This window comes from Corythoichthys intestinalis, chromosome 19, assembly GCF_030265065.1.
Source record: "Corythoichthys intestinalis isolate RoL2023-P3 chromosome 19, ASM3026506v1, whole genome shotgun sequence".
In the NCBI taxonomy this organism is placed as follows: Eukaryota; Metazoa; Chordata; class Actinopteri; order Syngnathiformes; family Syngnathidae; genus Corythoichthys; species Corythoichthys intestinalis.
The window spans coordinates 32844575-32951224 of record NC_080413.1 but is presented as its reverse complement, the minus strand read 5'-3'; the positions used below and the strand labels follow the sequence as shown (position 1 = coordinate 32951224).

The window sequence follows — 106650 nt, the reverse complement described above, 5'->3', positions numbered from 1 at the left end:
TACCGTCATATCTGTAAATATGTGTGTCACCTCAAGGAGGATAGACACTTTTTGGTGTATACGGAAGACAATCTGGTGGCAGACTGATATTTTTATGTAATACATTTTGACTTCTCACAAGGGCGTTTCAACACTATGCTGTTATATTCTATACTTTATTGCTCTCTGCATGAGCTGTAGTTCAGAAAAATATGTATAGATAATTGAAACTGAGCCTTGGAGTTCCCTCACCATAGCAAGTGGGCATGTTGAATTTCAGCATTTGTGTGTGTGATTGTGTCTGGCCCGTCATCCCTAGACCTTGCGTTCATATGAATTTTTATGATATGAACATTTCTCTCTTTCACTGACTTCTCTCTCAGCGTGTTTTTTTTTTTTTTTTTTTTTTTTAAATTATGATTTCATGATAAGTCTCACAATAACTGACTCCTTCTGTGTGTGTTAAGTCTAGGAAAACACAAAGGGTCTGGGTTTGTTTAACACTACTGTATGTTTGCCAGACACACTTTCCTAGACAAATGAATGCAGGTTGTCTTCTAAGTATGTAGTGCTTCAACAGAACTACCCAAATGAGTCCAAAAGCTTGACAGAAGCTTGGCTTAACTACACACCAAAGATACCTCCCTTGAGGCTCGAGTCTTTTTTTGAACAACAGAGCATACCACTCTAGCATAGGCAAGTTCCTCCAAAGTGCGAAATAACAACTGGGGGTGTCCCATAATAGTTAACGCAAACAAAACGGCCTGACCTGTACAAATGTGAAATGCGGGCCAGGCCTCAGAAGAATGTCAACATGGCAGATGCAAAGCATCGGAAACATGCGGCGGTCAAACACGACACACACAAAAGGTCGAGATAAAGGCTACAGAGGAAGCAGTGGGAGTAGATAGAAAAGGAATGGGGTACAATGGGAACAATAGACTTAAGATAAAATACAAATCCTAGAAAAAAGAAAAAAAAAAAAAAAATCTGACTGGTACACTTCCGTCCGTATACTAAAAGCTGTCAACAACGCATTTGTTATGCAGCTAAACATGGCGACTTGCTGTTTGTTTTGTTGTGTATCATATAATCCACCTATTTATAAGCACACAGATACAGTGGTCCCCTCCCAGAGGAATGTTAATCTTCCCAAGGGGCTTTGGTCAAGAGTCCTGAAACAAAGCCAATGAATGTACCGTAGTTGACAGTTTGTTCCAAAAACAACCTTATGCAGACTTACTTTTAGGGAAGATGTCATTTATATTTAGCAACTGCTGCCCATGTGCATATTAAGAAGAAAAGCTCTGTACCACATAATTCAAGGAAACTGAGATGAACTGCAAACACTTCCCATTCTACTACTTTCAATGCTTTTTGTTTCTTTTTTCCCCTAAATCTCAGTGGCTTTATTTAGGACTTTAATATATCTGTAGGTTATAACTTTTCCACTGTTCTGTCAGCATGCTTGGCTAGAACGTATTGTTTGTAAAAGTAGTGAGAAAGCGGTTGAGTGACTGAAATATTTTTTTAGCCTTGGGCTTTGTGACAACAAATGTACAAATAAAGACCATACTCCACAAGTCCTTGGGTTCTTTTTTGCTGCCTGTACCCGCTTGTGTTTAGCCCCAAGGATTAAAACCATTAAGTTTGGCCTTGGTGTGGAGAGCTAAATGACCTCCCCTCTGACCTTTTTTCACACGTTGGGGGTTATAAGCAGCAGGACCGCAGTAAATGCAAGCTAGAGAAAAGTTTTAAAATTAGGTATTTGTAACTCAGTAGCCATGGGGACCATCTTTAACATGTTCAAAAAAGTGTGATATTTAACTTTGGAGCAGCATTGCAGGCTACCTTCAGAAAGACAGACACTATTTGCATGCAAGACACGAGGATTATCGATGCTAACAGTCTGTCTCTCTTTCTCACATGCACACACACAGATATAGAAAGGAGTCGCTGGATGATGATATCACCACTGGAGCCACGACACAGGAGAACATATGAGGAAGAAAAGTGAGCGAAACATTAGTTGTGTAAAGCCACCTTTACGGTAGTCAAGATCGAGATGAAACCGACACACGACCAAAACCGAGACGTGCTAAGACCATGACAAGACCAAATACCAGACAATTGGACTCGAGTCGACTCGTGTAGCAAATTTGATGACTCGCAACTCGACTTAGACTTGAAGAAGAAAAAAAAACGCAGACTCCGACTTGACTTGCTTGAGCTGGGAGAGTCCGAGACTTGAGATTCGACTCCACTTGTGAGGCAAAAACTCAAGACTCGACTAAACTTGATTTGTGAGACAATGACTGGAGACTTGACAAGCTGACTCGAAAAACTTTGATCAAAGATTGGTACCAACCTCCGAGGCATGAGCTTGAAACACCTTAATGCCGGTTTATTCTCTGCAGACTATACAGCATAGTTTTTGTTGTTGTTTTTTTACATTGACTTACATTGAAAGAAAGATACACCTGAGTGCTTTGTGGGTGGGCTGGGGAACAATGGTGAAAGCCCTGACTAACCTTTGACTCGACTCGAGAAGTTTCTGAACACGACTCATCTTTACAACCTTTGACTTACTTGTGGCTCGGATCATAGTGACTTGTGCAATTGTCTTCTAAATAAATCAATTTAAAAATGTTTGTCAATCCATTATCCACCACTTAATCTGGGGTCGGGTCGTGGGTGCAACAGCTATACTACCCTCTCCACGGCTAATTCTACCAGCTCCTCCGGCGTGATCCCAAAGTGTTGCCAGGCCAGCCGAAAGACATAGTCTCTCCAGCGTGCCCTGAGTTGTCCCTGGGGCCCCCTGCCGGTGGAACATGCCCGGAACACCTCTCCAGGGAGGCACCCAGGAGGCATCTGAACCAGATGTCTGAGTCGCCTCAGCTGGCTCATCTCAATGCGAAAGAGTAGCGTCTCGACCCTGAGTCTCTTCTGGATGACCTAGCTTCTCACCCTATCTCTAAGGGAAAGCCCAGACACCCTGCGGCGGAAACTCATTGTGCTTTCAGTCATGACCCACAGTTTGTGACCATAGGTTAGGGTAGGACTGGTAAATCGAGAGCTTTGCCTTTTGCTTCAGCTCCTTCTTCACCACTACAGACCGCTGCAGAGTCCACATCACTGCAGACGCTGCACCGATCGTTTGACGATCTCCCGCTCCCTCCTGCCCTCACTCGTGATTAAGATCCCAAGATACTTGAGCTCCTCCTGTTGGGTCAGGATCTCATCCCCAACCAGGAGACAGCACACCACCCTTTTCAGACTGATGACAATGGTCTCGGATTTGGAGGTGCTGATCTGCGAACCGCTCCAGTGAGAGTTTGAGGTCACAGCTTGATGAAGCCAACAGCACAATGCAATGCTAAGCTTAGCCACCAAACTGGACCCTCTCAACACCAGCTAGAAATTCTGTCTATTAAAGTTATGAAAAGAATCGGTGATGAAGGGCAACCTTGGTGGAGTCCAACCCTCACTGGGCAGACCAAACTCTGACACAGGTCGTACAGGGACCGAACAGCCCTTTGAAAATGTTTGTGTAGTGTGTTTTGGAGGTGTCACTCCTTTACATTATCACATTTTAGCTGGTGCCTACCGTGGCGGATTTTGGACATGTCTTTATATGGACTTTTTGTCCATACTTGGTCTGAGCACTTGTATTCTACCCACATGTGTTTCATCAGATTGTCACTTTATGGTACAGTATTTAGTTTCTCAGTTCTGACTGGCTGGTTTTGCTGTTCATCTTCAAACATGTCTGACACCTCCGGAGTCTAAGGTTTTTCTTGTTTTGTCTGCCCTTATCTGAGTTCTTTTTGTTAGTACAAATGAATTTTGGGGCCACCACCATCCAACACACCACAGAACGTAATCTTCTTTGAACAGTAGTTTTTGAACTTTTGTTTTTAGAGCGTACCAGAAGTACGTTTGGGAAAATGTAACACACATTCAAAGATAATTTTGATCCTGTGAAGGAGAACTTTGTGCTGTCAAATTATTGTACAAAGCATCCAAGACAGACATTTCTTTTCCACTTTTATGGCAACAACCTATTCTCTGTCGCAGTGACGGTCCCACAAATTTTGCAAACCAAATTTATGATGTTTGAGTTGTGTTGATGTTTGAGGCCTCAAAGTTTATGTCTGTGCTTGTATCAGTTAAAAATTTCTGTCTTTCATATCACTGATCTCTATATGTGAATGTCTTTTTAAAAACAACAATAAATCAATGTTAGAAAACTCTGGGGTTGGGGGAATTATCTCAGTTGGGGAAGACACTATACAGTCCTGTAGTATGTCTAAGATACGTTATCTCTGACCATATGAATACTGTATACGAATACAGTGGAATGTCCAAGGTGACTACACATTGTGTTCAACCACCTTCCACTTTTCATTGTAGCTATTGTTATATTTATTAGTATTTATTTTGAGATTTGATGAATGATGAATCTGTGTCTTGAGCATTTTACAGCAACAGTATCAGAATTAATACATAAGGTGCACTGTAAATTCTAGGGGAAAGTGAAGCATTTTCAGTGTGCTGTGTCGTCCTAAAACTTTGCCCATCATTAGGTATGTAACATGATGTTTGTTTAGCAAGATTTACTGTAATTAACGTTAAGCACATATTTCATGTAAAGACCCTGTTACCCTGTTATTATAGTATGTGTATAGTACCCTGTTAACAGGAGTACTTATAGACAAGTTTGTAAGGTACTTCCGCATTTCTGCTCGCGACTTCCGTTTTACACTTTCTCCAACCAAAACAACAGTAGAGCTGGAGTGGCCTTACTCATCAAAATCCCTCAAAATTGACAATTTGGAAATGTCGCATCCATCTGCCATCATCAAAACATGGGAGGAGAACATGGAGAAATGGCCAAGAGTAGCCACAACCAAAATAGTTTTGTATTTTATTGATTTAATGGCAGGGACCTCAAAATCTCCGAAGCATCCAGTTGAATGTGATACAAGTATATGAAGATCCAGTAGAATGTGATACATGAATATGTATATACAGTATATGAAGATGTGGAACCGAGACAGTGTGCCACCACAAAGCAATAACAGGTACAATTATGTTCAATTTGATTACAATTCTGTGCGTTACGTCAGCTGAGACATCATTAGCTTTGCCTTAGCTTAAACGATAAAGAAATAGAAAACAAACACTCAATTACTTCAAGTTATACATGTGCTTTTTACCCTAAATGCATAAATTCAAGTGTTACACGGTTTTTATTCGTTTGTTTACAGGTGGAAAACGCTGTTAGGCAAGGGAAGACAACTTCATGTGCCTCACAACAACCCTTACGTTGATGGACGTATATCGATACTACGTGCATTCTACCTTGATGATGGAAGGTTCGATTTCTGCTCCACCTTTGTTAATATTTTTCGAATAATTTTATAAAATGTGATTTATTGACCTGTTTTGCACATGCACCAATTGTTTTAAATAAGACAAGAAATGGAATCATGTTGTCCAAAAGTTTTATTGCGATCAATATCTGCAATAAAAAAGAGTGACATACAATTTTTGTGTGATGAGTTCATTATACTACAACTATAATCTAACCAGATGAAAATTACTTTATAGTCAGGGGTGCACATAAGTGGTCCGCATGCGCGCATGCGTACCGGACATAGACAAACGCGCTGGCCCTCAACGGCTTCAATACGCTTTTGAGTACCAATGGCTGACAACTGTATTTGCGGCGGACACGAGAAAATCACTTTCTCTCGGCCCCACTGAGTAATTATTTCCATGATCCCCCACCCCCGTCAAAAGACAGACAGACGACAGAGACATCAACGGAGCTACCGAAAAAAAGGACTTTTGCTGAAAAGTGGCTGCAGGAGGTACCATGGCTAGAAGCAAATGATGCTCGCACGGAAATGTGGTGCAACATTTGCCGTGAGAATCCCAATGTCGCTAATAAGAGCAGCGCATTTTATGTAGGGTCAAAGAATTTTAGCCATCCTAACTTTGAAAAGCACGAAAAAAACAGAGCATGTGGCAATTAAGCAAACTATCGATGTCAGATAGGACCCCACTCGCCCTATGGACAAGTGGTGGAATAAAGTTATTGTAGAACAGCGCCATGCGCTGACAAACGTGTTTTTGCTCGCATTTCACAAAGCTAAACATGCACGTTCAGTGAGCTCGTATGAGGAGGACATCCCAATTTTACAAAGGCTTGGAGTTAATGTGAGAGCCACATATGAATCCCCTTTATTTTGAATTGGTGCTTTTATGTTTATTTCTTTACATTTCCCCTCAAAGTAATGGCAATTTTGTTGTGCCAGTTGATGTTAATCAAGCGTTAATTGTTTATATAATTAATTAAAGGTAATTGGCTCTAAGTAAAGCTTGTCATAATTTTATCGCATCAGGCGGGTCGGCTCTCAAGCTCAATGAGGACCAAGTCACATCTCCAGGTCCTCCTCTGAGAACCTGGGCAAAAAAATTATGTGCACCCGTTTATAGTATTTCCTTGCAACAACATAATCCCTGTCAGCCCTTCTGCATTTGGCAACTGTAATATTATTTGAAATTTCGTCTCATTTTGGTCACTGAAGTCGCCGGCGTATCAATCTACACCCCCTGTTAACACAGGCTGCACAGATTGTTAGAATTTTGTCCACGAATGATCAACGAATTGATAAGAACAAAATGCAATCTTTTAGGTGAATCCTTTAGGTTAAAACAGTGTTTCTCAATTATTTTCTGTCACGCCCCCCCAAGGAAGACGTAAATGTTTCGCGCCCCCCCCAAACTCTCTGCCGCCACTGTAAATAGTATCATTTGTCTATAAAATTACTATTATAAATACTTATCTGCCTAACATTGTGTCCTTTTTTTCTAATAAAGAAAAAAAGTAACATAGATCAACTTATAATAAAGTATAACTTTATTAACATTGTTTTGTTTGTAACAGAGAAGACTTGACGTGCATCAATTTGCCTGAATTAAAAAAAAAAAAATTCACATCCAAACTAAAAAATACACTCAAGGTACATTTTTGACCATTTGATACAGAAAAATAAAATGTAATAAAATCAGTAAATAATAACAAATTAAAATTGATTAGGAACATTCACTCATGAGGACAATGTGCCCAAAAATTTGACCCAAAAAACAAATCTGAATAAAAGAAAAAAAAAGTGTCCTTGGACAGGACAGTTTTTATTTTTGCTGCTCACAGGATTTACCTCCTTTGCAATGGTGTGGAGTTATTTTGCAATGAGCATGCTAACAATGCTCACTGGCTTACTGATATAACACTGACAAAGCAGGACGATTGTTGGCAATACTCGGCACGTTTTCACTGAAAAAAATCAAGCGGCTTAACAATGAGATTGGGGTCTAATGTCTTTAAGTGGCGTCTTAATTGATTTGGCTTCTGGCTGTCTGCCATAATTATTTTTAGACACAGTAAACAGTGGTCTTTCATCATCACCCACTGTATTAAAAGTCAAAGCTAAAAGGCAAACGGCACGAAAAAAGCGCATTCACGGCGGCCGAGGTAGAACCGTAGGTGAGGGCGGTCGTCGTGACGATCCCAAGCCGAAAATGGCACTTCTCGGGCGGCGACGTGAGAACCGGACAAGACAGTGGGTCGCTGCGTGAGTGAGTCCGGTCGGAAAACGGCTTTCGAAAATGGCGGTGGCACATTGCTCTTCATATCTGTTGTCTGTGTGTGCTGAGTGCTCTTCCTTGGTTCAAAAATACTGCGCGCTCTCTGAAAATGAGAGCGCCACTGCCACCTACTGAGTGGATGTGCAAGTACACTTTATTCCAGTATGGCAAAAAAAAAAAAAAAAAAAACGTGTTCCCCGAGGTCACATGCGCCCTCCCGGCATCGCTCTGCGCCCCCCCAGGGGGGCGCGCCCCACTATTTGAGAAGTACTGGGTTAAAAGCACATCCTTAACTTATTGTCTGGTGCTGGTTTCAATTTAAGGCGTATGGCGAGGTCGATTCATACTGGCGCTTTGAAGCTGGATGCAGTTCATAACATTCCACTTACAAGTGATAAAGGAGCTTCCAGGAGTTCACACAACCAAGCACAGTACAGAAAATCCCGGACTCTCTTCTACGCCGTGCTGAATCCATTTTTGGAAATTCCGTGGGTTCCTCTGGTTTGATTTGGCAGTTTAAAACTTTGTCGACTTCAACCGCAATTCATGGTGTTCTGTCTAAACCGGACGTCCGTAGTTGGCTCCGCCAATGTTTCGAACAGGAAACATGTCTATAGAATGCATAAGGAGTCGGGAGTCACACAGGGAGGTTAAAAAAAGGCAAAACATCTCTTAAATTGATATGTCCTCATTTAAATACCCATTTATCAATTCGAAGTTGAATTATCGTAATTAAACATTGCGAAGTGTTCAAACATCACATTTGGTAAACAGTATTCAACTAAAATGTCTGAAAATATCTCAAAAACTATTTCTCATTTCCTTCTCGTTTTTATAAAAACTATTCATGGCTTGCAATTAGGATAGTGATGAAAACGCATGGCACTTGACTGAACTTAGGTCCACATATTTCTGTGAAGATAATGGATGTGGAGGCAGCGAGTGGAGGGAATTCGAGAATAACAAAACTTGAAATAACGCTGGCGATGGTCCAATCAACAGCAAGGACAATAATGGTTCAGGCTACTCATCAATCAGCAGAGGTGGGTAGTAACGCATTACATGTACTCTGTTATATCTACTTGAGTAACATTTTGAGAAAAATGTACTTCTAAGAGTAATTTTACTAAGCCATACTTTTTACTTTTACTTGAGCAGATTTATGAAGAAAAAAACGCTACTCTTACTCTGCTACTTTGGACTACACAAGAGTCATTACATTTTCCCTCTTTATTCTTCGTATTAGATTTTTTTTTTTTTTTTTTGTCGGCGATGCCAAGAGTAGCTTGACCAATTTCACCAATGAGACGTCGCAACAACTCCATTACACCAATCTGACGCAAGTTTGCCCGTCTTTGATCACGCCAGACTGTTCAATCACGTGGCATCTTTGAAGCACCGTAAAAATGAAGTATTTGACATTAGTGGTGTCAACAATAATCGATGCGGCGATGCATCCCAATGCGGGGCATGGACGATTCGATTCGATGCGGGCAACAAGCCGAATCGATTCAGCGCAATTTAATATATATAAGTACGTTCAAAAATCTTCCCTGCGCAATTCCGGTGATGCAATGGATTTGGTTTCCCCATTTGTATTATTATTGTCATGTTTCATTTTTTACACACTGCATAACTCTGGTCAAGTTTCCCATCAACCTCATAGAAGCCAAAATGTCTCCAGATGTCAGCTTTCAATGTCTTGGGTGCATCAAAAATCTTTCTTGCTCCCTCTTTCTCCGCTTCAGCCGTTGTTATGTTATGTCCTATCTCTTAGAGGTTAGATCTTGTGCCCGAACCCGAACGGGTCGGGCCCAAAATGTTAAGCATTCACGTTCGGGTCGGGTCGGGTCGGGCCACCCCGCGCCGGACTAATAAATTATAAAAAAAAAAAAAAAATGGGATAAAACCAAGAGCAGGCTCTCTGTATTGTTCATTTGCTTGTGCACTCACATGAAGCAGTGGCGCCGCCAGCTTTTTCTTCTCCTCCTCCGCTAAGGCACTTGCGATTCGTTACGAAAGACACTTTTATTTATGCACACAAAGGCAACACAAATGTGATCCTTTTGAATCCTCTCCTCTGTGTGTCTGCAAACTCGTTTTTTTTTTTCTTTTAATATTAAACTTTCCCAGCGTTATTTCGTTGTGTAATGATTTTATAATGATCACAAAAATATGTAGACTATTTAAACTAGGGCTGTCAAAATTATCGCGTTAACGGGCGGTAATTAATTTTTTAAATTAATCACGTTAAAATATTTGACGCAATTAACGCACTAGCCCCGCTCAGACAGATTTAAATGTCAGTATAGTGAAAGGCCAACTTGTTAATTGTGTTTTATGGAGTTTTTCCTCCCTCTGCTGGCGCTTGGGTGCGACTGCTTTTATAGGCTTCAGCATCCATTACCATTGTGTAAGTAGTTATTGACATCAACAATGGCGGGCTACTAGTTTATTTTTTGATTGAAAATTTTACAAACTTTATTAAAACGAAAACATTAAGAGGGGTTTTAATATAAATTTTCTATAACTTGTACTAATATTCATCTTTAAGAACTACAAGTCTTTCTATCCATGGATCACTTTAACGGAGTGTTAATAATGTTATTGCCATCTTGTTGATTTATTGTAAACAAATACAGTACTTATGTACCGTATGTTGAATGTATATATCCATCTTGTGTCTTATCTTTCCATTCCAACAATAATATACAGAAAAATATGGCATATTTTATAGATGGTTTGAATTGCGATTAATTGCGATTAATTACGATTAATTAATTTTTAAGCTGTAATTAACTCGATTAAAAATTTTAATCGTTTGACAGCCCTAATTTAAACATTAAGAAAACTTGCGTTTTTTTTTCTGCCAACTGAGAATTCGTTACGAAAGACACTTTTTTATGCACACAAAGGCAACACAAATGTGATCCTTTTGAATCCTCTCCTCTGTGTGTCTGCAAACTCGTTTTTTTGGGTGGGGGGGGTTTATATTAAACTTTCCCAGCGTTATTTCGTTGTGTAAATTATTTTATAATGATGACAAAAATATGTAGACTATTTAAACATTAAGAAAACTTGCGTTTTTTTTCTGCCAACTGAGAATTCGTTACGAAAGACACTTTTTTATGCACACAAAGGCAACACAAATGTGATCCTTTTGAATCTTCCCTGTGTGTCTGCAAAATCGCATGTTTTTTTTTTAATATTAAACTTTCCCAGCGTTATTTCGTTGTGTAAATGCTTCTATAATAATCACAAAAATATGTAGACTATTTAAACATTAAGAAACATGCGTTTTTTCTGCCATCTCGAAGAAATGAAAATAAATTGCTGCTGCTGCTGCGTTTTTTTTCTTTCGCGTCACTCCAAGCCGGTCGGGCTTCAATACCAGCGGGCCGTGTCGGGTCGGGCTGGATTTTTTAGGCCCCATCTAACCTCTACTATCTCTCTGCTCTCTCAATTGCAAAAAAAAAAAAGATATTTCCTCGTGTTGAAACAGATTGTTATGGCTGCTAAAATGCTGCTGCACTTCATTTTAATTCATTATTTTTTATTGTTATGTGGTAGTTACTGATTGTATTTCTAAGTTGATTGTACATATATAGTGGGCTAGGCCAACATTTTACTTTTGTTCTACATTGCAATTTAGTTGGATGTTTTGTTTGCAACTGAACTGCTCCCTGGATTGATATTGCGATAAAGATGCTGCTGCACTACAATATTTTCTTTGTCGCTTTCTTTAATATTTACTTGAATATTTTTACCGATGGGTTGTTGTGACTAAAATACAGTGACTGTTATTACTGATTTTGCACAGATGTTGCACTGTGTGAAAGGCTGCTACTGTGTGTAAAAAAAAAGAGAAAGCCCGGGTCTCATTCAAAGCACCAATTAAATGCAGTGATCAGTTGTTTTTTTTAAATATATATATCTGAAAGTATTTTCATTTGACTTCAACCAGGAGTGACACAAGAGCCAATAAAAAGTTGTTTAATGTCTGACCGCTTGTGTTGCCTCATGATTCACGAAAAATATGCTTTGCTTTAGAATTTTCATGAATCCCAGGCTTTAAGGCATCGCGATGCATTGCCGAATCGAACCGAATCGAATCGTGACCCTCTGAATCGAATCGAATCGAATCGAATCGAATCGTGGCCCTCCGAATCGTAATCGAATCGAATCGTGAGGGCAGTACCGATGCACACCTCTATTTGACATAGAGCGCTGCCCTCAACATGACTCGAAAGCGCAGATTTAAACCTCTTTCCCAGTTTTTATTTGGCACCGATTGACCACGGAAAACCGGAGATATGATCCTTTTAATTTCATAATCGTAACCATGAAGGGATTATTCACTATTCAAGCTAGGAACTATTTTCTCCACTAGAGGGCACTCATGCTCTTTGGGCGAAAAATGCTTCATTTCTGCCTTTTTTTTTCTCGCGGGAATTTTTTTATTTTATTTTTTTGTATTTCTGTAATGAGTTATTGTACAGTATCATTATAACAACAGTTCATATACAGTCGGGCAAATAAGTATTTGGTCAACCACCAATCGTGCCAAAAGTTCTCCTACTTGAAAAGATTAGAGAGGCCTGCAATTGTCAACATAGGTAAACCTCAACCATGAGAGACAGAATGTGGAAAAAAAACAGCAAATCACATTGTTTGATTTTTAAAGAATTTATTTCCAAATTAGAGTGGAAAATAAGTATTTGGTCACCCACAAACTAGCAAGATTTCTGGCAGTCAAAGAGGTCTAACTTCTTCTAACGAGGTCTAACGAGGCTCCACTCGTTACCTGTATTATTGGCACCTGTTTTATCTCATTATCGGTATAAAAGACACCTGTCCACAACCTCAGTCAGTCACACTCCAAACTCCACTATGGCCAAGACCAAAGAGCTGTCAAAGACAAAATTGTAGACCTGCACCAAGCTGGGAAGACTGAATCTGCAATAGGTAAAATACTTGGTGTAAAGAAATCATGTGTGGGAGCAATTATTAGAAAATGGAAGACATACAAGACTACTGATAATCTCCCTCGATCTGGGGCTCCATGCAAGATCTCACCCCGTGGGGTCAAAATGATAACAAGAACGGTGAGCAAAAATCCCAGAACCACACGGGGGGACCTAGTGAATGACCTACAGAGAGCTGGGAGCACAGTAACAAAGGCTACTATCAGTAACACAATGCGCCGCCAGGGACTCAAATCCTGCACTGCCAGACGTGTCCCCCTGCTGAAGAAAGTACACGTCCAGGCCCATCTGCGGTTCGCTACAAAGCATTTGGATGATCCAGAAGAGGACTGAGAGAATGTGTTATGGTCAGATGAAACCAAAATAGAACTTTTTGGTAGAAACACAGGTTCTCGTGTTTGGAGTAGAAAGAATACTGAATTGCATCCGAAGAACACCATACCCACTGTGAAGCATGGGGGTGGAAACATTATGCTTTGGGGCTGTTTTTCTGCAAAGGGACCAGGACGACTGATCTGTGTAAAGGAAAGAATGAATGAGGCCATATATCGATAGATTTTGAGTGAAAATCTCCTTCCATCAGCAAGGACATTGAAGATGAGACGTGGCTGGGTCTTTCAGCATGACAATGATCCCAAACACACAGCCAGGGCAACAAAGGAGTGGATTCGTAAGATGCATTTCAAGGTCATGGAGTGGCCTAGCCAGTCTCCAGATCTCAACTCCATAAAAAATCTGTGGAGGAAGTTGAAAGTCCATGTTGCCCAACGACAGCCCCAAAACATCACTGCTCTAGAGGAGATCTGCATGGAGGAATGGGCCAAAGTACCAGCTGAGCAACAGTGTGTGAAAAGCTTGTGAAGAGTTACAGAAAACATTTTGCCTCCGTAATGGCCAACAAAGGGTACATAACAAAGTATTGAGATGAACTTTTGGTATTGACCAAATACTTATTTTCAACTTTGATTTGCAAATAAATTCTTTAAAAATCAAACAATGTGATTTTCTTTTTTTTTTTTTTTTTTTCCGCATTCTGTCTCTCATGGTTGAGGTTTACCCACCTTGACAATTACAGGCCTCTCTAATCTTTTCAAGTAGGAGAATTTGCACAATTGGTTGTTGACTAAATACTTATTTGCCCCACTGTAGATACGTTTGCGCTGGAAGAAAAATAATACTATTGTTTAAACATAAAAAAATAAGCAGTTACTCACAATGTTACTCATTACTTTAGTAGTCTTAACACGGGATACATTTTATACTATTACTTGTACTTGAGTACATTTTTTGGACGACTACTTTTACCTGAGTAATATTTTTAAGTAACGCTACTCTTACTTAATATTTTTGACTACTCAACTCTACCCACCTGCCAATCAGATGTTGACGATGATCATGACGCCTTGTTTGTTAATGAGTTTGAAATATGCCATTTCAGAATGATTTTTTAAAAATTTAATCATATGTAACACATTCAAGTCATTATTTCATTGCAATTTTACCCTCTCAGTATGTGCTGAGTCATAGACTTCATAATGTATTGACATGACACATTCACTGCGTCACGCCTTCCCGAAGGGGGCCGTCCAACACTCCGCTTCATTTATTAGCAGTCTGTCACATGCAGCGATGTAACGCCGGATTTAGGTTGAAAAAGTACGAAAGCTGTACTGCATACAAACAGGAAAGATTGTCTCAGGAGTGATTAAATCGAGGATTCAAAGTAATTATTATATTTTTCGTACCATGCATTTTGAAACAATGTGAAGAAAATCAATGGGAGCCGCTACAGCATTGGCATTATACTTCGCAATATTTACATAAAATAAATCCTACCAGCACGTTTTTTTGCTCTTAACCAAGAATCGAGACTGTTTTACATCCATATCTATGAAGAATTCAAAGATTTAAGCATTTATCAGAAACAGAAAAACCTCTTTGTTTACATATGGCGGCCGCTAATTTCCTTACTGACTGGCCTCATAGTTCGCAATATTTACGTAAAATAAATGCTACCTGCACATTAATGTTGTTTGCCTTTAACAAAAAATTGACATTGTTTTACGTCCATATCTATGAAGAATTCAGGGATTTAAGCATTTATTCACAAAAATTTTCTACGGAAAAAGCTCTTTGTCTGTGTTTCTACTTGGTCAGCTTTGACGGAGATAGGCCCCCTATGAATCGGCCCGGCAACCTGTGTCCCGTCAATACATTATGAAGTCTATGGCTGAGTTTCTGTGCCAAATTTAGTGGTTATCCAAACTCATTAACATGCTACTGGCTAAAGAAAATTCAAAACATGCATTTTCTGCTTTAATTTAGAAAAATGGCTCCTTTTGCTGTGTTTTGTCACAGGTGTAACACATTTATCTTTAAGCCGTCTGTTAGATTTATGAACAAGAGAAAACACACCTAAACTTGACATCTTCACACTGGCTATGTGTCATGCCTAATCTTGAATTTATTCAAGTTACACCAGAATTTGTTTTAGTGGATGCCTGCTGGAGTTTTAATGTTTCTGCTTTATATCACCCATGCTACCTGGTACATGTTTGTGTTAAAGACCTCATCCTCCTCAGTGAGCCTGGCAACACTCCGAGTGGGGAGTCACGGAGTCTGTGACAGAGCAGCTGATCTCATTAGTGGCCGACGGTTGGACTTCTGAGCTGACCATTGCTCCTTAAAGGGAGAGGGAGGGATGCACAGCTTACATTGAGTAAGAAGGTTGTAGTTCGGGAAAAAAAAGAAAAAGGGAACTTAAGAGGGGAGTAAACAACCGCCTACAAAATTTCTCACCAACGTTAGTCATGAGGAAATGCTTGAGTTGATGGATTACGAACCTAGCGAGCTATCAAGAATGTCTTGAGTAACTCAGCAGAATTCATCTAGTTAATTAGAATGAGTGAATGATTGAAAAATTGAATGGGAAATGGGCTAATGAGATCCATTTGATGAGGGGAACCAAGATAAATGTGGTCAGCTGTCGCACTATCATGTTTGGCATCTATTTGTCGAGTTTTTACACCGATAATAATGGAAAAAAGGGAGATAGTGAAATGAAATGCAGTGTTAATCATGGCTAGGGCTCAAACTCTCTCACGGCTTTAGTAAGGACAACAGCATCAATCACACTCAGAAAACAGCCTCCTTATCCAAAAGATAAGGAGGTGCTACTATGTGTGTGTGTGGAGGGGGGGGGGGGGGGGGGGTCGGTATGTGTCATCCTCCTTTTTTAGATTTAAATTGCAGTGAAAATGTTTTCATGATTAATGCTGCATTTCTGCTCCCCATCTTTTTTAAGTCAACAATCAAACAGTCTAACAAACTAAATACAGTGGTACCTCAACATACAAACACCTCAACATACGATACTTTCGACATCCGACGTAAAATTTGATTCATTTTTCTCGACATATGACGACATGCTCTAAATACGACGATTTACAAAAACGTCATAATGTTATTGTTTTCCCGCAAGATGGCATCACGGCGGATTTTCTTGAGAGAGAAAGCAACATGGGTCCCTATAAGGTTAGTGTAGGTGGTGAAAAAAGGAAAAAGGTGACGCTTACCATTGAAATTAAGATGGAAAAAATAGAAAAATACGAGTGTGGTATCTGCGTCATTGAATTGTCTCGGAATACATCTCCGACCTCGATGGTCCTCCTCTGACCTCCGTTCGCCGGTCTTTATAATTTAAGGTAACAATTATCATTACTGTAACATCGGCAAGGAAGTCACCATCTTCGTCAGGTTTCTAGTCATTTATTTTCAGAACTTGTGCAACACAACACGGCTACTGTCCGCCATAGCCGGCGCCAACAACAACAGAACATTAAAAGAGAAAGGAAAATGTTCCCACTCTAACTCTCATTTCCTTGTCAGTCACACGGTGCCTTCAGGAACAGCATGCAAAGCACAAGTGCCACATTAGAACCCGAATCGATACATTATTATTATTTATTATTCCAATTTGTATTTTTTTTTTTGCCGTGTCTAATTGCTATTTGTAATTGTACCTGCAAATTTATGAAGAATTTAGCATAGGTTTTTGGCCTGTGGAAGGAATTCATCGAATTATAATCTATTTTTATGGCAAAATCCCGCCTGACATAAAAACATTTTGAATTACAAACCAGGTCCTGGAACAAATTAAATTCGTATGTAGCGGTACCGCTGTACATTCTCATTTGATTGGCTAAAACTGTACCAGCATTGATAAAATAATAAATTTCTAATCACGGTGGTGGTGGGGTCGAGTCTGTGTTGTGAGTTACCAGTCCACTGCAACCCTTTGATTTCTCTTGTTTTTCTCAGTTTACAAGATAACTGAAGTTGTTTTTTCTTTCTTAATAATCATATTTTCAATGCCATTCCATGTCCCAAGAACAGCTGGGGGTTGGACCGCCAAGGCCCCCGCCTTTGGCTGCCACCCAACTCCCTTCGCACCCGACCCCTTTGGCCCATCCCATAGGTGGTGAGCCCATGGGAAGGGGCTTTGAGAGGAGCCAGCTGAGGTGGCTCGGGCATCTGGTTCGCATGCCTCTTAGACGCCTCCCCGGCGAGGTGTGTTGGCATGGCCCACCGGCGGGAGGTCCCGGGGACGACCCAGGACACGCTGGAAAGACTATGTCTCTCGGCTGGCCTAGGAACACCTTGGGATCCTGCCAGAGGAGCTGTTTGAAGTGGCATGGGAGAGGGAAGTCAAGGCTTCCCAGATAAAGCTGCAGATAAAGGCGGGACCAGTAGAGGGTGAAGCTGCGCTCTGATTGGTTGAGAATATCAGCGTTTAAATTTGAGAGAACCATGGAGACTGTGCATGCGAAAATGATATTTACTCCGCGACGGTACCTTTATAAACAGTCTATAAACTGCCAGTTTGAATTTAATTATTTGTTTACTTGACGGAGCTCTACTCTGAGGGTGCGGAGCAGAGCTCGGGAGGGCTGCGGCCCACTTTATCCCCAGATTATAATATAATATACTGTGTACTGTACAGAGTATGTATCGACATAAATACACTGTACTAAAATGTATAAAAAAATAGTCCATAACCTCCGGGTGATTTTTCTGGCATTATATTCTGGAATTAGCTTGCTAGCAGATGTAGCAGTAACTACATACTACAAAACAGACTGCAGGATCTCCCTACTGGCAAATACTGGCAGTGATCCCTCGCTACTTCGCATTTCAAATGTTGCGCCCTCAGTCCATTGCGGATTTTTTTTCAATTCTTAAAAAAAAACAATAAAAAAAAAAACAGATGACTTGTCCCGAACCGATCGACTAGTCCCACTCTCCCTCGCTCCCTCCTTGTCCCTGCTCTTTGTTGGTCAGGCAGTGAGTGCGCTGCAGTTGCTTATTAAGGTAAACGATGATTGATAGACGTTTAATGTTTGAAGTTCGCTCCTCTGTCAAGATCAAAGCGCCGTATTTCTCAAACATCGTTTAACTTGTTAAACAGTTCCTGTGGCAACTCACTGTGTGTAAGTGAGCGGATTTGAGTGGACTCACTCAAAGAAGCATTTAATAAAGTAATAAAGTAATAACATCTTTGTACTCCTCACCTGGTTGCCACCACACATGCTTGAGACCATCGGAACCAAACAAATTAATCTTCGTCTCATTGGACAATAGGACGTGGTTCCAGTAATCCATGTGCTTTGTTGACATGTCTTCAGCAAACTGTTTGCAGGCTTTCTTGTGTACTGTCTTCAGAAGAGGCTTTCCCCTGGGGTGACAGCCATGCACACCAATTTGATGTAGAGTACGGCGTATGGTCTGGGTACTAACAGGCTGACCCCCCACCTCTTCAATCTCTGCAGCAATGCTGACAGCACTCCTGTAACAAGTCACGTGACATTTTGGAGGGAAAATGACAAGCAGTACTCAATTTGGACATTTAGGGATGTACGTACGTAGTTCCCATGCATTGTACTCAATTTTGTTGCCAGGGGTTTAGATATTAATTAAGCCTGAACGATATATCGTTTAAACATCGCCGTCGCGATGTGTGCGTGCGCGATAGTCCCATTGCAAGGACGTGCGAAAGTTTGTTTTTTTTTTAATCCACATACGCCCTGCTTGCTGCTCTGCGCAGAGCCTCACACGCTCTTTGAACCTCACAGTCACTGCAGCACTTGCTTATTAAAGTTAACGATGCTGGTATCTTTGATCTTGCCAAAGAAGCGGACATCACAGCGCAGCAGCTGTCAATCATCGTTTGACTTGTTAAACAGTTTCTGCAAGGAAGCCGCTTTGGAATGAATGTGTGTGTGTGTGTGTGGGGAGACATTTGAGACATATATATTAAATGCCAGAAGTGATCATGAGGAGTTTGTCATTTCTACATGTCCACCAAGAGTCACAGCTAAGGTAGATAAACAGAAGTATTTAATAAAGCCAAACATTTTTCCACTACAGTACTTTATTCTTGTTCAAAAATGATTTGGTTGGACAGTTATGTTTAAAACTGATTATAATTATTACATTTGAAGTGCTTAAAACCATTTGTTAATATATATATATATATATATATGTATATATATATATATATATATATATATATACACATTTTTAAAAATCATACTTTGGGGAAAAAGTGAAAAAAAAAAACATGCCTTATATGTATCTCTTTCCAATGCTGAATCTGAATAAATACATTGTGCACACACACAAAAAAATAAAAATTTGGGGGGGGGCTGGGGGGGGTACAACTTCGCGGTTTTTCACTCATCGCGGCGGGTTCTGGTCCCCATTAACCGTGAAAAACGAGGGATCACTGTACACTGGTCATTGTGAGTCATCCAAAGTCTTTCCAAACAGCTATTCAAGTCATCTAGTGAAAATTTCTTTAAAAAAAAAAAAATGTTTTTTTTTTTTTTTTGATATCGCAATATAATATCGCAACCCCCCCAAAAATCGCAGCAATAGTTTTTTTCCCAATATTGTTCAGGCCGAATATTAATGGATATTTTGAGTTATTTTGAGGGGAAAATAAATTAACTCTATTATATAAGCTGCACAGACTTTTCATTGTGTCAAAGTGTCATTTTGTCAGTGTTGTCCCATGAAAAGATATACTTAAATATCTGCAAATGCAAGGAGTGTACTCACTTTTGTGATACACTGTATACACATCCGTTTTTTTTTTTTGTTTGTTTTATTATACTTAGGAAAATAAAAAACAGATCTTATCTCTCTCTATATATATACTGTACATCTCTTTCCAATGCTAAATGTGAATACATTGAACGCACACACCAAAAAAAAAAAAAAAAAAAAAAATTGGAGCTGAGTTACTTCGCGGTTTTTCACCTATCGCAGCGGGTTCTTGTCCCCAAGACTCCCCATTAACCGCCAAACATTGACGAGGGATCACTGAAAGTAGGTCTTTAACAAAAATTGAGTTCTTGTAGCTGAGCCTGCTAGGGGAACAAAAATATAACATTGGACATTTGGAAAATGCACAGTTAACACGGTTTGGCTTCAGCATTGATTGATTTCATTTCTAATGGTGGAGTTGTTTTCTTTGGTTTCACATACTTTTTAGTGATTCTTTTTCGTGAGCTTTTGATTCTTGTGTACATGGCAGCTTGAAAGGGGGAAGGAGGGAACGAGAGAGAGAGTGAGAGAGTTAGAGAGAGAGAGATGACGCAGAAAAGTTTCCTCTACTTGCGCCTGAGGAGGAGTCACTACACTACCACAGTTCCATCCTTTGAGCAGAAGTAAGAAGTTGAAAAATGCACTTGACTGTCTTCAGAGGAGACTCTCATTTTGTGACGCCATCATTATTTAGCTGTCGGTAATGACATAGTGTTTTACTTTGTTTTGGATTTACTCTACGAGGAAAAAAGACTGACGGGCAGCCACACTGGACCCAAGGATGAAGATGTTGTTTTACCTGATCGCTCTAGCCTTGGTAAGGCAGTCGTGGGGTCTTGGATACGCGGAGCCCGGGGTTCGTAGTGGCCAGCGGGCGGCTAGTAGACACAGGTAAGGAGCATATTCATGCTCTGGTTACATCCGAGAATACTTTTGAGTCTTATGAGACTATTTGATTCATAAATTAAGACATAGGGCATATTCCAAACTTTATTTGTGTATTTAATAATACAGTTTAGTTTTTATGTAGGCTCACTGTGAAAAATGTCCCAACATGGAAATGGTGTGTACTAGATATGAAATGTGTTACTCATTTTTTCACAATGTTTATTGAGCTAATTGAGGAATTTTTATATAGAAATATCTCCCTGCACAGTGCACACCAAATAACAAAAATGTCACTAAAAGTATGGGTACATAAATGATGCTCTCATTTCATTTCACTCACAAATTTGCTAATGTGAAATCTTGACTTTTTGGGTTGAACACAAAACTATTGTTTTGTATGAATGGCAGTAGGTTATCTAAATTTTATCTGCAGCATTTTTTGGAAGAGCATTTATTTCTTCTGCCTGTCATGTCAGTGGCATACATAGAAAAAGACATTTTTTTTTTTTGTAATCGCTTCATATTCATTAAAGGAACTGGTAAATTTGCCGTGCTGAATTGATCTCTCAGAGCATTTTATATATGGAATGAACTTCTGTGGGAAATTAAACTATATAAATAATTACCATAGTCTTCATCTAGCGTGATGTCAGCTTTCAAAATAACAAATGAGAATTGTACCCTGTATAATTAAAAAAAAAAAAAAGAGCGAGAGACAGGTTCCCTGTGATTGGCTGGCAACCAGTTCCCTTGCCTCCTGTCACCCGTGACCCGAGTATAGACCCCACTCACCAACGTCACACAATGACGTGTCGCTGTATCCGGCCACCATATTGTCCGTCATTGTTTATCCGTATTCTCAATGGTTTCAATTTGTCGTGCAATTTATAGTGCAATTCAATGGAAGCCCCGGTGCTTTCAGACGCTGTAAACTCATTGGATGTGTTGCATAAAAGGCGTTATGTGGAAAAGCTTCGGTCGATCCATTCGCCAGATCGATATTTGATGCCTAAATCGATATTTTTCGACCCGCTGTCTTCGTCGTCTCTGCCTGACATCTGCTACCCTGATATTTACAACTATCTTGTCCACAGAAACTCAGCGTATTCTCACGAAAGTTTGAAAAACTCTAACAGCAGCACTCTAAGCACCCCCGTGTGACCCTTTACTTCCAATTTTCTAAAATGGCGACAATCAATTAAAAAAAAAAGTTGACTGCGATGGCCTACGCTTCAAGGATAGGTGGATATTGGACTATTTCTTCAATAAAATACGCAACAACTGTGTCTGCCTCATTTGCAAAGAGACAGTCGCTGTTTTCAAAGAGTTCGACGTGACGCGATAATGATATTACTGAACAAGACACGTTGACATGTACGACAACATTACAGGGAAGATACACAGCGAGAAATTATAGTAACTTGAAGCTAGTTTAATTTCACAGCAGCAGTATTTCGCAAGAGCCCGAGTGTCGAACGAGAACGCCACAAAGACGAGACTGTTGAAATTAGGAATTAAAAAAAAATAATAAAGCAAATGTCACATGTGACACACAGAAGGGCTTGCTAAAATTTGTTTAAATATATTGTTCTATGTAAATCAGCGAAGGTAGCCCCCCGCATTTTTACCACACCAAATATGGCCCCCTTTGCAAAAGGTTTGGACACCCCTGTTTAACTGATGATCCGTAGACGAGGCCAGCTTCTTTCACTTGGTACCAGCTAAATATTATTCAAAATGTAATGATGGTGGAAGAAATAAGCATCTTGAATTTGAAACTGTATGTTGTCGGCGATTAGCCTCGCAATGATCTTGATTGTGGTTGTCAGCCCAAAACCCTCTAAATATATTAAATGCAGCTTACCAGGCACGGTGGCTTAGTGGTTAGCACATCTGCCTCACAGTTCTGAGATCAAGGGTTCAATCCCGGGCTTCGGCCTTCCTGTGTGGAGTTTGCATGTTCTCCCCGTGCCTGCGTGGGTTTCCTCCGGGAATTCCGGTTCCTCCCACATCCCAAAAACATGCATGGCAGGCTGATTGAACACTCTAAATTGTCCGTAGGTATGAGTGTGTGCGTGAATGGTTGTATGTCTCCTTGTGCCCTGCGATTGGCTGGCAACCAGTTCAGGGTGTCCCCTGCCTACTGCCCGTAGTTGGCTGGGATAGGCTCCAGCACCTCCGCGACCCTCGTGAGGAAAAGCGGCATGGAAAATGAATGAATGAATGCATCTTACCAGATATAAAACTACTGACTACTACATAATCTGCGGTAATCGTTTGGAGCCCAGTTTTCTCGTCGAATTGCAGCAGTCCATCTCGCTCTCCTCTCCGGGTCTCTCGGAGTACGGTAGAACTTCAAGTCTCTCCGTCTATCTTCTCTGTTATTGCAACCAACCGCCACACACGCCTTCACCATTTTGATTATTAATGTTAACGAGCAGAAAAACACGCAATAATAGGAGGAATTTACGTAGCGGTAATGCGTCAACACGACGAGTTGACGGGCAATATGGCGCGGAGGCGTGGTTGTGACGTCATGTGAGTAGGGTCTATAGAAACAGTAAGCAGTACAAAGAATGAATGAATTTTTGAATTTAAGAGTAAATGTTTATCCCGTTTAAATGGGTGTACTTGATCTATTAATATATACTGTATTCTCACTGTGTTATTGTAAATTGGTGTTAAAAAAAATTGGGGGTGCAATGATATCGCATATCGCAATAATTTATGAGATAAATTATCGCACACTAAAATTTGCTATCGCGACAGGCCTATTTTCTGCCACATATTGCCGGTCTGTGAAAAAAAGGCCCACATTTCACCATTCTGTGAATCAAAGGTGGTTGGGGACCACTGTTCTAGTGTATGTTAAATATTAATGCCGCTTTTGATGTTTAAAATGGCATTTCAAAAAAGTGATTAAAATTATTTTTCCATGAATTGTATCCTTACATGCACACGGTATGATTGAATAGGAATAGTTACTAACTTTACTCGTTCACCTTTGCTTGACAAACTAATGTTTTTACCACCACATGCTGTATAAGAATTGCCTTGTTGACCAAAACAAACATTGAACAAACATGGCAGCGACACTTAGCCCCTGAGGGTTGCATGTGGCCCCTTTTTGGCCACTGTTTCAGAAAAATATCAGAACCGCCGCTGGTTGATAGAGATCTTGCTCCTGTCTTTCATCTACTAACAACTCCACACATGTACTGCTGGATAAAACGGCACCTCCTGTATGCTAAATGTCAACGTTAAAGGAACTTATATGTTTGTGCATTCATTTGCCTTTTTCCTGTTATCATTTTACATTTCTTTTGTTTTATGTACAACAGTTCAAGTTATAGTTGCTGTTAAAGCAATAGAAATAAAATTGATGTTTTAGTCTTACAATCCACAAGTGGGCCTTATGGAAAGAAATAGGTCATCAATGCTTATTTTTTCAGGAAATATCACCCATTTATCCATCTATTCATTTTGAATGCGGTCCATCCTGTTCAGGACTATGGAAAAGCTGCAGTCTAACCCTCCTGACTTAAGGACTGATTATATCACTCATTCAAAGAGCTGACCAAATACTTTTCAAAACCGTTATCTATCCATCCATTTTCTATATAGTGTATCCTGTTGGTGGTCACAGGAAGCTGGAGAGTAGAGTTTTCAATGAACTTTTTTTTTTTTTTGATTGAGTAGTTGTATTGAACCAAATCCACACAAGCACCAATAGCATATACCTAATCCACAAAGAAAAATAAAATAGCAAACCTTGATGCCTGTGTTACAAAATGCCAAATTAGTGAGTTTTTTTTTTTTTTTTTAATCATACCTGGTATTACGAAGAATCACAGTTGGTGTAGTAGTATGTTTGAGTGGCTTTGGTTCAGGTAGCATGGGGTCAGTCACCATTCAGTGACAGTGTCAATTTAAGAGTGAATAGTTGTCCCTGTGTGCGATGTGACTGGCTTGCATTGATTGACAACCATTACAGGGTGTATTGTACCGTTTGCCTGAAGTCAGACGTTATAGGCTTCAGCACCTTGTGACTGTGGACAGGTTAAGTGGTATAGGAAATGGATGGCTGGATGGACACATGATGCACAGTGGTGCGTAATCCACGGGAAACACTGGAGACATTTTATAGTGGTCATATAACTGAACTGTCTCCACTCTATGACCACAGTGTTTTGAGGGGTCAGGAAAGAACTCAACTGGCCTTTCTGCGAGTAGTTTATTATTCTGGTAAACATTACGACAAGCAGAAGTTGAGCTGTGTTCTGAAGGGAGGTTAATGAAGTCAAGTCCAAGTGAAAAAGTTCTCTAAAGTCAAACAAAATATTGGAGTTCATAACTCTTAGTCTGTGGTGCTGTAGCCTTGTAGTATGTCATTAGTATGTAGAAAGTAATTGTGCTTATTTACCTCTTGACTGAGTGAGGACGTGACGTCATGGATTGCTGTGTGCCTGTGGTATGAATGAATGGCATGATTGGTTTTAGCTGAGCCAGTCAAAGATTAAACTGTACTGAAAGTACATGCACATGTGGGTATTTCATAGTAAAACGTATACATGCACCACAACAGAATGACAGACACTTTATAGCATTACATGTGGTATACAGCTGTGTTCATGCTTACATATGTTTGTACTTAGTGTGTGTACACGTGTGTGCGTGTGTGTCTGTACAAGCAAAAGTGTCTGGAGGTTGAGCTCCCGAAATATGAGCTTCTATTAAGTTCCTCTCGCCAACTCATAAGCGTCAACTGCTTCTGTTTTAACTTCCTGAGTGATAGTACCTGGTTGGCAGGCCTCTTTGGTGTAACCTATGCTTGTGTAGGTTGTCTATTGTCAAGAGATCTCTTAGACAAATGTGTAGCGGTATTTTAGGTTACTTGGTGATTCAAACTTTCCATTTGTCGTGTATGTGAATACATGTGCCAGTTATTAGATTCTTAGTAATAGTGATGGAATGACCTGAAATGATGAATGAAATGTTTGTGAAACAGTGAGAGATGGAGTGGCACTTAAAATATCTTTGAGTCATTGTTCAAAAATTATGCGCCGTTATATTTTTCCCCTACATCTGTAAATGCTTGGCAGAACATTCCTGATTAATATTTTCTCTATAGCACTGCTGAAACAAATAAACACAACTACTCTATACCAGAAAGGATAATAAAAAAGCCGCTGAGTATTCTGGAATTTTTTTTAGCATAACATGAAGACAGAGAAAAGTAGAAACCTTTGACGTGTATGCATCTTAAGTTGACATGTCATTGTTATTTTTCTTTAGTGTAGATAACTCTAACCCTTCATTCATCTTTCATGCTGCTTATCCTCAGAGGTGGGTAAAGTAGCCAAAAATTTTACTCAAGTAAGAGTTTTGTTACTTCAAACAATATTACTCAAGTAAAAGTAAGTCATCCAAAAAATGTACTCAAGTAAAAGTAAAAAAGTATCCAATGAAAAGAATACTCAAGTAATGAGTAACATTGTGAGTAACTGCTTATTTTTGTTTGATTTTTTTTTTTTTTTTTTTTTAAACAATGGTATTTTTTTCTCTCAGCACATATTTATCTATATGAACTGTTGTTATAATGATACGGTACAATAACCCAGTACATAACCATGTTAAGCCAAACATATACAAAAAAAAAATAATAATAATAATAATAATTGAATTCTGCCGAGAGAGAGAGAGAAAAAAAGAAATGAAGCATTAATCGTCCAAAGAGCATGAGTGCCCTCTTGAGGAGAAAATAGTTCCTAGTTTGAATAGTGAATACTGTAGTTCCTTCATAGTTACTATTATGAAATTATAAGGATCATATATCCGGTTTTTCGCGGTAAGGGGCAGGGGGTAGGGAGCAGCGTTCTATGTCACTTCATTTTATACAGTGCTTTAAAGACACCGTGCCACTCGTAGCCCCAAAAGATTATCGATATGTTCCCACCAAGATTCGATATATCGTTTTAAAAAGGTGTCACTGTTTAAAAATAAATAATTAAGGAACAAACAGGTTGCTACCAGAATCTTCCATGAGAATAGTGTTTGCTCAATGGTTGCCATTGAACGCGCTTGACATCCAATCAATTTAGACTGCATTGGACATCTAGCGTCGTCAATGGCACTGAAACCAGTGCATGGGCATTTACAGGTCACTTTCTGTTCATTTTAGGGCATATACAGGTTACTTCCTATTGATTTTGAGTCACTTCTTATTCTTTTGGGGACATTCTTGCATCACTTCCTTTTCAGCAACCCTAAATCAACAGGAAGTGACCCAGAAATGCCCCCAAATCAACAGGAAGTGACCTGTAAATGCCGCAACAGGAAAAGAAATTGATCAAAAATCAACAGGAAATGTTGTCAAATGCTCAAAATTAACTTGCCTGGCATTGGCTGCCACTGACGGCCATAGACGTCCAATCCATTTGAAGTGGGAGGGATGACTGTGATTAAGCGAATGTTCATTCGCTGGATTGGACGTCTACTAATGATAAAGTCATTCCAATTCACAGCTTGTGTTCTTGTTTTTTAGTTGTGTTGTAGAATATCCCAGATGATTTCCTCACCCGTGTATCAATAATTGTTGTATCGCCATATCTTGAGATCATTGTTATCATGAGCCTTGCGCAGCAAATCGTATGGTGAGTTACCTAGAGGTTCCAACACATAGTGCAAAGTCTGCAAAAAGACTTTTTTTTGTTGGACAATGGAGGTCAAAGCCGTTGAGTTGCTCATGAGAGGAGAAAAACACCAGTTTCTGTAAAATATATAGCTATATTTTTTTTTCTTCAACAGGAATTGTTGTGGCATGTTTTGGTCTTTAATTATATTTTCAAGGTCTTAAAAATGTCTTAACAACCATTAAATTGGACTTTTAAAGAGGTGCAAGAACCCTGATTTACATTTTGAAATGACTGCAGCAAATGCCAGTGCTGTTGATTTGCTGTCTAGAAAACCCCAACGTGGTTTCAGCTGGGCAAAGCTGTGCTAAATTTAGCAAGATCGGTTATCTTCTAACTACGGTAGCTCAGGCAGTATTCGTCTTCTTTATATGAGCCTGGTATTGAAACAGGTAAATCATGTGAAATGTTCACCCCTTTGACCAAGCAAACAGACTTCCTGACTCAATAGATTAATACAAATTTGATAAATGTGTAAAACCATTAAAGTTGATAAAATTGCTCCCGTTATTCCATAATTTCCCTTCTGTCTACTTACAATATGTCAAACTTTTAAAACTGTTTCATTATTTAAAGATACAGTTGTGGTCAAAAGTTTACATACACTTGTGAAGAACATAATGTCATTGCTCTCTTGATTTTCCAGTTATTTCTACAACTCTGATTTTTCTCTGATAGAGTGATTGGAACAGATACTTCTTTGTCACCAAAAACATTCATGAATTTTGGTTCTTTTATGACTTTATTGTGGGTGAACAGAAAAAAGTGATCACATCTGCTGTGTCAAAAATATACATACAGCAGCGCTAATATTTGGTAACATGTCCCTTGGCCATTTTCACTTCAATTAGGCGCTTTTGGTAGCCATCCACAAGCTTCTGGCAAGCTTCTGGTTGAATCTTTGACCACTCCTCTTGACACAATTGGTGCAGTTCAGTTAAAGTTGATGGCTTTCTGACATGGACTTGTTTCTTCAGCATTGTCCACAAGTTCTCAATAGGGTTTAAGTCAGGACTTTGGGAAGGCCATTCGAAAACCTTAATTCTAGCCTGATTTAGCCATTCCATTACCACTTTTGATGTGTGTTTGGGGTCATTGTCCTGTTGGAACACTCAACTGCGCCCAAGACCCAATCTTCGGGCTGATGACGTTAGGTTATCTTGAAGAATTTGAAGGTAATCCTCCTTCTTCATTATCCCATTTACTCTCCGTAAAGTACCAGTTCCATTGGCAGCAAAACAGCCCCACAGCATAATACTACCACCACCGTGCTTGACGGTAGGCATGATGTACTTGGGGTTAAAGGCCTCACCTTTTCTCCTCCAAACATATTGCTGGGCATTGTGGCCAAACAGCTCGATTTTTGTTTCGCCTGACCACAGAACTTTCCTCCAGAAGGTCTTATCTTTGTCCATGTGATCAGCAACAAACTTCAGTTGAGCCTTAAGGTGCCGCTTTTGGAGCAAGGGTTTCCTTCTTGCACAGCAGCCTCTCAGTCCATGGAGATGCAAAACACGCTTGACTGTGGACACTGACACCTGTGTTCCAGCAGCTTCTAATTCTTGGCAGATCTGCTTTTTGGTGATTCTCGGTTGAATCTTCACCCTCCTGACCAATTTTCTCTCAGCAGCAGGTGATAGCTTGCGTTTTCTTCCTGATCGTGGCAGTGACAAAACAGTGCCATGCACTTTATACTTACAATTGTTTGCACTGTAGCTCTTGGGACCTGTAGCTTGACTTTCCTGACTTGTTCAAGTCAATGATTTGCTTTTTCAGATCCATGTATGTATATTTTTGACCCAGCAGATTTGATCACTTTTTCTGTTAACCCATAATAAAGTCATAAAAGAACCAAACTTCATGAATATTTTTTGTGACAAAGAAGTATCTGTTCCAATCATTCTATCGGAGAAAAATCAGAGTTGTAGAAATAACTGGAAACTCAAGAGAGCCATGACATTATGTTCTTCACAAGTGTATGTAAACTTTTGACCACAACTGTAGATTCAAGTCAAGAGTTTACTGATTTAGAAGTATTTCAGATAAAAAGTTAATTAGGTTCGCTACAACAGAGCCTTCTGGAGAAATCTACTGCTTTAAGATGGCGGCTGTTTACAACCCGGCAACTACTAAACGGCAAGCCTGTCGTTCCGCATCTAGTTCTTTTTATATGTTCTAACACTGCATAATCTGTCATTTAGCATCTAGTTCTGCATATATGTGATATCTACTATAGCCGTTTGTGGCCGTATGTTTGTAGCAACTAGCAACTGGGCGTTGTTTGAACCAGCTGTCGGCCGCAGTCAGGTATTTTTGGTTTTTTTTTATCTAGCGGCATGAGTTCAACATGATATTTGCTCTCGGTCCGTTCTTCATTGCGTCCTGAACACCGCGCTGACTGTGTTTTAGTTCTGCTTTACCTGGTATAATTCAATAATCGGAATTTGGATGTTTGTGAATCGTTCTCGAATCTTCCACGGCCGAATCACGAATAATCTAAGAATCTGAAATTTCACACGCCTCTAGCTGCTACTGAAAAATGATAAATAAAGTTAAATCATGAATTAAAAAAAATATTAGGTCCACGGATAGCTTTAATATTGATGTGGTATTAGTATGAAATAACCTTAAACACATACTGTAGCACAACCTTTCACACATACAGTATGTGTAACTGATCCGTCTAAACTGGTGGTGTTTTCCTCTCAAAAAGAGCCACAAATGAAGACAAACAAAATGGTAGAATCAATACAGACAAATATCAATTCTTTCACACGATTAAACAATTTTAGAGAAAAAAGATGAACTTACTTAACAAATTCATTGATAAACAGTTGTGTAAAATTTGGTTTTGACCTGATTTTACTTGCTTAATATATTTCCAAAATAACTAAGAAATGCTTGAAATTTAGTTGCAACTTAGTGGTGCAAGTCCAATGCAGGGCAGCCGTATCTATTGACATTTAGAGTACTGGGTTAATATAACCTAGCCTGTGTTTACATAGAATGTGATAGGAAACCAAAACAGCTTGAGAAAAACATGCTGTTGCCTTCTCCGTAATCAATTCAGTCGGGAACACTTTACAATAAGGGTCCCTTAATTAACATTAGTTAATGCATTTTTAGACAATAACTAATGTTTAAGTAACATTACAATAATTAAAGTAATTGCTTATCTAACATTTATTAATATATTACCTAACATGAGTTAATTCATTAGCTAATGCATTAGCTAATGCCATTAGTTAATAATATAATAATATATAATATAATAATATAATTTCTTAGTTAAGGGACACGTGCTACACTTTACAATAAGGGTCCAAAAAACATTCAGTAATGGTTAATTAAGGTTAAGTAATACTTATGAGGTACGTTCACGTGAAATAATACCATACTTAAGGTTAGGTTAGCAGCACCCAAGGACTCACAGAGCAATGTTTCTCATTTTAAAATAACATAATCACTTACTACTAGTACCAGTATACATTAATAACTATTTATTAATGCACTAATGTATATGTGAATTAATGTTAAGTAATGCATTACAGTATACATATATTACATATTATAACCTAGCCTCAAGTTTGGTATTTCTCGTGAATGTACCTCATAAGTGTTACTTAACCTTAATTAACCATTACTGAATTCTTTTTTTACCCTTATTCTAAAGTGTAGCACACGTATCCCTTAACTAAGAAATTATAAATGCTTAAGTTCCCCCCTCTTAACCTTTATTAATCATTACTGAATGCTTTTGGACCCTTATTGTAAAGTGTAGCACATGTGTCCCTTAACTAAGAAACTATAAATGCTTACGTTAACAAACCCTAACCCCCCTAATCCTATATAGGCCTATATATATATTTTTAATGCTACCAAACTATTAGTTATTGTCTGGTTATTCATTAACTAATGCATTAACTCATGTTAATTAATATATTAATAAATGTTAGATAAGCAATTATATTAATTATGGTAATGTTACTTAAACATTAGTTATTGTCTTAAAATGCATTAACTAATGCATTAACTCATGTTAATTAATATATTAATAAATGTTAGATAAGGGATTAAATGAATTATTGTCATATTACTTAAACATGAGTTATCGTCTAAAAATGCAATAACTAATGTTAATTAAGGGACCCTTATTGTAAAGTGTTACCATTAAGTCAATAATTTTTTTGTCCTATCTCAGATTGTGAAAGTGAATGTATTGGCGCAGCTTTGAGATGAATTGCAACTGCATTCCACTGGGCTAGACCGAGACTGAATACAACATATCTGATCTGTACAAAATCCAATCTGAAAAAGATTGTATTTCTGTGGTTTGTCTTCATCATACAGGCAAGAAAATGGAACTGCAAAATAGAGATTCCTTAGAAGTGACCAGATCCTAGATAAACATTGAGTCTTGGTGAGTCAGAATACAGTAGTCCAAGTATAACCAGAGGGGGATAATACAACCAAAAGAAGTAAGAAAAAGAAAGAGAATTTCCAGGAAATATTTAGTAGAAGACTATCAGGCTATAACAGAGAAATTGAAAAAAAAAAAAAAATTATAAAAGGATTGAAGTGACACACTCTGTAAAACCAGAAGGCCATGAGGGGTCTGCATGGCTGAGTCACTATGAACAAAAAAACACCACATGGACGCCTAGATGAGAAAGAAGAATGCAATGCAGGTTGACCCTCTGACATCTGTTTGAACTCAAATGATGTGTTTTGACAGATGTGTCTAGTAGGCTGTAAGTGCTGAAGGTGCTTGAATAAAGTGAAGACGTCCAGCAGGCATCTGATGGGACAGCTTCTTGTCAGTGTCACCGTGATGAACTGTGCGGGTGTTGGAATACAGCTGGAAGATCCCTGCAGCTCTGTTTTGGTTCATGAACTTTCATGCTAGATAGCACTTTGGAAAAGAGGACAGTAAGGATTAGGGATGGGAATTGATAGGATTTTTACGATTCCGATTCCATTATCGATATTGCTTAACGATTCGATTCTTTATCGATTCTCTTATCGATTCTAATTTGGGGAAAAAGAACAAACATTTTGATTGGCATCGAGTTTGTTTAATCAGAAGTCACAACCTTACAAACTCACAACGAGATCAAAAGAGGCCCAAAGCCTCAATGTTAACTGTGGCAATAAGTGGCAAATACACAAGAATGTGTAACATTTTACTGAAACATTTATCTAATAGAAATAAAAAATATTGGTATATATTGGCAGATAGGTTTTTGTTCTGCCTTTGGCAATATGTGTTAAAGCAGGGGTCCCCAAACTTTTTCCTGTGAGGGCCACATAACTTTTCCCTTCTCTGATGAGGGGCCGGGGTCAGTTTGTAACAGAAAAAGTGTGACGATTGCAGAAGTGCATAAATGTAAAAAATTATTGTTTTTCAGAAAGCCACAATCAAATAACCCTTTCTGGATTCTTTATAATAATAATAATAATTAATAATAAAAACACTATTAATTAAATAGATAATAACCAAATAACCCTCTCTGAATTCTTCAAGGAAAAGGCCAGAAAATAAATAACACGATTGAGAAAAAAAAAAAATTCAAAATGGCCGGACCAAATGTGGAGGCGGGCCGTATTTGGGCCGCGGGCCGCAGTTTGGGGACTCCTGGGTTAACGTGTATTATTTTACCATTACATTGAATTGCATGCCTTTTAGTTTTTGTGGCGCTTAGACGCTCAAGTGGGGGCGCCCTTGCGCTTCCTCACGCATGAACGCGCTCAGGTGAAGAAGAGCGCGCATACACCCAAAGAAGAAATGCCGCATCCAAGTGAGTAAGCGAGTTAGTGAGAGAGGGAAACACTTCTATGAGCCTACGTTCTTTGTTAATGTTAATATCTACAGAGGCAACGCCTGTATGTATCATCTTTTGTGTTGTTGTTGTTGTTGTGTTTTCACTCGCGATCGGACACTTAAATCCAGTTGTGTAGTGGTTTGAACGATGTGCTAATGCTAGCAAACGAATGCTAACCATACTGTTATTAGCAGCTAATCATCGCTGATTTACGTTGATGCAAACCTGTTTGTTATTGGGGACGAAATTGATTTGTTTCATTTCTATTCTTAGTTTCACTCTTCAAGTGATGGTTGAATAAAGTCAACAAATTATGCCAACGTCTTCTGCATCGTCATTTGGGAGTTTAGCTAGCTGTATAGCCGGGACTTTTTTTTTTTTTTTTTATAGCCAGGACTGAGCCTTAGCATCTCTGTGAGGACAGCACAGTCGTATTCCCTCCCGATGCAGTTATCTCCACCTTGCAATGACTGCAAGTCGCTTTGTTGTAATTTTTCCTCGTGAAGTGAAGACACACTTTCGAGCGTTTGAACCTACGTGCTGTCATCGTTATGTTTATGGCTGCAATGCTCGTGCTTACCCGTTGTAACCTTTCATTTTCACACTCTTTCCTGGTGAAGTGTAGTCAAACTTTGGAGCGAGTGGTTCTTGGCGCCATGCTAGTTTGATGCGTCTGGACAACAACACACGTCACGACTCAATACGCGTCTTTAGGAATCGTTAAAGGGATCGTTAAGGCTTTTTCATTGTGATGTCGAGGCCTCGAAACACTCGGAACCGGTTCCGAATTGGAATCGGATTTCGATTCCCATCCCTAGTAAGGATCAACCCAGAGAGGGCAGAATTATTGAATGTAAAAAGAATTCAGATACATTTTCATGCTAAACAAATACACGTAAATGCACAAATCTGATTTAATAAGCTTCAGGTTGCTTCCTGATTGGCTGCTTCTCATGTATTGGTGTGGATAACACATACTGTATACGGATCCAGTGCATCGATTTTCTATACTGGTTATTCTTTACAGCATCATAGGCAGTGCTGTAGACTAGTTTTTTTTTTCAACTGATGGGCATACTGTTGTACTCTAAATTAGAGGTTGACCAAATAAATTGTCAAGCTAATATATCGAGCTGATATATGGACTTATTTTCCAACATTTGCCATCGGCCGAATAACAAGGTAAATAACCTGATAAAAAAAACATTTTGATCTAGCATCTGTGTGGGCAACTGTGGCCACTGCTGACTGACGGTTGGACCCAATGAGGACCCTACAGCATCGAATCTTCCACGGCCGAATCGCGAATAATCTGTGAATCGGAAATTTCACATGTCTTTACCAGCAAATGTGATTATGATTTTATCAAAGTTTAGTGCCACGCTAACTACACCTATCGGCCTATGTGATGCTAAAAATCACGAGATCCTGGTGAAAGGGGCACACGACAACAGAATTCAATATACACAAATGCATACAGAATACATACGAAATAAATATGTTGCTTTTGTTGTCGTAGGCACCAGAAGCCTCAAAGTTCCAAAAATCATGTGAAAACAGAATGGGTTAATTCAATGAATTCTACAATATGTGAAGGCTGTCACAAAATAATGTTGTCTCATATGCTTATGTATCACTCAGGAAGAAAAAAATTCTAGCGAGTATTGGGCGTATAGTGTATGTTTATGCATCATGCAGACAAAACCAGTGAGTACTCTATACGCAAATCACTGATCTTTTCCAGTGGGTATACGGTGTAGACTTACATATCATGTAGACTACACCCCTGGTCACAGTTGAAATAGAGGCTATACCAGCTGACCTCTGTCATAAGTGAAACTACACCTTAGTCTGGTTGCCAGTCCATCTCAGGGCAAATTTAGAGACAGATGACCATTGAAATTCACATTAACACAGTCACTGTGGGAGTGAGAAATGAACCCACCCTGTCTGCTCAGAAGTCAGACGAGAGTTTACCATTAGTGACACATAAGAATTTGTTCAAATAAATGTTGAATAGGTTTATTTAAGACTGTCAGCCTAAACTTTTATAAACAGATTCCGTAGGAAAAAGCAGTGATGCGGATGAATTAGATGGAATTAGACAATCATAAACAAATTGCAATCAGTGATTGACCCTCACACACCTACAAACTTGATACTGAGGAAAATTTAGTTAACTGTTAAAATAATCATTTTTGGCAGTCCTTGCCTAAACCACAGGATTATTGCTCAAAATAATCCTAAAAGACATCTTTCAAACCGGCCTTTGGTGATTCCAATCAGAAAAATGCTGAAATTAGACTTGAATATTGGTATGTGTGCAACCCTCTTTCAGGATTCACAAGGCCATATGTTTTGTATGTGGTGCATCGTACTGATTCTATTTCTGAATCGGCTTTTTGTGCCATTTGGTGACGTATTCCAACACTGCACAACTTTATTTCAAGCCCTTCTCTACCTCAAAATGTCATGTCAATATTGTTACAAAGCGTAGACCCCCTACATAGTTTTCTTGTGTAGGGAGCCCAACTGTGTCAGACATTTTCATTACCACTGTACAAGTCAATTAATAACATGGAGGTTTATGTCTCTCCTTTATAAATCCATTCTTATGACTTTGTTTATTTTGGACTGGTCAAGGTTTAAATTTTGGCACACACCAATGTTTATTCTGGTTGCTTTCCTTAACATATTGGTCTTTCAGGAACTAGCGCTGTTGGTCTATCCATTGCGATGGCTGGGCATAAATGGAATATTGCACAAAATATATTGAGCGCAGGGCTCTGCAGTATGGAAATATCTTGTATCACTATATGGGTCATTTTATATCATGATATCAATATGCCTTAATATAGAGTGGTACCTCTACTTGCAAACCTCTCTACACACAGAATTTTTAGGTTAAGACACCCCTCAACGGGAAAATATTGCCTCTTGTCACGAAAGACATTTCAGGATGCGAAAGGCAAAAATACAGTATGGCTTGTACTCGCAGCTCTCGGAGTTTACGGAATGTAACATACTTATAGCTACTCTGCCATTGGCTATTGCCTAGAATTCCTGGCATCGAATTGGTTAAGAGGGACCGCTACCTTATGTATATGTGTCTATCTATCCCAGCGTCCTTTTCATTTGCCCTTCATGTTCCGACAGCTTTACATGAGTGTATTAGCTTTTATTCTTTTCTTTATTCTTGGTTTTTACATTATACAGAACTCAGATTTTACGTTTATTGTGCAATAATCTAATTGCAACATGTATTTGTTACATGTTTTATGCAGTTTTATGCATTATAAAAGATATACAGTAGTATGAAAAAGTATCTGAACCTTTTGGAATTTTCACATTCCTGCATTAAATCACCATCAAATGTGATCTGATCTTTGTCAAAATCAAACAGTTGAAAAAAATGTGCCTGCTTTAACTAAAACCACCCAAACATTTATAGGTTTTCATATTTTAATGAGGATAGTATGCGAGCAATGCCAGAAGGAGGAAAAATAAGTAAGTGAACCATCACATTTAATATTTTGTGGCCCCCCTTTGGCAGCAATAACTTCAACCAGACGCTTGCTGTCGCTGCAGATCAGTCTGGCACATCGATCAGTACTAATCTTGGCCCTGTCTTCTCTACAAAACTGCTGTAGTTCAGTCAGATTCCTGGGATGTCCTGGGAAGCATCTCAATGGGGTTCAAGTCTGGACTTCGACTTGGCCCCTCCAGAATGTGTATTTTGTTCTTCTGAAAACATTCTGAAGTTGATTTTCTTCTGTGTTTTGGATCATTGTGTTATTGCGGCATCCATCCTCTTTTTATCTTCAACTGTCTGACAGATGACCTCAGGTTTTCCTACAAAACATCCTGATAAACCTTTGAATTCTTTCTTCCATTAATGATTGCACGTTTTCCAGGTCCCGAGGTAGCAAAACAGCCCCAAATCATGATGCTTCCTCCACCATGCTACATGGTGGGGATGAGGTGTTGATGTTGGTGAGCTGTTCCATTTGTCCTCCACACATGACGTCCCAAACAATTCAACTTCGGTTTCATTAGTCGACAAAATATTTTGCCAAAACTTCTGTGGAGTGTCTAAGTGCCTTTTTGTGAACATTAAACGAGCAACAATTTTTTTTAGACAGCAGTGGCCTCCTCCGTGGAGTTCTCCCACAAACACCATTCTTGGCCATAGTTTTTAGTTTTAGTTGATGCGTGCACAGACATATTGGACTGTGCCAGTGATTTCTGTAAGTATTTAGCAGATACTGTAAGGTTCTTTTTCCTTCTCTGAGTATTATGCGCTGAACTTCTAGCATCATCTTTGGTGGACGGCCACTCCTTGGGAGAGAAACAACAGTGCCAAACTCTCTCCATCTGAGACAACTTCTCTGACTCTGAGTTGTTTTTTTTTTTACAGCTTTATACAAATCAACAATCCTTGATCACAGGTCTTCAGACAGTTTTTTGACCGAGCCATGATGCACATCAGACAACGCTTCTCGTCAAGACAATTCTTACCTGGTGTGTGTTTTATAGTGGACAGGGCAGCTTTAAACCACTCATCAGTGATTGGGCACACACCTGACTTAACATGTTTGGTAAAAATTGGTTTCAATTGTTCATTAAATATCCTTGGGCAGAAGGGTTCACTTATTTTTTCCCCCTTCTGTCATTGTTTGCATGCTATCCTCATTAATTGAAAACCTATAAATGTTTGGGTGGTTTTAGTTAAAGCAGACACTGTTTTTACATGTGTGTGATTTTGACAAAGATCAGATCACATTTGATGGTGATTTTATGCAGAAATGTGAGAAATTCCAAAAGGTTCAGATACTTCTTCATACCACTGTATGTCTGATTAGGGCATTTACATGAAAAACGCGTCTCTACTTACAGAATATTCAAGTTTTGAAATTACTTCCAGAACCAATTAATTGCGTGAGTAGAGGTACCACTGTAGTACATTTAGAATTATTTGGTGAAAAACTATACAACTAACATGATAGTTTTCCCCCACCCACTTTATTTTTGACTTGACAATAAAATGACATGCCACAAAATGGTATATGCATCAAGTAGTGCTGCAACATAAATCTATCTAGTGTAAATAGAAGGAGCATAGTAGCATTAATTTGTTTCAGTCAAATGTAAAGCTATCTAATTACAGTGGTACCTGTACATACGAAGTCCAGGACCTTGTTTGTAAGTCGAGATGGTCCTATGTAGAGCAGGATTTTCCCATAAGAATACATTATAATTCTATGAATTCGTTCCACAGCCCGAAAACCTACACTAAATCCTTAATAAATACTGATGATACTATTACAAAATGGCAATTACACATACCAAAACAAATAAATTATGAATAAAAATCGAAATAATAATATAATCATATTAATAATTCCTGTAATAATGTGACGAATTGGTTTCTAATGTGGCGGACGTGTTTTGCGTGCTGCACCTGAACACACCGCATGGCTGACAGGACAGAGAGAAAGTTGCAGTAGAGATTTTTTTCTCTTTTAAAATTTTGTTTAGGGGTGTGACAAAATATCGAAATGGTGATATATCGTGATACTTCTATCTCAAAAGGTTATCGATATGCTCTTGTCAAGAATCGAGATATCGTTTTAAAAAGGTGTCAATTTAAAAAAAAAGGCTGCCATTGACGGTGTTCGACGCCCAATCCATTTAGACTGGCCATAAACCAGCGCATTCACAGTCATTCTGTCTGATTTTCAGGGCATTTACAGGTCACTTGCTGTTCATTTTGGGGCATTTACAGGTAATTTTGCTGTTGAGTTTGAGTCACTGCCTATTCGTTTGGATGATTCCCAGGTCACTTCCTGTTCGGTAACGCAAAATAAACAGCAAGTGAAATACCTCAAAATCAACATGTGTTCATTCGCTGCCACCCTCCCAGTTCAAATGGATTGGACGTCTACTAGTGATAAACTAATTCAATTTACAGTAGAAGCTTGTTTTTCTATTTATTAGTTTTTTTGTAGAATATTCTAGAATGATTTCCTGACCATTGTATCGAAAATCGTTGTATCGCTATATCGTCAGATCATCGTTATCGTGAGCTTTGTATCGCAAATCGTATCGTATCGTGAGGTACCAAGAGGTTCCAACTCATAGTTTTGTTGTTGGCGTCAACTTCGGCTGACAGTAGGCGTGTTGTGTTGCACAAGTTGTAAAATAAATGATTAAAAACCTGACGAAGCTGGCGATTTCTTTAGCGATGTTACCCCGATAATAATGGTCTCCTTAACTTATAAAGACTGGCGAACGGAGGTCGGAGGAGGACCGTTGAGATCGTGGACATTCTACGGCCATATTGTTGGGCCAGATCACAGATGCGCACACCACGCATATATTTTTTGTTAATTTCCATCTTCTTTTCAACAGAAGGCGTCACGTTTTTCCTTTTTACACCACCTGCACTAACCTTCTCGGAACCCGTGTTGATTTCTCACACATGAAAATCCGCTGTGCGCTTGTCTTGCGGCAAAACAAAGAAACTGCTGCGCTGTCATAAATCGTCGTATTTCGAGCTTGTCGTTGGATGTAGAAACAAATAGCGAGTCAAATTTTACTTCGGATGTCAAAGTCATCGTGTGTCGAAGCAATCGTCTGTCGAGCTACTACTGTGCTAATATTTGTGGTGTGTTGTTTTGACTTCTAAAACTGTTGTATATCAAATTATATTATATATATAATAATCGCGTTAACGGGCGGTAATTAATTTTTAAAATTAATCACGTTAAAATATTTGACGCTATTAACGCACATGCCCCGCTCAAACAGATTAAAATGACAGCACAGTGCAATGCCAACTTGTTACTTGTGTTTTTTGGAGTTTTGTCGCCCGCTGCTGGTGCTTGGGTGCGACTGATTTTATGGGTTTAAGCACCCATGAGCATTGCGTAATTATTGACATCAACAATGGCTGGCTACTAGCTTATTTTTTGATTGAAAATTTTACAAATTTTGTTAAAACGAAAACATTAAGAGGGGTTTTAATATTATTAACAGAATGTTAAGAATGTTAATGCCATCTTGTTGATTTATTGTTATAGTAAACAAATGCAGTACTTATGTACCGTATGTTGAATGTACAGTTGTGGTCAAAAGTTTACATACACTTGTGAAGAACATAATGTCATGGCTCTCTTGAGTTTCCAGTTATTTCTACAACTCTGATTTTTCTCCGATAGAGTGATTGGAACAGATACTTCTTTGTCACAAAAAACATTCATGAAGTATGGTTCTTTTATGACTTTATTATGGGTTAACAGAAAAAGTGATCAAATCTGCTGGTTCAAAAATATACATACAGCAACACGAATTAGCAATTTCTTGTGAGTGATTATTGACTTGAACAAGTCAGGAAAGTCACTTGGAGCCATTTCAAAGCAGCTGCAGGTCCCAAGAGCAACAGTGCAAACAATTGTTTGTAAGTATAAAGTGCATGGCACTGCTTTGTCACTGCCACGATCAGGAAGAAAACGCAAGCTATCACCTGCTGCTGAGAGAAAATTGGTCAGGAGGGTGAAGATTCAACTGAGAATCACCAAAAAGCAGATCTGCCAAAAATAAGAAGCTGCTGGAACACTGGTGTCAGTGTCCACAGTCAAGCATGTTTTGCATCTCCATGGACTGAGAGGCTGCCGTGCAAGAAGGAAGCCCTTGCTCCAAAAGTGGCACCTTAAAGAGCATATGACACGAGAAAAAAAGTCTTAAATGGCATTATTATGTGAATTAGAATCATATTTTGAGATGATTCGACTATATACAACAATTTAGCAAAGCACAGATGATGAGAAAATTAGTCTTTTAATCTGCTGGTTAGCCACGCCTACCATTATAGGGCTTTAGCGTCCCCAACAGGTGGATGATGTCAGCGGTAGACTGGGCTCATTGGTTTTGCTATTCAGCCCATTGAGGGGGAATTATTCAGAACAAGGAAAACGCGACGAAGAGAGCCGCTAAATGTCATTGTTTCAGTCTCTCTACTCCAATATTTTTACAGGATATTTTTTTTATCCAAGTATTTTTCTCCAATAGCTATATAAATGGCTTGAGAAGGACCAGTCAGCCCGTCGAGGGGGAACTATTCACAACGAGGAAAACACGACGAAGAGAGCGGCAAAATGTCATTGTTTCTGTCTCTTTACTTCAATATTTTTACAGGATATTCTTTTTATCCAAGTATTTTCCCCAATTGCTTAATAAATGGCATGGTCATGACAAATAACAGTCTTGTGCTGAATGGAATTTGAAATAATAAAAATGCATTTATTCAGGACGACATGGCAAAATTACTCCATAATGGTCAAAACTGTCGACTTCACCTTTACTGTCGCACCTCCCGAACGATATTTTATGACACCTAAATCGGACATATGTCATTTCCCTTCCCCGGCTTCGGAGAATGTAAACAAACCAGAAGGCGTGACAGCTAGCCGACATGCTAACCCGAACCGAGTGATGTTTCAAAGTCTTCGAAGCGGAAAATCAAACAAGAAACCCCACAGGCTGAATATCTATCAGGCTACAACCTTTGCGTCTCAGTAACGTTATGTCATGTGTTCTGTCAGATTTTGCACCCGAAGAATTTTTTTGGTAATGAATAAGACCTTTAAATTCAGTTGGATTCTCAATATTATTCACAGGTGCTAAATAAACAACTTAGATCACACATACTGTACATGTGCAACATGAATACAGCGTAAATAAATGTTTAAGACGTCAACGATGAAACGTGCAGTCGAGTTGACCGCAGCCACATGCTAGGATGTGTGTGAGGAGAACTTTCCTTTGTGTGCGTCCGTGACCAAAAGTAAGTACATTTACCATTCTTAATAGTAAGTTTGTGGTGTTTACTTTGGACTCTCAGTGCTGGGTCTTGACATCTTAGATTATTTATATTTTATTCTATTTGTATAGTGACAGGCTAGTAAACAAGTTGGCAGTCAAATGTTAGCAAACAAACATTACTAGTTAATTCTACGTTTATACTACATGCTATCCAATATAATTTTTATTTTACAAATCAATCTTTTACTTACCTTTGAGCAAACATAAGTGTCTTTGGTTGTTGTCTTGGCATTCAGTTGTTTATGTAGTCGACGACAGAGCCCAATCCATAGTTTGCATTTGGCGAGCATTGTTTTAGCATCAAGAAGGCACACCCTTCCCCCAATCTTTCAGAGTACCTGGTGTCGGAATTACAGGTATCCCATACACAGCGTTTAACCATCTGGTTTCGGCAATTTTAAAGTTAGACAAAAAATATTTTAAGTCTTGACCACAGAGTACATTCCTATGCAACTCTGTGTCTGAGTTTTCTGATTTGGGAGCGTGGTTTAGCGCTAGGTCCATTGGGTAATTATTGAGTAGACATCGAGACATCTAGAGGTACATTGGTGGTACTACTATGGCATAAGGAATCCATTAAATTTAGCAAGTCAGGGCAAACTGAGTACCATCTGTTGGCCAAAGTATACATTGCAGGAACAGGTCTATTTGGTGTAGATGTAAAATGATGATTGAAAGTTTTACACTTTATTGTTTTGCCGGTATATATTGTCATATTGTACAGCACTACGAACAGGGTGTAGGGTAAATGTCAATGCTTTTGAGATCAATACTATTGATGATTGTTTGTGCGTGTATGGGCCTCTTTAGGTGTAATATGTGTAGGAGTGACTTCATGAGTAAAAATGCTCTTGTTGTCTTCATATGCAATCACTTACTCTTGGCTGCATTTTTGAAGTTGCAGATGCTTGCCTTGTTCAGCTTAACTTGGCACCCCTCGTCATCGTGGCGATGAAAGCCCTACTCAGCAGTGGTTCTGCAGTAGAACAGGAAGGCTTAGCGCTTGTCCATTTTCATGAGACAGGATCAGCCCCTCAAAATACGCTAAGCTTCAAGAGGGTTAAAATCAGGGTTAAAGTGTGCACTAAGTTTTCATCCCTGGGATGTTTTGATGAAAGCATGTCACAGACATGTTGTTATGACCTATGGAAACTTTTAAATTGAGGGAGGGTTCATGATGCAGTAAACCAACACTATTGGCTGGAAATAAAGAAGCAGGACTTGCTACAAATAGCAAAAATCTGCAAGTAATCTACAGCACCTTTAAAAAGATTTATACTGTTTATACAGTACTGTAATTGCCAAAGGATGCCACAGAATGGAGTAAAGTGACTATGCAACTGACTCCAACAGTTTCTTGGCATGCCGCCAGATGACACAAATAACTGTAAAGAATGAGTTTGTCAAAGATGTCCCCCTCGCATAATGATGAATTGTTTACAACTAGGCATGCGCTGGTATGAGATTCTGACGGTATGAAAACCTTAAGCAAAAACATCATGGTTTCACGGTGTCACGGTACTGTAATTACAGCTCTAAAATTTGTTATTTTGAGATATCTGGGTGAAAAAAAACAAAAACAAACTTTTTTCTTTTGAACAGGATTTTTATTTTTCAAAGCATTAGCAAATTGCAACATAGGTATAATGATAAGCTAAAATGAATAACAAAAAATAACTGAAATAGTGTAAATAAAATTAAAATGAATGCAGTACTTTAGGTGAGCGTAAACCCACAGCCAGCTTAACATTACCATCAGAACAAAAATAATTGAACAATTTTCCATAAAAAGCACACGTGTATCATGTTTACATGATACACACACTCTCTTTCACAACACAGACAGTTGCCAGAGAGAAAAAAGGACCAAGTGTTTTACCACCGCTAAACACACTAAACATGCTGGAGTTAACTCTCGTAGCTAGTGCGAAACGTTCATGACAGTGTTTACTAACCTTTCATTTTGTATAAATGCGGAATAATAATGGAAGTACAGTATTGCCTGCTCAGCAGCCACCTTGCACAAACATGTTGGCCCTTCTCCTTTAAGCCGTGGCCCTCTGTAACGTTTCTGTAGCCGAAGTATTCCCATACTAGCAATTTCATTTTCTTTGATGGGGGGGTCAGGAGTTTCGCCTCCTCCAGCCATCGCGTAACACAGCTGACTCACTGACACCGAGCAACCACCGGTGGGGGAGGTTTGAGCCTTGCAGCTGCAAGCAGGAGGTTTCTCCCTGCATTTTTGGGACATAAAAAGGGACGGTTTGGCGGAAAAATTTTGCAGTTTTGAAACTTTGACGTTTTCGTACCACGGTAATTGACACATGTCTATTTACAACCCTTGCTAGATAGATAGTGTCATGTGCGGCAGAGTAAGCGCCGGGAAGTTGGATACAAATTAGGCCTGAACGATATTGGAAAAAACTATTGTTGCAATTTTTTGGGGGTTTGCGATATATTGCAATATTATATTGCGATATTAAAAAAATATATTATATATATTTTTTTTTAAAGACATTTTCTGTAGATGACTTGACTAGCTGTTTGGAAAGACTTTGGATGACTCACCATCACCAAATTGTACAGTGATCTCTCGTTTTTCGTGGTTAATGGGGACCAGAACCTGCCGCGATAAGTGAAAAACCGCGAAGTAGCGCAGCCCCCCAATTAAAATTTTTTTTTTTTTTTTATGTGTGTGTTTTTTGTGCTCCATGTATTTATTCAGATTGAGCATTGGAAAGAGATTCATATAGACATGTTTTTTTCTCACTTTTTCCCCCAAAGTGATTTAAAAAATGTATATAAATAAATGGTTTTTAAGCACTTCAAATGTCATAATTATTACCAGTTTTAAACGTAACTGTCCAGCCAAATCATTTTTGAACAAGAATAAAGTACTGTAGTAGAAAAATGCTTGGCTTTATTAAATGCTTCTGTTTATCTACCTTAGCTGTGACTCTTGGAGTGACATGCAGAAATTTCAAACTCCTCATGATCACTTCTGGCATTTAATTATTTTATATGTCTCCAACGTCTTCACACACACACACATTCATTCCAGCGGGGCTTCCTTGCAGAAACTGTTTAACAAGTTAAACGATGATTGACACATTGCTCCGCTTTAAAGTCCGGTTCTTTGGCAAGATCAAAGACAACGAGCATCGTTAACTTTAATCGGCAAGTGCTGCAGTGACTGGGAGGGACAAAGGGCTGGGAGAGGAAGGGTGTGAGGCTGTGCACAGAGCAGAAAGCAAGGCGTATGTGGATTAAAAAAAATGAAAACTATCGCACGTGCTTGCGATGGGACTATCGCGCACGCGCACATCGCGATGGCGATGTTTCAACGATATATCGTTCAGGCTTAATACAAATGCAGCAAAGCATGTAGAAAAGGTAGTCGTTGTAGGAAGCGGTTTCGAACGTCCGAAATATTGATTCTTTATCTAAATCGAAATCTTCTAAAAGATGTTCTATTTCTGCCATCCTCATGAAAATTGCTATTTTAAAAAATGAAAATCTGTAAATATTCTCAGATTTCTGTAGCCCTCGATTCTTAGTTTGATTTGACAGAAATTTTAGATGTTGTTTTAGCAAGAAACAATATGTAGATGCAGATGAATTATGGACCTGGCCTTGAGTTTGACGTTCGTGTTTTAGATTAAAGTATTTAATTTTGGCATTAGGCTGATTAGGACCGTGTACTATTTGTGACATGCTTTATAACAACGTAAGCTATGCCTGTCAATTTCTGCAAAAAGACCCTTTGCACTTTAGGGGAGGGGTGTGACAATATATGGAAATGGTGATATATGACAATACTTTGTATTCGAAAAGGTTAGCAATATGCTCCCGCCAAGAGTCGATCTATCGTTTTAAAAAGTTGTCACTGCTTAAAAAAAAAAAATCAAAAATCAACAGTTTGCTAGCAAAATTTTCCACAAGAACAGTGTCTACAGTGTCTAGCTGCCAGACATCCAGTTCATTTTGACTTGGAGGGGGTGAATGAAAGAACATTCTAGTGTAAATGGATTGGACGTCCAGTGCCTTCAGTGGCACTGAAATCACAGCGTTCACAACCGGTCTTCTTCAACAGGGTATTTCAGAGTATTAACAGGTCACTTCTTGTTGATTTTGGGTCATTGAACAGGAAGTGATCAGTAAATGCCCTAAAATGAACAAGAAGTGACCTGTTAATACTCTGAAATACCCTGTTAATTTTGAGTTATTTACGGAACACTTCCTGTTGATTTGAGGTTATTGAACAGGAAGTGGCCCGTAAATGCCCTCAAATCAACATGAAGTCACCTAGAAACACCCCAAAATCTACAGGAAGTGACTGAAAATCAACAGGAAAGGACCTGAAATGCACCAAAACTTACTAATTGACAGCCATTGATGGCCACAGATGTCCAATTCGTTTGAAGTGTGAGGGATGGCAGCGAATGAACAAACTTTAAATCGATTGGATATCTATTAGTTATATTCGTTTCATTTGACAGCAGAGATGAAAAGAGCTTGTTTTACAGTTAATTGTAGAATATCGTATCGTTGTTATATCGCCGTTAAAGCTGTCCCAATCGATGACATAAATGCGTCGACGAGCACATCATCCCGTCGACGGTGAATAAAGGGTTAAAAAAATATTATGCGCGGAGAGTTGAGAATGGAGAAGTGCAAGCGGGGAAGCGCCACAAACCCTAAAAAGCGCACTACAGTGGCCAAAGCATGGACTTCGGCCGTGAATGAAGCGCCATCACCCAGTTGTAATTTTGGAAGACGACAGGAGACAACAAGCTCGCAGATCGTAAGTCCATAAAACCAGTGTTGTTCATAACGCTGTTAGAGTATAACAGCATTTTTGTTGTTAATATTGAGTAATCTAATTAATTACTTTTCCCATCTTTGCAACGCCATTACCATTACTGAGGATGTAAAGGTGTGCTTGACTGCAATTTGCGAACTTGAATGACGCAAGAGATGTCTGAGAGACACGGAGAGTGCAGAGCGGGAAGGGGAGGAGCGAAAAGGAGTTGTGACGCCGTTGCGAACGCGATGCTAGGTGGCTCGGACCGTTAGAAAAGCATTTGCGTTGCCCTAAACTTTTCTTGAATGACCTATCCACCTTGTGTGATTTGGACAAAAAAAAAAAAAAAAAAAAGGAAAAACTGGCCTGCTTACGATAGTGACTGCAATAATATTACTTACTTTATATTATAACGTATTATGTTTATGCATATAGTAGTTACTATAATATTAATGCTACATATTTTTAATACCGTATCGCCCCGAATATAAGACGGCCCTGATTATAAGACGACCCTCCCCTTTTTCAAGACTCAAGTTTGAAAAAAGACTTTTTGAACACCAAATTCATTTTTATACAGAACATAATTACAGTACATCTAAAACAAATGATTATAACTATATATTTGAGAGAAAAAGCATGTTATTTTGCCTCATTTACATCTTAATATCTGAACATTTAGATATGTAAACTAAAGTGCAATCACATTCGCAAATGAATGGCTTGTGGTTTTTGAAATGTTAATAAACCAATCTATTGTGATAAAACAACAAAATTGCAATAACTGCATTAACCAACAAAGTGAAGTCTAACTAACTGTAGTCTTGAAACAAATCTGAATAAGGAAAAACATTGCAATAAAATAATGCAAACTGTTTAAACTTCAGAGTAGCTGAGATCTGTCATGACAGAACATCGCTTCAATGATATCTGGGGCCATCTAGCGTTGTGAATGGGTATAATGTCTAGACCGCAAATATAAGACGACCCCCACTTTTTCAGTCTTATTTCAATGCAAAAAACACCGTCTTATATTCGGGCCTATACGGTATATAGTTTTTATTTTTTTTATTTTTTTTTTTATTGTTTTGAATCATGTTGGAAAGGTGAAGTCATTGTTTATTTGTGATTTATTGTTATGTATGTGTTTATTGGTACTTTAATAAAGAATTTAAGTATTCCAAAAATGTTTTGTGAATTAATACCGTAATTTCCCGAATATAACGCGCACTTTTTTCCCCCAAAATCAACTTGTAAAATCATGGTGCGCAAGATACACGGGTACAGGGATGGAGACAGAAAAATATATATATTATATATATTTAAAGACCGATTTTTTTTTTATTGACACGGCCATGTTGTGTTGAAGAAAACGCATGCAGCGATCCGTTGCCGACCATTACGGTAGATGACGTCACCATTTTGTTTCGGTAATACTTCACTCTGATTGGTCGAATGATTTCGTCTGTGTTAAATTCTGCTTTTTTTCACTCTTCATAAAGCACAGAATTTAGTATCTTGAACTCATTTGAGTCAACGTTTATTGCAACTCGGCAACTCGGACCATAACAAACGTAACACAACAGACTTCCTGTGTCCGTCAACTATATCTGTCCCTCGGGAAACTCAAACCCAAATAACAATAGTTCCTCTTGCTACAGTAGCGATGCGCTCGTTCCGATTTCTGGCTTCGGTCCTCACTTTTATTTTACTGTATCAATCCATGGAAGAAATATTTATTCATCATGATGAAATGATAAAGTTATACAGCAGCCTTCGAAAGAAAAGTCACATCTGTTTTGTTTTCTCCTGGATTTTAGTAAGTTGGAGAAGTTGTCAGATCATATTATTACCGTGCATATTGTCAATTTACGGTAATGTTTTTAACTACCAATGTGCTATGGTTGTGCTGTGTTTCACCAATCAGTAAAATGACATTTCTGTATCCGTACACGAGCTCTGTTTCCTTGTATTCTTCTATTTAGTGGTGCTAAAATTAGGGTGCGCGTTATACACGGGTACAATAATTTCCCCTCGATTTTACAAGTAAATTTGAGGTGTGCATTATACACGGGTGCGCCTTATACTCGGGAAATTACGGTAAGCGTCAATAAAAATTGAATTGCTGTATTAGTTAAAAAAAAAAAAAAAAGGAAAAAAAAATATTAGAACAGTCGACTAATGGTTAAAAAAGTCGGGATCGGCAGAAAAATATTCATTTGGGACAGCCCTAATGGCCATATAGTGATATAATCATTATCGTGAGCCGTATATCGCGAGTTGTATCATATCCTGAAGTACCCAGAGCTTCCCACCCCTACTTTAGGGTGCACTGAGCTTATCACTTATCAAAGTTAGCTTTGACAGGCTCGATTTGCTCTTATGAGGAGGATGAGTGGAGTTGAAAATGATTTACAAGACGGTTACAGTATATGCACCTGTTCATTTAGCGTGCCTGCACAAGGTATAAAGTGAGATATTTGATCATATTCACTTAAACTTACCTAATAATTTGGCAATACGAGATTTTCCATCTCTGAATACTAAATCTTGCAGTGCAATGCTGTGTGCTGTTTTACTGACCAGGCTAGAAAGGACAGCATACCAGCAGGCATTGCAATGTTACCAGGCAATTTTAGTGTAATAGGATTTTCCTGTTCTTAGCCAAACCTTGGAACGTATCCAAATTCAGTCCATTTGATATTCTGCAAATTAGGTCAGTTGACAAATCTGCTTATATGTGTGAGTGAAAATGTGGGAAAAGGATCAATTTCAATCCCAGCCATTGTGAATAAATCAGCAATTTTTTTTTCAAACTTTGGACTTTGTAATTTAAAAACTTTTTTTCATTGTATGAATGTGGAATTTCCGTTAAGGCACAACAAACACCAGAATTTATAAGCATGTTTTCCATAAAAGGTTAAAAGTTAAAGCACTCCCAGTCCAGCCCCCTTAGTTGTCCCAGTGCTGACGTGTGTGGACAAAGCTACTAAGTCTGTATCATGGATCCTTTCTGTATATCTTAGTGAGCGCCAGGCTAAACAATCAAAGAGAAGTTTACACAGTCATGCTGTCCCTAGATTTTGGAACAGGTCCAAACAGAGAATGGTCTGGATAAGTGTGCGCGCGCGCACTTACACTTAAAACCACAGTAAAGAAATAGAAGAATGTGTGTTCTTCCATTATGTTCGGTCCATGCAATCGCTCAAGCTTGAGTGTGTCCACTCAAGTGTATACGTCTGTGTGTGCAGGGATATACCTTTACAGCGACACTGGAGGGATACTTGACCTGGGGGTCATAGTTCAAACAGAGGCACACCCCTTCCCAAGGAACCCATTGAAGTTGCTGTCAGTGCCCTCCCTTGAAGGCAAATGAAAGGCATCACAACAAAAGGGACCGCTTAGTGATTTCTTTGTGTAGCTATTCAGCCTCATTCCCAAATTTTTTCCATTTCATTTACTCATCCACTTGCCCTTTGTTTCACTGTTTTCACTAAACACTCTGGCTTTACCCACATTTCTTCATGCAATAGCACTAAGTGAATATGTTTGGGTAGAGCTGTCAGAACACGGTGTGCTCAGCCACAATGCTTGGTTTCTATTTAACAAGGAGCTGGATTTTATAGGTACTCAGACAGGTGGGGTTGTTCGACAAATGCTGAGTTATGGCACTGTGAATAGATATAAGATGTCTGTCTGAGGGACATTTCGCTGATAAATGTCTACATGAATGGTAATTGAGATTTTTAAATGTGTAAAAGACAAGTCTTGTATTCTATTGAATTCATTTGTATGCAGATATAAACATTCTTGATGTACATTAAATACAGTGATCCCTCGCAATATCGCGCTTGAAACTTCGCGCCCTTAGTCTATTGCGGATTTTTTTAAATTAAAAAAAATAAAAAATACCGTTAGAGCTGAAACGAATACTCGAGCAACTCGAGTTTAAAAACTGATCCGAGTAATTTTATTCACCTCGAGGAATCGTTTAATTTCGCCAGCTCTAAGCATCACGTTTTGCCCGGACTGCTTTTAATGCGGGACAACGTGCTGATGTCACGTGCGTAGAGGAAGAAGCAATGAAAAAAATATAAAAAAAAACTTTCCGTCCGCAGCCGATAGCCGCTACAAACTATGCCGTCGTTGCTAAAAATTAACCCGCATGATGCGGTGGTAGCAGGTAGCATCTGATGCGTCTCATAGATATCACATGTTGAACTAGATGCGAAATGACGGAGTCAGCGGTGTTAGTAAACAGCCGCCATCTTAAAGCAGTACAGTAGTACACTTCTCAGCGCTAATAAATAAGATTAACGTTACTGTCACTCGCTCACGTACGTAACGTTAGCCCCGCAGAGGGCTAGGTTTCTCTTAAGACCACAGTCGATGCGTGGCTAACGTGTCTTACATACAGGCTTTAATCTGTGAAACATAGCGCTGTAGAGTGATGAGGGTGTAAAATGAAAATATGATAAATCCTACAGTAATCGTAAAGTATCGTACTGTAACGTTGACAAAGAGTCACCTGCTTCGTTAGGTTGCAATTATTTATTTTTTGGGAACTTGTGGAACGACAACAACAACAGGAAGGCACGTCTCTCGCTCTCCCGCGCCTCCCTCATCCCTGCACGTCACGCGGTGCATTCAGGAACCCATGCAAATATCCCCGCCATATTATAACCTGATATGTTACAATACATTTATTTTGAACACTGCAAAAACTCAAAATCCTATCAGGACTTACAGTTTAGACTAACTTAAAACTCAACTAGAACTTGAAAATGGCTTGACACAAATGGAAATTCATTTGAAACACGTAGGGAAAAACACAACTTTTAAGTGATGTGTGTTATCAAGCGTAATGGCATTTTTAGGTAAGAAATATATGTATATATTTTTTATAAGATCTAAAAGTTTTTGGAGTAAAAGCAGTGAATTGGTCTTTTTTTTAAATTCTAGTCACATCTGAGAGGCAATTGTTGGCTGTTTTCAACAATGTACATCGAAAATAAAGACATTGATTGACTGAAAATGGTTCAATATTAGATGAAATGTCTTTTTGTCTTATGTATATTTATAATTGCTCTTTACCTAAAAAATATGTCTAATCTGATTACTCGATGAATCGATAGGATTTTCAGTCGATTACTCGATTACGAAAATATTCGATACCTGCAGCCCTAAATACAGTAAAATTATATCTCTACATTAAGCCTGTCGCGATATGCAATAATTCCATTTATTGCACTGTAAATGAAAATGAAGGCGTAATTTTCCCGCTGCGATTTATCGCCTCACGTGCGCGTGCGTACGTGAGTGCATGCGCAAGCGTGCGGCAGATGTGCAGCGGACGCGCTGATAAAAGTTCGGCTTCCTTGTTACCAACAACGCAATACGCTGTGACGAGGAGTCACTCTGTTTTATTGACTTCTGGGTATGTTCGTTTTATACATTTGAGTTTGCGTGACCATCATTCAATGGAGGGAGGCGGGGCCGAGTGCACTGTCGGGCAGAGTGAGCAGAGTGAAGAAGACGAAAATGGACGGAAAATCCTGATTTCCAAGCCAAACACCACAGCCCCGATGTGGGATTATTTTCATTTTAAACCAAATGAAAATGGCGAGGCAACCAAAAAGGATGAACCAGTCTGCAAAATGTGTTTGGAGGTTGTTTCAACAAAGAGGGCCAACACATCAAATCTACATGCTGATTTGAAACACTATCACCCTCTTTAGTTTTCACTGCTTGGTAAGAAAAATGCATCGCAACAAGTGGAGCCTTCCTCGTCACGTCACTCGACAATTACAGAGGTAATCGCTTGATTTGAGAAATACAAACGAGACCCCGCAAAAAGACGCTCCCTCGCCGAAAGTGTAGTCCGCTACATTGCTGAAGAAATGAGACCGTTTTACCTCTGTTTAACTCATTTGCTCCCAAAAACGTATAAATACGTTCTATTTTTAATTGTTTCAGTGTCTTTTACATTTTTTTTTTTTTTTGACAAGAGGCATTTCTACGTTCTGTTGCACCTATATTATAATGCACAATGCTCAAAACCCATTTTTAAGCAATAAAACTGGCCACTGGAGGGCAGTAGCGCATTTTATAATAACTCATCTCGGGCCAAGAAAGGAAGTGAATAAAAATAGTGAGGAAATGGAAGTTGGAGGGATCTTGTGAAGATGCGTGAGAAAAATGTGGAGAATGATCGGAAAAAAAAGGCAAACGCTGGAGGAGTGTTTTGAAAAGAAAACGAAACCATCGTCAAAGAAGGATTTTAAAAAAATCTTTCATGATGAGACAGACGGTGACGGCCACAACAGCGTCAGGTTCCACACGCGTTTTGCGGAGCTCACGTTGCGTTACTCCTGAGCCCGAGGTTGAAACCAACGATGAAGATGATGAAAAAAGTGAGACCGATCTCGATCCAGACTCATGAGATTACTGGGAGCCACCTCATTCAACCGGGAGCAGCCTTCCCTGTGGTTAATAGTTCAACAGTTCAATAGTTTAGTTATGTGTAAATAAATTACTTTGCGATCAAAAGCTCTATTTGTCTTATTTTGTTGAACGAAAACATTATTCAGATGTTTGGGATGTCACAAAAGCGAAAAATAGCTGTGTTAAAGTCAAAGTTATGTTTGAAATGTATGCTTTTACAAAAAGCTCAATTTCTCTTTTTTTCATCAGAAATTGGAAAATTGCTCAAACTAAGCTCTTTTCTAATGCTGATTTCTAAAGAATGGAAAAAGATATGAACTGGGAGCGAAGGGCCTTGCTCCGGTGAAAATGGCTGGGAGTGAATTAGGTAATGTTGTTTGACACTTAAGCCTAGGTTCATACTGCAGGTCTTAATGCACGAATCCGATTTTTTTGTGTCTTTCTGACTCAAGTGAAGCATTAACTTGACGGTCTGAACATGACAAGTTGCATAGAAGTGGACCATTTCAAATCCGATCTGGGTCACTTACGTATGTGGTCTAAATCTGATCTGGGCCACATTTTCCCAGAATGTGGATGGTGGTCTGAACTTTCAAGTCTCCCGAATCGGAATTCATGCAGCAATGATGTCAGCAAAGCGAAAGCGGCAGGCAGGACGGGAGCGATGTAGCTGTGCATTAGCTTTTAGCTTGAACTCTACTTTATGCACGAAGCGGGCTTGACCACAGTCATAAAAAAAAATAATGAAGAAAAGGATAAGCCTGACAATTTTCGATTTTCATTCTATGCGCCGAATGAGCAATATTTCAGTATTGCTTACATGGCCGAGACGGGGCAAATTGACACACCCACGTCATGTCACGCACACAAGTCAAGGCTTATGTGCGTGCATGCGTTCTATCAGTCCATACAAACTTTGAATAAAAGACTAAACAGTAAGGGTGTAACGGTACATATATTTGTATTGAACTGTTTCGGTTCGGGGTCCTCGGTTTTCGGTACGGGGGCGTACCGAACGAGTTTCTGACGAAATGTAAAGTGCTGTCAAATTTAGCGCGTTAATGGGCGGTAATTAATTTTTTAAAAAAATTAATCACGTTAAAATATTTGACGCATTTAACGCATGCGCGGAATGCCCGCTCATGCTTCCCATAATACCACTGTTACGTCCCACGGACGGCTGCTAAGGGCGTAACATAAAACGAGACACGCACACAAGTTGCAAGTGGACACAAATTTATTCACACAAGTCGAACTCGCAATGAACAAAATATACAAAATGCGGAAGAAGCTGGCTTCAGCGTAAGCCCAGGCCAAAACAACAAACAAAATGAAACTACACTTGAACCCCACCCGCTAAGTAAACCCTGATCGTAAAAAAAAAATAAAAAACAATACAGCCACTAACCTGGCTTCTACACTAAACAAAACGAGTTGAACGAAAACAGCAGTTTACCTCTACTGCTGCTGTGCTCTTATTTACAGTGGTGAACAAAAACGATCCAATAACGAATGAACACAAAATTCCTCACCGAAAAAGCGGGAGTGTAGCAAAATAGCGATGAAATGCACAGGTGAATGAATAGCGAGCAAACAGCTGGCGAGGAGGTACGTGACACGTATGCTGTCAAATGCGAAGTTGCGAACTCTGAGTGCTGACTGTAAAATAACAAGCGGTCAGATGACTTTTGTTAACGCTGCCTTTATTTGGTCAACAAGACTCAGGCACAATACAACATACCAGCTCAAACAACGGCCTACCACTATAACCCAGAGCCGTATTACCATGTATCGGATTAGCTGCCGTAAAGCAAGTGTCGTTATTGCCGCAAATGTAAACAAAGCGCTGCATAATGGATACATGTCAGACAGCGGCTAGTTCGGGTGGCCCGTCAGTGGCGGTGACGTCGTCAGCCCGTCCGCGTCAATCACAGTACGCCACGTTGGGAGGGGATGCAGCCAGCTGGCGGACGCGGCGATCAGATGACTGACAGTCTCAAAAAAGATATCAATTAAACGGCCAGGGCCGTCGCACCACTCAGAAGTGCAGTGAGCAGCGTGGGTAACGGTTAAATGTTAACATGGAAGATGGTTGGCCCTCTGGGTGGGGAATTCAAATTAAAAACAGAATATAGATGGAACAACTCTTCACTTCAGTGTTGCAACTGTTCAATTTTGCACATCAGATATTTATTTTAAAGAAAAAGTCATAGCCAAAGTTATTTTTATTTTGTTTTTTAAAATATCTACATTTCAGAATATTGTATTTTCTATTTTTTAGCAGAATTCTAGCTTTGTATAGGCTAATGTTCCTATTGTTGAAAGCACAAAAGTGTGTAATAAACAACTAGCACATTTATATTTTGCATTTTGTTTTCTTACTGTAACGAAAACGAACCGAACCGTGACCTCAAAACCGAGGTACGTACCGAACCGAGATTTTTCTGTAGAGTTGTGGATTTTGCCACCTCAGCGTCAAAGGAGCTCTTGGAGTCTTATCAGTTGGATATCGGGCGTTCTCCTGTGTTCCTTGTGTTGAGACAGAGCATCCCGCCATTTGTTCTGGTCTGTCCGGGAGAACTGATTGCAAGAGTTGGTGCGTCAGTCTCGCTCAGTCGGTTGTATGACGCACGCGCTGGGCTTCCGTGATAAGAATGTCTGATCTCTTATGCCCTATATTCTGCTTGTTTTCCTTAAAGTATTGTGTAAGTGCTATGTATTTTATATTGGGTGTGTTAGAGTAATACAAACAGATGTCATCATCATCTCCATCACTATAAAATTTTCTTTGTGTTAAGTACATGACTTTATATTGTTATTATATGCTACAGAGATTCATTTTTTGCTGGTGGTGTGGCTTGGGACTTGAAAAAATAGTGCCTTGATTAAAAAAAGGCTGAAAAACACTGGATTAGGTTACACCTAACTGAAGTAGGTGGTCAGTGATTTTGATCATGTTTGGGCCAGCAGAGAAAGCCTTGCTGGCAGTGAGGGCCCACTTCTGTTTTACACTTGCGAAATAGATGCCAAGATTCTTTTAGGACTTTCATCAGAAGGATTTTTTCCCGGCTTTTGGCATTAATGTTGCTTTACTGGATTAGAGTCTAAATGCTTGACCGCACTCTCCTGGAGTGAGAAAGAGGGCAAAGGTCGAACCTGTTCAACAACAAACAAGCACAATTACAAAGATGTACATGAGGGTTTTGTTTTTTCTTCTACCAGTGGGTATACTTTTGATCAGAGGTGGATAGAGTAGCCAAAACCTTTACTCAAATAAGAGTAGCATTACTTCTAAATTAGTGTTGCAACGATTAATCGATTTACTCGAGTAATTCGATAAGAAAAGAGCTTCAAATCAAATTTTGCTGCTTCAGGTATTCGTGTAATTAGAGTGGTGTTGTAATAGTTTGTTTTGAAAGTGTTTGGTTTTATTGATTTTGGTAGACATGCTGCACTCTAATGACATAACCCATTTAACATGGCTGAATCCAGCTGCTCCCTGTTAAGGCGAACATAAGGAAAGTTTTTGTTTGAGCTAATGTTTTTTATGCATTAGTAATTTAGTTTTTAGGTATATTTAGCTCTTTTTCTGGGAATGTGTTTGAATGATTGGCTAAGAGCATTGGAAAAAAAACTTTATCATTTAATAGCATTTAAGCTAGCGGACTTTTGCAATGCAAATTAGCCAATTGTTCGCTTGCTGTACTTAGAACCTTCTTTATTTACTTTTTTTTTTAAATACCTTTTTAGGCTTAACTCAGGTATTTTAATTTATTTTATAAATGAAAGTGCAATTTTGCATAGTGTGAAGAAACACTTGGGAATTTTATTTTGTATTTGCATTTATTGCTCTTCTGAAAGTGCAATCTTAGCAAGCCTTTCTTTTACATCTCCCAAAATTTATTCTGCAACGCATTAAATGTTCCTAATCCCATTACTCAAACTAACTAGTTGATAGATTAATCGACTACATAAAGTAGTTGATAGCTGCAGTCCAATCTTAAATGTTATTACTCAGGTAAAAGTAGTCATCCAAAACATGTACTCCAGTACAAGAAGTATTCATTGAAAACAATTAACATTCTGAGTAACTGCTTACGATGTCTGATTTTTTAAATAATGGTATATTTTTTTTCTCAGCACAACTTCTATATGAACCGTTATTATTATACTGTACTATAACCTATTACATGACCATATTAGGCCAAAAAGATGACATAAAAATAACCAAATTCAGACCAGAACAAAACGTTGAAAAAATCACTTATCTAAAGAGCATTAGTGCCCTGTAGTGGAGAAAAAACATTGTTACCGCTGATTGTTATAATAGTGGTCATTGGCAAAAATAAAAGTCACCATGTAGAAAGAGAAAAAATGTAATGACTCTAGTGTAGCCCAAAGTAGCAGAGTAAGAGTAGTGTTTCTTCTTTACAAATCTACTCAAGTAAAAGTAAAAAGTATAGCGTGAAAAAAACTACTCTAGGAAGTACATTTTTCTCATTATGTTACTCAAGTAAATGTAACGGAATAAATGTAACACGCTATTACCCACTTCGGCTTTTGATGCTCACCCATAGACGCACACATCATCATCATCATCATCTTATGAATATCAATGCTCCTCTTGTGAATTCTTTGGAACCAAAGGGCCTTGATTGAAAGATGGAAAAGTACACGTCAGAGGAAAAAAGTGTCCTGTGTGCGCACTCCAAAGATGCGGAAAATTGTGTGTCTGTATTTGTATAAGTGTATATAGATATGTACCTGTTAAATGAGATATATTACAGTATTTACAGTATATGAAGGATAGTGTCTGTTCACCATTGAGTGCAATAACTGTATGAATTTCATGCTTCTGCCTCTAAGCCAGTGTTAGGGGATAATACATTGCTAGAGGCGACTCACTATGTGTCCATAAGACAGTGGAGCTACAGAGTCACCAGACACAGCACTTTAGATTTATTACAGCTGTCTTATTTTAGATGTTCCCCATTCCATTCTTCTGTTTTCCATTTCAAGTCCTGATGGAGAAATTTCCCCTCTCTAAGAAAGTCCAAAGCACATACAGTGGAACCAACCACAGAACATGATAACAATGTTGAATGGCAGCTGTGTTTGTGGTGGCCGACAAAGTCTGATTATTCCAGACTCAAGGTGGCAGATTGCTGGCTCCATACATCATAGCTGAAGTACCATCAAATGTGAAATTAAAATGTAATACTATAACAATGTATAGCAAGTGACAGGCAAGTGCATTACAGGGATGTGAAGCAAATCTTCAACACTTCAATAGTTTCTGAGTCTAACAGTATTTTGTTCCTATAGTTTGTACATGGAAGTCTGCAGGTTGTGTAATTAATTAGGTCGTTTTCATTTGCGCATATAATACAGTAGGGTTTGGGTTAGTGCTGCAAATATTAATCAATTAACTCGAGTAATTTGATTAGAAAAAAGCTTCGAATCCAATTTTGCTGCTTCGAGATTACATTTAGAGTAATGTTGTAATGGTTGGTTTTTAAAGTGTTCTTATTTAGTTTCATGTATTTGGATGGATACACTGCCCTCTTGGGGCAACAGTGTATATGATATCACTCATCTAACATAACATGATCAAGCTGCTCCCTGTTAAGACCAACATAAGGTTGTATTTTGTTGAGCTAATATGATTACTTAAACATTAGTAATTTAGTTTAGAAGTATATTTAGCTTTTTTTGTTGTTGTTGTGGAAATATGTGTTTGATTATAGCATTTGAGCTCACACTTTTGCTACGTAAGTTAGCCAATTATTCTATGTTGTACTTCGATGATCCATCCATCCATCCATCCATCCATCCATCCATCCATCCATCCATCCATCCATCCATCCATCCATCCATCCATCCATCCATCCATCCATCCATCCATCCATCCATCCATCCATCCATTATCTTCCGCTTGTTCCGGGGTCGGGTCGCGGGGGCAGCAGCTTTAACAGGGAAGCCCAGACTTACTTCTCCCCAGCCACTTCAACCAGCTCCTCCAGCGTGTCCTGGGTCGTCCCCGGGGCCTCCCGCCGGTGGGACATGCCCGGAACACCTCTCCAGGGAGGCGTCCAGGAGGCATTTGAACCAGATGCCTGAGCCACCTCAGCTGGCTCCTCTCTATGTGGAGGAGCAGCGGCTCGACGCCGAGTCCATCCCGGATGACCGAGCTTCTCACCCTATCTCTAAGGGAGAGCCCAGACACCCTGGGGAGGAAACTCATTTCGGCCGCTTGTATCCGTGATCTTGTTCTTTCGGTCATGACCCACAGCTCGTGACCATAGGTCAGGGTAGGAACATTGATCGACTGGTGAATCGAGAGCTTTGCCTTTCGGCTCAGCTCCTTCTTCACCACTACGGACCAGTGCAGAGTCCGCATTACTGCAGCACCGCTGCACCGATCCGCCTGTCGATCTCCCGCTCCCTCCTACCGTCACTGGTGAACAAGACCCCAAGATACTTGAACTCCTCCACCCTTTTCCGACTGAGGACCATGGTCTCGGATTTGGAGGTGCTGATCTTGATCCCAACCGCCTCACACTCAGCTGCGAACCGCTCCAGTGAGAGTTGGAGGTCACGGCTTGATGAAGCCAACAGCACTACATCAATGCTACAATGCTGAGGTCACCAAACCGGAGCCCCTCAATGCTTTGGCTGCACCTAGAAATTCTGTCCATAAAAATTATGAACAGAATCGGCGACAAACGGCAGCCTTGGCGGAGTCCAACCCTCACTGGGAACGAATTCGACTTACTGCCGGCAATCCGGACCAAACTCTGACACCGGTCGTACAGGAACCGAACAGTCCTTACCAAGGAGCTCGGTACCCCGTACTTCCGGAGCACCCCCCACAGGACTCCCCGAGGCACACGGTCGAACGCCTTCTCCAGATCCACAAAACACATGTAGACTGGTTGGGCGAACTCCCATGCACCCTCGAGGACCCTGCCGAGGGTGTAGAGCTGGCCCACTACTATCCACGATGATCCTCATTTATTAATTTTTTTTAATACCGTTTGAGGCTAAGCTCAGGTATTTTCATTTATTTTTTTATACACATTTATTGCTCTTTGAAATGAAAGTGCAATTCTGCATGTTTTATTTTATGATATTTTATTGTGTATTCACATTTAATGCTCTTTTGAAAGTGCAGTCTTAGCAAGCCTTTGTTTTACATTTTCTAAAGTTTATTCTGCAACACATTGAATTTTCCTCTCCCGACTACTCGATTATTGGAACTAATCGACAGATTAAACGATTACTTAAATAATTGATGGCTGCAGCCCTAGTTAGGGTACACGAGATTGTAATGAGTTTTGGGAGGAGTGAAACATGATTAAGTAGTGGAGTGAGGGGGAGGATGGTGGTCAGCAGGGAAAAGTACAATTAAAATGAGAGAAACGATCACTATGGAAACATGGGTGGAGTAATACGAACAGAGAGGAAGAAAAATGGAGACAAAAATGATCAAAACTTCTAATCTGTACTCAAAAATGTTTTTTTGTATATTTAATCTGTTTAAATGATTCAATGGTCATGAAGGCGAAGAATGAATTTGCATTGCAGATTTCACCCTTACACCATCAATTGCTGATGTTGAATCTAAATTGACTTGATTATAAAATCCCTAAGAAAATACTGTACCTATGGATGTAGAGTCATATGAAGTGAATAATTTAAAGTCACTCAATAATGTCTATGCTAGTTCCATAAACAGGCCATTAAATAATTCAATTAAATATTCATATCCAAGAGTCGGTCATTGGCCGTGTTCATTCCATAACAGTCAGAAATGTGCTTGCTCATCACAGCGATGAAATGTAGTAATTAATGGCAAACACTTGAAAAGTAGCGTTCTATCATGGTTTGAGCTACAAAAGAGCGTAATCAGGAGATAGAAGTACAATGATTTCTTAAAATACAGTTGGCAAAAATATACAATACAAAATATTTATGGTTTTAATAAACTACACAATAAGAGTATTTAACTAGTTTTAAGGAAGTGTGTTTTTGCAGTGTATACTGTATATCTATATACAGTGGTATGAAAAAGTATCTGAACCCTTTATCACATTTCTGCATAAAATCACCATCAAATGTGAGTTTATCTTTGTCAAAATCACACAGATTAAAAAAAAAAAAAAAAAACTCTGCTTTTACTGTTACCACAAAAACATTTATAGGTTTTCATATTTTAGTAAGGATAGTATGCAAACAATGACAGAAGGGTGAAAAATTAGTCAGTGAACCATCACATTTAATATTTTGTGCGCCCCCCCTTTGGCAGCAATAACTTCAACCAGACGCTTACTGTAACTGCAAATCAGTCTGGCACATCGACCAGGACTAATTTTCGCCCATTCTTCTCTACAAAAATGCTGCAGTTCAGTCAGATTCCTGGGATGTCTGGCATGAATTGGTGTCTTCAGGTAATGCCACAGCATCTCAATGGGGTTCAAGTCTGGTCTTTGACTTGGCAACTCGAGAATGTGTATTTTGTTCTTCTAAAACCATTCTGAAGTTGATTTACTTCTGTGTTTAGGATCATTGTCTTGTTGCAGCATCCATCCTCTCTTTAGCTTTAACCGTCTGACAGATGGCCTCACATTTTCCTGCAAAAAAAGGATAAACTTTTGAATTCATTCTTTGATAAAAGATTGCAAGTTGTCCAGGCCCTGAGGAAGCAAAACACACACATGACGTTGTGTGTTACTCCTAAACATTTCAACTTTGGTTTCATCAGTCCACAAAATATTTTGCCAAAACGTCTGTGGAGGGTCCGAGTGCTTTTTTGCAAACATTAAACGAGCCACAATGGGTTTTTTTAGACAACAGTGGCTTCCTCCATGGAGTCCTCCCATGAAGACCATTCTTGGCCATAGTTTTACTCATAGTTGATGTGTGCACAGAGATATTGGATTGCGCCAGTGATTTCTGTAAGTCTTTAACAGACACGCTAGGGTTCTTTTTTACCTTTCTGCGTAGTGTGCGTTTAACTCTTGGCATCATCTGTGGTGGACGGCCACTCCTTGGGAGAGAAGGAAAAGTGCCAAACTCTCTCCATTTGTAGACAGCTTCTCTGACTGTCGACTGATGAACATCCAGACTTTTAGAGATGGTTTTGTATCCTTTCCCAGCTTTACACAAATCAACAATCTTTTATCGCAGGTCTTTAGACAGCTCTTTTGACCAAGCCATGAGGCAAATCAAACAATGCTTCTCATGAAGACATATCTTATCAGGTGTGTGTTTTATAGTGGGCAGGGCATCTTTAAACCACTGAATAGTGATTGGGCACACACTTGACTTAAAATGTTTGGTAAAAATTGGTGTCAATTGCTCTTTAAGTCTCCTTAAACACATGGTCCACTTAACTATTTTCCCCCCTTCTGTTATTGTTTGCATGCTATCCTCATTAAAATATGAAAACCTATAAATGTTTGGGTGGTTTTAGTTAAAGGAGACACTGTATTTTCATGTTAGTGATTTTGAAAAAGATCTGATCACATTTGATGGTGATTTTATGCAGAAATATGAGAAATTCCAAAAGGTTCAGATATTTTTTCATACCACTGTATCTATATGGAGAAATGTTCTTTATTCAAGAAACGTTATTGTTGAAAACATTATTTAAAGCAATTTTTTCTTGTTTTAGGTGAAAAATTACCAACTTTTAGATGTGTGGGCTTAACAAAAACAAATAGTAATATTTACTTAAAGTAAGTGGAATAACCTGACACATTAATCTGTTAACTAGTACAGTTGTGGTCAAAAGTTTACATACACTTGTGAAGAACATAATGTCATGGCTGTCTTGAGTTTCCAGTTATTTCTACAACTCTGATTTTTCTCTGATAGAGTGATTGAAACAGATAATTCTTTGTCACAAAAAACATTCATGAAGTTTGGTTCTTTTATGACTTTATTATGGGTGAACAGAAAAAAGTGATCAAATCTGCTGGGTCAAAAATATACATACAGCAGCGCTAATATTTGGTAACATGTCCCTTGGCCATTTTCACTTCAATTAGGCGCTTTTGGTAGCCATCCACAAGCTTCTGGTTGAATCTTTGACCACTCCTCTTGACAGAATTGGTGCAGTTCAGTAAATTTGATGGCTTTCTGACATGGACTTGTTTCTTCAGCATTGTCCACAAGTTCTCAATGGGGTTTAAGTCAGGACTTTGGGAAGGCCATTCGAAAACCTTAATTCTAGCCTGATTTAGCCATTCCATTACCACTTTTGATGTGTGTTTGGGGTCATTGTCCTGTTGGAACAATCAACTGCGCCAAAGACCCAATCTTCGGGCTGATGACGTTAGATTATCTTGAAGAATTTGAAGGTAATCCTCCTTCTTCATTATCCCATTTACTCTCTGTAAAGCACCAGTTCCATTGAGAGCAAAACAGCCCCACAGCATAATACTACCAACGCCGTGCTTGACGGTAGGCTTGGTGTACTTGGGGTTAAAGGCCTCACCTTTTCTCCTCCAAACATATTGCTGGGCATTGTGGCCAAACAGCTCGATTTTTGTTTCGTCTGACCACAGAACTTTCCTCCAGAAGGTCTTATCTTTGTCCATGTGATCAGCAGCAAACTTCAGTCGAGCCTTAAGGTGCCGCTTTTGGAGCAAGGGCTTCCTTCTTGCACGGCAGCCTCTCAGTCCATGGAGATGCAAAACACGCTTGACTGTGGACACTGACACCTGTGTTCCAGCAGCTTCTAATTCTTGGCAGATCTGTTTTTTGGTGATTCTCGGTTGAATCTTCACCCTCCTGACCAATTTTCTCTCAGCAGCAGGTGATAGCTTGCGTTTTCTTCCTGATCGTGGCAGTGACAAAACAGTGCCATGCACTTTATACTTACAGTTGTTTGCACTGTTGCTCTTGGGACCTGCGGCTGCTTTGAAATGGCTCCAAGTGACTTTCCTGACTTGTTCAAGTCAATGATTCGCATGTATGTATATTTTTGACCCAGCAGATTTGATCACTTTTTTCTGTTAGCCCATAATAAAGTCATAAAAGAACCAAACTTCATGAATGTTTTTTGTGACAAAGAATTATCTGTTCCAATCACTGTATCGGAGAAAAATCAGAGTCGTAGAAATAACTGGAAACTCAAGAGAGCCATGACTTTATGTTCTTCACAAGTGTATGTAAACTTTTGACCACAACTGTATTTAACACTCAAAACAAGATGGAGAAAATTATTTGACTAGATTTATGAAAAATTATCTGATTAGGACGTTATAAATTTGCTGTGTAAATATTCCCATGTTTTGGTCAGTTACCTCAACAATTTTGAGTATACAAACCTAGACTTTATTTTTAGAACTTAATAGTGGTCTTAATCATGAAATTGTGAAATGTATGTAACCACCCTAATCTCACCAGAAACCAAAATAGTGTCAACTTTATGACATTGACCATTACTTTTCCTGCCATGTTTGTGTTTGTTACAGAAGGCATACAGTATAATAGAAGGCATACAATAGTGTCCATTGTTGCATTAGCGAAGTTGTCTTGATCTGATCTGACATTTTCACTCGAAGAGCCATTGAATGTACAAAATAATAATCATGGGTTGAGATTTGATCTAACTTTTTTCTTGTTTTTTTTTCTGGGAAACAAACACTAGCTTTGTCAGCAGGCTGACTCTGCGCTTATTGTAAATTGGGCCACTCATCATTTGTCATTTCCTTTAGCTTGTGTTTTTTTGTGTGGTATCGTAGGAACTGGTGTGCTTATGTGGTGACTCGGACTGTTAGCTGTGTGATGGAGGATGGCGTGGAGACATATATCAAACCAGACTACCAACGTTGTACCTGGGGCCAGTGTCCTCGAGTAGCGTAAGTATCTATTACCCCTGCCCACACATGCACATACACATGCAAACACAAACTGAAACTTCAGTGGTCAAGCACTTAATATATTATGGGACAATTTTTCCCATAGGGATTAATGGAAATAGAAAAAATATATTTTCCAGGGCCAAAGAAAAAATATTTTCCGGGACTAAAACTGTTGTCATCATAAAATATTTATGACTTCTATTTTTGGGAAAGTAGGATTGCAACAGGAAACAAATAACTAGTTGATTTATTGTACAATAAATGAAATGCAATTATTATTATTTTGTTTTTTTTAAATAAAATATGGAACCTCTAAGGCTAAACTCAAAGTTTTCTAAAATGGTGGCTGATATCAGAATGGAAAAGATTTTGAAATAATTAAGGAGAAAAAGTACTCATGTTAAATTAGATTAGTGATTGTGGAGTATGTTAAGTTAAAAAAAAAAAACGATAAATAACAGGCATTTGGATATGAACAATGTTAATATTTCACTAAATTGAAATAAATTTAAGATTCCTTTATTATACTGTACTACAGGGGTCCCCAACCTATTCCACTAAGGCACACTGTGGGTGCAGGATTTCATTCTTACCAAACAAGATGACAACACTTTTTCCCCAATCTGGTGTTTTACAAGTGCAATCAGTTGATTGCAGTCAGGTGTGGCTTGTTTTAGCAGAAGCCTCATTGGTTCAACTGTCTCTGCTGGATCGGCTGGAACAAAAACCAGGACCCACAGTGTGCCTTGAGGACTGGGTTGAAAACCCCTGCTGTACTAGTAGGGGTGTGAAAATATCGAAACGGTGATATTGTGTGATACCTCGTAGCCCAAAAGGTTCTCGATATGGTCCCACCAAGAATCGAAATGTCATTTTTAAAAGGTGTCAGGGTTCAAAAATAAGGAAATAACAGGTTGCCACCAAAATCTTTTCTCCATTAGTATAGTGTCTATTAGCGTTGTGCCCAAAAATCGATTAGATGCATCGAGTTTGGACACGTAATGATCCGATTACGATTCATAAATGTTCAAAAACGATTCTTTTCCCTAATAACTTTATGACAGCCGCTAGTAGCGGAATGAAATTCAAGACTCGTCTACCGCCCGGACACCTTTACCGGATGCACAATGTTATGATGGATGCAGCTGAAATTACTGAGCGAGAGATTTACCCCTGTTCAAAAGACTCGAAAATAAATTTTTGTATAAGACAGGCAGCAACCCAGCGGTCGCGCTTTGGGTGCTCTTCTGTGTGCAAGTTATTTTTTAGAGCGAGAGGGGAAGAGAGAGTTCGTTGCTACTTGTCTTTGACTTGTCCAGCAGTAGGTTCAGTAGGTCCCGTGTCTGTCTATCAGAGGTGAATACCCAAACCCTCTCGTACTGTTTAGCTGTTATTGTTTTCCAGATGTTACGAGTTAGCGCCGAGCGCTATGCTAATTAGCGACTTCGCTAACATGTATTTCCATGTCAATTTGTGCGTTGTTTGGTAGTGTACAAAAGTTACTCCAGATGCAGAATGTGTAAAACCAGGACTAAGTACAGGGGTAACACTACAAACATGCGAAACAGTTAAAAAATCTGTGAAAACAAAGTATATTGGTTTAAAGAAGTCTTATTTCTAAAGACACTTTGTTTATTTCCAGAAAATGTGGAATTCATTCCACCAGTGTAAATTTTATTGTATTGTTGAGAGAAATAAGTACTGCCGTTGTAACAGCTAACGTTTTTGCACTTTCTTGTAAAAAAAACAAAACAAAACAAAAAAAAAAACAGCACCTTAAGGTCAGTTTTTTGTTGTATTTTGTTTTAATGTTTCCATCATTCCTGTTGAATCATTAGGATATTTTAAATGAATAATGGACATGAATTTGTTTGTCTACTTTATTAAAGGGATCCTCGACCTTAAATACACGTGGGCTCTAATAAACCACAATTGTTCTCTTGTACTAAAATATGTTGTTAGAAACACATAAAATGTTAAATCAATGGCAATATTTTATAATATTTAGTACATATTTTGACCAATAGTTGGCGCCATGTTTTGCGGGCTCAGATTGATGACGTAAATGGGATGTTTCCAAATGTATAGCATGTACAACAATTGCGTATTGCTGCCTAAACTCGTGAAGTAAAATGCCATGATGTGCTGCTTTTGGATGCAATTTCCAGTCAAATGGAAAGAAGGGGAGTGACGTGAGTCTCCAGAGATTTCCTGTTGACAAGAAGAGGAGAAAAGTTTGGGAAAATGCCGGCAGTCTAGCAAAACTTCCCAAGGACCCAACGCTTTGTTCTCGCCATTTTTCTCCTACCGCGTTCGAGGGTTTTAGTCGACGAGAACTCATGAAAGAGCTCACCAGAGCAGCTGGATATAAGCGCAGACTAAAACCAAATGCTGTTCCAACTATTTTCCCTCACAAAAAGACTCAACGTGCCTTGGTTATCGAGTGAAATGTGCGCAAAAAAGCACCAAAGAAAAGACACTCTGGCCGCGCTCTTAAGCAGCCAAGCCGCTCCTGTCGCTACAGCGGTAGGTGAACCTTCGGGTGTACCACTAGTCACAGACGACACTAATAATTCACTTCTACTGTCAGTTCATCAGGCAGTAAGCATGTCTGTTACGTATTCACCGAATATGAGTGATGCTGCTACTCAAACTGATCCAAACACATCCAGTGCATCCAGTACAGTGGCCAGCTGATGCGTGCCGAGCACTTAATATGGACCACCCTTACGTAGCTAAACGTGAGTTGGATGTACAAGACATGGGGGACACTCGATCCAGATGACGAATTAAATGAGGCAGCTATGACGCGACTCCGATCCTGACTATCACACGTGTGCATTCATAGTTTTATTACTTTCAGTGAGAGTTTGTAATGTCAATAGACATGAAAATAAAAATGTACGAATGACAAGGCGTGTTCAGACTTTTGGCCTGTACAGTATGCAAAGCACACGACAGCTCTGGATGCTAATAATCTACATAATTATATTGGGATGAGTTTGAAAACGTAATAGCTTACCTTGAAGATCTGCTAACAAAAACCAGAGTGCTCAACAGCATACACATTCTCGCTCCGTTGTCACTGGCTGCCACTGACGGGCATAGATGTCAAATCTGTTTGAAATGGGAGGGATGGCAGCGAATAAACACATTTTCATTCACTGCCACCCTCCCAGTTCAAATGGATTGGACATCTACTAGTTATAAACTCATTCCGATTCACAGCAGAAGGATAAAAAGAGGTTCTTTTTCTGTTTTTTTTTGTTGTTTTGTAGAATATCCTTGAACGATTTCTTGACTCATGTATCGATAATTGTCGTATCGCCATATTGTGAAATTATTGTTATCATTAGCCTTGTATCGCAAATTGTATCGTATCATGAAGTACCACGAGGTTTGAAGGGAATAGTACCTTTCTCGCACACAGCATAGAACTGTTTACATTACTCTAACACACGTAAAATAATTAATCAGGGAATAGTATCATTTCTCATATTTACTGTAGAACTGTACTACTCTAACACACCTAATATAAAATAAATAGCACACCATAGTTTAATGAAAAGAAGCAGAATAGATACACAACGGCATCTTATCACAGAAGCTCAACGTGTGCGTCACGAGCAAGATTGACGCCACTCCAAGGACAAAGAGCAGGGCGCTCTGTCCTAAAACAAGTAGCGTCTCGCCCAGACAGGATAACAAAGTTGATAGCGGTCGCTTGGGACGTCAAGACCAGCATCGGTCGCTGTGGCAACCACGTCCCATCCACGCACGAACCTAAGCGCCCAAAACCGGCCACAGAGGGATTATCCCAAGACAACACTCAGCCACACCTTCGGCCCGGCCCACTCCACCGTAGCCTTCAAAAACACTGGACACTGAGATAACAAACGATTCGCTGCTTGGAAACACCTTCTATGTAGCCTTGTTTTGGATCTAGAATTGTCCCTCCGTCGTCCGTTTCTATCTTGTTTTTGACATTGTCGACGAATAAATTGTCAACCTGTTTTCGGTGAGCCTTCTTCAGACTTTTGGAACATAGAGTCAGTACAAAGGGTTAAAAACGGGAGTGAACGCGCGGAATATCAGCCCTCCCGGTTGACTCACGGAAGCGGTAAGCAGCGGAGCACCATTTCCGTTCGGCTGTCGCCGTTTCCGTGCGGCTTGGCCGGGGGGGGGGGGCGAATTCCTTCAGGTTCCAACACATAATACAGACCTGATTAAAATCTTCTTTCGGTGCTGCAATATACAGTATTCTCTATTCATAAAATTCTTTCTCGTTGCCAAAATAACAAGCGTGGAGAACTTTGCGCGAATGAAAACTCTATTCATCATTCATAGCATGTTTCTCGTCTGAGTATATTTGATTCAAAAACTAAATAAGACTATAGAGACAAAATAATACAACAGTAAAAACAAACCCAAAAACCTCGCCTTAAATTTTAAACTCGCACGACCTCGGGCGTTCCACTGAGTTCCCCACACATTTATACAAATATCTCGCTCCTCATTAACTTCCTGGCTTTTTATTGCACCGGCTTGTATTCTGTCTATTGGCACCATCTTGCCTTTTCCTGTCTGAGGATACTCATTTCACTTAACACTGTTTTATTTTCAAGTCATCTTTCAGGAGAGTCTGGTCAGAGAGGATCTCACTTGTGGTTATCCTGCTGTATTGCCAGAATGTCACTATGTAAATGCTCACACCGCAAGGGTTTGATTTCAGTAATGAAGTGCTGTATTCAAACCCACACAGTATTGACCGGGGAATATCCACTGTCCTGAATCGAGGGACAAATTGACTATAGATGGGATGGATTTCTTGATTTTCTCCAAATACGGATCTTAGGCGCTGAGAAAACATTCACCAAGCCTTCCTGATGTTTTTGTTCTATTGAAATAATAACCCCATTGTTGTGGACCCTGGCTTCTCCCCTTGATCCTTGTGCCTGCCTCAATCAACTGCCTAAACCTGGGCTATGACAAAAATGGAGCAGAAAGGAATTTCAGCCATCGTCTGTCATCTAGTAGTCTAGCACCCTGGAAAATAAAATCTTGCGCTCTTGTCCTTTTCTTTTCATTATAATTCTCACCACCTTTCTTAGCTTTTTTTATATTTCCTCTGAGAGTAGGTTGTGTCACTTTTTCTCACGCTCTAAGTGCAGGGAGCTGGAAAATGAAGATCTTTTCCATGGCGTAGAACAGGTTGTGCATACGATTCTTTTAGTGTTGCCTGTGAAGAGGCAAAAAAGGGAGCAACTTACTAAACAATTACGGTTGAGGCTCGTTAATATGCCCGATTCAGTGCCAATAAACCTTTATTGGGGCTTCCGTCCATTTCTGGGCTTATTATTGCCTGATTATTAAGACGTGTATGGCTCTCAATCACAATTCTGAATGAGACATTAATGAGGGGGAGAGCCTGCCAAGATAAGCATTCTAAATTCTAGCAAGACATTGACATATAGTAGTGGCTAAATATAGCTGATTTCTTGGAGTGTGAAAAAGAAATAGTAGGCAATGTTTAGAACTCTTAAATTTGAGTGGTCCCACTTGGTATCGACAGTGTGGACATAGAAAACATGCCAGACATGTTCTTTACCTTGCCAAACAACCTGTTCTTGCCTTTTAAAAAAAAGATCTATATTCTTATATTATTATTCCTGTAGCTGTTGTAATGTATGCTGTGTAACAACAGTCATTACTCAACTTATTGCTTTGGGTCATATGGGCGGAGTGTATTTTTATTAGCCTCAACCCAAACACTTACTGTATCTGTTCCCCTAAAATTTAACCTGGAAAATTAGAGGCGAGGTGAGAAGATCTCATCCCTTTAAGTGTTCAAAGTGATGTAATTCCCCTAAATGTCCAAATGGATTGCTGACCAATTTAGCAACCGTGCAGAATGTGTTTTGTCTTGTTGGCCTCAAGCGTCACTCTAATGCTATTGCTAACCACATGAAGATCCAATCGTTGTTTTGAAAATTTGCTATAATACTGTATGTTTTTATGCAGTACCAATAGTTCATTTTCAATTAATTAATTACCATATTTTCCGTACTATAAGTCGCACCTACAATGAATTGCCTATTTTAAAACTTTTTTCATATATTAGGCGCACCACAATATAAGGCACATAGAATAGATGCTACAGTAGAGGCTGGGGTTACGTTATGCATCTATTAGGTCAGTGATTCTCAATACCCCCCTCCCCCCAACTCTCTGCCGCCACTGGAAATAGTATCTATAGACAAGTTTCCTTAGAGAAAATTGGGGGTGTCATCTTTGACATTTTATGCTCCGGACCTCTTGTTTAGGCAGAAAACCATGAATTGCGTTTGAAGTAGACAAAGTTTTAAACTGCCAAATCAAACCAGAGGAACCCACGGAATCTCCAAAAATGGATTCCTCACGACGTAGATGAGACTCGGGGACCTTCTGTGCTGTGCTTGGTTATGTGAACTCCTGGAAGAGCCTACACTACCATTCAAAAGTTTGGGGTCACCCAGACAATTTTGTGTTTTCCTTCAAAAGTCACATTTTTATTTTTCAAATGAGTTTCAAAATGAATCGAAAATATATTCAAGACAATGACAAGGTAAGAAATAAGGACTTTTATTTAAAAGAATCATTTTCTCCTTCAAACTTTGCTTTCATCAAAGAATGCACGCTTAACAATAATTAGATGCATTGCAGACCTATGACATCCTACCTGTTAAATTGTTGAGCTGATCTGGAGAAACTTCACTCCACACATCCAGAAGCACCTCCCAGAAGTTGGATTTGCTTGATGGGCACTTGTTGCGTAACATACGGTCAAGCTGCTCCCACAACAGCTCGATGGGTTTGAGATCTGTTGACTGTGCTGGCCACTCCATTACAGATAGAATACCAACTCCCTGCTTCTTGAATTTAAAGGTGTGCTTTGGATCATTGTGTTCAAGTGTTGTCCACAGGGCATGGCATGGCGTTGCAAAATGGAGTCAATTCAATTGAATTTCCATTTGTGTCAAACCATTTTTAAATTCTACTTAAGTTCTAAGTTATCTAAACTGTAAGTCCTGATAGGATTTTGAGTTTTTGCAGTGTTCAAAATAAATGTATTGTAACATATCAGGTTACATATAATATGCCGGGGATATTTGCATGTGTTCCTGAATGCACCGCGTGACGTGCGGGGGTGAGGGAGGTGCGGGAGAGCGAGAGACGTGCCTTCCTGTTGTTGTTGTCGTTCCACAAGTTCCCAAAAAAGAAATCATTTCAACCTAACGAAGCGGGTGACTCTTTGTCAACATTACAGTATGATCCCTGCTGTATTGGAGCACATTAGGGGCCAGTGCTACTTGGTGTTTTATCCAGCAATGACTACTGAGCTAAAATTGACAGTTAGCTTTATCATATTTTCATTTTACACCCTCATCACTCTACAGCACTATGTTTCACAGATTAAATAAAGCCTGTATGCAAGACACATAAGCCACGCATCGACAGTGGTCTTAATAGAAACCTAGCCCTCCGCAGGGCTAACGTTACCTACGTGAGCGAGTGACAGTAACGTTAATCTTATTTATTAGCGCTGAGAAGTGTACTGCTTTAAGATGGCGGCTGTTTACTAACACCGCTGACTCTGTCATTTCGCATCCAGTTCAACATACATGTGATATCTATGAGACGCATCAGATGCTACCTGCTACCACCACATCATGCGGGCTAGTTTTTTGCAACGACGGCGTAGTTTGTAGCGGCTGTCGGCTGCAGAAAGGTTTTTTATATTTTTTTTTATTGCTTCTTCCTCTTCGCACGTGACATCCCGCATTAAAAGTAGTCCAGGCAAAACATGATGCTTAGAGCTGGCAAAATTAACCGATTCCTCGAGGTGAATAAAATTACTCGGATCAGTTTTTAAATTCGAGTTACTCGAGTTGCTCGAGTATTCGTTTCAGTTCTACTAGAGACTCTTATGTACTTGTCTTCTTGCTTGGTTGTGCAGCGGGGCCTCCCGCTTCTCTTTCTACTCTGGTTAGATCTTGCTTGTGCTGCTCTCTGAAGGTGGTGGTACACAGAGTTATAGGAAATCTTCAATTTCTTGGCAATTTCTCTTATGGAATAGCCTTCATTTCTAAGAACAGATTGTCAAGTTTCATGTGAAAGTTTGTCTTTTTCTGGCCATTTTGACAGTTTAACCAAACCCACAAAGGTGATGCTCCAGATACCCAACTAGCTCAAGGGAACATCCGTTTTATAGCTTCTCTGACCACCTAATCTGTTTTGAGCTGTGCCAACACACTTGCACAAGGTCTTCTTGCAACTAGCAACCACAATGTACCATTACAACACTGGAGTGAAAGTCTGCTGTAAATGGGCCTTTTTACAAAACTACGCAGATATTGCATTAAAAACGGACGTTTTCAGCTAGAATAGTCATTTACCACATTAATAATGTATACCGTGTTTTTCTGATTAGTTTAATGTTATGTCCATTGAGAAAAACTGTGCTTTTCTTTCAAAAAGGAGGAAATTAGTAAGTGACCCCAAACTTTTGAACGGTAGTGTGTATATATATGCTTGGAAGTAGAATGTTTTGAACAGCGTCCAGCTTGAAAGTGTCAGTGTGGTTCTACCTCGCCATACGCCTTAAAGCGAGCGGACAATAAGTTAAAGATGTGCTAGGATCCACCTAAAAGATTGCATGTTTCTTCTTATCACTTGTTTGATCATTTCTGGACAAAATTCTAACGTTCTGTGCAGCCTGTGTTAACATGCGGTGTAGACTGATAAACAAATAGTATGTCATTCTTTTTTATTGCAAATATTGATAGCAATAAAACTTTTTGACAACATAATTCAGTTTCTCGTTTTATTTAAAACAATTGGTGCATGTGCAAAACAGGTCAATGAATCACAATTTGTAAAATTATTAGAAAAATATTAACAAAAGTGGAGCATAAATCGAGCCTTCTATCATCAAGGTAGAATGCACGTAGTGTTGATATGTGTCCATCAACGTAAGTGTTGTTGTGAGGCACATCAAGTTGTCTTCCCTTGCCTAACAGTGTTTTCCACCTGTAAACAAACAAACAAACAAAAAACATGTAACACTTAAATTCATGCATTTAGGGTTAAAAGCTCGTGTATGACTTGTAGTAGATGTGTGTTTTCCATTTCTTTATCGTTGAAGCTAATGCAAAGCTAATGATGTCTCAGCTGTGACCCAACAAAGAATTGTAGTCAAATTGAACATATTTGTACCTGTTATTATTTTGTTGTGGCACTGTCTTGGTTCCACATCTGCCTTCATGAATACAAAATTCCCATATTCATATATTAGGACACATTAAACTGGATGCTTCTGAGCTTTTCAGGTTCCTAACTGCATTTCCATCCACTGCCGTTAAATCAATAAAAATAAAATACAAAACTATTTTGGTTGTGGCGACTCTTAGCCATTTCTTCATGTTGCCCCCCCCCCCATGTCGCGATGATGGCAGATGGATGTGGCATTTCCAAATTGTCTTTCTTGAGGGATTTTGATGAGCAATTCCACGCCAGCTCCACTGTTGTTTTAGTTACAAAAAGTGTAAAACGGAAGTTGTGAGTAGAAATGCGGAAGCAAAGTGGAAGTACCTTGGAAACTTGTCTATAAATTATAGGTACACCTCTGCATATCCTTTTTTTATATTTAAGAGAAAAATAATATAGATCAACTTACAGAAAAGTCTAACTTTATTAAAATTGTTCTGTTTGTAACGGAAAAGACTTCAGGCGTATCAATTTGCCTGAATTAAAAAAAAATAAAAAAAATCACATCCAAACTGTAAAAATAAACTCAACTCAATAAACTCTTTTGACCTTTTGATACTGAAAAAAAAAATCAATAAATAATAAAAAATTCAAATTGATTAGCAACATTCATGAGGACAATATGCCAATTACTCTTTGTCATGAAATTATAAATATGATGTTCATAATTTTAATCAGGCATTTCCCTGAATGTTCAGGTACCGGACATACAGGAGGCCAAGGTACAAGGTGGCTTACAAGATGGTTACAGAAATGGAGTGGAAATGTTGCCATGGATACTCAGGGGAGGACTGTCACGAGGGGCCGGTCGATGGAGGGCGACCCCTTGTCACACAAACAGGCCACACACATGGCACCGGACAGACTGGAAATGGTATGGATGTCAAATTTGCGCAGAAATTAATTATTGAAACTCATCAAAACAAACATTCATATAGACACACAGACCTACAAACATTGGCACAAATGTTACTTTAAAAGGTGTAACATTGATTTCCCTCAAAGAAAATATCGTACCAATAATAAGTAATTTTCCTTGTAGTGCAGTTGTGGTTTCATGATGCAGCCCTTTGTTTTGCATAGACGTGATGTAGTATGTTCCACTATCTCTGGCCCATTGTCAAAACCAGTGGAAACCATCATACTGAGCCAGACAGCATCTGTACACAGCCAAAACCACACAATCTCAACTTAAGTTCAAAATTGCTTCCTGGACTATCAATGATCTGACTTACAAAAATGGAAGTACTTCGTCATTTTGTTAAACAAGACCCAACTGTCTTACCAGAAAAGTGGAAGCCATTTTCATGGGAAAGGAGTTGTGAACTCCATGTAATTTCTGTAGGTGGAATCACTGAATATGCCAAAATCAATTTGTCATTAATTAGATACATAAAATGGCAATTCACCTCCACACTTCTCTTTCGACCTTGTCTAAACACACATTTCCCCAGCTGCTGTCTATCAAATACTAAATGTGCAGATAAAAATTGTCTTTGGTCCAATGTAACCAATCTTCCAATCCCCCTGGTTTACTTTTTCTTTGTATACAGGTGACAGTGAAAAGGTCAGACAGTTGGAACAGACAATCAACGGCTTTGCCAAAGACCTCCAGAATGTACACACTTCCATTCAAGATCTAAACCAGAAGTTGTATGTAAATGTTTTTTTTCACTGCATTAAAGTCCATTTATTATACTTTTTAAACCCAAATTATTATTATTTTTTTAATCAGCTCAAATTGCTGCGTGCAACTGAGTATGAATTTAAAATAGATACACGTTCTTTGCTATGTTTACATTGAACTTTTCAAAATCGTGTTCTGAAGCTCATTCATGTGAGAATGACATACCGGCAGACCAATCCTGTGATTAATTTGGCGTTAACCAATCTATCAAAGAAAGTAATCGTTGTATTCATGTTATCATCTGGTTTTTTTTGTAGGGATTTCCCGATCCGATCATGAGATCAGAAATAGGGCCGATCGCACCATTTTTCAGAAGACTGGAAATAGATTAAAAGGATCGGGTTTTTAATTAAAAAAAAATGTGTTTTTCTGCTTCATGCTCGTACAGCGCCATTCTCCCTCCTGCTAAGCAGTACGGCCAAACTGTCCAGGGCAGCTTGCATTTGTTATTTAAAGTTAACGGTGATTGACAGGTTTGTAGCTTTGATCTTGCCGGAGAAGCTTGGTAGCTCTATGATCAAAGGTAGAAATGTGTCAATCATCGTTAAACTTGCATCCCAGTCATAAGTGTGCTGTGGCAACTGATTGTGTAAGTGAGTGGTTTTGAGTGGACTCACTCAATGAAGCATTTAATAGAGACAAGCATTTTTCTATGCAGTGCTGTTTTTGGCATCCATCTAAATATTCATTTTAGTCTTTTGGACAAAAACACTTGTTAGTCTTAGTCATATTTTAGTCATTTCAAAATGTTTTCGTCTTCGTCTAGTTTTAGTCAACGAAAACTTAGTTACTGTTAGTTGACAATTCTCAAAATTTTTTCGTCTATAAACTTCAAAAGTTTTAGTCCATGAATAAATGAATAAATAACAGGTTTCAAACAATTTCGAATGAAAACGACAGACAAGCACATTACTGTAGAGTCTACAAGGACATGACCATTTTCATGATGATAATACACACTCAGCAGGAATGCAGTACAATATTTGCAATTAGTTAAACTTACCCGAACGCTACGAACTGTATGTAAAATATTTTCAAAAGTTTAAGAAGACACCGAGTCACTGTGCTAAATGCTAATGCTAACACGAACGCTATGCTTTTGCGAACGCTATGCTAACGCTGCAAGTTATTGTAGTGTGTGATGATCACTCAGCACAGACCTTTAAAGGCTAAGGCAACATGGCATCTAGCCAAGATCAGAAAGCAAAACTTCATCAAGCAGCACTTGACACATACTGTATGTATCACAAAATGAGCCTGGAATGGGCATAGGATTACTACCGGACCGTGTGTGTGGGGCGGGGGAGTCAGGGGGAGGCGCAGCACGTCACATGAGTGACACGACCAAACACTGCTAAATACGTTCTAACTACACCTACAATAAGAAAATATCAGACATTGTGAATTTGTGACGGAATCTATGGCGAATTTTCATCTCGTTCTCGTGTCGTTAGATGACAACTGGCATCCATCTTGTTATGTTTTAGTCCCCAAAGACACGTTTTCAGCACGTCATCGTGATGTCATCGTCATGAAAAAAATTGTTCGTTGACGAAATATTTTGTTATCGTCATCGATACGAAAACAACACTGTTTCTATGTTACTCTTGTTTTATAATAATTCACATTATGAAGGCGGCACGGTGGGACAGTAACATGTTTGGAACTTTTTTTCAAATGAAAAAAAAACTTTTTTTTCGGTGTAAGATCGGGACTCGGCAGATTCTCAATGTCAGGTAACTCAGACTTGAACTCGAGTGCAAAAATATGCGATCAGGACATCCCTAGTTTTTTGTTGAATGGTAGGTTACAGCTTTAGCCACAAGTATGTTTGTTGCCAAAGACTGTCGTTCCCGACTTTCTCCGGACCATTGCCTTCGAAAATAAAATCTGCTGTAGCAGTTACGTGTAAAGTTGAAAGCACATCTGAATTATACACCCAATGACGAAACAGTGCATCCTTAAACTTGCCATTTTCTTGCTAGAATGCTATAAAATGTAGACCCTTATTTGAAAGGTGTTGTCGTCGATGGTGGTTGACCCGGGGGTGGGGCCGGGATATGGGTGGAAGGTATTTGATTCATAGACTTCATAATTGTATTGACGGGTCACATCCGTCAGCCACTGCACAACGCCTTCAAGTAGGGGGCCGTCCTACAGTCCGCTTCAGTTATTTGCAGTTAGTCAGCACATGCCGGGATCCAATGCCGGTTTTAGGTTGAAAAAGTACGAAAGCTGTACCGCATACAGGAAGGATTGTCTCAGGAGTTATGTGTTTGAGGATTCAAGGTAATTATTATATTTTTCGCACCATGCATGCATTTTGAAACGTTGAGAAAAAAATCAATGGGAGAAATTAGCCGCTACAGCATTGGTATTATGCTTCGCAATATTTACGTAAAGTAAATGCTAACTGTCCGTTGTTTTTTTGCTCTTTAACAAAGAATCGAGACTGTTTTATCAGTCATATCGATGAAGAATTATATAATTTATTCACAAGAATTTTCAATGGAAAAAGCTCTTTGTTTACATATGGTGGCCGCTAATTTCCTTACTGACTAGCCTCATAGTTCGCAATATTTACGTGAAATCGATGCTACCCGCACGTTTTTTTTTTTTTTTTTTTTAACCAAGTATCGAGACACTTTTACGTCCATATCTATAAAGTATTCAGGGATTTAAGCATTTATCCACAAAAATTTTCACCGGAAAAGCTCCGTTTACACATGGCAGCCGCCACATTGACTGACAGACTAGCATCGTACTTCGACATGTATACGTAAAATAGATGCTAACTGCACTTTTTTTTTTTTTTTTTTTTTTTGCTTTTAACCAAGAATCGAGACTGTTTTACATCCATATCTATAAAGAATTTAGGGATTAAAGCATTTATTCAGAAGAATTTTTAACGGAAAAAGCTATTTGTCTACATATGTCGGCCGCTAATTTCCTTACTGACTAGCATCATAGTTCGCAATATTTACGTAAAATAACTGCTAACTGCACTTTTTTTTTTTTTGCTTTTAACCAAGAATCAAGACTGTTTTTACGTCCATATCTATAAAGAATTCTGGGATTCAAGCATTTATTCACAAGAATTTTCAACGGAAAAAGTTCTTTGTCTGTGTTTCCACTCGGTCAGCTTTGACGGAGATAGGCCCCCTTTGAATCGGCCCCGTGCCCCTTCAATACATTATGAAGTCTATGGTATATTGACAATGTGGAGTTGTGAATTTGGGGTTTGTGACGTAGAAAACCCGGGAAATTAGCAACCACTCATTTTAATTTCTGGTTTTCAAGCGGGGCAAACAACAAACTTATTAGACCATTTTTCGTCGTGTTTTCTTTTTTCGCTTTTAAAAGGTTCCCCTTCATTAACAATGCCATATATATAGGTTAATTAGGGCGGTGAAAAAGTATAATAAATGGCCTTTAATGTCACATCATTACTGTATGCCCTCTGTAACTCAAGGTAATGTCAACTCTTGTCCTATACAGTTCAGTCCTAAATGGCGCTATTGTGCCAGCTGATTCAGCTCAGCCACACATGAAAGAAACAATCAATAACATCAACACAAAGCTGGACCATCTGTATAATAGGACACAGGTAAACATCAAGTATTTGTATTTTAATTAGTTATTAATTAGTTAATTCACAGTTGTGAACAAAGGCTTCTGACAAACTACATAAACCTTGTGATTCGGTATGTTTGTTCAGGTCCACGATGAGACCCTGCTCAACATTAACAACCACTTAGAGAATGGTGGAGGTAATGACCTAGACGGAGCCGCTGTAGGACACCGAGGGAACCAGATGAACACACTCAAGGAACAAATACTGACAGAGTTGGAGAGAAGGGTGACTCTGTCCTGCTCTGCCTGCCAGGTGAAGCCTGATAATACATGAATAGATGCTGGCATCAGATTAACATTAGGTGCTTTTTTTAGAACCTGCCTATTTATCCAGGTGCTTCTCTCTCTCTGCTGAGATATTAGTACGTGTCCTGGTGTCAGGAAGCAAGTAGCCTAAAATAATGTTAAGAAGCATTATCAAGATCTGCTCTCATGTTCCCCAGAGGTTGAGGAGAATGTATAAACCCATTTAAAGCCATAACTTTGCTCTCCATAAACAATGAGTCACTTCTGGCCTCATTCACCTTTCATGGTTCCTTACACGGTCATTGACTGTGTGTGCCCGTCAAAAGCAGGGTTTCAATAGGTTTGAGTCTTAGAGGAAATTAAATCTATCTATCTTTCTATATAGCTAGTCTGTCTGTCTGTCGATTGAAAAGTAAATGCATTTTCTATAGAAAACAATATACAATGGGAATTTAAAGTATAGTGCCTCTTTTTTCACTACACCGAGGGTTGGGAACCTTTTTGACTGAGAGAGCCAAATAATTTGCGTATTTAAAAATGCGATCCTGTTGTTAGCTGTCAGGTTTATATTTAAAAAAAAAAAAATAAAGGGCTAAAATGTAACAAAATAATCCAGAAATACAATGGCATTGCCGAAAGAAACAAAAATATATACATTTTATACGACACAAGCCCCCAGAGAAAGCGGACAAGGAAGTACAGTGGTATCTCAACATACAACCACATCGACATACAATCCTTTCGACATCCCACATAAAACTTGACTCGTCATTTGTCTCGACATATGACAACATGCATAACAGCACTTGCGTTATTGTTATAAAATAAATTTGTCTCAATACGATTTATAAAGAAACCACACCCATAAACCCATTCATACAGTATAACAGCTCACAGTCTCCTCAACACAAACTCCCATTCAAAATGTAAACTGTCATACAAAAGTGTGCTTTGAAATTGGATTTGGATTGCATTCATGAACAACTGTTTGATAAAGGAAACTGATTCATTACAGCCTGCCTCCTTTTTATTCGATTTTGTTGTTTAGTTTGTTTAAAGAAAATAAAGGTCTCTGACACAATTTATTTCAGCACTTAGCCAACAAGAAAAAAAATGTCTCTCAGCAGCCCTTTTTTTTTTCATTTGAATTATGTTTCATAGTCAGAACTGTTATTAGAAACCTTAACAACTTTTATGTACTTAAAACAGTACAATTGTAGACTACAGTTAAGTCAGGAAGCTGTAATGAAATATTCATGAAGGAAATCATCATCAATTTTGTCTTCATTGTTGCTTACAACATGACTAAAACTACAAGTTAATTTCCGAAGGTACAGTCATGTGAAAAAATTAGGACACCCCATTAAATATTCAGTTCTTTTTTAAGAAATGTTCATTTATCAATGTTTGATCTTGTTTTTCCTTATCTCTGGAAACGGAAGTGATATAATAAAAGGTAAAGAATAAAAATTACCATAGTTTTACCCATTAAACCAAATTTATCAACAAAAATGCATATTCTAACTGAGGAAAAAGTTAGACACCCTACCACCTAATAGCTAGTGTTACCCCCTTTGGCTGAAATAACTACAGTGAGACGCTTTTTGTAGGCATCTACCAGTCTTTGGCATCGGTCTGATTAAAGTTTGCCCCACTCCTTAACGCAGAATACTTTCAGCTGTGAGATGCTTGAGGGATTTCTTGCATGTAAAGCCCGTTTCAAGTCACCCCACAGCATCTCAGTGGGATTAAAATCTGGGTTTTGACTCGGCCATTCCAGGTCTCATTTCTTACTTTTTAGCCAGTCTTTGGTGAATTTACTGGTATGTTTTGGGTCATTGTCATTTTGCAGGGTCCAGTTTCGCTTCAGCTTAATTTTTTTCACAGATGATCTCACATGTTCCTCTAGCACCCTCTGATACACGATAGAATTCATGGTGGATTCTATTAGAGCTGTCCGGACTAGTTAACGTTGTCGACGTCATCAATGACGTAAATGCATCGACAGGCAAAACATACCGTCGACGGGTAATGACGTGTTAAAAAAAATTACATGCGAATAAAGTTTAGAATGGCGGGCGCTCGCCATGCAAGCGGTTGTTACTAACACCCCCAAGGGGGCCTCTGTTATTTCAATGTGACCGGCATTGTCAGATTGAGCAAAGAGGAAGAAAGTGGGCGAGTGAGAGAGAGGGAGCGAGAGAGGGAGTGAGATTGGTGAGTTGGGAAAGTGCGCGGGTTGCGCGGAGTTCAGTGGCTGCAGCCCCTACGTTTTTGTTTTGGTCAATAAAAGTATCCATAAAGAGCCATCCGACGCCTCTCTGTGTGTTTATGTACGCCGCCGTCTTCCTGAGGAGGAAATGGGCCGAACCGACGACAACGAGCCAAGTGAATCGTCGGTTCACTCCTCACTACGGCAAGGAGTTGCAAACACCGCCAATTACCAAAAAGGGCAGAATTGGTGACACGTGAAAGTAGCATGAAGCCAAAAAAGCAGACCAGAATAGCCAGAGCCTGGAATAATTTCAAGGAAAATATGGAGGGTGCCATTGTGTGTACTCTTTGCTAAGCTGAGCTCGCATACCACGGTAGCACGTCGGCTATGAACGAACACTTGAAGCGCCGTCACCCAAGTATAATTTTCGAAGACAACAAGAAACAACAAGCTAGCGGATTGTAAATCCATCCAACTTTCTAACGATTTTTTAAAATGGAAGTTACATTTATGTGAGTCGTATCAATGTGCATTTTTATTTAATAAAATAATTAATATAGTATAATTATATAATATATTTTTTAAAATTATTATTAAATTTATTAGGATCATGGAAGCTCCCACTTGGGGAAACTATATACATACATCCTGTATATACATAATATAATAAAAATATATATGGAACCAGCACTGGCCTGCTTACTGTAATCCATGACTGCACTAATGTTAGTTACTTTATATTATAAAGTATCATTGTGCATATACATATAGTAGTATACTATAAAATTAATACTATATATTTAATTTTTGTTACTGTGAGTATGTGTGCCTCTCATTCAAAATAGTTGTGGTAATATTTCAGTGTGCCCTCTACTTTATCTATTTTCAGGTTAAAACAAACAAAAGTTGAACAGTTTTTCCCCTCCCCCAAAAATGCGGAATGCACACCAGAAAAAGCATCTGAACTCACACAAAGTATTCTGAAAATGGTTGTCTGGGACATTGCAATTCATTTTAACATTTAGAACAATATAGACAATGACATACCACAAAAAGAGTAAGAATTGTTTTGACTCCTGTTAAAGAGGTGAAGTCTCAGTGTTTCCGTTTACATTTTTTGCACTAGTTAATGCCAGCATCATTTGACCTCATTGTTTGTGATTTATTATAGATTTATTATTATTATCATTATTTATTATATTGATTTATGTTATTTATTTATACGTTAATAAAGAATTTAGGTGTTCCAAAATGTTTTTTTGTGAATTAATAAGCTTCAACAAAAATTTCATTATTAAAGTAGTAAAAAAATATATATATATTAGTCGACTAATCGTAAAAATAGTCGGGTGACTTATCGGGAGGAAATTAGTCGTTTGGGACAGCCCTAGATTCTATGATGGTGAGCTGGCCAGGTCCTGCTGAAGCAAAGCATCCCCAAACCATGACACTTCCTCTTCCATGCTTCCCAGTTGGTATGAGGTTATTTTCCTGGAATGCAGTATTGGGTTCACGCCAAACATGTCTTTTGTTTTGGTTTCCAAATAATTCAATTTTAATCTATCCAAAGAACATTTTTCCAGAAGTACTGGTCTTTATCTACATTCACTCTGGCAAATGTCATGTCCTCCTTGCACACCTCCCATGAAGGCTAAACTTGTGAAGTCTCTTTCTGATTGTAGAGGCATGCACTTTCACATCAACAGTAGCAAGAGCCTGCTGTAGGTCCTTTGATGACATTTTAGGGTTTTTGGAGACTTCTTTTAGCATCTTGCAGTCTGCTCTCGGGTGAACTTGCTTGGACGGCCAGACCTGGGCATGTTGGCGGTTGTTTTGAATGTTCTCCACTTGTAGACTATTTTCCGGACAGTGGAATGGCTGATTTTATATTCTTTTGAGATCTTCTGAAATCCCTTACAAGACTCATAAGCGTCTACAATCTTCTTTCTGAAGGCCTCAGACAGCTTCTTTGATCTCACCAGTGTGTTTTCACTCACTTCAACAGTCACTGTTGAAAGTATTCTGCGTTGAGGAGTGGGGCAAACTTTCTTCAGACCCATGTCAAAGACTGGTAGATAGCTACAAAAAAAGGTCTCACTGTACTTATTTCAGCCAAAGGGGGTAACACTAGCTATGAGGTGGTAGGGTGTCCTAACTTTTTCCTCAGTTAGAATATGCACATTTGTTGATAAATTTGGTTTAATGAGTAAAACAACGTTAATTTTTGTTGCTTACCTGCAATTAAATCACTTTCTTTTCCAGAGATAAAGAAAAACAAGATCAGACATTGATATGTGAACATTTCTTTAATAAAGAACTGAATATTTAATGGGGTGTCCAAATTTTTTGACATGACTGTAATTGAAAAAAGTGACATTTAGCCGATTAATCGATTACTCGTTTAATTAATCGTTCCGATTAATCGATTATAAAAATAAGTGTTAGTTGCAGCCCTACCCTACTAACTACTATTTATTCTAACATAATCAACACCTAATACTGTATTTCTTATTTCTTGCATGTGTTATCTCACATACTGATGCAAGTCAATACTGTGACAATAGAAACAACAGATTTGTCATTTTTCATGTATTCAGGCTGGTGTGGAGGACTTGAGGAGGCAGCAACAGGAGGATAGAGAAAGAGTAAGAGCCCTGGAGAAGCTCATCAGCTCCATGGACCAACATTTTAGGCAGACACTGCAAATCCTTCGCACTGAGACTGAAAACTCCCAGACATGCTGCAAAACACTCACTGAGATGGAGACGAGACTGTCAGATCTGGATATCCAGGTCACCTCCACTGCCAGCAAGTGTGACACTATTAAAGGGCGGCTGGATAAAGAGCTGACTGGAAGCGGGGGAGGAAAGGGAAGGGTGACGGAGGACAAGATGAATGGCAAACTGAGGGAGTTGGAGAAGCGGGTGAACAATACAGTGAGAAAAACAGAGCAAAAGTGTATTAACACCGGCAACAATATAAAGGATAGCGTCCAAAGAGATGTCACGCAGTTACGAAACATGGTAGTGAGTCAGCTGGATGATCACAGCTACAAAATAGGAAAGCTTGAACTCGATGTTGCGGCACTTGGAGACACTGTAACGGATCACAGTCGACGCTTAATCCAGTTAGAGAACGTCACAACCTTCTTGGACAGAAATTTAATAGCAACTACAAAAATATGTAATGACACTTGTGGGCGCAGTGGAAAAGACCATAAGACTGAGGACACTGTAAAAACATTGGAATGGAGAGTTGTGGCAAACCAAGGGGAAATCCAGAAATTTAACACAAGATTAAACGATTTGTCTGTGTCAGGTGACTCGCTAGCAGACAGGATTATTAATTTAACAGATGATGTCAAAAAGATTATTGCTATGACAGGCAAGGACGGTGAGAACTTCAATAGGATAGTCACAGAAGTTGAAACACTAAGCCAGGATTGGGAAGACTGTTCAGTATGCAGCAATGTGGAGGAAGACTTACGTTTACTGGCCAACTCCACCACGACGGGCCTCAACAAGTGTCAGACCGAGTTGAATGATATACGCAGAAAGGTGGACTCAGGAGAAACTGTGTGCTCCCAGGTATGCTCAAACCTCCAAGAAGAAGTAGGGCGACTACGAGAAGAAGTGGAAAAGAGCCGTGAACAGTGTAAAATCAACATCAATGATATGAGGAATCGCTTAGACGGTCACACTGACCATAATGGAAGATTGGGAGGAGATCTGAAGTCCATCCAAGGAGAGCTATCTAAGGTCATGGTCACATTCCGTTCCATTAATGACACTTTGAAGGGCATGGGTACCACCATTCAGACACATGGGTACGCGCTAGATGATCTGACTGACACTAAGGAAAAGATCCATTCTGAGGTAATGACATGATTTTGCTATCAAACTCTTTCTTGTACTGTGAACTGTATACAACAGCAGATGATATTGTGGCTATATTATTATGACATTTCGGTATACAGGTAGTCCCCGGGTTAAGAACGATTTCGGTTTCTACGCAGGCGATGTAACCCTGCGTAAATCGGAATTAAGCCTTTAAGTACTGCAAAATACCCCCTAAATCTCAAAATAACAATCCAAAAACATGAATTACATGTCATTGTACTGTCCTCGCCAAGATTTTGGAGCTAAGTCCTAGCTAGACAGTGATCTTAAGCTCTGAAATGACGATGTCAGACGTCTGTGTGGTTTTCTGACTTAATTCAACTGCTAATGACATCGACACTAAACATAAAAATTAGGGCTGTCAAATGATTAAAATTTTTAATCGAGTTTATCACAGCTTAAAAATTAATTAATCGGAATTAATCGCAATTCAAACCATCTCCAGAATATGCCATATTTTTCTGTAAATTATTGTTGAAATGGAAAGATCAGACAAGACGAATATATACATTCAACATACAGTACATAAATTCTGTATTTGTTTATCATGACAATAAATCCGTAAGATGGCATTTACATTATTAACATTCTTTCTGTGAGAGGGATCCACGGATAGAAAAACTTGTAATTCTTAAAGGATAAATGTGACTTTGTATATTGTGACTAAATTTTACCATCTAGTGTATTTGTTGAGCTTTCAGTAAATGATACTGTAGCAGTTTAACTGTTCTGCCCAAATGCATGATGGGAAGTGCAACCATGACTGTGCGTGGTGGCACCAATAGATATATCTTCTCTGCGTTGGGAACAACAAAGGGTGTTCAGAGAAGGATCAACTGCTGTCATTCTTCCCCACGTCGCTTCCCACAATTTCTAATTGTTATGGGAGGGGTGTTAAGGCTTTAGCCAAATAAAAGCATGGCTCCAAACACTGCTAGTAATTATTCCACTCATTTGACGCAACCTTTTCACTCTGTACATAAGTAAAACGGCGCCATTATAGGTTGAATTCGACAATGCGTGAGTGGGTCGTGCTGCGCATGCGTTAATTGCGTTAAATGTTTTAACGTGATTAATTTAAAGAATTAATTACCGCCCGTTAACGCGATAAATTTGACAGCCTTAATAAAAATACATCCATAAAACCTAAAAATGAAATGAAATCAATTTCATCTTCGATAACAGAAATTCAAATTTGCTTTCATAACTATCTGCTGATAGGGCAATAACGATCCACACAGTCCGCACATCATCAAAAACACATCACAAACTCGCCCCAAGTATTTGACCACAATTGAAAACGCACAATAAACAGTAGAATAGGTGTTATATATAAGTGCTGCAGGCTTTCCTCTCTCACTCGGCGACTTCTTCGTGGGAACAAATACGCTCATCCTCGTGTGTGCAGGTGCTCGTCCGCTCTTCTTCTTGTGCGCAAATACATTCTTCTTCGTGTGTACATGCGCTCTTTCCTGCGTGCCATTTGTACAACCCGCTCTACGCTTCCTGAGCCAAGATAAAATCATGCTTAAAAAAAACAAACAAAAAAACCCCAAAACAAACAAGATTCCGGCGTTGTAAAGTCGAAATCACTTAAGTCGGGTACGTCGTAACCCGGGGACTACCTGAATTTGCATTGCACAACAAATTTACATTCCTATAAGGTTACTGTTAGTGTACACTAATGATAACAAAATTTGCTGCAGTTGTAGAAATGGATTGCCATCATACTTAGGACAGCCTATGTAAGTGGGGAAAATTACCTTGAGTTGTTAGCGCTGTGACTAGTAATATTCGAAGCTCTTTGCAGTGTTTGTACAAACCTTTCTGCACATCAAAAAGATAAGGCAGTGTATATTATAAGTTATTCTATAACAAACAAGTTTTGTTAATGTTTAGCTCTTTGCCATATTAGTATATGAGAAAATGTTTATTTCTCTGTTATAGGGATGTCCTGATCGCTTATTTTTGTACCTGAGCTAGAGTCACCTGATTTTGAGAATCTCCCGATACCGAGTCCCGATCCCATACTGATTTTTATTTAAACAAAAGTTTCGAACATGTTACAGTACTGTACTTTTTACATTACTTCCTCTTAAGCTTTTTCCGCTACAGAGCCTTCACTCAGCTGATCAAAGCTACAAACCTGTCAATCATCGTTATCTATAAGTAGCCAATGCTAGCTGTACTGGTGAGCAAGAAAAGCAGAAGGAGGGAGAGTGAGACGCTGTACGAGCACGAAGCAGAAAAACATGAATATATCTTTTTAACTAAAAACCCGATCCTTTTCACCCGATTCTGATCGTCCGAAAAATGGCGCGATCGGCCTGATTTCCAATCAGGTGAATGGATCGGGACGTCAAGGGTTCACAAATTCACATTTGTATTAAAGATTGCCATAAATTAAGCTTAAATCTGCTGCCTTAACTGTTGAGTCTTACTTTCAGTGACAACAAACATAACAAACGGGTCCTTTTTTGGTAATGTTTTTTTTCCCTGCAAGTATAACACCAAGGTCCTGTTATGTTTGCAAAAAAAAAAAAAAAAAGTTTATGCTAGTTTGCCTAAAAATGTATAAAAAAAAAAAATGGATAATAACAATACAATCAACGGTTAAGGTAGCAGTTTGATTCTCCATTTCAGGCAATCTCAAATACTGTACAAATGCGAATTTTCAAACCATTGTGAGTTGTATTCAACAGTGACTTAAGGTATTATTTAAAACAGGATTGAGAAATGCTAAATTTAAAGACTGCAAACCCACGATCAATCCAAAAGGGTATGCACCAAGTCATTTTTGTTCAGAAGAACAAAATACTGTTATGAACGGCAAGTCGTTGATGTGGATCCCAATCATAGACCTGGAGACAAGGAATACAACCCATAGCAAAAAGTGTGGAATCACCAGTCTCGGACGAGCACTCACTCAGACATTTTATCATGTAGAACAAAATAATGAATTAGTTCAAAAGTGCAACTCTATAGCATTCAGAAACACTAAAAGAAATGAATGAAATAAATGAAAACATTGTGGTGGTCAGTAAATGTTACTTTAATAGAGCAAGTGCAGGGAAATATATATGGAATCACTCCATTCTGAGGAAGAAATATGGAATCATGAGAAACAAACAAACAAACAAACCACAACCATCTCCCCAGTGCCTTTGCGTGACATGCAGCCCCATATCATCAAGGACTGAGGGAATTTTGTCCAATGCAGATTCTTTACTCTGGACACCTTGTCCAATGCAGATTCTAGACAAGGTGATGATTCTGGAACTTTTGTTTGGTGCTGTTCCAGTGAGATTTACAAAGATGACTGCCTGAAGAAAACCTCAAAATTCCCTCAGTCCTTGATGATATGGGGCTACATGTCAGGCACTGTGGTTAAATCTTCAATAAATGCAATTTTAGAAAGCTTTCATATCCCTTCAATTGAAAATATGTTTCTCGTCATTTTCCAAGATGACAATGCATCATGCTACAGAGCTAAACTGTTAAAGTATTCCTTGGAGAAAAACTCATCCAGTCAATGTCATGGCCTGCGAATAGCCCAGATCTCAACCCTATTGAAAACCTGTTGTGGAAATTGAAAAAAATGGTCCATAGCAAGGCTTCGACCTGCAAGGATGATCTGGCAACAGCAATCAAAGAGATTTGGCACCAAATTGATGAAAACTACTCATCAAGTCCATGCCTCAGAGACAGCAAGCTGAAGCCAGAGGTGGTGCTACTAAATACTAAAAATGTGTTTTGATTGTTATTTCTTTGTTTTGTTTTTCATGATTCCATATTTTTTTCCTCTGAATGGGGTGATTCAATATATATATTTCCCTGCACTTGCTCTATAAAAGTAACATTTACTGACCACCACAATGTTTTTTATTCATTTCTTTTAGTTTTTCTGAATGCTAAAGAGTTGCACTTTTTAACTAATTCATTATTTTTTCAAGCTTTTTATCTGAGTTTGTTCTACATGATAAAATGTCTGAGTGAGCGCTCGTCCGAGACTGGTGATTCAATATTTTTTTGCTAAGGGTTGCATTTAATAAGTAAAACAAAGGGAGCGCACCAAAAATGCGAGTATAACAAAGTACAACTGAGGGAGCACACCAGAAAACGCGAATATAATAAAGCACAAAAATCTGATTACAAAGTCCAATATAGCACAAAAGTCCAAAACGATCAAACTAGGACACAACCGGAAAAACGTCGAGAAGCACGAAGATGATGGTTCACACACAGCGGTAAGCAAGGCAAATGAGCAAGCAATAGTCCAACACTTGCAGATGGTGATTGGCATCCTTAAATACTGAGCGTTCCTAATGCGCCACAGGTGTGTCGCATTGCCCAGCCCATCCAGCTCAATCAGGTGCTGAATGCGAAAAAAGGAACTGAGGCTACGTCTACACTTGGACAGATAATTTTCTCCAAGGTATTTTACCGACTATTTTTATACCTGTCCACACTTCGTTTAAGGTGCGTTTTAAGGCCCCCCCCCCGCTTCAGCAAGCTACGCCTGCATTTGCACAAACTACGCATGCGTAGAAAGGAGAAGCCTCATGTGTTACGTCATCGCCCATGCTGTTTACCTCTGAAGCGGAAAATCATTACTCGCTCGCGGCAAATTTCGAAATTACTACACCTTCTAGACTTTTATTATTTTGTGATCACTGTATTTTTCATGATCGCAATTGAGCGCATCACCCAGGAACGAGAGTGAAGGGAGAGCACGCTCGGCTTTTACGAGCAGGCGCCGAGTTGTGATTGAAATAAATCTTTATAAAACAACGAAAGCCTGCCATCATTACTTGGGATGTTGCAATTGATGCTCAGTTTTGCTCTCTCTACTTGGAAAATAACAAATAGAAGCATATGGTGTGGTGCTGCGTATATTTCCAGGAAGCCGCAACAAGGATTGCTTGTGCATAAAAGTGTCGATCCCGGAATTGGCGACAGTTTTGACTGGCAGAAATGTCTTGAAAAACAACTGATCGCGCACCTCTGACTGGGGATACCACTCAGGTCACTTTTCGGGGTTTAATTTTCCCCTACGCATTTTTATAGACAGTACTCATGTTCGGTCGGCATTGAGTTAGGAGGGGCCAGCCCCCCAGCTGGCAGATGGGAGACAACTCGGGAGACGAGCTCTGTAAAAAATGCTCATCTCCATCCCCTCCGCGCTCGGAGGACCCAAAATGGGCACTGAATTGAAGCAGAGACGTAGTTTGAAGGTTCAAGAACAATTTGTGGGAAAGTGGGAAATTGTTTACGATGATATCATGCCACACTAAAAACAGCGACGGCATGACGTCCCTTCCTGAGTATCCAAATGTTGTACGGAGACAGCACATTTCCCGCCTACATTATCCGTCTTACAACTAATCTGGATAGTAGGCATACTAGTGTAGCCGACATGCCGTATAGTCCAACTAATTACACGTTTAAGGCCATTATCCGTCCGAGTGTAAACGTAGCCTGAGAACGCACACAACATGATAGGTACATACCGTACTACAACTTGTTGAGACTTAATTAATACAAAACATTAACCACAATCCTCAATGTTATTGAAGTTTGGACTAAAATGTATTGTCTTACTAATGCTTAGATGTTCGAGATACATATTTGTTAGAAGTGTTCAGTCAGGATTTGAACTGAAAGACCTAAATCATTCCGTGATGAACGACTGTTTTATTCAACTTTAAATAGCCTTCGAGAATGGAACATTATTTATGGCAACAGTGTCATTGCTGCAGTGATGTTTTATGTGTTATTACATTGAAGCATATGGAATGAAACATACCTTTACTTTATGGACTGTAAAAGTTGTTTTGGCTTTGTCTCTGTGGAACCTTAGAAAACTACTATTTATTATCTGGAAGACAGTCTTAACCTGCCCGTGTTCTGTTATAGGTGGACAACTTGAAGAATGACTTGGCCGAGCATGTCATTGACTCAAACATTCGATTCGGCAGCCTTGGCAAAGATCTTGAAGTGATCAGAAGTAATTACGTGACGGAGGTCGGGGAGTGTCGGCGAGCAAGCGATGGCCTGGAACGCCGTTTCTCCAAACTCGAGGAACTGTGCGGACGCTTCGACTCTTTTTCAGACAGTTTGCAGAGGATCAAAGAGGGCCTGAACCAACATGTGTCCGGGCTGTGGACCTGCGTCAATGGACTCAATGTAACAGTCACAACTCAAGGACGTCTTATCGATAATATCCAAAATGTCCAGCTGGAGAATGTCCACACCAAGATACACAGGCTCAACTCATCACTGCTGGACTTGACAAAGGAGTTCCATGATTTTATACGACAGGATTTCAAGGGTAAGACTCAGAGGATGGAGGGCATGGGATCTGACTTTTCGAAAAGATATACAGCTTGGTTAATGGAAGGCAATGTAAAAATAGAACAAAGAAAGAATCTGGCCTGTCAAGTATTCACTTAAGAGCCTATAAACTCTGCAGTGTGTGAAAAGGGAGTTTTAGTCAACATCAGGGTGAAAAAGTTAAGTCACACAAGGGTAAAGCTTGTACAGTAGCTCATTTTGCTTACAGTACTCATTTCAGGTTTCTTAAGCCATCAATCCTCAGGGCAGATGCTCAAAAAAAAGGTTTTTCTGACAGTTCAAGAGGGAGTTGCAGAGTTAAAATATTATGCACAGTATTTATTGAAGGCATGTACACAGTGGGCAAGGAGGCCTGATTCTGGTCGAATACGAATGAGTCAATGTGTTTTGTTTTGGAGGATTTATTTTCTGCCGTTATCATCAACACATCAGTTTTCAAAGACTAATTCTGTTCAGGTTCATTGTTGATCTTTGCTGATCACAGCTGACTTTTTGGAACGGTTACTATGTTCAGACTGAGAACCATCTTGTCCATATCAGATATGATACTACCCAAATCTGGTTTAAATACATATAGCAAAAATCGGATTTTTGTGCTTCGTGACTGTTCAATCTCGATGAGCTAAAAATCAGATTTTGGCAGCCAGTCCGAACAAGGCCTTAAAGCAGGGGTCGGGAAACCCATGTTTCGCGAGCGCATCTGGCTCGCTGCCAATCTTAATCTTAAATGTGGAACCGGCCAGCTCGCTTGACATGAACGAGCTGTGAGGAGCTGATGTTGCATTCAAACATAGATCTTGGACACTTCAAATGTACATCGCAACAATGTACTTCAATTTGGTGCCTATTGGTGATCCTCCCAACGTATATTGCACAGATATGGGTGCTACAGAGCTCGCCTCATGCGTTAAGTCAGCCAGCAGCGGAGATGGCCCCTCCCAACTCAATGCCAAGCGAACCGGAGTACTGTATATAAAAGATGTGTAGGGGAAAATTAAACTACGAAAGAGAACTGGCAGCCACAATAATAGGGTGGTAGGTGGGTCCCACACTTTTTCTCGATGGTGTGGCTCCCAGGGCGTGGCCTCCCCTCTGCCTGGGCTGCCGGCCACGGGAGTGGGGGGAGATCGGGGCTTCGATCTAGCGCCGCCCCGCTGCGGTTCCTCGGGTTTCTCAGGCTTCCGCCTACCCCTCTCTACTCTGCCTGGGTATCCGCCTTGCGCTCCGTCGCGAGTCGCTGGCTGGACGCCGTTGTATCAGCTGGATGTCGCCTGCTCCAGCAGGGGCCCTGCCCTGCACTGGGCTTGGTGGACCGCTGGGGGGTCCGCGATGCGCCGTGGTGCGTATCTCTTGGGGGGTTACGGCGGTGGCTCATGGGCTGGGTGGGCAGACGGAGCTGGGGGAGGGCGTGGGTGTTGGTGGTGCGTCCCCCTCTTCCCATCCCCGATGATGCGGTTGATGGGGTGCGGGTGGCCCGGGGGACCACCCTGGATCCCTGGGGGGGTGACGATGGCCGCTTTGCTGGGCTGAGGGAGGAAGGATGGGCTGCGCTGGCTCATATTTAATAGTCATTAAATATGACGGCATCTGACAAAATGTACCTCACAGTAGCTTATTTTTTACTTGGTCTTATTAATATGATGTATAATACATGTTTTTGGGCAGTTATTTTGTATTTAGAGGTACTTAAAAGGTTCATTCAGAATTACGTGTAAATTCGGGTTACATCGCCACCTAGGAAGGGAAATCGTTCGCAACCCGGGGACTACCTGTATATAATATATACACACACTATCTCGTTTAATCACATTTTAAAATACAGTGGTACCTCGACATACGATCGCTTCGACACACGATCTTTTCGAGATCCGACGTAAAATTTGACTCGCCATTTGTTTCTACATCCCACGACATGCTCGAAATATGATGATTTATGACATCACACAGTTTGTTTCACCATTCAGGATTTAGTGTAGGTTTTCGGTCTGTGGAACAAATTAATGGAATTATAATGTATTCTTATGGGAAAATCCTGCTCGACATAGGACCATTTCGACTTAGAAACAAGGTGCTGGAACGAGTTAACTTCGTATTGAGAGGTGAGAGGTATGTTGGGTGTTTTGGCTCTCTTGATCAAAAAGGTTCCCAACCCCTGCCTTGCCACATGCAAACAACTTTCTCCAGCTACTCAAAATTTAACCACATAGGATAAAATTAAACTGAAAACTAGCTAAGTAACATTACTTAGCCCACTAACCTAACTGTTCATCTTATCCAGGTCCACGTGGTCTACCGGGACCCAAAGGAGAGCGAGGGCAATCTGGACCCCAGGGAGCTGTGGGACCTCAAGGAAATGTGGGGCCTCGTGGCGAACAGGGCAAACAAGGACCAGCTGGACCCCCAGGTAGAGACACCAATTATCACTCGTTATTTGCAGTCGGCTGTCCAACAATTGAAAGTTAAATTCTGGCTTTCAAAAATAGAAGCCTGACGTAGTAACTAACTACTTGTTTTTCAATCTCATTTTCTAGGTCTCAGAGGCGAACAGGGTACGTGTTGTTCTTATAACATCACATGAAAGCATCCATGACTCTTTTATCTGTTTAAACCTAAATTCCTGCTTCTTTCTCGCCCCCACATTAGGTCTTGCAGGGTCTGATGCCCATGTGCCAAGACTTTCGTTCTCCGCAGCGCTAACTCGACCAATGAGGGGTGTTGGAACTATCGTATTTAACAAAGTATTTGTCAATGAAAATGCTGTCTATAACCCCAGAACAGGTATGAATCAGCATGTTTTATTTTTGTAAGTCAAGTGGACAAAATCATATATAACTGCATGCAAAAAAATTGTGTTTTAATGATTATTTTGACTGTTATTTTTTTGTGATGGTATAATAGGAGTGTAGAAACGTGTGTTATTCTTTTATGCATTCATTCATCTTCCGTACCGCTTATCCTCACGAGTGTCCTGGGAATGCTGGAGTACAGTGGGGCAAATAAGTATTTAGTCAACCACTAATTGTGCATGTTCTTCCACTTGAAAACATTAGAAAGGCCTGTAATTGTCAGCATGGGTAAACCTCAACCATGAGAGACAGAATGTGCAAAAAAAAAAAGAGAGAAAATCACATTGTTTGATTTTTAAAGAATTTATTTCCAAATTAGAGTGGAAAATAAGTATTTGATCACCTACAAACAAGCAAGATTTCTGGCTGTCAAAGAGGTCTAACTTCTTCTAACGAGGTCTAACGAGGTGTAACGAGGCTCCACTCGTTACCTGTATTAATGGCACCTGTTTTAAATCATTATCGGTATAAAAGACACCTGTCCACAACTTCAGTCAGTCACACTCCAAACTCCACTATGGCCAAGACCAAAGAGCTGTCGAAGGATACCAGAGACAAAATTTTAGACCTGCACCAGGCTGGGAAGACTGAATCTGCAATAGGTAAAACGCTTGGTGTAAAGAAATCAACTGTGCGATTAATTATTACAAAATGGAAGACATACAAGACCACTGATAATCTCCCTCGATCTGGGGCTCCATGCAAGATCTTACCCCGTGGCGTCAAAATGTTAAGAACGGTGAGCAAAAATCCCAAAACCACACGGGGGGACCTAGTGAATGACCTACAGAGAGCTGGGACCACAGTAACAAAGGCTACTATCAGTAACACAATGCGTCGCCAGGGACTCAAATCCTGCACTGCCAAACGTGTCCCCCTGCTGAAGAAAGTACACGTCCAGGCCCATCTGCGGTTCGCTAGAGAGCATTTGGATGAACGAGAAGAGGACTGAGAGAATGTGTTATGGTCAGATGAAACCAAAATAGAACATTTTGGTAGAAACACAGGTTCTCGTGTTTGGAGGAGAAAGAATACTGAATTGCATCTTAAAAACACCATACCCACTGTGAAGAATGGGGGTGGTAACATCATGCTTTGGGGCTGTTTTTCTGCAAAGGGACCTGGACGACTGCTCTGTGTAAAGGAAAGAATGAATGGGGCCATGTATCGAGAGATTTTGAGTGAAAATCTCCTTCCATCAGCAAGGGCATTGAAGATTAGACGTGGCTGGGTCTTTCAGCATGACAATGATCCCAAACACACAGCCAGGGCAACAAAGGAGTGGCTTCGTAAGAAGCATTTCAAGGTCCTGGAGCGGCCTAGCCAGTCTCCAGATCTTAACCATATAGAAAATCTGTGGAGGGAGTTGAAAGTCCGTGTTGCCCAACGACAGCCCCAAAACATCACTGCTCTCGAGGAGATCTGCATGGAGGAATGGGCCAAAATACCAGCAACAGTGTGTGAAACGCTTGTGAAGAGTTACAGAAAACGTTTGGCCTCCGTTATTGTCAACAAAGGGTACATAACAAAGTATTGAGATGAACTTTTGGCATTGACCAAATACTTATTTTCCACCATGATTTGCAAATTAATTCTTTAAAAATCAAACAATGTGATTTTCTGTTTTTTTTTTTTCCTCATTCTGTCTCTCATGGTTGAGGTTTACCCATGTTGACAATTACAGGCCTCTCCGATATTTTCAAGTGTGAGAACTTGCACGATTAGTGGTTGACTAAATACTTATTTGCCCCACTGTATATCCCTGCTAACTATGGGAGGGAGGCAGGGTACACCCAGAACTGGTCTCCAGCCAATCACAGTTCATTCTCTTAGGATTTGTAAATTGATGAGTTAACAGCAGGGTTGAACGTGGGCCGGAACGGTGCTTTGATCCCGAAAATATGACGGCAAAACTGCCAGGCTGCCACTCACGTGTCACATCTCCAAGAAGAAAACAATCTACCAACGTGAGATTTACAAGTGTTAACAACAAGCATAATAAAGTGCCTGTGTAGCGTAATCCGTTTCCACTGATATTTATTATTTATTTGTTCAACGGACGGCACGGCGCTCTCCCCAGCTGCAGCAGTTATCTGAGTTTGACACATCGTGTCGATGTGTGCATGCACGCAGCAAGCCACCCTGGACTCAGTTGTCCGTTCAATTGGCTGAAGCCTGACGTATGATCAGCATACAGCACATTATGAGTAGAGGTGCACGATAATTATCGGTTCGATAAATATTATATTATAATAGGAATTATGACGTCATCCCAATAAATCCAATAACATTATATATTATCGGGCCTTCTAATATTTTTGGTATTGGATTGGGATTGGGATGTGTACGTTTGTTTCCACTCCTGTTTTGCCAGTATGCAAAGTTTTGTTACTGTTCTAGAGGCAGATCTAACCATTAGTATTTTTGACCTACAGGTGTTCAAAAGCTCAGGTGAATAAACATTGAAAAATTATTAAATCGGTTATCGTATCTGCCTTGAGGAGCAGGAAGTTATCGGTATCGGTTTCAAAAAATGGATATCGTGCACCCCTAATTACGAGGTAGCCCTAACAAAATAGTAACGCACAGACACTAAGGAAACTAACTTTAATCAGATTACTGGTTTGTACAAGTGAACGCATTAGATTACTCGTTATTGAGGAAAGTAATCAGATGATAGTAACACGTTACACGATAATGCATTACTGACAACAATTTGTAATCAACTGCCTATACCTTTATTTCCACAGGTTATTTCACCGCTCCAGTGAGAGGGAGGTACTTTTTCAGTGGAATCCTGACCGGACATAAGAACATAAAGATCGAGGCGGTATTATCCAAATCCAACACCGGTGTGGCTCGAGTCGACTCAGCAGGATATCAGCCTGAAGGCTTGGAAAAGCCAATGGCGGAAGCAAAACATATTCCTGGAGCTCTAGCGGTTTTTAACATCATCCTTCCCATGGAGAAAGGTGATACTGTCTGTGTTGATTTGGTCACTGGCAAGCTAGCCTACTCCTCAGAACCCTTGACCATCTTCAGTGGGATGTTACTGTATGAGACTATCTGATCGGATGGATGTCGGTAACATTTCCAGAGCGTGGACTCTTTTACGTGGAACCAACCAGGCAGTCATGGAGACTAAAACAATTCAAGAAGGTCTCTTGAGAGGAAACAAGGGTTCTTTCAGGGAATTGTGAACTTTAAATAAAATGCTTTCACTTTCAGCCAATGATTTTTGTTTTGCAACTTTAAGGAGACACTTTGCTCTTTCTCAAAAAGCCGTGATGTTCTTGATATCATTTACAAAAGCTACTTCATGGTTATATTACAAATCTGTATTTCTTGCCAAAAACTTGAATCTTACTATACAATACCATACACCTCAGGTGGATTTTCTAATGACACATAGAAATGGGGATACACAATTAAAGCACTTGGGGTTTTTTGTGTGCGATACACCCACCACATAACATTTTTTTGCCATGTTCAGTCATTTCCTCCCTAATGACAGCTATTATTTTCATTTTGACCACAAGCAGATTCCGAGAAACATGATTCAAGAAGCCAACTGTCCTAGAAAAATGCTGAGGGGAAATAAGTGGGAGTGTGACAAAGTTTAAACCACCGTTTTTCGCATGAAGTTGGTGCAACATCATATCATCAGTTACTTTTTCACAGGCCTAAAATGTCATGTAAAGTCACACAAATATACACTGCTAAAAGAAATAAAGGGAACATTGATGTTTTTAAGTGTACCCTTTATTTTTAACTACTACCAATACTTTAAATGCTTTCTAAAGAAAAAAAGTTATTTTTAGATGAGTTATTGTATGAGCACTAAGAATATTTCCATTACAATCAATGTATTGCTGTTCACAATGAAAATTTACATTGATAAAAACATGGCCTTATCATTTATTGTTTGAAGTGGGATTTTTAAAAAGAATTGTAAACTCTGGAAGAATTGTAAATATTAAAAAAACATTTTACCATGTAATATTTTAAGCGCTACCACTTCACTTTGCAAGGTACTGTATATTTTTGTATGTTTTATAATATGTGTTCCAAATACATGATACACAATTTCCACAGGGGCTTTGGCAGGATGGTTTATTCGGAGTTTGTCACTTAATGTGCAGCAGTACTTCTCAACTAGTCGGGCACAGACCGATGCCGGCGCGTGTGACCTTGGGGAAATACTTCTTTGCCGTACTATAATAAAGTGTAATTGCACATCCACTCAGTGGGTGGCAGTGGTACTCTCATTTTCAGAGCCCGCAGTATTTTTTAACCAAACGAGCACACAGCAAAGAGCACTGGAGATATGAAAAGCTACGACGGGGAAATACAGTTGTGTTAGAAATTATTCAGCCCCCACAGTGGATAAGTGTTTTTGCTTCACATTAATTTTTCATCTTGTTTATAATAACATCAAATAATGACATGTCAAATAGACTAATACAACTGAAATAACAAAAATATTTTGGGGAATATTCCAATTAATGGCCTTTCTGTGATTACCTCATTGACAAAATTATTCAACCCTCCCAAGTCCACCACTTTTAAGAACAAAGGTTTCCATCAGGTGTTGTCAAACAGCTGATGAAAACATCTTTAGATTAGAGGTAAGAGGTAAGCCCGAGTCCGAACCCAAATTCGGGCCGGGTCAGGCCAAAAAATGTCAATTTTTAGGGTTGGGCCGGGCTTCTCTCTCGCTGTTTTTATAAGAGCCAGAGCATGCCGTGCGCACGTGAACGCCGTGGCCAGGCCCTCTTTTTAATCTTCCCCTCCACACCCATTACATATTTTTGACCTGCTATTTCAATATGGAGCAACAAGAAGTTTAAAAAAAACTGAACACGGGGGAATTGAAAAGACAATCACGCACCGATAATGGTGGGGTGTGGAAAGGCTTCAAATTGATTGTTGAAGATGCTACAGAAACCTGTGTCCGCTACGCTGAATGTAACAAATGTGGCGCTTTGCTCTCATATGAGAGCAGAAAGACTGGAACCTCGACACTGAGACGGCAGTTAAAATACTGTACTGGCAGAAATGATTGTGTGGAAAGGCTTCAGACTGATTGTTGAAGATGCTACAGAAACCTGTGTCGGCTACGCTGAATGTAACAAATGTGGCGGTTTGCTCTCATACGAGAGCAGAAAGACTGGAACCTCTACACTGAGACGGCATTTAAAATACTGTACTGGCAGAAATGATTATGGTACGAACATAAAATTTTGGGTTTGTTTTGTGCTCGAGCCTGCAAATCAAGTTAATTGATCAGGCTCGGCCCGGGTCGAGCTTTATTACCCACGGACCTGTGTCGGGGTCGGGCTAGATTTTTCAGGCCAGATCTTACCTGTACTGTAGTTGCGAATGCAACCCTAATGAGCAGCAATTAAGTAGATTTAAGAGGACTGTGACACATGGCTCTTCTGGGCAGGTAATGACATCTCTACAACATGGTGAAGTCCAAGGAATGGTCAAAAATGTTCAGAGAGAGGTCATCTCACTTCATAAGCAAGGATGTGGATATTAAAATTAAAAATTGGGAGCATAGTCCAGAAGTTTAAAGCTAAAGGCACAGTGCAAACATTACCTGGGCGTAGTAGAAAGAGGTTACTGTCTGCAACTGCTGTGCGATACCGGAAGCGAAAGGTGGAGAAAAATCCCCAGACAATAAGACGCACACTGCGAAATGATGGCTTCCATGTAAGAATGCCCATGCGCACCCCCCTTCTGACTCCAAAGCAAAAGAAGTATGCCAAAAACCACGTAGACAAACCACAAAGGTTTTGCGATACCGTTCTCTGGAGTGATGACACCAAACTGGAGCTTTTTGGGCCAATGGATCAACGGTACGTATGGAGGAGAAAGAATGATGCCTATAAAGAAAAGAACACCCTATCTACTGTGAAGCACGGTGGGGGGGGGTCAGTCATGCGTTGGGGTTGTTTTGCTTCTTCACTTACAGGGAATCTTCATCGTGTGCAAGGTATTATAAATTCAGTTCAATACCAGGAGATATTGGATGCAAATGTCATGCACTCATTGACAAAGCTGAGGCTTGGGTGAGGTTGGACCTTCCAACAGGACAGTGATCCTAAACATACCTCAACATCTACCAAATATTAGTTGCAAAAGAAATGCTGCAAGATTTTGGAGTGGCCACCACAATCACCAGACTTAAATCCCATTGAAAATCTCTGGGGGGACTTGGAGAAGGCAGTTGCAGCATGCAAGCCCAAAAAATATTAGTGAACTGGAGGCCTTTGCCCATGAGGAATGGGCAAAGATACCTGTGGAGCGCTGCAAGAAACTTGTGTCAAGCTATGTTTCATGTCTAAAGGATGTTATTGTTGCAAAAGGATGTTTTACTAAGTAGTAAAGTTATACATGCCTAAGGGGTTGAATAATTTTGTCAATGACGTAATCACAGATATGCCATAAATGGGAATATTCAAACAAATATTTTCGTTATTCCAGTTGTATTTGTTTATTTCACATGTCATTATTTAATGTAATTACAGTACAAACCAGATAAAAAATAAATATCAAACTTGCAAAACACATCTACTGTGGGGGTTGAATAATTTTGAACACAACTCTATTTCCCTGTCTTACCTCTTCATATCTTCATGCTCTTTGTTGTGTGCTCGTTTGGTTAAAGAAATACTGCACACTCTCTGGAAATGAGAGCACCAATGTCAGCCACTGAGTGCATGTGCAATTACACTTTATTCTAGTACGGCATAAAAGTATCTCCCCAAGGTTGCGTATGTAGCGGGAGTGTGGGAGTGGGAGACGAGGAAAAACCGGTCTGTTTACTGTGTCTAAAAATGTTTGCAGCAGACTGCAGGAAGCCAAATCAATTAAGTCGTCACCTAAAGACATCAGAATCCAACCACATTGATAAGCCGCTTGTATTTTTTTTTCAGCAGCAACGTGCCGAATATTGCCAAAAATGGATCCGCTTTGTCAGTGTTACATCAGTAAACCAGTGACCGCTGTTAGCATCATATACTATAAGGTGGCATACAAAGTTGCTCAGTGCAAAATAACCCCACACTATAGCAAAGAAGCTGATACTACCTACAGCATAAATAAAACCTGTCACTCTGTCCAATTACACTGTTGTTTTTGTCCTATTAAAGCAACACTCGGTAACTTTTCAGTTTTAGTCCATTTTAACGACGCCGGCGGACAAACACGGTAGTGTTTTGCCTTAAGTAAAACTGCTTTTCCCATGAAGACCAGCACAGAGCGTCATAAAATCATGATTTCTCGGTCGCCTACAGATGGATTAAATCACATTTCTGTTTCCAGCAGCTGTGTGAAGGATGAATAGTAATGAGGTAATGAATCCAGTTGTAGCTAAACAATAGAATATGCTGATGATGACAATAAGAAACATACGTTTGATTTTGTACCGTATTCCCCCACATGCCCTCCGGCCCCCACCCGAACCGGTCAGCGAGTGAAAGCAGGGCCAATGTTTATTCTTGAGTGAACTTCTATCCTGGTAGCCTTTTGGTTTTTGTCTCCTCGCACAAAACTTTTTGTCTCTTTTGTTGCTTTGCCATCTTTGCAGAATTCGCACGAAAGCATTTGCATCGACTTCAGTCTTTATAACAAATGGGGAAAGGAGGAAGTTAAGTATGCCGTAAAGCAGTCGGCACATTGATAGTTTTTTGTGTGGCAGGGTTCCTGCCCCCGTCCTCAAAGTGAATTAGTGCCGGTGAAAGCAATACAGACCCCCTAAAGAGGTGTCACTCAACTAGTTGACGGTCGACATATCATCACAAATGTTATGAAAATATTTTAAAAAGGTTGAAAAGTTACCTATTGTTGCTTTAATTTTTGTTTTTTTGTTTTTTTTTTGGTCAAATTGTTTGGCATATTGTTCTCATGAGTTACTGTTGCTAATCAATTTGAATTTATTCTTATTTATTGATTTTATTAAATTTTATTTTTCACTATCAAATGGTCAAAAAAGTAACTTGAGTGTATTTTTACAGTTTGAATGTGACTTTTTTTTTTAATTCTGGCAAATTGATAAGCTTTAAGTATTTTCTGTTACAAACAAAACAATGTTAATAAAGCTATACTTTATTGTAAGTTGTTCTGTATTCCTTTTTTTCTAGGATATTAAAAAGGGCACAATATTATGCAAATGTGTACTACAGTCATAATATTTTTATATGCAAATGATGGTGTTGGGATTGGAAACGTGTACGTCTTCCTGGGGGGCTGTAACAGAAAATAATTGAGAAGCACTGCTGTACAGTTACCATTGTGTGCAAGATTTCTCACAGTTATTAACGCTCTACTACTTGTATGAAGCTGTGCTATAAGTTTGTATATGATTTTTCTTTTACGTACAGCACAGGCCAAAAGTTTGGACACACCTTCTCATTCGTGCGTTTTCTTTATTTTCATGGCTATTTACATTGTAAATTCTCACTGAAGGTAATAAAACTATGAATGAACACGTGTGGAATTATGGACTTAGCAAAAATGGGTGAAATAACTAAAAACATGTATAATATTCTTGTATCTTTAAAGTAGCCACCCTTTGCTCTGATTACTTTTTTTGCACACGCTTGCCATTCTCTTGATGAGCTTCAAGAGGGAGTCACCTAAAATGATTTTTGACTTCACAGGCAAGGGCATAGGTTTGCATAGGGGAAGTAGGGACATAACACTACCAACTTATCAGCTCAAATTGTCCCCACCAACTTTTAAGCAACCTTATTTGCATTATATAATGACTTCAGCCATATAGGTAAATCACATTGTTTTCCCATATGTCGTAAGAATAAAACTGACCCAACCATTATTAAGTTAATTAATTTTTAATTGTGTTTAGACTTATATTTACCCCTTTTCATTTACTGAATGTGCCGGTCCAGTTCCCACCCCGCCCCCTTCCCAAATGCATGTTTGATTGGCTGATGACTTACTTTTATTGAAAATCTATTTATTTACTTACTACGTTATATATTTAAAAGCATTTTTATTTGCAGCCTATGCTGACATTTTTTTTTCTCCAGATAATCATACATCATAATCAAGGTAAAAAGTTTTCATGTTTTGTTGAGGCTCCATTGTTATAGATTTTTGTTGTGCTCTGACTAAGACGTACACCCCCCCACCCCTCGTTTAGATTTAACTTATTCATTCATCCAGAAAATGTTACGTGGTCATAAGAGAAATGGGTTTTTTTGCATTCTTGAATACATAAGCGATTATTAACAAGTTTGTATTTGTTGTGTATGTTAATATAATTTATGTTCAAATATTCCAATTTAAATTAACTAATAATTTGCTGAAAACATTTTAAATTTTTCTTTTGTGTTTTTGTTTTTTTTTTAAACAAAGTTTTAAATCAAACAGTGTATCACCTGAACAGACACAAAGTTAGTATGTATGAAAAGTATTATAAATCAATATTTATTTTGCATTGATCATTTAGCCTATCAATTTATTAGGTTCATATTCATTGGAAATGTAGCCCTGACCCCCGTCCACCTAATCTGTTTGGTCTTATTATTGTCTCGTCCCCAAAAAGTGTGCATGCAGGTATACTTTTACATTGTCCCTACCAATGTGACCAAACAGGTATGCCTTTCAGGGTTGGTAAGTGGAATATACTGCTTTATCAATGGGTTTGGGACGTTCATTTGTGTTGCATTGAATGAGGTGTGTCCAAACTTTTTGCCTGTACTGTACTGGTCCTTCTAAAAAACTTAGCATTGTACTGTACTGGTCCTTCTAAAAAACTTAGCATATTGGGATAAAGATTATTATTTTCTGTAATGTACTGATAAACATTAGACTTTCATATATTTTAGATTCTTTACACACAACTGAAGTAGTTCAAGCCTTTTATTGTTTTAATATTGATGATTTTGGCAAAAAAGTCAAGAAAAACCAAAATTCCCTATCTCAGAAAATTTGCATATTTCATCCGACCAATACAACAAAGTCTTTTTTAATACAAAAAAGTCAACCTTCAGTTGATTATATCAGCTATGCACTCAATACTTGGTCGGGAATCCTTTTGCAGAAATGACTGCTTCAATGCGGCGTGGCATGGAGGCAATCAGCCTGTGGCACTGCTGAGGTGTGATGGAGGCCCAGGATGCTTCGATAGCCGCCTTAAGCTCATCCACAGTGTTGGGTCTGGTGTCTCTCAACTTCCTCTTCACAATATCCCAAAGATTCTCTATGGGGTTCAGGTCAGGAGAGTTGGCAGGCCAATTGAGCACAGTAATGCCATGGTCAGTAAACCATTTACCCGTGGTTTTGGCACTGTGAGCAGGAGCCAGGTCATGCTGAAAAATGAAATCTTCATCTCCATAAAGCTCTTCAGCAGATGGAAGCATAAAGTGCTCCAAAATCTCCTGATACCTATCTGCATTGACCCTGCCCTTGATAAAATACTGTAGACCAACACCAGCAGCTGACATGGCACCCCAGACCATCACTGACTGTGGGTACTTGACACTGGAGCGCAGGCATTTTGGCATTTCCTTCCCCCCAGTCTTCCTCCAAACTCTGGCACCTTGATTTCCGAATAACATGCAAAATTTGCTTTTCAGGTGATTGCTTTTTTTCAGATTAAAATGGTAAATGGTTTACTAACCATGGCATTACTGTGCTCAATTGGCCTGCCAACTCTCCTGACCTGAACCCCATAGAGAATCTTTGGGATATTGTGAAGAGGAAGTTGAGAGACACCAGACCCAACACTGTGGATGAGCTTAAAGCCACTATCGAAGCATCCTGGGCCTCCATAACACCTCAGCAGTGCCACAGGCTGATTGCTACCATGCCACGCCGCATTTAAGCAGTTATTTCTGCAAAAGGATTCCTGACCAAGTACTGAGTGCATAGCTGATATAATTAATTGAAGGTTGACTTTTTTGTATTAATAACACTTTTTTGTATTGGTCGGATGAAATATGCAAATTTTTTGAGATAGGTATTTTTGTTTTTTCTCGACTTTTTTGCCAAAATCATCAATATTGAAACAATAAAAATCTGGAACTACCATAATTTCTGGACTATAAGACTATAAGCCGCCAGCCACCAAATTTGACATGAAAACGGCATTTGTTCATTGATAAGCCGCACTGGACTATAAGCCGCAGTTGTCCTCATTGTATTATGGGATATTTACACCAAAAGATATTAACTGGTAACACTTCATTTGACAATGGCACAGTAAGACTGTCATGAGACCAAATTAACCACCATTAAGCTTTGAACCAATTGGCTGTAAAGCCTTATTGTTACTAAAAGCTTCATTTGGCCATC

At 39.4% G+C, this 106650-nt stretch overlaps 1 protein-coding gene across 1 annotated transcript; it reads left to right on the top strand.

Moving 5' to 3' along the window:
- Positions 1-20294: 20294 nt before the first annotated feature.
- Positions 20295-104464, top strand: emilin1a (elastin microfibril interfacer 1a). Its single transcript, XM_057822488.1, has 12 exons — positions 20295-20621; positions 65017-65133; positions 75141-75316; positions 75996-76095; positions 79628-79736; positions 79848-80015; positions 84821-86098; positions 92039-92453; positions 94755-94880; positions 95008-95025; positions 95120-95254; positions 98073-104464. Exons 1-12 carry the CDS (start codon positions 20512-20514, stop codon positions 98390-98392), a joined length of 3072 nt encoding a protein of 1023 aa, XP_057678471.1. The 5' UTR covers positions 20295-20511; the 3' UTR covers positions 98393-104464.
- Positions 104465-106650: the final 2186 nt, after the last annotated feature.

Coding starts and splice junctions, on each gene's coding strand:
- emilin1a (XM_057822488.1), top strand. CDS start 20,512: ATGAAGATGTTGTTTTACCTGATCGCTCTAGCCTTGGTAAGGCAGTCG. Junction 80,016..84,820: donor TGTCCTGCTCTGCCTGCCAG/GTGAAGCCTGAT, acceptor TCATGTATTCAG/GCTGGTGTGGAGGACTTGAG. Junction 92,454..94,754: donor TATACGACAGGATTTCAAGG/GTAAGACTCAGA, acceptor CATCTTATCCAG/GTCCACGTGGTCTACCGGGA.